Below are 135823 nucleotides of genomic sequence, written 5' to 3'. Positions count from 1 at the left end.
GTAGGGCCAAAACGACCCAGACTGGTGCTGAAATATCGTCCTTGAGTATTTCTTCCGATTTTGCATGTCTAAATAACACACTCAAATGTTCTCACCCCCGCTGACATGCTCTACTTAATTTATTTGAATTTGTGCCTCATTAAAGTGTGTAATGAGTGAAACCATTCACCATATGTTCACTTTGGTAATGCCTTCTTTAAGGCAATGATCGTTATTAAGTTAAGTCAATGATCGTTATTAAGACAGGTCCTGCACACCATAGAAAAAGGTGTGATTAGGTTGAGCAGTTACCAGCAATTTTAATTCCGAAATGGAAGAAACGCAAAGACTTGAGGACAATAAATAAATAAAAATTCCAGAAAGATTCACAGAAATGTGAATTGTCAATCTGGTGGTGATGTGACATGACGTCACATCATTCTACAGCGCCCCGCTCCATTTATGCTGGCATTGCACCATGAAGATATGTTGTAATTTCTGACGTACAACATATGCGAGGCAGCCATCTTGTGTATACGCAGTTAAAATCAAGCATAATCCAGGTTTAATCCAATCCAAAGTTAAGATCATGCATAGAACAAGGTTAAGTTTCAAGGTAACCACGTCAACAAGAAGTGTGTGAGTCTACTCAGTGTGTTCAGCTTTTTTGAACATGCTGCTTGTGGTGTTAAATTATTTGTGTCTCAGCAAAAAGTCATCCAGATTATTAACTGGATAGCGAGAAGATGAGTTTGTGACTACAGTAAAGTTGCCCAACACAGAGAGACTCAGGAAGAGTTTCTACCCTCAGGCAATCCGGCTACTGAACAAGGACACATGAGAGAGGCTGCATATTCCCATCTCACACTCAGACACACATACACAAACAGTTTGCACTATAGAAAAAGAAAGTTGCACACTATATAGTTCTCTATACACTGTACAGCTCTGTATATTTGCTTTTTTTAAAAAAAACATATTCTATTTATTTATTCATATTCGATATACATTACATTCCTCCATAGGCTGCTAAACTTTTATTATATAGTCTACTAGATTTTATTATATTCTGTTTTTATTATGTGTGTATATCTAGTTTGTTGTTGGTTTTTGTTGCACTGTGGGACAAGGAACTAAGGAAAAACATTTTACTACACATCTATGTAATGCATGTATGTGTGAATGTATTACGTCTGTAATATGTATGTGACAAATAATGTGACTAATATTAAATGCCTTTGTTTGAGAATAACAAAAGTACAGGATTTTATTGAAAATGTTCACTTTTTTTTTTTTTTTTTACAGAATGTTCTGTATCCTTGCTGCACTTCTGGCAAATGTGAAACACTGAACCAGTTTTATTGAGGTCAGTCTGCATCCTGAATCTGCCTCGAAATGTGAGTCTGATGCCTACCACACCCGCTATCCAACTCCCATCCAGCCATCAAATTATTTTAAATAAATTAAAATCTGTAACAGGAATTGTATTTTCTTAGGATGTTTTATTGAATAAGGAGTGCACTGTGTCCCAAACACACATCCTCATATGAAAGTAATTAGACACAAAGGTTTACATGGCTATCCTTCTTCATGACTATTGCATGGATTATTAAAATGATTACCTACATTGTTTGATCAGATAGAAATTTCATTCAGATTGGATTGGCCTCCATTGCTTTCCTCTCTTCTGATTGAGGTATATACATGAATTTCTCTATTCCGAATGAGCTATCAGTGGGATTATTTTGTTACTAATAGCTAATGTTTATGTCCACAGCATGTCTTTTATATCTTCTCTTACGTATGTAGGTGAATAAGTAAGTTGTTTACTTACTTAAGGGATGTGGAGGCTCAGTGATTAAGGCTGATCAGATCAGAAGGCTGTGATTTCAAATCCCGGCAATTTTAAGTTTCCACATTTGGCTCCTTAACAAGACCTTTAACTCTGAGTTCCTCATTTGTATCCTAGTCAAAACTGTAAGTTTAGTGTAAATGTCAAGTTAGAATTAGCGAATTTGCTTTCTAAAATAGTGGCCACTCAAGGACGTAGCCAGATGATATAGATAATTTACATACATGCAACTAGATCCCAGGTGGCATAACTGTCACACTGTTTGCCCTATCCCTGAGAGATGGCAAGTTAGAATCTTGATTTATGCCACAACAATATGGCCTTGATCTCTGGGTGGCAGTGATGGTCACGTATACTGAAGTGGACAGATAGTGCTCTCCTCCAAGTGTGTTCAGCCACCCTATGGTATTTGGGAAGAAAATGGGGTAAAGGAGAAAAAGTCATGTAAAACCAAACTTTTGACACGTACACATGAAAAGTTGATCAAGTATTCTCAAGTATTCTCAATACACTAACAGTTCACTGATATGTCTCCCTGATCTAATTTATTGCTCAGTGTTTCTTCAATAAGGCAATTAAAAAAGTGTATCAGTAGTCAACAAATTTTAAGCCGAGTTAAACTAGCAAAGGATAATATTTATTTCTGAAGTGATTTCAGATGGCAAATTGCTCAACATAAGAATCTTCAGCTGATTTTCGACCATGTAAACAGTAATCAATGTTGAAACAGCTGTGCTTGCCCAGCGGGTGTCATTTCTGACAGGTGGCACACTCGATCACACTCGATCAATGTGCAACGCTGTTAAGATGCTCATTAGTTGGTTAATTGTAAAGTGGTCTCTCTGCAAACCCTTTACTATTGAAGTAGGCAGTGATACTAACACACTCATTACTAATGCACTGACAAGAGGCTTTGCGCGTGGGAGGAGACGACATTGACGTGCATGCTAAGTGTGTGCTTTAGGAGAAACGAGTATGTGGGTGTATATCAAACACTAGCTTTAGATACAAGTGTTCTTATTAGAATTAATTTTTATAAGTTACTGTTGGAACAATATATAGATACAACAATATACAAATAGAAGTGTCACAGTTTTAGCCTTAGAAGCTTGCTAATAGACTAATTAGCTGTTACTGTATGAGATACAGCAATGAAAATCAATATAGAGAAACATGAAAGTGAGAAAAAGGATGCTATAAAAACACATGTCTCTAGCTATATGCTATGCTTCACTAAAATGTAGAACATGTAGATGGTTAACGTTTCTAGCTCTACTTAGCATTCTACATAGAGCACTGAGTTCTCCCAGAGCCACAGTGAAGACACTTTAAGGGCACATTGTTAGTGTAGACATCTGAATCTTACATTTTTGGACCAACTAGTTGCATTTGTTAAAACTGCTTGTAGTGCATTATAAGAATACACAGAACATATTATAGGAAAGCATATACTCTTATAAAATGGTTCTTTCTATCTATCTATCTATCTATCAATCAAACTAATAGGTTCTTCCATATGTAATTTTATATGGAGTTCAATGGATGCATTTGCACTCCCTACTGTTAGGATTAAACAGATCTTCTTCTTTTTTTTCAAATTAATTAAAGTTAAATAAAACAGCCAATTATGCAGAAAATGTTTCTCTTTTAAGATTAAAAAGTTAAATATATACAGAATAAATGGATATGAATTTAATTAAAAAGATATAAGCTTCAGCAAAAATTAATTAATGAATGAATTGATTTCTACTCGCCTGCATTGTAACATTCCAAACTTTTGCTAAATCTTTTTGCTAAACTCACTGCTTAAAGCTCACACTATAGACTATAATAACCCTTTTACCAAGCTAGCGGTCACAATGCTTCTAAGGCACAACGATCTTTTCTGTAAATGTTGATATGTTGTGCTGTTGTAGGTGATATTTATCTGATTGTTGCACAATTTGGAGAAAAACAAGTTACGATTTTCTCATTGTAAATGAGTAAATGAGTAAATGTTGTAAACAGGCACAATTATTTGCTGGATGTTTTAAGGTCAGGACTCTGATCTGCATGGTTTCATTATTTAAACTCTGTGTTGACATTGGGAGTCAACTCAATCAAAACTCAAACACTCAAATCAACTGCTGAGGCTCACAAAACCTTCTTTCAGCAACTGTTGCACTAGGTAGCTCCTGATGGGTTATGCTTTAAAGCTAAAAAACAAACACATATTTTTGTATTATTTTTTCTTCACATTGTTCTTAATTTGTGCATACGAATGATACAGTAACTTGTTGAGGTTGTGGTATGATGTACTTCTTGTGCCTTTTATGTCTTTATATTTACACAGCGTCTCAGTATAAAATCGGTTACACGTTCTTCAGTTCATCTTTCTAGGAGAACCCTCGTAGGTTTTATGTGGAATCCTACAACAGATGGTTTCCCTTCTAGAAAAGGTTCCAGGTATACTGCAAAAACATATTCACACGTATAAAATATGGGCTATTGGTTGAATTCTCTCACCATGTGTCCAGTGTTCCCGGGATAGACTCCAGATCAACCGTGACCCTGACCAGGATAAAGCGTTTACTGAAGCTGAATGCATAAAATTTATCTAAATATTGCTCATTTTATGCTAGTATTCTGTTGGCTGATAGTTTTTCTTATTGTAATCATTTACTTCTAGAAAGTAGTTTGTCAGTGTAATAAGACAATGTCAAGTATGAAATTAGTAATAGGCTTTCATCATTTTTTGTTTTATAATAATCTCATAATAAGCCTATTAGCTAAATTAGTCTATATATGTAAGTCTATAAGGTTTCTCTTTCCAAGATACCATTTTTAACCAATTAAGAAGCTAGAACCCTCACCAATCCAAAGAAGCCTTGAAAAAGCCTTTTTGTGTGAAAGTGTATAATAGATTCTGTTTGTTCAACTGAATTTAATTCAGTATTACTTTATTTGTACAGCACTTTTTGTCCCAAAGCAGCTTTACAGAAATCTGGGTCTAGATCTAAATGTCTAATGAGAAAGCGAGTGACAAGAAAGAAACTCTCTGAGAACCCTTGAGAGGAACCAGACTTAAAAGGGAACCCAACCTTATCTGGACAATGCCACATAGTGGGATTTTGATTATTACAGTATATAGTCATAAAATATTGAATCTTGTATCTCTTAAAATGGTTGAAGTTTGAGTAAGAACACTAATTGGTCATGAATTATGGCATTTGGAAAACAGAATGCATGTGTAAGATGTTTCCAGGCTGTAAGCATTTGGACCAAACATCATTATGGCTGGAGTGTTTCAGAGAGCTTAGTTATGCATGTATGCATGCTGTTTGTTGTGACAGACGCATTGCAGCTGCATGACGTCTTTTAAATGATGCAAAGTGGCCCTGGGAGACATGAAAGACTCAGTGAAGCGGATTGAAGATGTGAAGTGTCAGCTCCAGTGGTGTACACACACACACACACACACACACACACACATGCTCATGCACACATTTTTCATTTCAACAAAGGATTCTCATTCAGTAGCCTATTAAATAAACTACCACTATGTTTCAGTTATGCAAAAAAAAAAAAAAAATCTCACACTGGGAGCCATTGTTACTTTGTGAAGAAAATAAAAAAAAGGATTTTTCAAATGTTCATGTCATCATATAGTTCTAACCATGCATATGTAACATTGTCCACTTTAAGCACTCATTACACACAGAGCACTTTTGTTTGTGAAACAATTTCTCTTGAAACTATGTTAACATATAAACACGCAAAGTTGTTAAAGCGGCAAGGCAAGATAAAGAATAAGTTTTCCGACATACACTGGTCTAGAGAAAGCAGACAATCTACAGCTTCAGAAAGATACTCTGTATTAGCACTGTGACAGTACATGTTACAAGATTATAAAACATGGAAGCTTAATTCTTAAAGGAAACAACATTAGGTGGAATATTGGGTAATTTAACCGTGGTACTATGACTGTCAGTTTCCTTTGGAACTAGTCCAGCATGGATAGATTTGTATTGAATTTGTATGGACTATTAGATGAATGATTATTTTTTTGTCTTGCTTCAAACTCTGAGCCATATTTTTGATGGCTGTGTGTATTTGGATTTGCTTGTTGGATCCAATTTTGTTGAATTATGGCTAAATGGCCTGAATAGCAGCAGAGAGAGATGGGATGGGAGAGGAGAGGAGAGGAGAGGAGAGGAGAGGAAAGCACATCAATGACCTTTCTGCTTTCACTTCATCACAGAGCGGAAGAGATGAGTGGAGTGAGGAATGAGTCAGAAAAAGACAGAGAGACAGAAAGAGAGAGAAAGTCCTACCATATATTTAAATACTAAATATATTTCTAAAATATATAATAGTGAAGTATAAAATATATTTATACTACACTATAGTATTTATATATCTATACTAGAATACATTTGAGACAGGTAGACCCTGGATGGGGTGTCCACTCATTGCAGGGCGCGCACACACACACACACACACTTTGGAAATGCCAGTCAGCTTACAACGCATGTCTTTGGACTGGGGGAGGAAACTAGAGTTCCCAGGGGAAACCCCTGAAGCACGGGTAGAACATGCAGGCTCTGCACACAGGGCAGAGATGGGATTCGAACCCTCAACCCTGGAGGTGCGAGGCAAATGTGCTAACCCTAAGCCACCATGCCCCCTTATCATATTCATTATATTAACTATTCATATAACAGTAGCAAAACCTGTGAAAAATATACCACAGCAGTAACATTAACAGTAACATTATCTAAGCTAGCTAGCTATCTAGCTTACCTTTTTTCTGCAGCTAAAAGTTCCAGGTAACATGCCATGCATTCATTTTAATATTGGACTATAATTAAAAACTAGAAATAAAATAAATAAAAACTATAAATCAGTTTTTACAGATGTACTGAGAATGTCTAGGTACCAAATGGAAAAATGTGTGCTTTTCATCCAAACACAAACCAATATAATCACAGTCTGCCATTCAAGAGGAATTAGCCACTGAAAAATTGTGTTTTTGAATTCAGGGTTAATTTAAGTATTATGCTGCTCTTGTTTTACATTTATAAATGACTTCCAATAGCATGTTTGTCTGGCTGGAAAAAAAAACAGAAAAAAAAATCAGAGTGCAGTGCCTTCTGGGTAAGTTTTGCCCCTGAGGTCTACACTGATGTTGACTCAATTCCTTGGACATAAAATATTGGAAGAGACAGTGATGGGGATTCCCTTAAAGGAAAAGCCAGGGGTCCCTGTTTCAAAAAGGGACCAAAAACAAGTTAAAATCTCAAACCATTACCATCTTTTTTCTTCACTGAAAAGTGAAATGTCCCTCTGGTCCATCAGAAGATGAATAAATGTTGATCCAAGTACATATCTCCATATTTGCTCCCCTCTATTCTGCTCAGTTGAACTCAAAGCCTCAGTTGAAATAAAAACTTCATACAGCATGCCTCTGGCAGTATTTGCTCTGAAAAGCCAATCTGTTCCACCGTGACCCTGAATAAACTTTCCAGAAGTCCTGAGTTTTGGGAAGCAGCTTCTAAGCGCTTTGCACCAGCAGTGTTGATCAATATTTCAGCTGGACAGGCCTCTGCAGAGCCCTTTCTGTGATGGATGTGGAATATGTGCGGGAACTTTACTGTCTGTGCAGCTGGAGACTGATGACAAATCTGCAATCCACAAAGCAGAGGAACCAGGAGCGATAGTATTTAGACAAATCGCAACGGGCTACCTATGTGTCCATGTTCTTTGCGAGGAAGAAAACGGCTCAGCGAAGAGATACAGAGAAAGACAAATAGGCAGAATAAATGCATTAATTTAGAAAAGCTCTGGGACAGTGGGAGTATTTTGCATTCGCCTCGAAACCAAAACCACCTTCAGTAAATGTGTTTGGTTGGATGAAGGCACCTCAGTGGATTTTTAGAATACATATCCCAAAGCCAAAAAAAAAAAAAGTGGTTGATATTCATGGCGTGAAACATTCTTCATAATTCAAAATTGCCTGTTTAAAAATCAGCTCCCTTTCCTGTCAGCGGTGACAAAGATGGAAGCAAACAGAACATCACCAGTCAGTCACACACCCAACCCCTATCCTGCCTTATGGACCTGGAATATATTGTGATATACTGGAAAATACTATGCAATATACTGTACAAAAAAACAAAAAACAGCCATTGAGCGGCAGTTCTGCAGGAGGAAATGCCTTGTCGATGAGAGAGGACGGAGTAAAGACTGGTTTGAGCTGACAGGAAAGCTACGGTAACTCAAATAACCACTCTTTACAACTGTGGTGAGAAGAAAAGCATCTCAAAAAGCACAATACTTCAAATCTTGAAGTGGATGGACTACAATAGTAGAAGATCATCCGCTGCTGTCAGCCAAGAACAGGGATTCTGTGTAACCCTAGAGTCTGTTGTGCATGAAAATTTGAGATTAGAAGTTTCTGAAATACTAAGACCAGCCTGTCTGGCACCAACAACCGTGCTATGGGCAAAGTCACTGAGATCACATTTCTCCCCCGTTCTGATGTTTGATGTAAACATTAACTGAAGCTCTTCTCCTGTATCTGCATGATTTTATGGATTGCACTGCTGCCACATTATTGGTTGAATAGATAATTGCATGAATTAGTTCCTAGTTGTATCACTAGCTCCAGGTGAGTGAATATGCTACAGAATAAATCAGATTATTTGCTTCTGGAGTGTGGATGATATGCTGCAGTTTCAGTTTTTTTTTCCATCTATTTTGCTTCCAAATCTCTATCTCCTTACATGCGAGTTTTGCCGAATTCAGTCAGCATCGGTGGCCACAGGCGACAGAGCGTCTGATATATTTTGTGCACTTTTCTGGCCACAGGCTTCAGCATCTTGACAGTTTCCAGGTTTCTAGTAGGAAAACAAACATTTTAACTCACTGACACAACAAGCTTTTTGGAGCAAGATATAGTCAAGGGACTGAAAAAACTTTCACAACGTCTTTGAAAGTTATTAAAGAGTTTTGTTTGAAGCAATTAGTGGTGAGCAAATTAGACTCACATGTCCGTGGTTGGCCATCTGCCAAGTCAGTCAAATTACCTTTTTCTGTGAAAATAGGCAAATGTTGGTCATGTTTATTGACAAAGTAAACCAGACTCTCCAGCATATGCTAGAAATCTGGTTTGTGAGTCATAGTACTGTTAACTTAATGAGACGAAAACACTATTCAATATTCAAAACAAGTTACAGCACTTGTTAAACTTCTGTATACAAATACAATGACCTTGTAAAGCCGCAGTATATGTTTATTCTGAAGTGTCAATAAGTTATGCTACTGGTAATATCAGACATACTAGCAGTGCAGCATAATTAAAAACTGCATGTCCTATGCACATCTTATTTCCAGCTTTTTTTTCTTTCCTCTGTCTTTGTTAATTGTCCTCGAATATAGAACTGGAAGACAAAACTCTAAGCATAAAATAAAATAATGGACTCTGTCCCAAAAGACCGGTTTTCATGTCGTTGTGAATAAATTCTAAATAGAACACTCTGATATGCACACATACCCAAAAACATCTTCTGCCTCACCACACTGATGCAATTAACGTTAGCCTCTGTGCCAGCGGTCAGTTCTACAAAATCAGCAGTGCCCAATAATACATATTAACATGTTAGAGAAAATGCTCTGCTCGATGCAGGTGCACAGCAGAGGCGCTCAAATCAACTTCAGGTCGTTAACCCTATGCTAATTGTTTAATGAGTGCTAACTCCTGCTGTCATTTCCCAGAGCAAGACTGATTGGCAGCTGACAGGACTGGCAACACAGCCACTCAGCTCCCATTATCACTCACTCACACACACACACACACACACACACACACACACACACACACACACAGAAAAACACAGTATGTGCCTGAACCTAGTCATGTGCAATGAAAAACTCTCTCATACATACAAACAGAAGCAATTATCCTGACCACACACACACACGTACACACACACACACATTCCACACTCAGAATCACCTGAACACAAGTCACACATACTCTCTCTTTTACATACACTGGTTTTTCTGACCACAGCAAGCACACATTTATCCCCCCCCCACACACACACACAGGTAGATATACAATCTCCTTGATAAATAGCCTATACCACATTTACCACAATCTGACACAATCCAGGCATTCTAGTGCCATTTTTTAAACATCACTGAGCATGCTTTTGAAAACATTTGAAAAAGAATGAATGTTGAATAATAAATTAAGGGTGGCTCGGTGGAGCAGCAGGTAGCAGTATCGCCTCACAGTTCTAGGGTCCCTGGTGCAGTTGCCCTTAGGTTGAATGAGTGTGAATGTGTGTGTGTGGGTGTGTGTGCATGGTGCCCTGCAATAGTCTGGCATCCCATCCAGTATTCTTGGATGTATTCCTACCTCATGCACAGTATTCCCAGGATAGGCTCTGCATCCACCATGGCCCTGACCTAAAGATGAGTGGATGAACGAACGAACGAATAAATGAATAATAAATTGTTTCATATGGGTTTAATTACCAAATAAAACCGACTATAAATGGCATAGGAACAATGCTGCATTTATGACAGAATCTATGAATATGCAGATTGGACACACCTCCCTGTCCTCCTGGCATGCAGACCCCACTACCCAGGTTATGCTAATGTATTAACTATGGTGTACAATGCTAATACAAACAAGGAAACTTTGGAGAAATGCAACTAGTAAACCAGACTCTCTAGCATATGCTAGAAATCTGGCTTGTGAGTCATAGTACTGTTAGCTTAATGAGACGAAAACACTGTTGTTGGTGATGTTGAATGATGTTGAATATTCAACCCTTGTTACAGCACTTGTTAAACTTCTGTATACAAATACAATGAACTTGTAAAACCACAGTATATGTTTATTCTGAAGTGTCAATAAGTTATGCTACTGTTAATATCAGACATACCAAATAAACCCGACTATAAATGGCATAGGAACAATGCTGCATTTATGACATGTCCTCTTGGCATGCAGACCCCACTACCCAGGTTATGCTATGGTATTAGCTATGGTGTACAATGCTATTACAAACAAGGAAATTTTGGAAAAATGCAATTCCAAGGAGGAAACAACAGAGACTAGAGCCACCTTCTTGGTTTCTGCTGGTTTACAAAAACAAAGGCTTGTGAATTCACAGGTCCAAGATCACCTAGATAACTGATACCAGAAGCATATAAACATCCTTTCCCTCTCGGTGAATTGACGTTATAGCCTAATGAATTTTCTTCCTCACTGGCTGTATTTATATCCCTAATGAACAAACCAGAGGCTGTGGCAAGGAAAACTCCCTGAGACGACATGAAGAAGAAGCCTTGAGAGGAACCAGACTCAAAAGGGAATCTGTCTCAATGACACATTATAGTGAGATTAGAAATCCTTACAATGTATGTGTATAGAAGAGTAAAGACAAACAGTACTAACTGTTGAAAAGATTTTCAGTATGATCGTATTATAATCATCACTGGACGGTCTTTATGATTACAGCTGCAGTTCTATAGTACAGGTGCACATCTACAGTATCCAGGTGAGATTATCTACTGAACCAAAGGTGAGTCTGGGGCAGCAACTTGTTTTGGGAAGGTCAAATCTTCAGAGTATCTTTGTGTAACCATCCAAAAGTAGCAGAAGGCAAGACAAAAGGTAAGATCTTAAAATCGTTTTTGAAATTTTTGATTGCAGGGGTACTTTCATATAAACAAAAGGATATAATTGCAGCACTCAACTGTAGTCTTTCCTCTTAAAAATAAAACAAACACTGACTACTGTAGCAGGGAAAATGAGACTAATGACTGCTGACATTATGGCTCACCCACAAAAAAAAAAACAAGGCAACAAAACCAAAAGTCTAAGCAAAAACCATTGTGGAAAGAGTATCAGCCTTCTAAAATGGGTTGATCTAGGCACCGCGTCTGCCTTATCCACACAGCCATTCATTAGAATGTGAAAAGCGTTGTGACCCTAGATCACCTGTCTTGCTGAGAAGTGGGTTACACATAAGTCCTCGTTAAAGGAATGCGCTCCAGCGCCATTGTGCAAGTGAATGGGGAATTTTTTTTTTTTTTTTCCATGGGACGTGTTTCGGCTCAAACTGGGATACATAAAGCTGAAAAAAGTGGTGAGAAAATTATAGAGGACATTTTGAAATGCTGATTTTCCGAAAAAAGTTCCAAAAGAGGAAAGAGGCAAAGAGTGATGGAGAAAGAAAAAGCAGTAAACCACACACACACACACACACAAACACACACTGAAGGAGACACAAGAAGGAGAAAAATACCTTAGGACACGCAGGACACGGCTATAAATAAATGTGGCGGCTGCACCAGTAGGCCACTAGTACCCCCCCCCCCCCCCCCCCCCCCTTTCCCTCTTCTTTCAGAAAAAAGGAAGAAAAAAATGTCAGGTGTGCCTAAAAAGGACTTGTCCTGTCTCCTTAAATCGACCCTAAACTACAGGAACAGTCTGGAGACCTTTAAAAAAATGTTCAGTCTATGAATCAAAATAACTCAAATGGAGAACTATTAGAGTCTTTAAAGCATTTAAAATGAAACAAGGTTCATTTGAAGTTAAAAATAGTAAGGGTTATCTTTGTATCATAGTGAACATCTAACATTTAAGTCACTTTGTAGGTCTAAAATTAAGACTGTTGCCCATCTGTTACTGTGCTTAATGTGTCGCCCCCCTCTGCTCTGTCCATCAATGTGAAGGAACCACCACTGAGCAGATATTATTTGAATGGTGGTTCATTCTCAGCACAGCAGTGACACTGACATGCTAATGGTATCTTAATGCGTGTTGCTGAGATTTAAAAAAAATCCTCAGTGTCCCTACTGGGTAGAGAAACAGTCCATCAGTCAAACATTGTCATCCACCAGCAGTGCTTTGGTCATAAACCGACGCTGATAATGGCCAGAGAACAATTAATACGAACTGTGAAATGAGCTAAGTGTACACCTACAAAACAAGGTGAACCAACATGATTGTCTATTTAAGTAAGGAATAAAACACAGCGGTGACTGGATTTGTGTGATGCTGATCATTTTCCTATAACGGCACATCTGCAAGAGTTTTATTCTTCTTATACCACAGAGATTTACCAAGGTTAACATTTTTTTATTTATTAAAGAAAAAAATTGCACTTCTTATCCAATTATAGTTACATTATATCGTTGGGAATGTTCACAAAAAAAAAATTAATACAGTTATCTCTCATGTTACAGTGGCTATAAACTTTTGTTCCATCGCCAGCCTTTCTTTTCTACTTTCTCTTAAAGTTAGTAAGACGAAAAAAAAAAAAAAAAAAATCTAGCTTGTCATGTTACCAAGGAAATGCAACACGCAAACTCCTCTGTCCTGAAGACTTTAGTTTCTGAAAACTTAGTTACAGCTTTACCTCTGACTGTTTCTAAGCACTGACACTGGAGACTCCTTCTAAAAAATGCTACATAAATGTCTTCAGAGAAAGCTTCACTATATCAACAACAAATACAAGTCCTTGCGTAATCACCTTAAGCAATATTGTACGAGGAAGAATGCGGTTATACTGAATATCGGCAGGGCTGTGATTCGACCAATATTCAGTATAACTAAGAAATTAATATCAAGTAACTAATATTTCGTACTAAATATGGCCAAATAATTTGTTTATTTTGCTCCGCGAATGGAAATAATGGAAGCCACACGCACTGGTAGCCCCTTGGCTAGCTAGCTCACATTGATTTGCACATTCCCATTAAAGGTATATCCGGTGAAACTGGCTTCCCTTCTTCTTTTTCATCTTCATCTGACGAGCTTTCATATTTCAAGTCAAGTCACATTTGTGAAAAAATGTATCATTGGCCATGTCCACTGATGATGTCACTAACTCTACTGTAGTAACCATTTCAGTGGGACGGTTGCTAGAAATGGAATTTTACTTAGCGAAAACAGACAAGTGGAGTGATACAAACAGTGAAACATCTCAGTGTGGTTATTATACATATCAGCACTCTTGGAATGCCGCTCAATGCCGCCAATCAAAATTATGGAGCAGAACGAACTGTTGTATAATATAGAAATAAGGTATTAGAACGAGTGCAGTATTATAAACGCAAAACATTTGAGCTTTTTTCAACAATGGAAGCGCCACGATAGCCAATAATAAAAAAATTGAAGGGACAGCACTTTTTAGAAGCATGGTGGACAGAATGTGGCCACCATTTGGATCACTTTGGCTTTGACTTTGGATCACTTGTAAAACATGCACCAATGAGTGAGAAAACCCATTGTGCAAGATGGGCTTCAGTATTATGAGAAGTACTGGGTTCTGGTTGGGGCCTTCATGCTTCTCCAATTCAAATATTTATTCTGCAAAAGGTTTAAGGACATCATTCTTTCTAGAATTAGTGTAATTTTTGATTTTCAGTGACAAAGCTGTGTGAGAGAATTGGAGAGCAAGGAAGAAGTTGCAAGGAGTCATTAAAGTGTCTGTACATGAACCAATTGTTTTCTTTTAAGTAAGTAAAAAATATTTTAGTATTCTATTTGAAAGATTGAGGCAGGGCAGCAGGATACTAGGACAGCAATAATACATTCTGACAGTCTAACGTCTGTCAGGTCCATCAGGTTGAGAAACATGCTTTTAATTCTTTGCAGGAGAACAACTTTTTGTATTTGTCTTTATGTTGAAAGAGGATGAGTTAACATATTGTATGTGTATGTGGTGTAGTCAGACCATGAATCCTTCCATGTTGTGTGTGAAAGGTCAGCCGTGGCCCAGGGGTTAAGGCTCTCTGCTACCGAATGGAAGGTTGAGTTCAAATCCCATTATCACCAAGCTATAAGTGTTGGGCCCTTGACCTAGGCCTTTAACTCCTGTCTGCTCCAGGATCACTGCTCTGACCCTGACTGACCCTGTACTCTGACCCTCAACTTCCCTCCAAGCTGGAATATCAGAAGAAAATACTTGTGTTGTACTGTACATGTGTATATGTATAATGGCTATAAAGGATGTCTTTTATTTTGAAAAATAAGGCAGTAGACTAATTTTTTTAACCACAATTTTCTACACATTTGGTTATTCACTAGTTCCCACCCACCAGGAAGGGTGAAAAATAGCATGTGCTTCCTTTGAGACATGTGAAGCCACTGAACTGTTGCGTAACACATGTGAAGGACAGCGCTATCTGCCCTCTTCCACATACACAAGCTCACAGATATATATGATTGTCTAGTAATGCTGTGATTGACAGAAGAAATAAAATTAATGCCATCTCTCTACAAAGAGAGCACAGCCAATCTTGCTCTCTTGGACTCCTGGCCATGGATGGCTGTGGCATCATGGGATTCAAACTTGCCCTCTACCAACAATAGGGAAGGACATTAGGTTGGACACTAATTTCATGTTTTTTCCATCATTCCTCATTTTACGGGTATACTATTATTTAGAAATGTTATTAATTTCCTTAATTCCTACTTTTTCTCGTTCTCTCTCTCTGAACTCATTCCCTGTCAGTCCTAGTGAAGGACGTGTCCTCTCAGACATTAGCTGTTTTAAATGTATCCTTCATACTTCAAATTGTTAATCTCGTATCGAGATGTGCATCATATCATCTTGAAAGCTCACCTCCATCACTGTCTAATTTTATACGATGATTTAAAAATTGATTAAAAAGTACGTCACCTCCTCATACACACACATACACACACATACTGATGAGTCCAGAGTCAATAACCCGTGAAAAATAGGCTTTGCAACTCTAATGACTTTGTTTACATCATTAATTTGTGTAAACAATGGAATCATAAAAAACACACACACAAAAGAAATCAGGCGTTCAGTAATTACTGAATAACACAGATGATGTAGTCCTAGGCATAATGGCTTCAAAAAAAAAAAAAAAAAAAAAAACATCACAGTGTGGTTTTAAAAGAAAATTACACACAAATAGGCTGAGTTTCAAACAATCACTAGGTCAGTCAGGGCAACATCAAATTATTTTTACATTCACATTCAGGAACAAACATGGCCAGGGATTGTCAAATTGTCAAGGCATCATAAAATCACTTTGAGCAGACGATGCATTTAGCAAGTACCTTAAAATGATCCAATCACATCTGGAGAGCAGGGCAAAGATTAAGGCTAGTCTTATATGGGGAAAAAAAATCTCTGGAGGTTTGGTGTTTCTCCACTCAAAGACACAAGCAGGAAAAAAACATCATTCTGTAGAACTGCAGAAACCCCTCAGTGATTTATCTCCAAACCCCTGCTATTGATACGCTTTAATAAAAAAATGAACACCAGCTCTTAAAGACGGCATTGCTTTACCTTTGCTGTACACAATAGCAGTACAGTTCACTTAGATAAAAACAAGAAAATGGTCTGTTCTCCTTCCAAACAGCCCCAGAGAGAAATAACTGGCTCACACAATATAAAATCACTTAGTTAATTTTGGGCCAATTTTCTATTGCTGAAATTACAGCAATAGTGCTGATGTCTGAGAATTGCTTCATTTGAAGCAGAAAAGCTGGGAAAAGTGTTTATTTGCTGCACAAATTATCCTAATCATAACAGCACTCCAGTTACCAACTGTGTCTCTATGAAGCTGTTTAGGTTCCTAATACACAGAAATCTCACATGTTCAGAAATCCAACCATCCAGTTTAGCCCTTTAAACCAATCATTATCAAGGAGAGTGTTTGGGGGTGGGACGAGAGAGAGAGCAGGTACAAGCAATACGTACATGCAGGTTCAGTAGACTGTTGATATAATATTCAGCAGTTTTTTTTTTTTACTTGACTTGTCCAGAACCGAAGGAAAAACTACTTTCGACTGAATTACGCAAGGCATACCTTTCATTTGGAATGTTCGTCTGAACGTAACACGCGCCATTTGTTTTTCAAAGCACCTCGATGCTGTAGTGTGCGCTACTCTTGTCCAAATCCCACCACAAACCGAGGACGTGGTCTGGTATTTTTACTAGGCATATTAATAAACTTAAACAGATGCTAGAGCATCTTTCCAGAGTCAGCAGAATCATCGGTACATTTAGCTAACCAGTGCAAATTAAACATAGCTAGCATATACATCAGAGTTCTGTTGAATTCTCGATTCTGATTGGTCAGAAGGTGTTGGAACATTTCCTAGATCAGCACGGATTGGACTTATAGTAGCAAATCACAGGTTCATATTCATGTCCTCATTTTAATAGGTTATCGTTTCTATAGTAACTTACATAGTGACTTCAGACAATTCACACAAACTGATTGAAAGATTGTTGATATGGTGAAGATGTTTATGGAAGGAGTCTCCAGTGTCAGCACCTTGCATCAGTCAGAAGTAAAACTAACTCTTTTTTTCGACACTGGAATGTCTTCAGGATAAAGGGCTTTGTGGTTTTTCCGATAACAAGGAAAAAAAGTTTTCCTTTTTTTCCCTCATTAATTATGAGCAAAAAATGAAGACGCTATTCAGATGCAAAAAACATCTTTATGTAAGATGAGAGAACACCACAGCTCGTGGCCAAAATAGCTAAAATTTTTTTTTGCCTTTTTAAGGTAAAAGGGGGCAAACACGATGCTTCATCACCAGAACCTCAGGAGAGGATAAAAACTAGAGCTACGTAAAGCCGCTGCTCTCAGGGATTCAAGTACTCGCTGTTTTTCCACAATCTGTATTAATGCACATAATTATCTCATCATACTTTTGAGTTAAATTACGTGGCCACTTTTCAGCCTACTTCACCGGACTTCTGGGCAGCAAAGCACGAGACTGGGCTGCACATTGGCGCTCTTAAGTTCCCAGTGGGCTAGCTAATGAATTTATGATTTGTCCATCCCTGCAATGTCAATTAACATCTCGTTACAAAGATTTTATGCTGTGGTTATCACTGAATTATAAATGACAAAAAAGACACACAGGTAAATTAAAAAAAAAGGAAAACATTCTGGTGTTAAAACTGAAAATTACGCAGCCAACACCGAAAATTAAAAACACATCGAGACATGGTAACAGCATCGTACCGCGTCAGTTATGGTGATATGGAAGTGTAGACTTGCAGATTAAACATTAAATCACTTCTTGCCCTGCGAAAGCAGAGCCAATATAATGCAATTTCTCTTAACTGATCCTGACAGCTCGATATATTCACATGTACTCCAGTTACTTTAATATATAAAGTACAGTGGCAGCCGTTCATCAATTATTAACGCCGTCAATGGGATTTGGATTAGAAAACTGATTGCTTGAGGTGAACAGAGCCCGGTCTGTACACTCTATCAAAAATGCTGAAATTTGTGATTTAAAAAAAAGATAATACACAGTAATATATTACAATTTATACATAGCATAACTTTATATGGTAAGAGAAAAATAGTAAGCTTACTTACAAATTAATTGCTGATTGCATTCTCACATTTATAAACAACTGGGACTGGGAAATAAAAAGCACTCAAATACACTGATCCTGGATCAGTTCTCGATGTTCTCTAACAATAATAAAGGTTAAGCTTCGGGTTGAAGGAGCTGATCCTACATCTGTTTAAAAAGGATTTTTTTTTCCTGTCAGTTTTCAGCACTGTGTTTGTGCTGCATTAATAATTTCTCTATCCACACACTGCAGCTTGCATTACTGACTGAGTGGGTTGTTTTTTTCCCCACACCGTCTGCTTGCATAACACAACCTCACATTAGACTGACTCGCTCGCTACACACATATTATTAATATTTCAGCACAGTCTGACTTCAGCGGTCTGTGCGCTCAGTAGTCGTTTCGGAAGTTCCACCACAGGAGAAGCGTAACCCTTTTTAATATTTATATTAATATTAAAATTTCATTTGATCTTTTGTGCAATATGCAGGCGCTTTATGCGAAGCTACAGCACCTTCAAAGATTTCAGACAGCAGGGCAAATCTAATTTATTTTCTTAAATCCGATTTTTTAGACTGAGTGTCCACATCGCAAATTACATGAGATCAAATCTACTTTTTTTTTTGTACGGACTGTAGTCGCACATGCTTGCACATCCTCATAGTTTGTACAGCAACAACACAGATGTTTATATGCTGAGTAGTGGGAATAAGGCAAAAGTTAGCTAGTTTTTCGAATCGGAAAACTTCCATTCAGTTACTCTCGATCTGTTTTTCATTCATGTTGTAATTCTGACTTCAAGAAGCATATCTAGAAAGCTGCAGTGCTAGCCACAGTCGTCCGCTCCACTAAGCTGACATCATCGGGACTTTGACTGAACTCACCTACAGGGTTAACTACTTGACACATGACAGTCAACTGGTATTAATTAAGCGCTCGACTGAAGTACAACAATTTTTTAATCAGTTAAAAATGAAAAACAAAGCTACGAAACAACGGAGCTAGCCAGCTCGTGCTAATTTCCAATTAAATAAGCTAGCTAGAGTTGCACTGAGGAAGCATGATGGCTAATCAAAAATAACTAGCTTGCGAACAGCAAGCAATACATATTAAACATAAATAGCTACTAGTAGCTACACTTATACCACAGCTCTACTGAATTCTTGAATCTGATTGGTCAGAAGGTATTGAAAAATTTTTCTGTCATTCTAATACGTTATCATTTCTTTAGTAAGAACAAATAAACTAACGTGGAGAAAACGTGTAATTGTTGATATGTATACATAAATTTTTTTGTAAGAAGAGTTTTATTTAGCATGTATGGAAGGAGTCTCCAGTGTCAGCACTTTGTAACAGTCAGAGGTAAAGCTGTTGCTTTAAGCTTTCTGACAAGTCTTTAGGATGGAGACTGCATGTTTTTTGTCTCATAAGTGATGATAGGAAGTAACTTGTTTTGCGGATGTTCCACAACACGTGACTATAAATGAATAAAATGTCCGACAAAAGTTTCAGGGTCTGCAAATTGCTGTGGTATAAGAGGATGCACTTTTACTGGAAAATAATTAATTACTTCACGGCAAGCCATATCACAACAACCTGTTGAGTATGGCCTCTCGTGTTTTGTTCCTTACATTAAAAGCTAAATAGCTAGGTACCTTGGTTAGCTATTTAAACATTACATACATAACCAGGATAGCTAGCTAGCTAAAGACAACTTGAAACTGAGTATTGAGTATTTTTGTAAGGATGGTGTCAGCGAGGACCGTATCATTCATCACACTGGATTAAATTTGATCTGATGTGGGGTTTTTTTTTTACATTAAGACTGCTCAACAAAAATCGGATTTAACTGCCTGTCTGAAACTAGCTATAAAATCAGACTGTTGGGATTGTTAAAATTCAGTGTTATTCTACTGAAGAAACACACAGACTGCTGCGAATGGCTTTGATAGGCTGCTGTAGTTTCTACACTACTGGCTGCTCTGACATCTGGGTCCAGTGATGGCAAGACGAACTGATCCAGTGACTCTACCGTCTCATTACCGTACAGCAGAAATTAAAGAGAAAACAAAACAAAACACACAGCACACACAAATCATGGAGTGGTAACAGTCAACGTCAGAACTGAATATCGTCTGGAGAAAAAAAAAAAAAAAAGGAAGTGTGTTCACTCTATTGCAGCAGAACAAAATGTAAAAACTCATTAAAAAAAAAAAAAAAAAAAAAACACACGCACACACAAAATATTTTTCATAAAACAGCCCGGAATCCATTTCCTTCCTCTGTCTCTGGTTATTAGTTTGGGGGAAAAAAAAAAAACTGAGGATGAGATGTAGAAGTTTCCGAGATCATTTGCAGTGCGGGACCTTCTGACCTTCGGTTTATTCCATCCATATGTTCAGCTCGGTGTTGAGTAGCAGCCTGGATTTCTGGCTTTCCACTCATCCAGGCTGAAGTAAAAGAAGATTAAAGAAATGCCTCGCCCACGCAGACGGGACAGAAAGAGAGAGAGAGTGGGTCGAGCCACTTCACCGTGTCCGTCACTGAGTCAGTACTGAGCATCTGGGCTCGAGCAGTGGCTCGGTTCTGAAATTCCTCATCTCTTGTAGTGACGGGGAGCATCTGCGAACATGTATTTAAGTCTGTAGGCTTCAGCCAGCAGTAAACCCACCTCCTCGTTGCCCCAGTGTATCGTGGGTAGGTTCTGTAGAAGCATCAGCAGACCCTGAATGAAACAGGAAACGGATGCTGCATGATTAACACTAGAGAGAATATTATCATTCACACCATTCTCTTGACGTTTAATGGTTTTAAATGGAAACATAGCATTTTCTTCCAATATGCTTCCGCTGCGGATTCATTTTCGACGTGTTGCTTTAAATCACAAAGCGAGACGAGAACATAAAGAGACTTTGATTTATGGTGAGCATCTGCCTTAGCTGCACGCGTGCGTTTACTATGAACATCAAACTCAGTATGTCCTAAAGGGAAAGTGAAAAGATTATTTACTAGAGGAACTGAAAAAAGAGAGTCCCTGATGGAGGAGAGAGAGAGAGAGAGAGAGAGAGAGAGAGAGAACATGAGAAATTTTCACCTCTGAATTTCAAACTTGTTTCCCTAACAACAGTGATAGAAAGTGAGAGTGGTAGAAAGTTAGAGAGCACAAGAGAGCATGTGAGAGATAGAGGGCAAGAAAGAGTGAGAGAGAGAGGGAGAAAGAGATAGTGGGCAAGAAAAAGTGAGAGACAGCAAAAGAAAGGGTGAGAGAAAGTTAGAAAGAGAAAGAGAGATAGAGTGAAAGAGCAAGTGAGAGATTGAGAGAGAGAGAGAGAGAGAGCGTGAGAGAGACAGAATGAGAAAGAGAGAGAAGGTGCATTAGAGAGAGAAAAGTGAGAGAGAGGGAGGGAGAGAAAGAGAGAGAAAACTGAATTTTTGCCTCTGAATTTAAAACTCATTTCCCAAACAACAGTGACAGAAAGAAAGCGCGAGAGATAGAGCGAGTTAGAGAGGGCAAGAGAGCAAAGGAGAGATAAAGCATGGGGAACAGAGTAAGAGGGAGTGAGAGAAATGAAGAGCAAGTAAGAAAGAGTTAGGGAGAAAGGGAGATGGACAGAGTGAGAGATTGAGAGAGAGTTAAGAGAGACCAGGAAAACAGAGAGAAAAAGAGAGTGCATGAAAGAGCAAAAGAGAGAGAATGTGAAAGTGAGAGACGGAGCATTAGAAAGAGAGCGAAATAAAAAGAGGAGAGGGAGAGAGAGGGTGACAGAGAGAGAGAGAGAGGGTGACAGAGAGAGACAGAGAGAGAGAGAGAGAGAGAGAGAGAGAGATGGAGAGAGCAGTAGGTACATATAGAGGCACACAAAGGAAAATAAAACAGCAGCAAGAAGGAGAGCTTGATGCTTTAAAGGGCTCTATAATGGACGGATTTGTTAGTGTGTGAAATGCAGTTATAGTGATCCTGCTGCACTGCCGGCCCAATTACTCCAATCAGCACGGAGTGTGTGACGGGCCTACATACCACACGAGCGTGTGTGTGTGTGTGTGTGTGTGTGTGTGTGTATTAAAGCTTGCATATGATGGGTTTAAGATACACCTGCACATCCATCCATCCATCCTTCCACACACTCACTTGTCCATCCATCCATCTAGTCATCTATCCATCCACAGACTCACTTATCCATCCATCATACCATTCAGCCATCCATATGCTCAACTGTTCATGCATCCATCCATCCATCCATCTAGTCATCCATCCATCCACACACTCAATAATCCATTCAACCATTCACTCACTTATCCATCAAACCATCCATCCACACACACACACACATCCATCCATCCATCCACACACACACTTATTCATCCATCCAGACTCACTTATCCAAATCATTCATCCATCCATATGCTCAACTGTGCATGCATCCATCCATCCATCTAGTCATCCATCCATCCATCCACCCACACAGTCCATTCAACCATTCACTCACTTATCCATCAAACCATCCATCCACACACACACATATAGCCATCCATCGACACACACACACACACACACACACACATATCCATCCACACACACACATATAGCCATCCATCCACACACACACACACACACACACACACACACATATCCATCCATCCACACACACACATATCCATCCATCCACACACACACATATCCATCCATCCACACACACACACATATCCATCCATCCACACACACATATCCATCCATTCACACACACACACGTATGCATCCATCCACACACTCACTTATTCATCCATCCAGACACACTTAACCATTCATCAAATCATTCAGCCATCCATATGCTCAACTGTGCATGCATCCATCCATCCATCTAGTCATCCATCCATCCACACACTCAATAATCCATTCAACCATTCACTCACTTATCCATCAAACCATCCATCCACACACACACATATCCATCCATCCACACACACACACACACATATCCATCCATCCACACACACACTTATTCAACTGTGCATGCATCCATCCATCCATCTAGTCATCCATCCATCCATCCACAGTCAATCCATTCAACCATTCACTCACTTATCCATCAAACCATCCATCCACACACATACACACACATATCCATCCACACACAAACACACACATATCCATCCACACACAGACATATAGCCATCCATCCACACACACACACACATATCCATCCATCCACACACACACATATCCATCCATCCACACACTCACTTATTCATCCATCCAGACACACTTAACCATTCATCAAATCATTCAGCCATCCATATGCTCAACTGTGCATCCATCCATCCATCCATCCATCCAGTCATGCATCCATCCACACCAAAATTATCCATTCAACCACACGCTCACTTATCCATTCATCAAACCATCCACCCATCCACACACTCACTTATCCATTCATCAAACCATCCACCCATCCACACACTCACTTATCCATTCATCAAACCATCCACCCATCCACACACTCACTTATCCATGAAACTATCCACCCATCCACACACTCACTTATCCTTAAAACTATCCATCCATTTAAACAACTCACTTATCCATCAAACTATGTATCCAGCCACACACTCACTTATCCATTCATCAAATCATTCATCCATCCATATGCTCAACTGTGCATCCATCCATCCATCTAGTCATGCATCCACACACCCTAAATTAACCATTCAACCATGCATTCCCTTATCCATCCATCAAACCATCCATCCACATAGTCACTTATCCATAAAACTATCCATCCATTTAAACAACTCACTTATCTACCCATCAAACCATCCACCCATCCACACACTTATTTATCCATCAAACCATATATCCATCCATCTATCCATCCATCCATATCTTTTTACTGACACACCCCACCCGTCATACATCCACACACCTAAACAGTCATTAATCCGTCTTTCACAGTACAAACTACACACACACACACACACTTTCTCACCAATCCCCACACACCTGCATCCACATACATACTTATCTACACTCACCCACATACCCACACATTCCTATCTATAGAAACCCGCACCTATCTACACCGATAATCACCCATCTATCCACACGCCTGTCCACACGCCTGTCCACACACACACACATTCATCTACACACATTCAAGTACCTGGAAGTCCAGCATGGAGAGGATCTCTTTTCTCCACTTGATGAGGAACGCTGCACAGACGTACAGGTGGAAATGAGAGAAGCCCTCCGACTCGGCCTGCAGTAACCACACACACACACACACACACACACAAACACACACACAAACACACACACACACACACGGTACATCATTACAGCTGGATCTGCAGCTCATTAGAAGAGTTTATGTAAATAAGACAAAGAATAGTCAGTTATGCCCATCATTAGTAATAAAGCAAGCATTACAATAGCTCTCTGTGTCTCGAGAGACGGCACCCGCACACTTCACTTCAGTGATGAGTTCAGTGCAGTACTCACTTTGAGCTACTTGAGGGGAGGCGTGTGCCTATAAATAGGTTTGTGCTTGTTTTCCTGTTTTTTTTTATTGCTTTCTGTTTGCTTCTCTCTGTGTATCGAGTGAAAAATGGGGAAAAGTGAAAAAAGGGGTGTCTGAGAAAGAGGAACTAAAAACAAAGGAAATAAAGATAGATAGAGAAATACACCTTAAATGTCAGAGGAAAGGACCAATATACCAGCAGCACGTCAGAGAGAGAGTGAGAACCACAAAGAACTAAGAAAGATAAATCAGCAGAAAGAGTGCAGAGCAGAAAGAGTAGATATCAGTCCACAAAAAAAAGGTGCTTCGTCCAAATCTCTATTCGAGCATAAGTGAGACGGAGGTGCCATGGAATTTCAGCCACACAACCATGTGCCTGGCTTTCTTTTCCCTTTCTCTCTCTTTGTCTTTTCCAGGCACTAATTGATCTTCCCCAGGCAGTCCTGTGTGTTCCAGCCTTAACATACAATTACAAGAATAAGAGAATAAAAGAGAAAATAAAAATGAGCAGAGAGGAGTGGGTTGACTCCGGGATGTGCTCTCGGTCTCCTGAGACAACAAGAGGGTAAAAAAAATCAGCCCTCTTTTAGCCTCTTTCCTCTGAGCAATGCCTTCTCTCTCATCTGCATGTTCACAGTGCTAACTAAACAAGACTAGTTCATAACTGCGGGCAATGTTCCAACAGTGTTTTAAGCCCTGACAGATAAGTAAGGAATAAAACATTTGGGGATGTGCTTTTATACAAAAATAATCAACTGTGAGGTGGTGTGTTGCAGCTCAAAGCGGATGTACTGTTTCCACCCCAAAGCTGATCATTTTCCATGCAAGTGTTTTTTTTTTTTTTTTTACTCTTATACAACAGCAATTTACAAATACTATCAATTTTTTTTATTCATCAAAGAAGGATACGTTGTACTTTTTATCCTTCTATAGTTACATTTAATGTTGTGGAACATCTGTGAAATAAGTTAGTTCCTGTTATCACTCCTTATACCACAGCATGGCTGAAAGCTCGAACCTGATTGGTGTTATTTTCGAATAACAGTACGGCTCGGTCATTAGCTCCAACAGGTTAATATTAGTGCGCTTGCTCTAAGACATTACTGTTTCTATAGTAACAGCTCATACACAGGGACTTGTACAGTGGAAGCTCTGCATAATCTAAGACTAATAATAAATGGATTAAGAACGTGTTGTTTAACAAGTAATACCTATAATGGTTGATGTGGTGACGCTTTATAGGAGACATTTATTTAACATTTATGAAAGGAAGCTCCCTTGTAAGTGTTTTGTTACAGTCACTGTGTTTTGTGAAGTTTATCAGAACAGGAAAGTCTTCAGGACAGAGGAGTTTATGCTTTCTGGTTTCTCTGTAAAATGACAGATTGCATTTTGAGAGACAGAGAGAGTGAGAGAGAGAGAGAGAGAGAGAGAGAGAGAGAGAGAGAGAGTGAGTGAGCGAGGCTGGTGAGGGAATGTTTATCGCAGCTATAATGTAGGCAAAAACAGGAACTAGGTTGTTTCTCGGATGTTGGACAACATTAAATCAAACTATAAACCTTAAAAAGTATGACGTGTCGTCCATGAATAAATTAAACATTGTAATCGTAGGCAAATCGTTGTGATATAAGTGGACTGACGCACAACAGACTGTGCTGTAATACATAAATAATGCACTTTTGTGTGTGCGTGTGTGTGTGTGTGTGTGTTCCTTACGCATAGCAGATATAACCAGTCGCTCCCTCGCCAGCCTCTCATAAATTCTCTTTCATGAAGTTAATAAGACAAAAAAAAAAGTGCAGCTTGTCATGTTACTGAGAGACCGGAAAGCGCAAAGTCCTCCGTCTTGAACACTTTCCTGTGGCGGAAAACTTAAAGTTACAGCTTTATCTCAGACTGTTACAGAGTGCTGACACTGGAGACTCCTTCCAAAAATGCTAATGTCTTCTCACAGAAAACTGACTATTACAAATACATTCATGTGGCGCATCCGTTATACTTTAATATTCTAGCTCATGCTAATTATTCCACTACTCTTCTGTCCAGGAACATTTGTAAATGCATTAGTGATGGCAATCGGTAAGGAATCGTTTGGGGGCGTGATGATATAGGAAAATAATCGATGACGGCATGCTGGAAGGAAGCAGAGTTACTGGTTCCACCCCAAAGTTTATTATTTTCCAATGACAACATGTCCCAAAGCATTTGGCCAGTGATTACATTTCTTTATTAAATAAGAATATTTTTTATCTGCTTATAGTTACATTTAATGTTGTGGAAGGTCCTGGATCTTTCTAAACAAAGCAAATTTCTGAAAATAAAAAATAAAAACAATTTCCACTGAATTAACTATAAAGGCATTTCTTTAAAATGTCATGTTTTCTTGGTTGATGACTCTCTTTATGAAAAAAAAAAAACACATCTATTTCAAGAAGTGAAAACTGCAAGGAACAAAGAAAGAATTGGAAAATTACAAAGCAAAAATCAGTCTCAAAAGGACAAAAAAAAAAAAAAAGAGACATATCAAAAGAGTTCTGAGACACGAGGATGAAAAGCAGTCAGGAAATCCATCAGGGGATTCAATCTCTTCATCGAGAATACAAACGAATACTGGCAATGAACACCGCACCCAAGGTCAGGCCTTTTTTTAACCAATTATAATTGTCTCTCTGAACTACATAAACCACATTTATCAGTGCTCTCAGTGATAACATGCACTCTGGGCTATTTTTTTATTCTGGCAGTGAACACCGGTTTGCTTTTATTCTGTAGTTTGTGCTATTTATTCCACTAGACTTCTGTACAGGAACATTTGCACATGCATTATTGGTGGCAATCGGTAAGGAATAAACCACTTGCGGGCATGCTGTTAGAGGAAACTAAACAATGATGGTATGGTGTGATGCAGAATTACTGGGACCACCCCAAAGTTCATAACATTTATATAAAAACATGTCCTGAAGTGTTTATTCCTCTTATACCCCTGCACTTTACCAGCAATTACATTTGCCTATTAATTAAAGAACACCACATTGTACTTTTTATCAGTCTGTAGTTACCTTTAATGTTGTGGAACAAGTTAGTTCCTGTTATCAGGAAGCAGCTATAAACAGTTCTTCCTTCATCAGTCTCTCTTTTTCCTTCTCTTGAAGTTAAAAAAAAAAAAACAAACAAACAAAAAAAAAAAACCTTGACATGTTACCGAGAAACCAGAGAGTGCAACGTCCTCGATACTGAAGACTTGCTCATGGTGGAAAACTTACTGACTCTCCTAAAGCCCTGACACTGGAGACTCCTTCCATAAATGTTACATAAACTTCTACTTACAGAAAACCTCACTATATCAATGATTATACATTTTTCTCTGTTGAATAACAAAACGTTTATTAGTCTGTTTATTATACGGAGTGGAACTATTGTCAGAGATGCTGTTATAGAAAATCGATCAACATGTTCTGACCAATCAGATTTGAGAATTCAACAGTGCTGTGATATAAAGCAAAAAATATTAAATCGCAATACTTGAAAAGATTTTCACTATACATCATTTGTGATCTGTATCACAATATTTCAGTCGGTAATGTGCAATAAACGGCCACTACTACTGAAGAAAATGGCAAAAATGAATAATTCAGTAATATGTTTATCTAATATTTGGTGACTTATACAAATATAGATCTGAACACCCAATCAGCTCGTAGGAAAGCATACTGTGATGTAACTCATCTCAATATCTATATCGTACTGCCATACTGTTCATCCTTACTGAGCATACGGTAGGTATATTTGTGTGTTCATTTCATCTAAACTCCAGTGTCTTCTGATTATATAGTTTGCTTCTGTTTTTATTTACTCATATTTGTTTTTCTTGTACAAAAGATTTTTTCATGTCGTTTTATTTACATTCCTACTTGCTTTTCTTCTGCATACTCTGTTTTTATGATTTCTCCAGTTCTTATTTACTCTTTTCCTTGCTTTAAATTTCCATGCTTTATTTTATGATTTATTCTCTTTCTACTCATATACTTGTTTTTCTTTCCTAAACTCTAATTTCGATGATTTCTTCTGTTCTTATTTACTATCAATCTTGCTTTTCCTCATATTGTTTCTTAATGAATTATTTTTTGTATATTATTAGAATTGCTTCTCATTTTAGGTCCCTACTTAATCCTTATTCCATCAGTTTTCTTTGTGAGGCACTTAGAGTGGGATTTTATGTATGAAAGATGCTAAACATCTTCAAATAAAGACTATTGTTACTACATTTTTTTTTTCATCGCTCAGTTTTTGCTTTTGTTTAAACTGACCTTGAAAACCTGCAACAGTCAAATTCTTGTGTACGTGTGAAAAAAAGTAATTGGCAAGGCACAATTCCAAATCTGAGTGTAAAGCGAATCTGTTCAGAGCACTGAGATCATAACCAAGGTGCAGCCTACACACTTTTATTTCGGAGTCTGCTTGCTCAGAGCTTGCTCAGAGATAGACTGGAGGTGGAGAAAACTGGCAGTACAAGATGGTACCAATCTGTTCACTTGAACCAAACAATGACCTTCACCACAATTTTGTCTGCACCATAAAAGCAAATGCTTATTTATATAAATTGTGGAGAATCCTGCTGATTTTTCCATCCACCATAAAAATAGCAAAACCACCTCTTTTGCTATTTTTAAAAAGCGCATATTCAGTGATCCAGTTTGAACACAGCATGATTGTATATTGCAGGATAAAGTGGGATGCCATTAAGAAGGTTGTGCAACATTTCCAGACAGCTTGTTGTTATGGAGAAAGTTTCAAAACTTTAAAACCTAGGAAAAAAAATTCAACTCTGGTTTCAATTCTGAAATTGGGTTTGATGGATGACAAAAGGATTGTATATGTGCAACCACAGATTTTTACCAAAAGGAAACAGGATGTTTATTAATTGTAAATATTCAATAGAGATGCCAATAATTTTGCCACATATTCTGAGAAAAAAATACAATTATTTTAAAAGCATTTTTATTAATTGAAATGTAAGCAGTGTCTCTAGTTCTGTGAGTGGAAAATATGAATAATTGTGTGTAATCAATTTTATACAATTATGTTTTGCCAGAAGGTTGTGAGTTCAGATCCTAGCACCCAAGCTGCCACTGTCGGGCCTTATCAGGGCCTTATGTGCTCTGACAATTTGGAAGATGTGAAGAAAAGAATATCACTGATCTGTATTTGTATATGTGAAAAAGACTTTCTTTCCTCTTAAAGGGTGCCAATAATTCTGGACTGAACTGATATGAAGATTTTCATTGCTGTGAACACTCTGGAGCAACCTTGTAATTTTTTATTTTTTTTTTTTTGAAGCCCTGATATTTCACTCTGTGTGTGTAATTGTGAAACAGGGGAAATAGTATATTTATTCTAAATATTTGTTTGGGGTGCCAATAATTTTGTTACTTTTTGTTAGTATTTTTTTTTTTTTAAGGAAGAAATACAATTATTTAAAAAGGGGGTCTTTGGGTGAAAAACATGAATCCTTATGTGTAGCAGAAAATTCTTCCTCATGAAGGGTGCCAATAATTCTGCAGTGGACTTCAAGTGTCTATATGAAGATTTGTGTTGCTGCTGACATGCAACCTTGGGATTTTTTTCAAGTATTTGCAGCCCTGACCTTTCACTGTGTGTGTGTTTGTGTGTGTGTGTGTGTGTGTGTGTGTGTGTGTGTGTGTGTGTACCTGGTACGTGTCCCACAGGCGGATTGTGCAGCGCAGCGGCAGCTCCCTCATCAGCAGGTTGTTCATCCAGCGGAAGGCGAACTGCAGGTACTCCACCTCACACTTCTGGAAGTGCAGGTGCACGTCCTCTGGGTCAGGATGAAAAAGAGGATATGTTACACAGATTGCCATTTTCACTTCGTTTAAAATGAAAAAAAAACCCATCTTGTGCTGATCTCTAGTCGTCTCAGAGCTTGACGTTTATATGGAAGTAAAATAAGCAACCTACTGGTTTCTTAGTCATGAAGGCCACCGAATTGGGCCCACACCTGTCCCGCCGAATTTAGATTACAGCCTCCACCGAGTTCCACATAATTACATTCGATTGGAAATGAAGAGAGAGGTGGAAGGCGAGAGGCTCGGAGCACTGAGAATAGGGATGTTTAATATATAAAGCATCCATTCAGCAGGGAAAAGGAAGAATAAGGATAGCGTTAAGAAGGAGGCTCTATCGACTGCGCTCGTGATGGATTTCGACAGAATCCTGCCGCAGCTCGCCGAGAGGAGAATGAGCGAACGCGTATCTATCAGAATGATAATGGACACTTTAACAGAGTCAAAGCAATAGAGGGGGAAAAAATCTGAATTTCAAAATACTCTCGCTGTTGAATGTTCTTGATACGTTCCGTAAATTTTGCCTCACATGGGATACAAACCAGTCAGCTGTGTACTGCATGCGCAAAGCAATAACACTTTTAATCTGAACTATATATTCTCTTTAAGATTCAATTTCTAGCACAGCCTCACATTTTCCCTTTATATTCTGGCAAGTCGATTCTCTGTTCTTTCTTCTCCATTTTTCTTGTTCGCACAATATCCCTATGTGCTAATTATAGGATGTATGAAGGAACTGATTACTCTTGTGACACCTTTGAGTCTCCCACACAGAAGGTTATCAGAAGGTTGCTAGTCTCAATCTTATGCTAGCCATACAAATTTCCCTAGTTCTGGCCCCAGTCTCCTGTACAACATTACCTTTTGCTAGTTTCAGTCTTATGCTAGTCTCACAAATTCCCACAATGCTAGCATCAGCCTCCTGTTATTCACAGGACTGCCTTTTTTGGTAATCACAGTCCTATGCTAGTCTCAATCTCCTGTTACTCTCACAACTTATCCCTTTGCTAGTTTTGGCCTCAGTCTTATGCTTACACTAAGTTGCATATAGTAACTATTGAAGGCAAGTGCAAACAATAACAACAGCAGAAGGCAGGATTGGTGAAACGTTCTGCAAGTGAGTGCTGCATTGGTCAAGAGTGTCTGCAGGAGCAACTGGGATTGGTCAGAAATCCTTTGGGAGCAGGTAGGAGTAGGATTTTAAAAAACGCAGGCGTGCAGGTGAGTCCCATGTCCCAGTCTTATGACTTTCCCTTTGCTAGCCTTAAGGCCTTGGCATACTTAATGTGCAGACGACGCCTATAAGGGTTGAATAAAGAGAAAAAACTTGGCCAGTTTACAATCTCAGTACTGCAGGTGGCGCTATTAAAATTTCCTAACAATTTCCGTGAATATAGGAAGAAAACTGCCTGCTGTAATGTGCCAACAGAATAAACTATGGTGATGCAGTTGTTGTTGGAATTACGCAAACAAATGATAGAGCTTGAGGTAAGGTAACTGTTTATTTTGTCCCTCTTTTATAAAGACAAAGGACAGGAGAAATAAAATGCAGGTGGTACATGAAACCATTAAATAAATCAGTTGTTGCGGATTGTGAGTTTAGTAAGTTAGTGAAACCTATGCGATTATTGGAATAATGCAATGCTTGTCTTAGGACCTTCTCCATTGCTAGTCTCGATCTCCTGTTAATTGAATGACTTGTTTTTTCTGCATGCTAGTGGTACATCTCTTCCTATCCGTCGTCTCAGACTTATACTTATCATGAGTTTTCCCTTTGTTAGTCTCCTTGTGACTTTATTTTGCTAGTATTACATCTGTTGCCTCAGACTAGTCTGCTAGTCTTTAGCTAGTCTTAACTTCATGCTAGTTCCTTTGCTATTCTCAGTATTACTACTCTACAATTAATTCCAGTACTGTTAGGCCATAGAGCACGACTGACCCTTGTTTGATCCATGGGCACCATCATCGGCTGCACTCTGATCCGAATTTTCGTCTATGCTATACACACAATCCTTGTTGTCATAAACTAAACATGACCCCAAAGATTGTGTGCAGAAACTGAAATTTTCAACTGGTGAGTTTCTGGAAACAAACACAGATGAGAAGAGTCGTCAGCTTTGCTAGACAGCGGTAGTTGAGTGCTTAAGATTCTGTGCTAGTAATCAAAAGGTTGTGAGTACAAATTCTCAGAATGCCAGAAAGCCATGGCTGGGCCTGTAAATAAACCACTTACACTGCTTCACTTGTAGGATCTCTTTGGATAAACCCTTCTACTAAATGCATAAAATGTGAATGCATTAGAAAGAGAAAAACACTACACCATGTAGCGCCTTGGCCTTGCAGGACAAAAGCCTTGCATCAAAGGATCTCGCTGCTGAAAGGGCGAGAGCCAGAAGTGCTGACTAAAGCCAAATGAACGCACCATTATAGTCATGGCCTGTTATTTTTCACTTCCTTTGTCAAAGTTTCAGATTTGATAATGAGCCCTTTATATTCATAAAGATATGAAAGGCAGGAGCTGACCTTAGGTTAGCACTTACGCTAGAATAACTGCATGCTATACAAATGAAGAGATATGTGAAGCAATAGAAAAAAGGGGAGATAATAGTTGGTAATTGTTCTAAAGGATCAGTTAATTGCTGCAGAACCGATGTTCTGAACTGATTTTAATGATATTTTTAAAAAGGTTCATTCTGTGCACTTTTAAAACTACTGGTGAAGTAAAAAAAAAAAATCATAAAATACAATAATAATGTGTGCAAGCCTCTTTTCTGTTTGCCACATTAAAGCAATCTGAAGTAAAAAAGCTTTTCAAATGTCACTGCACTTTCTTGGAGCCTGTCTGACTCGTATGTTCTTTAAAAACAGTGACTTTGAAATAATAAGAGCAGTAATTTGCTCTTATGTTAGCTCTAACAGCTGTTCCTTTCCTTAGCTATGTGCTACAGCGATATACTGTATGTACTGTATAATAAACTGATACTGAGCTGAAGTTGTTGCAGAAGCTCTGGAGGACGTGATCTTATATTTTACTTGTTCACCATGATCCAGGGAATTTTCTTCACAGTAGTCTTGTTTTACTAATCAACACAAATTCACTTGGACAGTATCAGGCAGTGAATATATAAAATAATGCTAAACACATTGGTTGCATCTTAAAAAGACTTGTACCTTTTGCTAATACAGAACAAAACTCAGTGCATGGCAGCATACATTTTCATTTCATCTTGTTAGCTCTGTTAGCATTGCCTGAGTGAATTTTGTTTTATTCGTCTCATCACTTTGTTTGCTAGTTTAAACTATGCTAGTTTAACAGTCTCAGTCTCATCTTATTGCTTCTCCTTTGCTAATCTCAATGCACCCAGATTTGCTAGCCTTTGCCTTAATTCCAGTCATATTAACCCTCTCTTTTGTTCATGTCTGTCTTAATACTAGTCTAACGCTAGTCTCTCTTTTCTAGTGACAGTCATAAACAAAATTTGGAACTACTCCTTTACTATCTTATGACTATCTCAGTCTTATGCTAGTCATGATTTATCCCATGCTAATCTCATTCTTATGCTAGTCATGACTTATCCCATGCTAATCTCAGTCTTATGCTAGTCATGACCTTTCTCGTGCTAATCTCAGTCTTATGCTAGTCATGACTTTTCCCATGCTAATCTCAGTCTTATGTTAGACTGATCAATCCACCCTTTAATAGTTTCCCTTTACTAGCGACTATCATGCTAGTCTTATGATCTATCTCTTTACTAATGACAGTCATATGCAAAGTTTATGAAGGTCAATTTATACCTGACATGTTTCTAAAGCATTTTTTTTCTGTGTGTGTAATTTAGGCGTCACTTATGCCAGTTATGCTTCTATTTTAAAAAGCATTTCAATCCACACCAGCTATGTTACAGGCACTTTAGAAGCAATTATTCTGCATCATGCTGTGCTTGGTTTACGCACCATTTCATTTTTTGACACAGGAATAAGTGAAGAGTAAACTTCATAGAAATCCATTGAAATTACACAATTATACTTTATATGCTGAGAAGTATATCTAAAATCACAATCTACAAACATGTCACGAGCGTGCAACCTGGGGCTTCATAGCTGTGTGGTGATAGGGTAACGATACTGGATAATCCAAAAAAAAAAAAAATATATATATTTATATATATATATATATATATATATATATATATATATATATATATATATATATATATATATATATATATATATAATACAATTATTGCTCATTGTCACGCTGTCTCATGCCACATTTGAGATGTATTATAATTACATAATTATGCAATACAAAAATAACAGCTAGGCCCATCTGTTATTCTAACTCATGCTAGTTTTAAATATTTCTCATTTTACGTTAGCCTCATCTCTCCCCTTTCTTTGCTAGTCTCACTATTTATGCTATTTTTAAGATCTATTTATGCGATTTTAAAATCTGCTCTGATACATTTTATTTTAGAATCTTCATCTCTTCTCCATTTGCTAGTCTCACATTTATGCTAGTTTAAAAAAAACTTTCATTTTTGCTAATCCCAAAACACTTCCCTTTGCTAGTCTCATTTTATTTTACACTCACCTCTCCTCTCTTTGTTAGTCTCACTTTAAGGCTAGTATTATTACATTCTGCTTTGCTAGACTCAAAACACTTCTCCCCTCCCTTTGCCAGTCTCACTTTTATGCTAGTTTTAAGGATTTTCTGCTTCGCTTGTCTCAAGACTCTTTCTTTGCTAGCTTTATTTTATGCTACTCTCATTTTATGCTAGTTTTATTAGTTTCTGCTTTGCTCATCTCAAAAAGCTTCACCTTTGCTTGTCTTATTATATGTTAGCCTCATCTCTCCAGCCTTTGCTAGTCTCACTTTTATGCTAGTTTTTTTTTACTTTCTGCATTGCTATTCTCAAAACGCTAAACTCTGCTAGTCACATTTTATTCTATCAACATCTCTCCATCCTTTGCTAGTCTCAGTCTTATGCTAAACTTTATTTCCCTTTGTTAATGACAGTCACGTGTTTTTTTTCTCCCTCTTTCAAGCCTCATGGCAAGTTTGTGTACAGGAGTATTACCCTTTCTAAATTGGAAAACATCCCAGTGAACTACAGACTAGTGAGTATTTAGCAAAAAGACTCACACAACGTAAGACTGTCTGAGATTCTGGATGCCAAGACTATAACTTCATTATTAGCCACTTTAGTAGCATTTAGTTGAAACACCCCTAGTAAAAGTGTTATAAAGATGGCGGCCTCACCGTCAATCCTGCTGATGAGCTCCTCCAGAGCCTTCACTTTTTTCTGAATACCAGGCTGAGCAAATGTGTAATTATCCTGTAAGATCAAAACACATACATTAATAATACATCTCCAAATAGCTTTCTGCTAGTGCTGCTTTTAATGGCACTCTGCTGTGTAGGACTGATCTTAATTAATTGGATATATTCTGGGGATTTTTCTTCTTTACACTATTTCTCTTCATTGTTTTCTCACTCAAGATGTTTATATTTCTCTAAAGTCTGAAATAGTGATCCAGAAAATATTGGCATCGCTGGTTTATAGCAGTTCTTAAATGCAAATTTAATGTGTATTCAATTAGCCTGACCTTTTATTATTTTTGTAGTCATTTTTATAGATTATTGTTACTGTCCTTCACTTCTTACTCACTCTCTTAATCACTTCCTCACCCATCAAACCACCCACTCCCTCACTGACCCATCCACCCACCCACACCCTCACTCACCCATCCACCCACCCACACCATCACTCACCCACTCCCTCCCTCACTGACCCATCCACCCACCCACACCTTCACTCACCCATCCACCCACCCACACCATCACTCACCCACTCCCTCACTCACTGACCCATCCACCCACCCACACCTTCACTCACCCATCCACCCACCCACACCATCACTCACCCACTCCCTCACTCACTGACCCATCCACCCACCCACACCTTCACTCACCCATCCACCCACCCACACCATCACTCACCCACTCCCTCCCTCACTGACCCATCCACCCACCCACACCCTCACTCACCCATCCACCCACCCACACCATCACTCACCCACTCCCACACTCACTCCCTCACCCACCCACACCCTCCCTCACTGACCCATCCACCCACCCACACCCTCACTCACCCATCCACCCACCCACACCCTCACTCACCCACTCCCTCACTCACAACCCTCACCCACCCACACCCTCCCTCACTGACCCATCCACCCACCCACACCCTCACTCACCCATCCACCCACCCACACCCTCACTCACTCACTCCCTCACTCACAACCCTCACCCACCCACCCACACCCTCACTCACCCATCCACCCACCCACACCTTCACTCACCCACTCCCACACTCACTCCCTCACCCACCCACCCCCTCCCTCACTGACCCATCCACCCACCCACACCTTCACTCACCCACTCCCACACTCACTCTCTCACCCACCCACCCCCTCCCTCACTGACCCATCCACCCACCCACACCCTCACTCACCCACTCCCTCACTCACTCACTCCCTCACCCACCCACACCCTCACCCACCCACACCCTCACTGACCCATCCACCCACCCACACCTTCACTCACCCACTCCCACACTCACTCCCTCACCCACCCACCCACTCACTTCCTCACCCACCCACCCCCTCCCTCACTGACCCATCCACCCACCCACACCCTCACTCACCCATCCACCCACCCCCTCACTCACCCACTCCCTCACCCACTCCCTCACCCACTCCCTCACCCACTCCCTCACTCACCCACCCACACTCACCCACTCCCTCACTGACCCATCCACCTACTCACTCCCTCAGCCACCCACCCACACCCTCACTCACCCATCCACCCACCCACACCCTCACTCACCCACTCCCTCACTGACCCATCCACCCACCCACACCCTCACTCACCCACTCCCACACTCCCTCACTCACCCATCCACCCACCCCCTCCCTCCCTCACTGACCCATCCACCTACTCACTCCCTCCCTCACTGACCCATCCACCTACTCACTCCCTCACCCACCCACCCCCTCCCTCACTCACCCATCCACCCACCCACACCCTCACTCACCCATCCACCCACCCACACCCTCACTCACTCCCTCACCCACCCACCCCCTCCCTCACTGACCCATCCTTACTCACCCACCGCCTCACTGACCCATTCACCCACTCACTCACTCCCTCACTCACCCACCCCCTCCCTCACTGACCAATCCACCTACTCACTCCCTTACTCAGCCACCGCCTCACTGACCCATTCACCCACTCACTCACTGACCGATTCATTCATTCACTCACTCCCTCACCCATTCATTCATCCTCCCACTCACGCACCCACTCATTAACTCTCTCACCTACTCACTCCCATTGTATTATTGCCTGTATAACATCTAAATGGAAATCTTACTTTTCAACATTTGTCTGCATTCTTCCTGAAAGCTTACATGACCAGATATGCAATCTGACTGTTTTTGCCAGGAGACATTTTGCAGGTCAATACCAGATAAACAGTCAAATCCTTAACACTGGCATTGCCCCCTCTTTGTAAAAACACTAATCTTTCGGTTCTGAATGAGCTGAGACATTAACGACACAGGATGGAGATTATGAGCGATTGTGTTTCTAGGTTTTTTGGCCATAGGGGCTGTGGCTGGTCAGAGATCCTGGATAAATGGATGGAGGAACAGAGAGGATGAGTAAGTTATACTGCTTAGTGTACAAACTGTGGTTCAAAATAAGTAAATCCAGCATTGGCAGATAACAGAGGACCGGCGTATACTAGTTTCAGCTAGCTAGTATTATATCAGTGTTAAGTTTTCTTCATGGGAAAAAAAGGCATTTTTAAGGAACTTTCTATTAACAAAGTCAGCAAAATGGACTACTGTGCAATTCCATAATATTAGGTAGCCTTAGTGCCAAGATATTTTAGCTATGCCTGACCAGAGGCACCAAAAAAAATCCTAGAAGGAAGAGAAGAAAAACAGAAAATGATCACAAACTCCTACAGTATGTTGGTGGATGAGGCTTTTTTTTTTTTTTTCAGAGGTAAAATTGATAAAAATGTGAGACAAAAGTCCAGTGTAGCTGCTACCTAATAGTAAGTAGGTCCTCCATTATTTTACTGACCAAAGAGACAACAATCCCACCCACTGGTTTTCCATTAGCTCACAATACTGAGAATCGTGAAGTCTAAAGCAAAAATTTCACCTTCGGTGAACAGTCTTTTCGGTCAGGTGAATTTTATTCATACTTGGTCAGACTGCTGCTTTAGCTGAGAAAACAGAAATAGTTTTCAGGTGCCTACCTGGCTGTACCAAGAGGTCAAAAATCGTAAAAATGCAACCATAATATGTTGGCACCCATGTATTCAACTTCTAATGCAAAAAAAGGACTTCCCAGCAACAAAAAGGAAACATACAGAACATACACACACCTGTATTCCATCCAGCAGCTTGCTCATACACCAGAAACTGTCAGCTTCGATGTTGCGTTGTGTTTCCAAAGGCAGAGCAGCCATTTCAAAGTTCTCCATGTCCTCCTCTGTAAAACACACACACACCCACAGTCGTTGAACAGATGACAGATACACACCTACCTCATGTGTTTTAGCTAGTTAGCGTTTCCTCAGGGTACGTGTTCATGCTCTTGTGCTCAGGTGACATGGGGCTGTCAAAATGCTAACAAACACTGCTGGGGTCTCTGTTTCCCCTTTGTTCCTCTCTCTCTCTTTCTCTGCTCTCTTCTAACAGCAGTTACCATTCCTCACTCTTTAAACAGTGAGTGCTAAATGGTCCTGTTACACACATTATGCCCCCCGAGATTCCCCCATGCCCCCAGGACACTCCATTCACCACAGGAAATAACATAACACACACACACGCACACACACACACACACACACACACTCTCTCTCTCTCTCCCCATTTAGCTCACTTTCTCTCCCTCCAATTTCCTCATTTTCTAACTTCAAGTAGAGATACACAGCAAAAATATAATATCTTAGCAAGGCATTATTGTATGTGAATGTAACCAATATTTCTTACAATGCAATTATTATTAAATACTAAGTTAATTTAGCCTATCTTTAGACTTATTTGCTAAGTAAGGAACAAAACACGACAGTGTGCCATTACAAGTTATTCGTCTCATAACACAGCAATTTGCCATCCATTAATCATTTTTATTAATTAAAGAACAACACAAGAACAACACATACTTTTTATTCATTTATAGTTAATGTTGTGATTAGCAGTTATACCAATTATAAACAGTTGTTCCCTCATCAGCCTCTCTTTTTTTCTCTCTCTTGAGATATATATATATATATATATATATATATATATATATATATGTGTGTGTGTGTGTGTGTGTGTGTGTGTATATATATATATATATAAAATGTGTGTGTGTGTGTGTGTGTGTGTGCATATTCAACTTCTAATGCAAAAAAAAGGACTTCCCAGCAACAAAAAGGAAACATACAGAACATACACACACCTGTATTCCATCCAGCAGCATGAAGATACACCGATCAGCCATAACATTATGACCACTGACAGGTGAAATGAATAATATTGATTATTTGATTACAATAGCACCTGTCAAGGGTTGAGCTACATTAGGCAGCAAGTGACCAGTCGGTTCTCGAAGTTGATGTGTTGGAAACAGGAAAAATGGGCAAGGGTAAGGATTAGAGAGACAACGGTCAAATTGTGATGGCTAGATGACTGGGTCAGAGCATCTTTAAAACGGCAGGACTTGTGGGGTGTTCCTGGTATGCAGCGGTTAGTACCTACCAAAAGTGGTCCAAGGAAGGACAACCGGCGAATTAGCGACAGGGTCATGGGCGCCCAAGGCTCACTGATGCGCGTGGGGAGTGAAGGCTAGTCTGTCTGGTCCGATCCCACAGAAGAGCTTTTGTGGCATAAATTGCTGAAAAGTTAAAGCTGGCTATGATAGAAAGGTGTCAGAACACACAGTGCATCGCAGCTTGCTGCGTATGGGGCCGTGTAGCCACAGACCTGTCAGAGTGCCCATGCTGACCTCTGTCCACTGCCAAAAGTGCCTACAATGGACAGGTGAGTATCAGAACTGGACGACGAAGTAATGGAAGAAGGTGGCCTGGTCCAATAAATCACATTTTCTTTTACATCATGTGGATTGCCGGGTGCGTGTGCATCGTTTACCTGGGGAAGAGATGGCACCAGCATGCACTATGGGAAGAACGCAAGCTTGCGGAGGCAGTGTGATGCTCTGGGCAATGTTCTGCTGGGAAACTTTGGTTCCTGGCATTCATATGGATGCTATTTTGACACATACCACCTACCTAAACATTGCTGCAGTCCAGGTACACCCCTTCATGGCAACGGTATTCCCTAATGGAAGTGACCTCTTTTGGCAGGATAATGCGCCTGCCACACTGCAAAAATTTTTCAGGAATGGTTTGAGGAACATGACAAAGAGTTCAAGGTGTTGACTTGGCCTCCAAATTCCCCAGATCTCAATCCAATCAAACATCTGTGGGGTGTGTTGGCCATCAAGTTCGATCCATGGAGGCCCCACCTCGCAACTTACAGGACTTAAAGGATCTGCTGTTAACGTCTTTGTGCCAGATACCACAGCACACCTTCAAGGATCTAGTGGAGTCCATGCCTCAATGGGTCAGGGCTGTTTTGGCAGCAAAAGGGGGACCAACACAATATTAGGCAGGTGAACATAATGTTATGGCTGATCGGTGTATATTTTCCCCAGAGAAATTATCATACTTTTCAGACAAATTATTCACACTAGAGTGTAGGAGACATTCCCATTACTGATTCTGTCTGCTCTAAGAAGAAAAATCAATATATACAACAAAGTATGCGAAGTGTAAGTTGCATTATTGTAGCAGGCACTTTTATTTTACATAATGTATGCGCTACCTCTAAAATGGCACTTCAGAGACCTGTCTAGTTTAGTTTTTGTCCTGTTTCGTTAGTGCTGCGTTACCTCCTGAGCATAGACCTGTCAGAACAAATGCTTTTTATATTTTCATAAAATTTATGCATTCAAAGACAAAATTTAAAATCTACATTTAAAAATGTATGAAAGCTCATGTTCCACTTTGAGCCTAGCATTAGCCTAACAAAGCATACTTTTCGTAAACTTTTTGGCTAAACAACTTTCATATAGGAGAAGGGCTCTGGATTCTCTTATTTTAAATTATGCAGCATTTTTATTGGAAAAATCAAGTTTATTTTATCTTATTTATTTATTTATTTTTTTAACCAAGTTTAGAGTTGTTTTTGCTTATATAAGACAGAATAAAAGAGGAAGCATGACACAAAGAGGAGAAATTCATTTAAACGAAGGCAGATGGAAAATAAGAAACAATGAATTAAGGGTCAGGGGTTCAATTTCAAGTGTTGTTCAAGTGGCTGTTTTTTGCTTCAGATGGACGCTGTAAATGAACGAGGGCTTGTAAACCGTTGATCAGTGCTTTCTAGCCTTGTGTGTGTATACGTGTGTGTGCGCGAGTGAGTGCATGAGAGAGAGAAGAGAGAGAGAGAGAGCAAGCCACAGGTTGAAGCGGTGAACAGATGTGAAGCCGTTCCAGATGCCCTCTCTAACCCTGAGAGAGTTTTGCATTGCAGTTACAGCATCTGGGAACGGCAGGAGAAGCTGAACAGGTGTTTAAACAGAACTGAGGGGAAAAAAGGCAAACGGTTATGGAGGAAGACATATTGGTCTCTGTGTCACAGGGATATCACAGGGCTTTAGGCTAAGAGTATCAGGGCTATCCTCCCACTCATCTCCAGAACACCCTGCTGAGCTTCACTGGACACACACACACACACACACACACACACACAAACACACAAACACACAAACACACCAAGCCGCTTTGCACCATACAGAGGAAATCCTGTTTGAGGATACAAAATGAGGTTTTATTACCCACAAAACCGTAAGCATCTTAAAGGAATGGAGTCAATGTGCCATGTTCCACTTATCCTATCACGAACCACAGTCGCACACACACTTGAGGTGAATCTGCAATGCAAATGCTTCCAGTCAGGAAATATTACATGTGAATTAACTTGGTGAGTCCAGGCTCATATAACTTACTCTTACAACTGCACAAAATAATCTGCTTTAACGTGAGTTACTGAATAATAAGCAGGAAGGGGGTTTAAATATATTGTATGATTTATTTAGTTGTGCACTAGACCTGTGAGGCTAAAGTAGCTGAAGTCTACAGTGCACCAAATTTGCTTTTTTTCCCCCCTCATCCATCGTACAGAACTTTCCATTTTAACCAAAATATCAATCTACAGCAACTTGATGAGTCAAGCAATTGATGTCTGTCTAAACATCCATCTGTCCTGCTGCTTAAAACAGTGAAGCATAAACTCCACAGAGCGGCATTCACACTTTCTATATGTACAGAATAATAATCACCAGTGGGATGGGGTGATGCAGCTAACATGAAAAGGAGTCACTGTTGAAGAGAAGTTTTGCTCATTTTTACAGATTACAGTCAGAATGTCTTCTAAACCACAGGGACAACTTTGTGAGACATCATCAGGGAACTGAATGCAGTTTGAAGTATATAACTCTGGAAGGTTTATACTCGACACATGACTTTGCTTGCATGTGCAGAATCAATAGCAACACACTCACTTGCGTATATTACGTACGTCTGCAGGATTAAAAGTGACGTCTGCAAGGTCAGAGCAAAACATCCCTATCAGTCTGGTTTCCAGGTCTATGTAATGTTTATTGATTTAATGCACAGAGATGTTTTACACACTCATGAGCTCTGTTTCTCTTTAAGACGTTCTGCTGTTTGACGTGACTGTTGTCATGAGCTGCGTCTCAAATCAAAAACACTCACTGTACACTCAGAAGTATTTACTAATCTAGCAGATCCAAAAGACAGGTACTCAAAACAGACCTTTCAGTAGGTTTAAAGGCTACATGAGAAGTTTTTAAAATTCACACACTAACTTTAACAGGAAAACCACTTAGCATTAGTACTTAATAATGGTCTAGAATATTACATAAGTATGCAATTTGAGACACGACAATAGATTGTTTATTCAGTTGTGGACACGTTGTCACAGCCTCCACTATTTACATTGATTAATTTTTGAAGATGGGCACAAGCGACACTCCAAACGACCATAGGAAACACATGACAGCCATCTTGCATATGCGTACGCATAGTTAAAAGCAAGTATAACTGAGCCTTAAGACTGTGCATTACATGTTTGCTGCCCAACTGGCATTGCACCTCCATTTTGCATGTGGTGAGCCCACAAGATGGCTCCCTGTCACCGTAAGAGGATGATCCAGTCAACAGATGATCGCCTGCGAACACCACCTATAGACCTGGCTCCAGGGTGGGTCCCGGTAACCTAAACACGAGGAGGATACACTTTTTTCCTCTTAAATGTATTCACTAACGTATTCGCATGGAAGCATGACCTAACGAATCTCTCGTCAGACTTGTTCAGGATCTACTATTTGTAACGCAGCATTCATTTTACTGCAGCAGTAGGGGGTTGGGTTTCCCAGCAGCTTTTGCTGGAGAGACTTAATAAATAGCCTATTAGAAGCCGCTATTTGGTAAATTATACTTATAAGTTAAATCTCAGTGTGTATTGCTACATGTTTATGTTATGAAATGGATTACTAGCAAGAGACACAGCTGCACTTCCTATTGTCTTATGATGATGGAGTTGGTAGAATTATCTGATGAGCTTTGCCCTCCCGTCGTGCATTCTTATTTGTTCATTAAGGAACTCTTTTCTGTGGTGTTAGCATGCTTGAGTTGTCTTATTTTATAGAGCAACATGACAAATTCTAATTTTGTTAGGTGTTTCCTGTTCAGAATGTCTTTATTTGGCACTGAATGATTGAGCAGATTGTTGATATATTACTGTTTGCATGGCTATATTAGAGAGGGATGGTGCAAGGTTGTTGTTTTTTTTTTCTTCATTGGATTAATTCTATTATGTGAAATCAGTATTTTACACCACAAAGCTGTTGAATTCTCAATTCTGATTGGTCAGGTGGTGTTCTTCGCTCAGACAGTAGCTCTGCTGCAAGGCAAATCAGGTTTCTATTACTCCTTCTAATATGTTGTATAGTGTTTCTTAATTTAATAATAAATGGACTAAAAAAACAAGCTGTTAACAAACAAAGAAACTGATAAAATATGGTGAGGTTTTCACTGAGGAGGTGTTTATTTAACATTTATGGAAGGAGTCTCCAGTGTCAGTGCTTTGTCAGGACGTTTTTTCTACTACAGGAAAGTCTTCAACACAGAGGATTTTGTGCTTTCCAGTTTCTTAGTAACATGACAAGGTGTGTTTTTTCTTATAAACTTCAATAAAGAGGAAAAAAAAGATGCTGGTGAGGTAATAACCATTTAAATCTACTATAACCTAAGGGATAGCAGACACTACCTTGTTGTATAGATGTTCCACATGTAACAAGAAACTGAAATTTCAGCATTTCGTTCTTTAATTGTCTGCGAAATTGTTGGCAGATTGCTCTGGCATATGAGAAACAAAACATCAGACCACATCATCATTGACTTATTTTCCTATCCATGTGCAAATGTTTTTCCCCCTTGTATTTATATTTGAAATTTTCACAGGAGTTCTTTATTTCAAGCCAACAAATTAGATCAGTGTAAAGTGTGGCCTGCTCCTGATGAGGCAGCTTTTCATCTGAGATGCAGGACAGTGTTTAACTGTGCAGCATGCCACCACTACAAGATCTGTTGGTTAAAAAGTTAAAAAAAAAAAAAAAAAAAAAAAAAAAAAAGAAAGGCATGATTAGCACTAAATGACATCCGGAGTTAATGAGGCTGTGAATTTGAGTTTATAATCTTGTGAAATTCTGCTGTGTTAGACTAATTGGGTTTTTACATTATTTAGTTGCTAGATATCTAATTATTTGATTCATAACGAGTTTTTTTGCACATCTAGGTTTTCTGATATTTTGGATTGCATTTCTGTTTTTCTCTATTCCTCACACTCTCTCTCTCTCACACACACACACACGCCGTCTCTCAGATTCAAATGCTATGGCTTATCAATACCGACACTTTAAATCAAAAGGGCGTTGTGACTCCTGAGCCTGCTGGATCTCTTTTTAAAACACTTCACTTCCCACTATTGAACTAGCTCAGGAGAACTGATACTGCTTTCTCACACATACACACACAGAGAGACACCGACACACACCAATAGACACTGTCCTCTCTGAGGAGCTTCTCAGGGACGGCAGAAGCGAGTCATGCAGTCCTAGAAAGTCACTGAGCCGTGCAGCCCCCGAGTTCCTCAGAAGAACAATGATACAAAAGAGAGCAGGGTGGGGATTAAGCACGGCATGATCGGGGGCTCTGATTGGCAAAGAGCTCCAATCACACATTTAGAGTGGCCTCACTCGCTTTGGAAACCTTGAAGATCAATGAAGCTCATTCAACTTGAGCTTTTGGGCCAGTCTTACAACCTCACACACACACGCGCACACACACACACACACACACACACACACACACACACAAAAACACAAATCAGGACCATAAAGGCCCAAACAGAACAGAGAGCTGCATTAGGATGGAAAACCTACCTTTCAGTAATGAGTTTCAGGAAGAACTGAGAGAGAGAGAGATTAAGGAAAAGAGGTCTGAGAGAGCAAGAGTGTGTGTATGTGTACACGAGAAAGAGAGAAAGAAAGAGAGAGAAAGAAAGAAAGAAAATGACCAGAAATCGATCAGTGCTCCAGGTAATCTGAGGCTACGTCCCGATTTGTGTGGACCGGTGACATTGCAGGCTTGGCACACACGGGAAGAGATCAATGCGCTCCTTTTTGTTCTGCTGTAATCCTTAACTATCTAGAAGTAATTAACCTTCACAGCAGAGGAGAGGAAATAAATAGGCAGGGGAGGAAGGAAGTCCGCGGAGCTCCGGAGAATAGCAATGAGACAGACGAGGCTCCGACTTTCCCCTTCAGTGGCTGAACAGATCTCAGTCCAAGACACATGCACTGGAGATCTACTGGAAATGAGGTACAGAACCCTGGCACCAATATCTTAGAGATCGCAACTGCGTTAAATATTGATTTTTTTTTTTCCCCCTAATAAATAAATGAATCCTGAGCCAATATCTGGGCCACAGCACCAAAGTAAGACTCAAGTAACTTCAAAAGAACTTTAAGAGAATATTTGCAGTGGTGACAAATATAAGATTACTTCAATCTACCTCACATGGAATAAACATTTTCCATTTGCTTTTGCTCTACAGCAAGAAAAAAATACACTTCTCATAAACTATTAAGAAAATGGTATGATGGCAAGGTGTGCACTGCCAGTTACTGGCGAGCATCTGCTGTTCTTCAGTCACTGTGGGTTGAACTGACCTTTTCCCATTTTTTCCCTGCTTATGCTAATTCAACATTTAGATAATGTTAGCTTCAGATTAATGCAAAACCTGCATTGTTGAAGTGACCCCATTTTAAGCAGTGTGTATGAAAAAAGATTTAATCACACATAAAAAAAATGAAATGACCCCGGGTAAAAAAATGTAGCATGTAACCTTAAACCCACCAGTTAGGTCTCCCCTGTCATATGACAGCTACCAAACTGGGAAGCCAGCTAACCGCATCTTTTCGAACTGCTGCTCATGCTGCATCATGGGGAGGGCGTAACACACTCGGATGAAAGCACTTTCCAACCCCTTCTGCAAGCATGAGCTCAAATGCCCAACCCTTCATGCCCCCTTCCCCTGCACATTGCATATTACATACAGTTGAGGTCAAAAGTTTGCATCCCCCTTTCAGAATCTGCAAAATGTTAATTATTTTACCAAAATAAGAGGGATCATACAAAATGCATGTTATTGTTTATTTAGTGCTGACCTGAATAAGATATTTCACATAAAAGATGTTTACATATAGTCCACAAGAGAAAATAATAGTTGAATTTATAAAAATGATCCCGTTCAAAAGTTTACATCCACTTGATTCTTAATACTGTGTTGTTACCTGAATGATCCACAGCTGTGTTTTTTTTTTTTAGTGATAGTTGTTCATGAGTCCCTTGTTTGTCGTGAACAGTTAAACTGCCTGCTGTTCTTCAGAAAAATCCTTCAGGTCCCACAAATTCTTTGATGTATTTGAACCCTTTCCAACAGTGACTGTATGATTTTGAGATCCATCTTTTCACACTGAGGACAACTGAGGGACTCATATGCAACTGTTACAGAAGGTTCAAACGCTCACTGATGCTCCAGAAGGAAAAACCATGCATTAAGAGCCGGGGGGGTGAAAACTTTTTGAATTTGAAGATCAGGGTAAATTTAACTTATTTTGTCTTCTGGGAAACATGTAACTATCTTCTGTAGCCTCTGAAGGGCAGTACTAAATGAAAAAAAATATGATATTTAGGCAAAATAAGAAAAATGTACACATCTCCATTCTGTTCAAAAGTTTTCACCCCCTGGCTCTTAATGCATGGTTTTTCCTTCTGGAGCATCAGTGAGCATTTGAACCTTCTGTAATAGTTGCATATGAGTCCCTCAGTTGTCCTCAGTGTGAAAAGATGGATCTCAAAATCATACAGTCATTGTTGGAAAGGGTTCAAATATACAAAAAATGCTGGAAAACCAAAGAATTTGTGGGACCTGAAGGATTTTTCTGAAGAGCAGCAGGCAGTTTAACTGTTCAGGACAAACAAGGGACTCATGAACAACTATCACTAAACAAAAAAACACAGCTGTGGATCATTCGGGTAACAACACAGTATTAAGAATCAAGGGGATGTAAACTTTTGAACGGGGTCATTTTTATAAATTCAACTATTATTTTCTCTTGTGGACTATATGTAAACATCTTTTATGTGAAATATCTTATTCAGGTCAGCACTAAATAAACAATAACATGCATTTTGTATGATCCCTCTTATTTTGGTAAAATAATTAACATTTTGCAGATTCTGAAAGGGGGATGCAAACTTTTGACCTCAACTGTATATATATATATATATATATATATATGTATGCACACTGCAACCTGGTAGGCTGTTATGTTTTATAACACAGTAAAACCTGCCTGTCATAAATAAAATCATGTTTTATAAAAAGTCATATTTTCCACTAAGATTTTTCACTGAGCTTAAATTAATGAGGCAGAACCTTTTCTGTGACAATCTTCACACTCTGAAAGATATAATCGTTATATAATCCTTATAATCACTTAGAGTGAATTTAAGTGGGGTTTTCATCCACCTCTTTTTATCCAAATTTTGATTTGACACATGAGATAATCTGAAAAGAAACAGCAAAAATCCCAGATCCTAGTCTATAAATACTTTTAGAAAAGTAATTCATCTGGGCTGACAACTGTCCAAAATATTTTGGTACTAAATAGTACCAAAGATCATCTGCAGTGACTATAGTAAAGTATGATGGTGTACTGCTTTGGTATATGATTTAATATGGTAGTATGGCTATATTCTCTTAAATTTAAATTCTCTTTAAATTCTTCTTAAAGTTTTATATATATTTACCAGTATACTTCTCAGTAGTTGACAGAATTTTACTTGACTTTTTCAATATGTGCTAAAATATGTTAACTATTAGGATGGAAACACAACTTGCATGCAAATATGGTGAAAGGCATACGGTAGACTAGGAAGCCCCGAAAAGCACAAATCTATTGGACGGCATTTTTACTCTGAGTTCTGGCCACAGCAGAGCACAGGTTAGTGCTTTCCCAAGTCCAAGAGAGTTAATTTAATTCACAAAGTGCTTGATAATTAGATAATTAGCTGGGGGAACTCTTGTGCATCTCTGAAGGACTGGGCGTGAAGTACTATTGTACATTCTGAGTGCTTGAGCATCACAAAGTGTGATGTGTATAGGAATGCGCCCAGAAACCCATCACGAACAAGAACCAGTTTTAAATGAATCAAACCAGGAGCAATATCAAGGTCGTCTGATTACGATTTCTGCAATCAGCACTCGAGAAATTGGAATTCATGAACCCATAGGCTTATATTGCATATATACAGTATTTCTCTCCATCTCTCTGCATCCCAATGGGCAGGATTTCACAACAGGTTTACAAACACACCCTTACACTTTTACTTCAATGTTGCCATGATTAGTATTTGCCTACACATGAGGAACAGTAGTGAACACCATATCGAGAACGGTGGTCATCCACTGCAGGTCCTAAATGTTAACACTTCTGTAGAAAGAGTTCACTAGTCTATTAGTATTTCTTGTTCCACTGCGCTGTACCAAAGCAATTCTGTTTGGTCTGAGGGTGACTGTTTAATTGTCTAGAACTCTAATTGTTGCCGTAGTAAAGTTTTCTGTGAGGAGAGGCTTATTTATTGAGTCTCAGCTCTTTGTCCTAAGCAGATATAAACTTTTAAATCTTCAGACACAGGAAAGTCTTCAGACAGAGGGCTTCGTGGTTTTCCAGTAACATGACAAGCTGCATTTTTTTCATCTTATTAACTTCAAGAGAAAGTAAAAAGAGAGGGTGGTGAGAGAAAACTGTCTATAGCTGTTATAAGTGATGACAGCAACTGACTTGTTTTGTCAATGTTTAACAACATTAAAGATAACTGTAAATGGATAAAAATATGATGCTGTTCTTTAAATAAACTATATAATAATAAACCAATAAATAAACTGTAATCACTGGTATAAGACGAATAAAACTGCGTCACACCACCCCATGTTGAGTATTTTTCTTAAATAAGTAAGAGTAAGTAAGTCCTGAAGTGTTTCTTAAACACTGAGCAACTAGACGTTTTATAATTAAAAAAAAACAACCAAAAAAAACAAAACGATGTAGACTAATCGTAGAAAAAAATGTGAAGGATGTAACAATGGTGTCACTCTGTGATATGAAACTGCATAGCAACAGGTAGCTGATTGGATGTCAGCAATTTATGCCGTTATCTCGGTTATTTATTTATATAACAGCTGTCTGATATTCCCTCCTGCTCTGTTATATTCTGGTAAACATCGAAATGAAAAACAATTGAAGCCACTGTTGTACCGGCTTTTTGCTGGTATATTTTGTCTGCTTTATAACTTGTTTTGCTCTACACACACACACACACACACACACACACACACACACACACACACACCTTTCAGAGTACTGGAACTTACCCACAAACTCAGAGAGGAAGACGACAAAGAAGGGAGTGACGAGGTCATTGATGCCCTGCACATAGCCGCTGGCTGGATGTCGGATCGCCCAGATAAACAGAATCCTCTCAAACACCTACCACACAGAAAAAAGAAAAATACTCTGTTTGATATTATATTTTTATATACTTCTATTTCTAAGTGCAAAGGTTAACATCTCCAAAGGTTTCTGGAAGAAAAAGGGTTCCATTTTAGAATTTGTCTACAAAAAAAAGAAGAAATGAAAATAACAACGAAAGAAAACAATCCAAAACATTAAGAAATTAAGAAATTGTTTGAAGAGAAGTTCTCTCATTACCATCTCTATCTTCAGATCAATGAAACAATGAAATCTTTTGGACAGATATGATTTTGATTTTTTTCACTACTAATATTTTAACCATTTTGTTTGTTTTGTTTTGTGTATTTTGTTAATACACATGTTCCCATAATCTTTTTCACTGTGTGTGTAAACTATGCAAACTATGCAACACTCAATTGTATTGTATATCTTTATCCAAATGCATAATATTCACCAGTACAAGGTGTATAAGGAATTTATTCTTGCAAGTAAAAGTGATTCTGAATGCAAGAAATTGCAAAACTAGTAGCAGATCATCAACCAGTACAACCTACAATACTAGCGTAAATCATATTCAGTTAATATCCCTGAAATGCAGTGAGAGTATTTATAAAAACATGTTAGTCAGTGTCAACAGAACATGTGCTTCTGAGTGGATTTAAGTCAAAGGTTTGAAATGTAATGACACAGCCATAGCACCCCCTGTTGTTAGCTACTCAGCACTGCACAACAGTAAACCCAGTCATGATAACCTGCACTCTCATAAACCTCCTAAACCCATTACATCCTTCCAGAACATTCTGCTTATTTTATATCTGATTTATTTGTGAAATATAGGATTATAGTGAATATCTCCAGATTTAGCACAACCTCCGAGACATATCCAGACTAAAAGCACTACTATACCTCCATGTGGTGTGACCTACACCAGCCAGCAAGGATGGTGCATAAAAATCTACAGTATATACAAAACAGCAAAGAAAGCAATGCAACATGAAGCAGGATAAATGATCTGTTTTATTTCCACAAACTGACAATGTATGCCATGTTTGAATTCATTGCCTATTTACCATACATTTCACTATGTAGGGTGCCACCATTTTGTAGCATCCTACTTCTCATTAAATGATATTGCCTGGATAGTTCACTTAAGCAATACTGCATGAGCAAGAGTGAGGTTATACTGAATATCGGCACGGCTGTGATTCGGCCACAGGCACGAGCCCACGTGGCTCGATTGCAAGTGCGATATTGCTTTTATACAACAGTTCTATAAACAAGAAATTCATTTCAAACAAGTGACTTTTTTCAGTCACAATGTTGCCAGACATTGTTTATTTTTTGCTCTGCTAGCGTAAACAGATCCCGAAGAAGCCACACTCTCTTTATAGCGTGTCGGATAGCCCGCTAGCTAGCGCACATTGATTTGTACATTCTTGTTAAAGGTGCTTCCGGTAAAACTGGCATCCCTTCTTCCTTTTCATCTTCAACTGATGAGCTTTCATATTTTAACTCAAAGGTTAAATTCCTGAAAAGTATCATTTTCCCATGTCCCCTGATGATGTCGATCGGAATGATCCCAGGGTGGTTATACGAAATATAGACACTCTTGGAACGCTGCTCGACCAATCAAATTTGCAGAACTGTTGTATAATATATTATTACCCACACTGCACTATAAACCCAGTGTATCTTCACAAAGCAACACAATGCATAGCGAGTTCTTTTAACTCATGATTGACTTGTCAGGATGAATACCAAATCTGCCAACTTCATATTAAAAGTAAATTTAAAACATTTAACGACCACAAGTACAAAGTCTTCAGGCACTTGTTAATGGTGTATTCAATACAGAAATCTGCTTGATATACTTTCTGTATTTCTGTTATTTCCGGTTCCTAAATAATTTGTAACATTCAGATAATTTATATAACAGCAATGTTTCTGCACTCTCAAGCAAGTGTTGTCTGAAATTCAGCCTGATGTCCACCTTACTGCTCGGTAGACAACAGTGTATAAATTAAATAGTGAACGAGGGGGTGAGTGACAGAACAAGTGAGTGTACAAATGAGTGAGCAAGTGAGAGTACATGTGTTAGTGTGAACGAGTGAACAAGAGAGGGAATATGTAAGTGTTGGAACGAGAGAGTGGAAATAAACAAATGAGTGAGTGAACAAACGGGTGAGTGAAAGAACGGGTGAGTGAAAGAACAAGTGAGTGAGTGACTGAACGAGTGAGTGAATGAATGAGCGAATGTCTGAGTGAACAAGTGAGTGAGTAAACATGAGAGCGAATGAGTGAGTTAGTGAACGACTGATTGAACGAGCGAGTGAGTAAATGAGTCAGTGAGTGAATGAGTGAGGGAGTGATTTTTAGAGTGAAAACATGATCCTTGCTTGTTGGCTTCACATGAAAACAAATTATATCTCACTCAAAAAAAAAATTCTTTAAAAACAATACTGAATTCCATCTCATCAGCGTCCGGGTGGGTTTGATCACTCATTCTCTAACTCACTCTCATTCTCTAACACTTGGTCTTTCTTATGTAACGAAGCACAGAATTATGGGAAATCCGCACCTGACCTCAAACGAAATGCAAAAGTTCCTAAATCTTTATTTGAGCACCTTTCTGGGAAGATGATATTATCAGTGACAAGCTGAAATGTAGTCACTTTCAACCAAAAATTCACACACCTAATGTTCATAAATATTAAGAAACGTTTACTGGCAATTATGTAAAGATCCTGAATCAGCATATAGCATCCAAATCTGCTTGTCTCTGCTAAGCTCCTTCTTCTGTAAAACTCAAGTCTTTTGTGAAATAAGCAGAAGACAGATCTGCTCCTAGTTTCCACGAGTGAGCGAAGTCATTTGAGCTGCTCATGAAAAGTTTGTGTTGCTAACAGGAAATACTATTAAGCATGTTAGCATTTCACAAATATCAAGCCAGTGTTCTACTCATAGAATTTTCCAGTCAACCATTAAACAACCGATTTAGGATTTTTTTCTTGTAAATATACTGTTTAGCATTTATTGTTGACTGTGCACAATTTGATATTATTTGATACTAACCATTCCAGCTTTAAAACGTCGACCTTAAAGTGTTTCCTCAAAGTCTTGTTTAGGCAGATACTGAAAATTCCACATTTTGGCTTACAAAATAAGGAGTCAAGTCCGCTTATATTGAAGATAACAGTGCACAGCATGAAACGCCATATGATGACCTTCATCCAGGATAACACTACAAGATAAATCCAGTAATGGGATTTGTGATATGTTATTTGAGCAGTGCTAGGTCAGCATAAGGTTCTGCACTGGGATAAGAAGCCAGTGTCGGCCTATAAACAAATACTTCAATGATCTTCAACCTAATATCCATCTGCTGTATCTGTAGTATGTGTGTGATTAATACAACAGAATAATTTTAACACGTTTCAAAGATAAATAGAAAGAAAGAATAACCTGCTTACTCCAAGCTCACTTATAGTGGAAGCCTAAGAAGAGTTGCTGCAGTGCCATTAAACATTAAGAAAGAAACGCATGTTTCTGTTACACTTCTGTGCATTCTTCAATTAGAGCAATTTGTAAATGAAGATCTAAATTAGACCAATTTGGCCCCTCAAACATCAGACTATTTTGACAGAGGGAAGAATTTGTGGTCCTGCATTACCAATGTAGCTGTTAAAACTATGTTTTACTGCATTGCTGATAGGGACCTCAAGAAAATACTCAGTAATGCAGCCTGACACAAGTCACCCCACGCCAAAGTAATTTTCCAATAATGGCACGTCCCAAAGTGTTTTATTCCTCTTATACCACAGCAATTTGCCCAAAATTACAATTAATGAACGACACATCACACTTTTAATCCATTTATAGTTACATTTAATGTTGTGGATGTCCATGAAAGAAGTTAGTTCCTGTTAGCACTTATAATAGAGCAGCTAAAAACAATTATTCTCTCATTTGCCTCCCTTTTTCTCTTAAAAAAACGTTAAAAACAAAGAAACAAAAAATAATGCAGCTTGTCGTGTTACTGAGAAACCAGAAAGTTTAACTTCTAAATGTTTGTGTAAATAAGAGAGAGAAAGTAAGTCTATTCTGTACAGACATTATTCACAGAAGAGAAGGGACAACTGTAGGGACAAGTGGAGAAAAGAGGACAGGACTCACCTCCTGTACCAGCGGCTGCTGGAATAATGGAATCAGCGGATTTGTCCTAGGGATATCGATGTGAATCTGGAGGAAAAAAAAAAAAAAAAACATACGCCCCAATTCAGTGTGTGTAAAAACATGGGCATTCATGGCAAAACTCAAGAGTGAATCAATAAAAGCCAGAATGAGCTAAATAGAGTTTCATGCCTTAGCTCTTACAGTAAGCTCGGGAAATCAATCAAGCTCGGACAGCGCAGTATTGATCGAACTTCATAACGAGCCGAGCCCACTCAGAGAGATCCATAGGCCATGAAAACAAACATAACTCCTATTTCCTCAAATACACGCACATCCGACCCTCCCCGTCTCTCCCCTCGTTTACCGTTTTTCCATTTTCCTGTTTTCTAACTGTTATTGCTGTGCTGTTGCCTTACATTGTCTTATAGTGTTACTGAAAAGATTACAAATGCAGTAATCTGCAGCTGAGAAATTGGATCAAACGTAAGCACAAAGAGGACATTAGCCGCTGTTTTCGTATATGAGACATTTTGGCAAATTGCACCAAGCAGGACTGGAAATGAAATGGCTGCATATGTTCAGGTCAGAGAGAGGCCAGCGGAGTGCACCGCGTCTGTATTCATGTCGATGGCAGCACTCCCGCCGTTGAGCCGATGTCAACACTAAAAGGTCATTTAGTGTCTTGCAGACGGCCAGGGGCCATTCAGACCGCTCAGTACAACCTCATAAACAGCCCTAAAGGTCTGCTTCCCATTTGTGCCGCGCTGGGGGAAATTAAGTGCTCGGGGCTGAGGGCAGCTCCATCCCGCAGAACGACGGAACAGAAAGAAAAGCATAAAGTACATGGCTGCCAAGTCTCAGTCCTGCACCATTAACCCGACTTTTATAACCTATAAGCTTATCGATCTCTGACTCCTCCATTAATAACGCATGCTATATAAGCTCCGGTTATTAACGGGAGACTTTGTGCAGGGAGCCACACTTACCAAGGAGTGTGCTCATTTTCCGCGACCTTGTTCGCCTGTTATTTGAAGGGCTGGCCATTTACACCCGCTGAGGTAAATATGAAGCTATCTTAAGGTCATGTGGGAAAACAATGTCATCCCTGCTATTCAGTGTCCATTAGGATGTAACTGAATACGAATACATTATTCAGAATGAACAGATAATGTGCTCTAAACAGATACAAATAGGAACTACTTGTTTTTTTCTTTTAGAAAGCTTGCCAGAAAAAGGTTCACATGGCAACAAAAGTCGCATGGGGGGGTTTTACTTTCATGCAGGCATGAGCAAGTGGTCAGATATGAAGCAAGCGAGACAATGAAAGACCACAATTTATTAACGTGAACATCAATAATGCATTTACAGCACTTGCTCGTTCATCCTTAGTAACTGCCTGGTCAGGCTACTAGCTTGTTTATACTTTGGGAAATAGAACCAACAAAGGTTGTTAGAAAATATCACAGATACAAACAAAAATATAACTACATTAGCACTATTGAACAAACAGTCCAGAAAAAAAAAACCCTTCTGGTATAGGCCACGCCCACTTCGGTTTTAATCTAAATACAGATACCAGTACAAATACGTGGAGCATTAAAAAGATACAGAAGCAGATAGTGGCATTATGTTACACACCTAGTGCTAATGCCAAGTCAAAAATTATACTGAAAGCTCTGGGATTTGAAATCATTACTGAGCTCTTGAGCAGGCAACTCACTCACTGGTCTAACAAAATCTTCTACAAAAGGTAAATACAAACAAATATGAATGTGATTACCAAAAAAAAAAATGATTGAAGGCATACCAACCATGGTGGCAATACCCACCATTAGTAATAATGCTTTAGATGTATGATTGGCTTGAAAAACAAAATGGCTGTCAGGGAGTTTTTTCTTAAATACATAATACATGTCTCATTCAGGGTGTGTTCCTGCCTTGTCCCCAAGTTTGGGACAAACTCAGGATCCACCATTATAAATAAAGCAGAATAAAACTGTCCACTAGCAAATTACACTAATGTTATTCCAAAAGCCTAGTGCTCTCTTCAATAGGTCATGAGTGTATCAGCATAGGTCCACTGCATGCTCAGGGAAATAAAAGGTACTAAACTGTACCATTCCTTGTCACTGTACCTTTAGTATGTATCATTTAACCTTGAAAAGTGCATGTAGTGTTCCTTTAAAGCTTTAGAAGCAAATTGCAGTCCATTAGTGTGACTTAAATCATTTTAAAGATACACTATATCCATGTTTCCAGATGAAAAGATATATATTAAAGGTACAGTGAATATACCCTTGAAGGTACCACTCCACCAACAAGAAAAAGTACAGTTTAGTACTTTTTTCCTGAGAATGAGATTTTTTTAAAAAAAAGCTAGTAGTATTAATAGTAGTAGTAGTAGTATTACTTTGTAACTCATTAAATCCTTAAATACATTATATGAATTTATACTATACTCAGTGATGACATTTTAAATATTTATAATGTTTTATAATTGTTACTAAATATTACAGATGCTTTATAATTGTGCACATTAATAGTTATACAGACTGTGTAGTACAGCAACTGGTCTTATAATAAATAGTGATGCTTGCGTTACAACATGAGTAAATTCAAGGAATTATTTATAGAACATTATTAGAGCTTTTAGGAGGCATTATTAAAGTTTATAAAAATGCATACAAGATATCATTACCAACTTACAAGCAATTATAAGCACATTTATAAGTGATTATTTATGAATACGGGCTTCGACGAAAATGCTGTCTTTTTCTTTTGGACAAATTAAAACACATTCCTCTAGAAGCTATTGTGTGAGTATGTTTCTTTTTAATTCAGCTAATGTTGGATTATAAACTTAGAAAATCTGTGAGAGCTGCCTCAAGTGTCCCAATATGCAGTATTAAAAATGTTATGTGGCAAGTGAGCTCTAAAAAGTCAAGGAGTATGCTGGATGTTACCTGTCGGTAGGTGTCTCTGTGGTGCTCGTCTGTTCTGGAGTGGTAATACTGCTCGATGAAGCCAAAATACTCCTCTCGCTTCCTTTGGAGAACCAGCTCCCTACGTTCCATATTAGCCGGCAGGTAGCCCTGAAAGAGAGAGAGACAGAACGAGAGCATGAGACGGGTATGAGAGGAGAAGACGTGCGATCACAGATGGTTTCTTTCGGCGCTGCCATCATTCTTGCTCCCAGCGCTTTTCAAAACAGCTATGTCCATGTTGTTTATCATTATGAATAGATCACCTTTATGCTATGATGAAACATTTCTATCCTGATGGGAGTGGTCTCTTCCAAGATGACCCCGCCTCCAGTCACAGGACACAAGGGCTCACTAAATGGTTTGATGAGGATAAAAATGATGTAAAGTCATAGGCTTTAGACAGCGCTCTCCTCCACAACTGTCATTTTTAAAGGAAGTGAGAGAAACTGATTTTGTTGATCCCTCTGTACAATGATGCCAATTTTCTCTAGGTTTACAGAAAAAAATAATTGAATACATACAGACGGATGTCAGCTTAAAGGAAAACCCAACATAAAGTGTTTTAGTAAGGTGTTGAGCCATGAGAACAGCTTCAGGGTGCTTGGGAAAACAAATCTCTGGAATTGTACTAGAGCAACAAACACTGTTCTTCCAAAAAAAAATATTGCCTCAGAAGGTGTTTTGATGATGGTGGTGGACGGCGATTACTAATATCACTCCAAAATCTCCCATGTGTTTAGCTGAGATCTGGTGAGTGTGACGGCCCTAACATTTTCATCCTCATCAAACCATTCAGTGAGACTTCATGTACTGTGGATGGGGGCGGAGTCATCCTGAAAGAGACCACACCCATCAGGATAGAATTATTTCATCACAGGATAAAGGTGATCAGTCAGAAGAACTTTGTATTGATTTGCAGTGATGGTTCTCTGTAAGCAGACAACTGGATGCAAAACCGTGCCAGAAAAATAACTAAATGCCCCCACAGCATAAAAAGCCACCATCTTTTCTTCTGTCACTCAGCTGTATCTGCTATATCCAAACACCAATGCTATGATCTTGTGCCATATTTTCACAACTGCTTTCTGCTTACAAAAGAAGGGCCCATGTTTCCTATCCTTCATCTCCTCCACAGTTATTTTCTCGCAGGAACAAACACAGTGTTGCCACATGCTGGAGACGGTCAAATAATAACTATGATTCCGAATCACTTAGCGAGTGCTCAATCAGCTCTTGTCTGAAGCTTCGAGTGTAAAGTGTGTGTGTGTGTGTGTGATGATCACTCTCATTCATGACTCATTTGCATCCTCTTTCGCTCTGTCGACAGCTATTAAATGTCAACGTAAACGCAAATAGAATGCAAATGATTGGAGTGAGTACTTTGTGTAAACAGGTCTTTCTGTGCATGCGTGGCACAGAGAGGAAAAAAAACATGCAATGAAAATGTTGTGTGTAGTTAAAAGCCTCACTCACTGTGTGTATGCTTCCGTCTCTAGCCTGTTTGCAAATGCTATATGAAGCATGGAGGGTTTAACTGTGTTTATTCAACTCTGTATAGCTTTGTGTTATCAATAGCATGAGCAAAACTACAGGTGTGTAAGTCAAGCCTGTAGATCGGCCTTCTCACACTATTATCTGAGCTGTGTGTGCTGTCATGAAGCCAGTTTGTTCGTGATTTTATATACTCACCATCCACTTTAATAAGAACACCTGTACACCTGCTCATTTAGGCAGTTGTCCAATCAGCCAATCATGTGGCAACGGCACAATGTATAAAATCATGCAGATACAGGTCAAGCGCTTCAGTTAATGTTCAATGGGGAAAAAAATGTGATCTCTGTGACTTTGATCGTGACGTGGTTGCTGGTATCAGATGGGCTGGTTTGATTATTTCAGAAACAGCTGATCTCCAGGGATTTTTGCACACAACAGCCTCTAGATTTTACACAGAATGGTATTCATGAAACTTCTGTAATTTCGGAAAAATGTTCGTATCCTCCTCGTGCTCCTGAGTGTGAAGACTAACTAATGTAAACCTCAACGTGACTTACTTCAAATCATATAATTTGCATGAATTATTGCATTTTTATGTATGAAATATACGGTCAAGTTTAAATTGCTTATTTATTTACTTTTACAGCATTTAGCACATGCCCTTAACTAGAGACTTATAGAAGTGCTTTGGGGTCTTTATCAAAAACACATCTTCATGCTAGCTCACTAGGTCAGGGCCTAAGAATACCATCGAGAACGTTTTGTGAAAACCAGACATTTTATATAATTGGCATTAATTAAAGAATATGGAAAAATAAAGAAAGCGAGCCAACACAAATCAAATAAAGTAAGATAAATGAAACTATTCATTCATTTATGACAAAAGAAATGGTGCCATATAAACGGAGGACTGGCCGGTCTGTCTGCGCATAGCTGTAATCCATAAATAAATGCCTCGGCTGATGGAAGATTAAAGTCGCACTTTTGAGGGAAAGGATTTTTAAAAACCCTTGTGATTTTTATCAGAAGATGAAAGCTCGCTTATAAATCATTTACGCTTCTTTTAACGCTGTGCGACACTTCCAGCACATCAGCCAAAACACTTAGAACAATTTTAAAATAGCAGTATCCCTGTGTAACATGCTTGGTTTCCATGATCACCTGGGTACAGTGTAGATCTTTTCTTCTCCTCTGCTTTTGTCACGCCATTTTCTTGTCATCACTTAATTCACACCTAATTCGCCTTTTCTGTAATTTGTCTCTAGATTTTGACCTTTTCAGGTGCACTGTTACACTGCTAAATGTTTTTTATTGGCATAGAAGTGAGTCAAAATAACTTCCACTTCTGCCTTTCTACTGTTTCTTTCACTGTTTAGTTGTCATTTTGTGTTTCCAGCCCTCTGTGCACTTGACCTTTTATGGAGGTTTGTGGGCGTCACTAAATGCAAATGAGCTGTGTTGGGAACACGCCTTGGCACTTTACAGGTGATCAACATACGTATATAAGCACAAAGAAAATCAGCGTTTCTGAAACTTTAGTAAATCTGAGAGAATATTTTAGTTTGGTTTGGCTTACATTTACTTCGATTTGGCTTACAAACATTTACACACAACTTTACTAAAAGACTGATAAATGAGGCCCAGTGTGCTTAGGAGAAGGGTTACTGTTACCACTTAGGAGAAGGGTTACTGTTGATTATTTCCCTATAACAGCATGTCCTGAAGTGTTTAATTCCTGTTCTACCACAGAAATTTGCAAATGATTACATTATTTGAATTGATTAAAGAATGACATGTCATTTTAACCATTTTATGTTGTGGAACATCTACGAAACAAGTTTCTGTTATAACTAACATTAGAGCCATGTTAGCGATAAACCACAAAGTGCAAAGTTCTTTGTCCTTACTGACTGTCACATAGTGCTGACACTGGAGACTCCTTCCATGTTAAATGGAATCTTCTCTCCCATATCAACGACAATGACTTTGTTAATAAATAATATTTATTAAATCAGTTTATTATGAAGCTTGGATTATTCGGCATGCTTGGTATAAACCTGATATATAAAAGTTCTGGTATAAAAATACCTGGTATAAAAGTTTCTGTGAATTTGCTGTGACTACAGGAATGATAACATTAAAATAAGCACCTTAATATAAACCCGTGTAGCCAGCAGAACTACTGTCAGAGCTGCTGCTATAGAAACACTGATAATAAAGTAATGACTGAAGGAAGTGTAAGACTCAAATACATAAATAGATCTTTAAAGTATGAAAGAAATCTAACTAAGCCTAAGTGAACCATTCATAAGTGATATAGTATACTCACTGATAGAAGTCTCCAAGTGATAGGGCGCACTTCTCTCGGGATCCCTGACCAGCTGTGCTTCCGCAAGTCCTCTGTCCAAACACACAGCATTAAATCAATAAAGCGTATGCATTATAAACTACAGGCAGACCCTTTTGGTCAGCAACAGCATGCAAGAGATCAATAGTTAGCATACAGCAATATGCTATAAATACGCCAGTTCAATCGGGCGTAATTAAAATATTTGTGCCGTGATCCAAACGAAATGAGCTACTCAGCCATTTTCCCCGAGATTACAACCCTGGAAATGTACATCATTCCTCATTTTATTTCACTGTCAATAAACAATTACTTTTAATTAGCAAGCGCAGTCACACCTTGCATTGCCTAGCCTGATCTATAGTAATTTCTCGGAGAAAGTTATCCTATAACCACGCATGGATTTTAAAAATAATTACCCTCCTGCCTATTAAGCAAGCAATCAAAAATTCATCTGTGCAGGTTAAATGCGGTGCGAAAGGCAAGGCTGAAGATAGAAAGCAGGGTGGAAAATGGGCTTAGATCCACTTATTTACAGATGGCTTGCTTTGACTGTGGAGGAGTGCTGAAAGCAACATATTGCGAACAGGAAGTGTGAAGCGGTTCTTGGTGAAGCGTTGTTATTGTTATTGTCAAGATTGACATCTTGAACATTGTGTTGGAGCTGAAACGATGAGCATGTGAGTGTTTGAGCATATCTAACAGCCAAATGGAGTCGGAGCTGGTTATGGGGGAAAAAAAAAAAAAAAAAACACACTGAGTGGAAGAAGCTCCAAAAACTGTACTTTCTTTTTTTCTATTACTTTCACATGCACTGTGATTTATATAGTGAAAAAACATAAATATGCTTCTTCATTAGCCCTAACATTGTAGCCTGCTGTTTTAAAAATGCAAAATAAGCTAGTAATGAAATATGCAAACAGCATTAAATAAATCAAGCTGAAGACTTTTTATTTATTAAAGAATGACGTCACACATTTTACAACTATATTTAATGTTGTGGAACGTCTGGGAAACAAGTCCGGATATCACTTACATTATATCAGATATAAACAGTCATTTTCTCACCAGCTTCCCCTTTTTCTCTCTTTAATAAGACAAAAAAAATAAAATAAAAAATACAAAGCCTTTCCTGTGTTGAAAAAGTTACAGCTTTACCTCTGACTGTTACAAAACACTGACACTGGAGACTCCTTCCACGAAGGCTAAATAAACATCTCCTCATAGAAAAGTTCACCATATAAACAACTACACACATTTTCTAAATGTGTCTCCACCATAAAAGTCTCTATTTACGTTATTACAATAGAAATGATGACATATTTGTATGAGGGCATTAATATAAAAAAAGTAGATACACACGTTGCAACATTACTTAAATATGTACTTCGCCATAATCTATAGTATGAATGCTAGAGGTTTAATGGTGAATCCTGACAAAGATGTGATGATGTGCATCGTGGAAATGTGAGACTCACATCATGGAAATCAGAATTCTATTAATTATGCATCTGATGCAACTGCACTGTCTGAACACCAGAGGTCTCAATCTGCACAACCCAAGAAAGAGGCCGCAGAATTCAGGCATTTTAGCCGATTTTGGAGCTCTAATTACAGTTAAAATGACATAGCTCTGCTATGAAGCTATATTTTAATCGATCATTTTCCCCAGTTCAGAGACTTTATTTATTCAATCAAATTTTTGTGTATATATATATATATATATATATATTTGTAAGATCATGGTGAACCTGTAGTAGCAATTTCTGTATGATTTAGATTTATACAGACAAAAATTCACATTGTTTTGCATTGTTTATGATTCAGAGAGTCTTTTCAGTCAGAATTTTTCTTCCTTAAAATTTTGTTCAAAATATTCTAAGAATCGAGTTGAATCGAATCATGGAGCCAGTATCATGAAAAGAATCGAATCGAATCGTGATCGGAGTGTAACGTTATGTCCCTAATGAATGCTAAGGAATTCGGACAAATCTATTTATCTCTGTGCTGCCATTTGAACATTTATGATGAACTACTGTCATTTTAGAACAGGAGGTACGTATATATATGTATGTGTTTATATACATTATATATATATATATATATATATATATATATATAGAGAGAGAGAGAGAGAGTTTTTTTATTCCATTTTTCATGTAATTGGATCTATTTTTGTTTAAAGTGAATTTTCTTGTGACTCAATCATACATACAAGATATCCTTCACTGGATCTGTTCACTGAATAAAATGTGACAACTTCGAAAAGTACAACTTCTACAAAATGTACAACTTTCAACAAAAATCAGTAAACAAATCATTTTTAGGCTTGTGCATACTCTACAATTTCGTAGGCCTTGCGGTTACCAGGTTCAAGGAAAAAGTCATGGCAAATGTTCTCCAGTTCCTTTGTGTGGTTTAAACTTGGCAGGACTTTTCTCACGCTGGGAGGTTACGCCTCTTAAACTCGGATTCCATCTGCCAGTATACAAGCTTCCTTTTGCTGTGCCTTTTTAGAGAAGGCGCATTATTCTCAAATGATGACAGGTGCATAAATTAAATAATAAATGTAGCTAATTAATAGGCAGCCACTGCCAGAGTAATAAATAAATAAATAAATAAACTAACTCCTGAGAGACCCTCAGGGTGATTGCAGCCAATTTAGATAATTTTTTTTTTTTCTTGTATTTTTTCCTTTTAACACTGTAGAGTGACATATGGTGGTGGTGACTGCTCTCTGAAAGCTCTGAATTACAACAATCAGAAAGATGGCATAAAAAAATCTCCTACGACAAAAAATATTTCTCCTACGACTCTGGTGATGTTGGTTGCCTGCCAGACGTCACGCAAAGATGAACTGAGGAGAGACAGCGAGACGAGTCGCTGTGTTCAAGATAACTTCCAACTATAAACGAAGCCCTAATTTGTTATCTTGCTTGAATACACACATACTAGAAGTACAGAGAAGAGGGTAGAAGAAGAACAGAGCATTCCAGAGATAAGTGACGTGTTCTTACACCCTGCTGGGACATCATCACGTCAGTCACAGCCACCCGAGCTCGAGGTAGCGTTTCAATTTCACTTCGTGGCATGATGAAAGCACCCCTTCCCTTAATTGAACCGTTACAGTCAGCGCGCTGTGTCGAGCAAAAGCACTCACGCGGCTTGGTTTAGGTTTTTCGACAGCTCCGAGGTGTGTTTAAACGCCTGATCGCAGCTACACGCTCGGAGAACAGAAGGCTCGCTCAGCACGACCCCAGGAAGACTAAAATAACAGTTTCTCTTTCAGCATTCCCACCATCTTAGCTGTGTGTACCTGCCACCCACGTTCACCATGAAGAAAGATAAAAAAAAATTATATTGCGGAGAGAAAAGGTTCAAACTTCAAGCTCGAAATTTGTGTCATTTCCTTTTGTTAGAGGTCCCAAAGGAATGACCCTGAAGCTTCTGCTAATTATCCAGCAACTGATGAATTGAGAAAAAGAAGAGTGTGAATTGTGAAGTAATAATTATTATTCCTTTATTCATACCACCCAGTGTTAGAATCCAGAATTAACCATAATTTCTTTGCGTCTAGTTCCTTTCTCACTAAATAAATGTTTTAATCAACCTTCTTTCCAATCAGAAACAAGAATTCTGCGCTGCTGTATAATGAAAGACTGCGCAGGAGCAGTAACACTTTTCCGCTTCTATAATTTGATGTGAAGTCTGAGATGTGTTGATGTCTTAAAATAAATGTAAAGATTTTTTAATGAGGTATTAAAATTAAAGGCTTAAAATTGATACCAGCAAATGTTTCTGATCGTTCAGGTATTACTTGCTCTTGAGATTAACAGTCTAATAGTTACACAGAGTCTCCACAACTTATTATACTTATAATACTATCTTATAACTCTGTAATCAGACCTTATACGGCAACACGTATTGTGTATTAACTGCATACACAGGGTGTGTGATAATTTCATATTAACCCATTCCTTTACCTGAATATTTTCACACTCACCCAGGTCTGTGTTGGGACTGGCCAGCAGCTGCCTGAACTTATCCAGTCGGGTTTTCTCTCGCACTGTCATGGGTGGAGCGCCAGATGCATTCTGGTCTGAAATGCGGGCGACCAGAGGGATGATGGGACGCACAGGGAGAGATTGCTGCTTCTGTAGAGTGCTGCGCTCTGGACAAGACACACAATACTGTGAGGGATGAGAACACTAAAGACAAGACACATAGACAGACAGACAGATAGAAAGAGAGATATAGACAGACACACACAGATATAGACAGATAGACAGACAGATATCGACAGACAAACACAGATAGATATAGACAAGCAAGTAGATATAGACAGACAGGTAAATAGATGGATATAGACAGACAGATAGATAGACAGATATACACATTCAGATAGACAGATATAACGACAGACAGACAGATAGATAGACAGACAGACAGATACAGACAGACAGCTAGGCAGATAGTGACAGACAGACAGATAGAGACAGACCAGCAGATAGCTGGATATAAACAAAGACAGACAAATAGCTACAGATATACAGACAGACAGACAGACAGACGGACATTTAGATATAGACAGATGCAGACAGACAGAGGCAAACACAGCTTGACATTGACAGACAGACAGCTATAGACAGAGAGACAGACAGACAGGTGTTTTCATTTCTTCTGTATCGACAAAATCATCTGAAACTGAACTCTTCTGAAAGCAGCTGAACACTGATACCAAAATAAAACCCCCTCAGCCTTCTCCTTGTGAGTGTGAGTGAGTGTGTGTGTGTGTGTGTATGTGTGTGCACATGTCTATATGGGTGTGCTCTCTTTTGCCGTGCTGTTTTCTGTAATGGTGATTCATGACCTCCAAGGTCATTGCTAGTTTTCCTAATACTGCTCATGTCTGACTGATTCCTGTGTACAGCACTCCTGAGCACTAGCACTTGTTTATTTGGTTGATTTTTTTTATATTGTTTCTGTGACTGTATTTCACTTTCTGGAGAATCTTATTCCAAGAAAAAAAAAAAAATCCATCCACCCATATGCATGACAGTATATATGCTGTATACTTTGCTGCTTTCTTGTAGGCATGGTCCTGGACAAAGACAAATTTTTCTTTCCACATAACTGAGAATAATGCGAATAGAAAACCTGTTCACACACAGACACTCCACCCCAAAGTGTCTCAGCCTGGCTGACGCACGGCAGAGTGCAGCTCATTGTTCGGAGTTTTCAAACAGACAACAGGATGTCATTTTCACACACTGCCATTCTTTGGTGCCTTTTTGTCTGTCAGTGTATTGTTTTCACATTAATAGAAAGAGGTGCTGTTTTGCCGGATACTGACGTGTCCTTAAGGGCGTAACCTTATACAACACATCCCATTTTAACACTTGGATCACTGTCAGTTACTTTAAAGGAGCAGTATGACATTTTTCAAGCCATGTGCTATCTGCATGGGGAACTGCAGTTGAAATGAAAAGACTGGCTTGCCCTAACTGATCCTAAACGTTTAAATTAGATATGACTCGTACGTTGTCATTTAAGGAAATGAGGCGTGAAGATGTATTTCTGGGTCACAAAATGCAAACAAAAGTCTAAAACAAGGAAACTGGCATGAGTATCGTACAAAGTAGGTATCTCCTTATGCTGAGTTTTTTGTTTAAAAAGTGCCAGCGAGCATGGTAATTAAAACAAGGGCAAGGTGCCACGAATTGCACCTTTACTAGCAAGCAAAGTGCAGGCCTGAAGTGTGTGTGCTCAGTGCTCAGTGCTCGCTGATCTGAGGTGCTCTGAGTCACAGCAGTTTCTCTGTACGCTTGCTTCACGGTTCCATGCTTCACAACATCTTGTGCTCATTTTTAATGAGCACACATGTTGATATTGCTCTGCACTCAGGTTGGCCATACTCGTGCTCTCTAATAAAAATACTGTTTAAACGCTATAACATGTTTATCAGGTTACTTGTATTGTAGCAAGGTAGTAACTCCTCCTCTTGATTTTTTTTCATAGAGCACAGTTTGTACTCTGCTTTGCTTTGCCATCATTAATCGTGAAATTCATTATATGGCCAAAAGTTTGTCTGACCATCACACCCATATGTGGGCCAGCGCCATCTATAGGGTTAAATTTGGCTTGGATTACATGTATAGTCTGTGGGTATGTCACAACCTTGTTCTGAAACTTTTTGAAGCTCATCTCTTAAAAAAGCACCTGTTACAAAATGAAAACATGGTTAGGACACACTACGAATACCTGAGTTACTGTTCAGCTGGACGTCACTGCTGGACTTCACCACCCTGCCATTGGCCGACTCACTGTCAGTCTTCTGCTGATCTCGGCAGATCTCTGTGCTTCCTGGTTCCAGTCTGTCCCCTGGGCGGGGCTCTGGCTCTTTATCCGTCACACGATTGGTCTCTTTCAGACGAGGTGCTTTGAGTGTGGAGTGTGATTGCGCAGGAGCAGAAGTGGAATGTGTCGGAGTGAAGAAACCGCTGTCTTCCTCATCGTCGATGTCCCAGGCATCGTTGGTGCTGCGTGCAAACTCATGGAATGTGGATGGCTTCTTTGATTTGACGCTCACAGCGTTTGTCTTCGGAGTGTCTTTTAGAAACCTGACAATTTGGAAAGGAAAAGTTAATTTTAAGAGAAAAAGAATCTTGTGAGATTAAAAAAAAAAAAAACATAAAGACAGGAAAATGAAAACATTAATCAAACATATTTTGTTCAAACTCTTTGGTCAAAAAAAGGGGAAAAACGAATGCTCGACTTGGATATTTAGGGTCAATGGGCAACAGACTGGGATGGATTCGAGCACAGGAACAGAAACAGACGAAAACAACAAGTTTAAGGAGTAAATCATCCATTGAGGGCTCATTATCCATGCAGGCGGCTGCACTTACGAGCAGAGTACCCGAGGGTCCACAGGCGGGTACCGCGCCCCGTAGATAGGCTGCAGACTAAGAGAGAGCAAATAACGGCAAGAGAGACAGACAGAAAGAGAAAGACAGATCACACTGCTGTGTGAATTTTAAAGAAGTTTGTTTTCTTCACCTGTCTATTAAGGGTGTGTGTATCATATGATACTCAGCTTGATACATGATCAAAGGTCCAAAGAATGAAAGTTATATTTAGAACCAAGAATGTTAAATGATACGATTTTGCTTTGTACAAACAATGTGTCCTTCACTTGCAGAGACACGCACAGAGGCCACACCTCCTTCACTTGAAATGACTCGCACAGAGGCCACACCTCCTTTACTGGTACAGACACACACAGAGGCCACACCTCCTTTACTGGTACAGACACGCACAGAGACCACGCCTCCACTTTCACTGGTACAGATATGCACAGAGACCACGCTTCCACTTTCACTGGTACAGATATGCACAGAGGCCACACCTCCACTTTCACTGGTACAGATATTCACAGAGGCCACGCCTCCATTTTCACTGGTACAGATATGCACAGAGGCCACACCTCCACTTTCACTGGTACAGATATGCACAGAGGCCACACCTCCACTTTCACTGGTACAGATATTCACAGAGGCCACGCCTCCATTTTCACTGGTACAGATATGCACAGAGGCCACACCTCCACTTTCACTGGTACAGATATGCACAGAGGCCACACCTCCTGCTTCCCTGGAACTGACATGCACAGAGGCCACGCCTCCTTCACTCTGACAGGCACAGAGATATACATCATATAGATTCTGTATTGCTGAATTATCCTGAATTTTGAACACTGAATTTTTGCACCACTACTGTTCTTGTATATCCAAAACAAAGCAATAACACGCACAAAGAAGTGAACGAATGAAGCACCTTGTTACACCAGCATCTCTGGGAAAAAGCACACAAAGGGATCATTATTTACGTGCTTCAGCTCCACAAGGAAAACTGCGCTATAATGTACTTTTGGCACACCACTAATCCATAAACAGAGTGATTTATTTCAGCAATCCTTATAAACAAGGGCAAATTGTTTGGGGTTTGCCCTCAAGAAGATAAATGCAGCATCATTGCTTGGCATTATGGGACTAAAGAGGAATTTCAGCGACAATGGCGATATTTTGCAGATTCTGCACAAGGCCACAACAACATACTGCCAAAGAACACACTGTTCATGTTAAAATCAATGAGAGCTAAATGTTTTGGCGAGAACACAAAGACAAATAATCCCCCAAATGTGTCACTGGGTGAAAATAGGAGACTTCCCAAGCAGGCATGCTGTGCTCTAATCACTCCGCCAGAGGCAACTGTTATCTTCATCACATGGTACACATCCATCCTGTTCAACACACACACACACACACACACACACACACACACACACACACAAAAACACAATTTTGGAGTTATGGCTATACACTAATGGTCCATTTGCCATGGATTAATGTAATAATTACAATATAAATTACTTTCATTTCCTAATCTACTGCAGTACCCAGGTGGCAGCAGCTCGCGCCTCTTGGAACAGACGGACTCATCAAATATAAAGTTAAATGGCGCTAATGGTCGTAATTAATGATATTTTTCCATTGGTGGCCTGAATATACTCACGCCACACTTTCAGACAGAATCTTCCGGTTGAATAAATACGCAGTTGTTCACACAAATGCAAGAATCCTGCAAATGACAAGCAAGGACATGTGGAAGAAAACATAAGGAAGCACTGACCTCAGATTAGCAATATTCTGCTAATCATCGCAACAGCTAAAACTAAAATTACACACAAGTCTTTTTTTTTATTATTATTGTTATTACTACAGTCCGTATCAAACATAACTGGGTCACGTTGCGTCATTTGACGTTGGAAAAAAAAAACGTTATTCGTCATATTTAGTGTTTTTCTGTGCATGCATTAAGAGAAAATACAACCAGCAATCACAGAAAAATAAAATAATCTATCAAAAACGTGTCTCCATACCATCTTCACTGGAAGCTCATTTACTTATTAATATGATTTTATCAACAGATCTGAGTTCATAGGAAAAGGAAATGCACAAAACTTCCTTGTGTTCATTTAAAGGCATTGGGATGGAATGATTTTATCACAGAACAGCAAATACTTCATTACAGACATCACCTGAGAAACTAATACCATCCAGATTAGGCTGAAAACATGTTCATTTTGTGCAGGTGTGTTTCGCATACACTAAAGCAACATACATATATGGTATAATAAGGTTCTCTTACCTGCTGTGAAAATATCAATATACAGCTCATTTGAAAATGTCTTGAGATTTTGAAGTCATGACTCTACTGGCAAAAAAAAAAAATTCAGTATTTCACATATAGCTGCTTCTTTTTTAATTTAAAAAGCCTTTTTTCTGGAAGATTTAAAAGCATCCCATTTTTGTTCCATTTACCCAGTGATATTTTTGTATCCTTATTTAGCTTGATTTTAGAGTTGTGTGATTAACAATATTATCATCCCTACATGATATTACATTGCCACTATATCAATTGACGCCTTGTCTGCGATTATATTAGACAGACCTGCCATTCTTTACGCATTTAGCGCAGGAGCTCTGTAAAAAAAACTTCGCTTGTATAAATTACCACTCAAAAATATGCCAACAAAACAGGAGATGAGCGAGTAGACACGTAAATCTGGAATCATCTGCGAAGGTGTTCTGAACTCTCCAATATTAACAGACTTCCTGGAAGCCCCGCCCACTTTCCCCCTATCGTACACGTTCTTGACTCTCGTGGTAAATGAGGAATGTTTTTTCAGTTCATTAACGTGAAATAAAATCTACCGGACTATGTTCGTCTTAGCTATTATTAGATAAGTATGTATTGAACATCAGTTTACCATATTTATTATGGATGCCACTGAAATTTCACCTGGAAATATTCAACTCTGAACAGAAAAAAAAATAGAGATTTTAATCCAAAAAAGATTAAATTTCTTCAACGACGTGTCCAATCGAATACTTTACAAATATTGTTAAGGTTAGGATAATCAGAAGTTGATTAAATATGCTGTTTTAACACTGCAAACGTCGGCCACGTGAACATTAGACAGCTTATTTGTAAAAGCATTATATCAAAATATGCTGGGTTTTTTTTATTTATGTGTTGTTGTTTTTTTTTATTACTGTTTACTGAGCATTATCACTTAAAAATCCACCATCCAGCGGAGTTTTTGCGATTGTCGGAGGTCCCGACTGCACAGTTGTTAATATTATTACACTCTCCCCTACTCTTTTTACACCAGAAATGGTGGAAATTCTCACTTTCCTTTAACGGTTCTGGGTGATTAAATCATTTACTGCAATATTTTAAAATGGAAAATCCTGAGCAGGGAAAAAAATCAATATTGCACAAACCTATTTACTATATTAAATAGAATCAGACATATTAATGTCAGACTGCATCCCAAATGGCTTTCTATTCAATTTGTTTATGCGCTACATAAGATAGAGATAGAAACATAGTGGAGCTGTATGCCCTGGCTCCTTCCCTGCATGCATAGTGTAGAACATCATTTGAGAGTCAGCCACAGAAAAAGTGAAAAACGTGTACTTTTTGCTGTATTTTAAGATTGTCTGATAAAGTTCTCACTAGTATTTTGACTAGTCTTTCTTTACACAAGACTGTAGTAAGCCCCTGCAGCTACAACAGACCTTCTGCAGCAAACACACACTTCACTTAAACATGTCTATCCTTAATGGTTTTTCAGCTCATCACTTATTTTACGTTCATTCGTTGCAAAACTGATTGTGGTAAAAAGTCAAGGGTGTTGTCCCGAGCGTCCTTGTAGGATATCACAGGCCTTGGCTGTGTTTCAGTACTGCTTTTAACATGCGCTTGTCAACTTTTCTCCTTTGGGCAAACCCTGTCAAGATATAAAGGGCAGCTGCATTCATTTAATAACCAAAGTAAAGTTTGTTAGATGACAACTTGGAGTGCCAAGGGATTGAGTCAATATGACTCTACCCAGAATCTACCCAGTAAGCACTGTAATCTGGTTTTAATTAACAAAAATTACACACAGTGCTGTTGAATACTTAAATCTGATTGGTCAACAGCTCTGACAGTAGATTCAGCTTAGAAACGTTTAGTTAGTATTTTCAAAGGCGTCTCCAAAGGCGTTAACACTATGGAACAGTCAGATATAAAGCTGTAGGGATTTCCGCAATGGGAAAGTCCCACCACGAAACACAAACTTACATTAATTTAATGCATTTGAAAAATATTTGACTTAAAGGTCAATTTTTTTTTTTTATTTGGATGCAGACCTAAAGTGTATAAGAGCAGGACTAACCTCAGCACTGCGATTCGCTGTAATAATAACTTTATTTTGTACAGCGCCTTTAAAAGTTGCTTTCTCAAAGCGCTTTACGACAAAAACAGAACACAACAAATTGAAACAAAACACAAAAAAATTAAACAAAAACAAAAAAGTGAGTTAAAAAACAAACAAAAAACAACACAACAAGAACACAACACAACAAAAATACATAAAAAAGTAATGGAAAACCGAAACAAAAGTTGGCAGGTGTGTCGAGTAAAAACAACAAAACAAAACAAAAACAAAAAACAAAAAACATTTGTTAGAAATTCACCACCCACATACTTAAGGACATCCAAGAATTCTAGTCAGATTAAAAATAGAAAGGAGGCTGTCTGTAGAGTTTTTACGTCAATCCAGTTCACGTGAAAGGTGTAGTATCTGTAAGACAATGTGAGCCACACTGACAAAAAAAAAGCCTTTAGAAAAAAACGATAACATATCTTCAAGCTTATACAATTTCAGTTAGCTTGACTTACTTCGACTAGACAAAGAAAACAAGCCTTAAGCCTAATCCTACTGAAATACAGAATTACACAAGATGGTTTCTCAATGTAAGGTAGTATCTAAACCAGAAGAAAAACCACAGACATATGAAATGTGATACAGCTGGGACTCCTGCTCACTTATAGGGAAGTACCTAAGATTGTCTATCAGTAGTGACAGTTAAGACTTCCTGTTTTTAAGAAGACAGAAAGAAGACAACAGTAAAACCACAAAGCTGAAATCTCACTCATTTTTAAGAAAGTCATTCATATTATAACCACAGGACGTGGCACAGTGATTCATTAAGTGTTGTGATGCTTTTATTGGTCGTGAATCAGCATCTAAATTACTATATAGGTACTTTCAGAAGTGGACAAATCATAAATTCATTAGGAAGCGAAAGCACCAATGTGCTGACCAGTCCCATGTTTTGATTGCCCCGAAACCTAATTGCTAACATACTGCAACTAGTTAGCTAGTTAAGCGCATTAATAGAGACTAAGGAACCCTAACAAGTATATGATCATGTAGCACATTGTGTTTGTGTCCTCAACAAAAGTCCGCAAATCATTAGCCAACGTTTCGTCTATTCACATTGCACACAAAAGGTATTATCTTAATCAGGCTTGAGTCTTTATTTTATATCAATATGTTTAATTGCAAATGGGGAGTGGTAAAACGGCTTTGCATTGAACATTATTTCACTCAGTTTTGTCAGTCTTAATGCTTATTAATCCAACTAGTACAAAAATCAAAAAATTGCTCCTCAGCCAATGTGTGTGGAGCAGCAGGCGGTGAGACGAATACTCGGGCAACTAGACGAATACTAAAGTATTCAATGAAAATTTCACCTCATCAAATATTCAGCAAATGACGCTCCAGAAGGTGGTGATAATGCGCAGCAAAGTTTGCTTTTCAACAAATCGTAAGGAAGACCATTCACGGTTGAGGAAAGCAACGTACAAGAGGCTAGGCCCAAGCTAGAAAAGGCCCGGTGAATTAGTAACGAGAAATGTACGTTTATTCCGTTGTGTGTTTATAAATACAGGCGTTCAGAGGATGGAAGATAACAGAGGGTGAATAAAACCAAACGGAAACATTATTGTTTTTTGATTAAATGATGATTTAAGCTCTGTGTCTGTGCGACTTTATATAATTGTGTTCAGTTAACCAGCATTAAACTACTTTAAAGTAGCTAAAGTCTGAATCCGACACCCTGCTGTATGATAACGCTAAACGCTATAGGCATGTCCAAGCAAGCAGAAGCTTTCACTCAGAAGAGTTACGTCTGTTTGATGAAATGCATCTTAATACAGGAGTTTAAATCAGATGCATCTACATTTATTTACATTCAGTCTCTTTTATATGATGCTTCATGTGTAATGAGTAACAGCTACATCAGTGTTTTTTTTTCTTTTTTTTCCCCAACTAGATACTTTCTTACTCAAGTAGATATTTGGATTTTTTTACTTCAGCATTTTTTGCTTAGTAATGGTACTTTTACCCAAGCAACTATTTCCGACACTCTAACCACCTCAGACAATAATAAGTTATTATTAAGAAAATACAAATATTTTTATAACATTGCAACATTAAGGCCTACATTTTGTTTACATTAATGGAGGTTTTTAACTTAACTTTGCTAAAACAAATCAAGTCAAATTATTTAATGAAGATTTAACAAAGTTTTTTTAAACTGAGATTAAGAAGTTGCTATTTTTAATTTCTCTTCCTCGTTTTTCTGATAGTAAGAAACAGTAATGCTACATTTACTCCAGTATTTTTGTCCAGGAAAGCCATGTATTATATATTTTAAAGAATGTATATACATTATAAATAGAGTGATTGTTGGGAATTTACTTTTCATTAAAAAGTCAGAATTTTACGATAAAACAAAGTATATTTATATAGCACTTATATGTAGCACTTATCTAGGAAAAAACAAATGTTAACAGTTGTCTGTACAAGTAGGTTTTAAGGATAAGCATATGATATTGACTACTGAAAATTAAATCGAAGGAAACAGTCAACTAATCGATTATCAAAATAATCAAAAGTGACAGCCTTACATCACACCACGGCTTACACTAACAGCCCAGACATGACGTTTGCTTGCCCCGGGTGCCCTGAGTACTGATTTGTCCACTTGTGACTGTGTATGAGTTCCTGTAATGGAAAATTTACTAGACTCCCTCTACCTCATCCATCGTGGCTCAGTGGGTCGGGGGCAATAACGCAGAATTCAGTCCATCCATCCATCCATTTTCTATGCCTCTTATCCTACACAGGGTCGCTGGGAGCCTGGAGCCTATCCCAGGGGACTCGGGGCACAAGGCAGGGGACACACTACGGACAATTTGGAAATGCCAATCAGCCTACAACGCATGTCTTTGGACTGTTGGAGGAAACCGGAGCACCCGGAGGAAACCGGAGCACCCGGAGGAAACCGGAGCACCCGGAGGAAACCTCCGACGCACAGGGAGAACATACAAACTCCACACACGCAGGGCGGAGGCAGGATTAATAACACAGAATTTTATAATAAAAAACAAAGCTTTAGTCTCTACCTAGAAAAGTAGTAAGTGAACACTTATTGTGTGCCTGCACCAGTGGCACTGCTGTTCTGAGAATGATCCCATACAACTGGTGCACATAACATCTGGTCAGTGGTTAGTTTATCAGTGTCAGTTTCAGACTACAGGATCACTACAGCAGCACCGCTGCACATGATACACTCGTACCAGCGCTTCGCTCACTGCCATGTCAGGGTCACTGACCTCCCAAGTAATATCTGCACATAAAACATTTATAACACATGGGCTCCAGTCACCCACAAAGTGCCCTCTGAGACTGATTCTGATACCATATGGCCACGTGTTCAAGTCTCCACAGCTGGACACAGTGTAGTTTACATACACTACCTCCTGCGGGGTTTGAAATGAATTATACAGAAGCTATTTTATATGCAGTAGGCTTACATGTAAAAGTTTGTTTTGGTCCAAGCAAGCATTCAGGTTGAACTAAACCAGGAAAAACAGCTGTGTTGACAGAGAATAGAAAACTAGTCAATCCTAAAATAGACTGTAAATCACTGAAATACAGGAAGCTGTACATATATAAAGGCTAAGTTCATATTTAAAGGCAAACCCTCAGCTCACCTTCCGGGACCCTTCGCGTTCCTCCTCCAGAAATGAATTTTATTGTCGGCGGCCATAACTGCAGAGCCGATTTCTCACTAAATAAACATTAAAACATCTTCTCTACAGCGAATACATGCTTCCTCCAGCGGTGGAGTTTAAAAACTGTGCTCTTTCTGGTGCTGCATCGCAACAACTCGGGCTGTTTAAGCGACTCAGTCCTGCTGTTTTTGTCAACAGAAAGTGAGAAGATGATACTTCGAGATGGACGCCGCCATCTTGGAACGGCACTCGGTCCAACTGTGATTGGATAAAGCGACAAACAGGTGCAGTGGAGTCAACCAATAGGAGGGCGGTGTTACACCAAGAGGCGGGATTTCTTTGAATCGGCTTATGTGACCGCTTTGACAGGTGCAGTTACAGTGCAGAGCAAAAGTTTGCACTCCCCATGGATTAGGATTGGAAAGAAACCGGAAATGTTCCATATGTTTTTGATTAAAAAATGAAAATGTACGTCTGATTTTTAAAAAATAAAAACCCTGAGAATGTGTGCATCCTACAACAATCTAAAGCATAAAGCAAAATCAATATAAAACGTTAAAAAGTTGAAAGAATACTTATATTACATCCAGAAAAGAAATCCAAACTTTTTAAAAGCACTATTTTTCACTATGACACATTAAATTAAATGTCTTTCATTTGAGTGGATACAGATACACTTTAGTTACAATGCTGGCAATGCTAACAATTTATTATTAATTTATTATTATTATTATTATTATTATTATTATTATTAACTATAAATTTATCCATTTATAGCTACACTTAATGTTGTGAAAAAAAGTTAGTTCCTGTTCTCATTTCCGTTACAGCAGCAATAAGCAGATGTTCCCTCTTTTTCTCTCTATTGAAGCTCATAAGACAAAAAAAAAAAAAATGCAGCTTGAGAGAAACTGCAAATTACATATTCTGCAGCCCTGAAGATGTTCCCATTTTGGAAAACTTAGCGACTGTTACAAAAGCACTGACACTGGAGAATGCCTTACAAAAACTTCCCCATATCAACAGTTACATGGGTTTGTAAAATAGTTTATGTGAGACTCCATCATACAAGTATCATACATCTATTTAAGTTGTTACTAAAAATAACGAAAATGCACAAAATGACAGTTGAGCTTGTTAATATTAACATGTGATTTGCTGGAACTTTTGTCAAAGTTGCTGTGATAGAAAATTAATTAACACCTTCTGATTGATCAGTATGATTATATATAAAATCCTTCAATCCATCCAGTTTCTGTACCACTTATCCTACACAGGGTTGCAGGGGACCCTGGAGCCTATCCTAGGGGCTTCTGGGCCCAAGTCGGGGGACACCCTGGACTCAGGATACAATCGCGCACACACTCACACACCCATTCACACACTACGGACAATTTAGAGATGCGAATCAGGCTACAACACATGTCTTTGGACTGGGGGAGGAAACCGGAGTACCTGGAGGAAACCCTCGAGGCAGGATTTGAACCCTCAACCCCAGAGGTGCGAGGCAAACGTGCTAACCATTAAGCCACCATGCCCCCACTGACATTATTTATAGTCAGATAAACTTAGATAGTCAGATAGAGGTGACTTGATTCTGTGTGACAGGCCACTTTGTATGCTTGTTTGTTGTTAACTTTGATTTCTCTTTCAACTTCTTTTGACTTCCTCTTTTTTTTTTTCTTTAACTTCTATCAGTAGCCTTGAGATCTGGTTTCATGTAGTTACCCCCTTAAATTCAGGTCTCATTATTTACTTATTTATTCTATTCGGTAACTAAGACGAATTATTTAGTAACTACGGTGAAACTGAAAGGCGTGTTGTTGAGTGAGGAATGCAAGTCTGGACCTGCTGATGTGACCTTGAGAGTTGAAGTGGTAATTAAACAAGCCCTGCCTGGTGACCTTTAGTCTGTAGTTAATAAACAAACCCTACTGATGACCTTCAAAACACTTCCCTTATAAACACTGTTCATTTCAGTAAACACAACGCCATGTCATAATTCTGTAAGTCATATGCATGCATGGTGAATGAGCAGAATCTCATGAAGCCTCAGTGATGAGTTTTCATAAGTAGAACTGATTTTAGTAACTAGGTATTTTGATTAATAATATCTAGCCACTCAAACAGTTTTACGACATGTGCTGTATTACTAAATTCCAGGTATTGTTTAGTTCATTCCTGATTGGAGCTTAATGAAAAAAAAGTTAAATAAAAATAACTTTCTTTCTTTGTCTTTTTTTTTATAACTAGCAGAACGTATTAACCTTCAGGCATTGTTTATTTCTTTGAAGTCTTCTTTAAAAGATTTTTTGCCATTTCTACCATGAACGGTACCACCACCTTCATCATCATCATCATCATCATCATGATCATCATCATCACCATAATCGTCATCATTATTAATATCACGTGCCCTCAATCATCATCATAATCCTCATCACCATCATCATAATCTTCATCATCACCATCATCATCATCACCATAATCACAACTGTTATTATCATCACCATAATGATTATCACCATCCTCATCATCATCGTCATTGTCATTACTGTCATCATCATCATCATTATTATTCATCATGAATTACACCCTCTTCACATCAGTCCTTATCAACACCATTATCATCATTATTAATCTCAACGTCATCATCATCATCACCATAATCATCGTCATCATCATCATCATCATCACCATAATCATCATCATTATTAATATCACGTTCATCGCCCTCAATCATCATCATAATCCTCATCACCATCAACATCGTCATCATCATCATCATCATCATCATCACAACTGTGATTATTGTCACCATCATGATAATCACCATCCTCATCATCATCGTCATTGTCATTACTGTCATCATCATCATCATCATCACTATTGTCATCATGAATTACACCCTCTTCATGACAGTCATTATCAACACCATTATCATCATTATTAATCACAACTTCATCATCATCATCATCATCATCACCATAATCATCATCGTCATCATCATCATCATTTTTAATATCACCTTCATCACCCTCAATCTTCAACATAATCCTCATCACCATCATCATAATCTTCTTCAACATCATCATCATTATCATTATCATTATTAATATCACCTTCATCACTCTCAATCATCATCATAATCCTCTTCACCTCCATCATCATCATCATCATCATCATCATTATAAATCTCACCTTCGTTGCCTCAAGCATCATCATCATAATCTTTGTCATCAAAATTCACTACTACCATCACCTCAGTCATTATAATCACCATTTTACCACCATCACTACCATCATCATCATCATCATTATTATATAACATTATTATTATTATCACTATCAGTTATCTCATTTTCCTCACACCTGCTGTCAAAACATGCTGCCAGAAAAAATTGAATTAAACTGTGTTTTTGTAGTTCATCTATTGAGCCACTAGATGACAGCACATGATTAAAAAAATTATAAATAAAGCAGTGACTGCAGGCAGGAGTCATATGCTATTATATTTCTAGCTCTATTTACAGTTCTATCCTCAGTCCTATATGTTCCTCTCTATGACAGAGATTTTGTAGATATCCAGTGAGGTGAACAGAAAAGCAGCAAACTGGACAGAGAACCAGAAATATATTTCAATCTAAAAACTGAGGTTCTCAATTTTTGGGAACTACAACCAACATATGATAATCTACATCAAGCTTCTACTGGGATGGGATCCTTTAGGGTCCATCTTTTGTACCTGGAAATGATAAATAATTCAAGGTACATAAGTGGACCCTTAAGGTTCAGTTTAATTACTTTAAATATACGCCCCATGCACCTTCCCATGAAAAGGTACATATTAAAGGTACATAGTAAAGGTGAAAGTACCATTGAGGACACCACTCCAGCACATGGAAATGTACAGGTACAGGTTTAGTAACCTTTCTTGCTGAGAGAGAGCTCCAAACCCAGGAGGAAGAATCAACTCGACAGTCTCAAAATGACAGTCAGTCTATTCTGTTTTTCAAGCAGATAATCATTTTATCACATCACGTGCGAATCCTAACTGCAGAGGTCAAGGTTATGAGTCAGAGATTTAATTAAGGTACGGTATAAGCAAATAGAAGTGCGAAAGAGATAAGAAAAGATAACAAAATGAGGAAACAAAACGTTGATCCTGTTGAGAGAACAGAACTGTAGCGAAATGTAGGAAGCCGGGTTTCCAACAAGCTGTGAAGGAAAATGAGCTGAAAGCGTGTGAGTGTGAGTATGTGTGTGTGTGTGTGTGTGTGTTGACCCCGAGGGCCTTGACTGTGCTATTGTTATTCTAGAGAACTCTTCACAGGAAATGTTTACTGTTACCCAACATACCGCTAACTGATAAGCTCATTCATGCCACGCTTGTGCAAAGAATGACAACACAACACATTTTTATCACTCTGATACCGTTTTATTTCTTATGGATAAATTGAAACTTGTGATCAGTGTGTCATGGTTACATTTTCCTAGTGTATTACTTGGCTGAAACTGAACCTTGTTTGTTAGCAAGGTCTCAGGATTATCACACATTCTCAAGCTGTGTGTGTGTGTGTGTGTGTGAGAGAGAGAGAGAGAGCGAGAGAGAGAGAGGAGGAAGGTGGGGGGGCAGAAGGCCATGGTTTCTGTGTTCTTCATACGGCTCTGTCATCTCTGGAATGTTTCCTTCTTTTCCGCCCAATTCCCCCATGTGTTTGTGTCCATTGTGTTGGTCGATTGGAGACGTGTGTGTGGCGTTATTGACACTTTTAGTGGGACAAATTCCTCGGCGCAAATGAGGAGGCTTCTAAAACATGGAGTTTAACCGATCCCGGCTTCAGTTTAGTACAACGGATTTAGCGGATTTAGTGACAAAACATGAGATTTTGCTGGAATTTTTGCTCAGTTGATATATAGATAAGAAGCACAGTCACGTTGTCAGTGAGGCCCAACCTAGCAAAGATGTCCATGATTGGAATAGTCCAGGATGGCAGGGATTGGCTGTGTCAAGTGTAGCCCTAGTGCTTAAAAAAAAGGGTGAAAGCCTTTATGTTGGCAAAAACATACAGTAGCTGTGGCTGTCAGGGAAAACTCATGAGATATATTTTAATATATTTCACCAAAATAACACAGAAATGTTTTTATTCAGGCTGCAAGGTGGTTCATCCATAGGGTCAGGCGAGACTTTATCTTCATAAAGTACTCATTCACAACTCCATATATTTTAAATTCCACTGATCTCTTTTTAGTGACCAATGACTTACAGAAATGTTACTATTTGAAAGATATAAGCTAATGTCCCATTGATTTCTTCATCTTTCCAGATCTTGTTCAATCATGGGGCCCCATTTAGCTTTCTTAGAGTTATTGTTGAACCTAGTGGTCAATAATGGGAACTGCAACAAGTGCCAATAGAGGCCCACTGGGGCAAGTATCATGCTGCTTGCTTTTCAGTGGAGGAAGAACAGCAGACAAAATAGTTAATGCCAATTTTCTCCACCTTTAGAAATTAACAAAATTCACCAAAAATCTGACTTTTTTTGGCAAATATGGACTACTTTCTGGAATTATATTCAAAAAACTTTTTTAATGTCGATCCACTACTCAATTTATTTACTGTATGTAATACATACTTTGAGTCCATTTTGTAATTTCATACCTGGGGCTTTTCTACATTATGCTCACATTATGATACCTGTACATTATCTGAAAATGCAATTGTTATTGAGACTCTAGAGATGATCTACAGTAGATGTCACATGAGTAAAAATAATAATAATAGTAATAATAATAATAATAAAAAACCTAAGTCGAGATTTTCCTGATATATTTGTACTCACTGGGTTCCTGCCACCAATTTCCTACTTTAAAATGTTTTTAAGTAAATTCTAGACAATGAACTGAGAAAAAGTGATATGTGTGCGCTGTATACCACTGTAGAGATTCATTCAGTGCATCATTGAATGAAAGAGCCTGAAGCAAGGCTGTACTTTGCTCAGAGACTGGCATCCTGATATAGCTCAAGGTCTGTCACGTCGCTATCCTCCTCCATGCTGAGTGTTAATACAAAAGCTCCATGCCAAGGACACAGAGTGACTACATGAGCCGCCCACGGTCCAGACGAGAGGAGAGAGGAAAGGAAGAGTGTGAATGGAGGTTCTTCAAGTCGTGGGCAGATCAGCATTGCTGCCAGGCGCCCCGTTTACACAAGCGGCTTTGGCAGTGGTCACGAATGGCAGATTGGTGAGGAAACACAGGAAGAGTGTCACTGCAGGAAGGAAGTGAGGCAACGACGGAAGTTCTGGCTCTTCGAGGAACAGTTTTTGTTACATAAATACACAATATACTCACTCTAGCAGTCGCTGGAAATAAAAGTTAATAAACCCAACAGGAAAACTAATTGCAATGTTTATTATATCTGAGTCATCTAATCACTGCATTGACAAAAAATAACATTTTGATTCCTCAGTATGGCCACACCTTTGTGTTTCCTGGTCTGGGATGTATGACGGCTTGCAAAAATATTCACTCTACTTGAACTCCACTCCACATTTAGTAGTGTTACACGCTGGACAAAAGTTAATTAAGCAAAAAGCAAAAATTTGTTAGTTGCAAATTCACAGTTTCACAGTCCCTACTGATTAAAAAGATCCTCACAACACGATGCTACCACCACCATGCTTCACTGTGGAGATGGTATTCTCATGGTGATGAGCAGCATTGGGTTTCTGCCAAACGTAGAGGTCTCATCAGACCAGAGAACCCTTTCCCACATTTTGCTCAGTCTCCAAACAGGATTTTTAATGGCTTGTCAGTCTAAAAAGCCCAGATTTGTGGAGTGTCTGGGCTATGGTTGTCTTGAACAGCTTCTCCCATCTGACCCGTGGATCTCTCCACCTCCTTCATAGTTCCCCTTGGCCAATTGATTGCTTCTATGACTAAAGCCCTCCTTACCCAGTCACTGATCTTTGGTGGATGGCTTCCTCTAGGCAGAATAATTTTCTTTCCGATAATAATAATGAATAATTTTTGAGACATTTTTTTTTAAAAAAACCAAACCCTGATTGATACTTTTCAGACAACAATGGGGTAAACAATTGTATTTAGAAAGTCTCATTATATGACACATTTTTAAGTTAAGATAGTAACAACAAACTCAATTTAAGCCTAATAATAAACACATTTTTGAAACAAAGCAAGTATAATTGCTGATGTGTGAAGGAGATGTTTATTTAACCTTTATGCAAGAAGACTCTGCATCAGTGCTTTGAGGTAAAGCTGTTCCTTTACTTCTTCTGCCACAAGTAAGTTTTGAAAACAGAGGACTTTGTGCTTTTCCATTTATCAGTAACATGACAATCTGCATTTTGGTCTAATTAACTTCGAGAGAGAGAGAGAGAGAGAGAGAGAAGAGGCTGGTGTGGGAACAACTATTAATAGGAAATAACTTGTTCTGAGGATGTTCCATGACATTAAATATAACTATAAATGAATAAAAAAGTATGATGTGTCATTCTTTAATGAATAGAAAAATGTTAAATCATTGGCAAATTGCTGTCGTATATAAGGAATTAAATATATCAGGAAATGCTGTTATTGGAAAATAATCAACTTCAGGGTGGTACTAATATTAACTCTGCTTCGCATCATTGATTATTTTCCTGTAACAGCACGTCCTATTGTGTTTTATTCCTTACATATTAGCTCAATCATTTTGCTTTGTATTTCTTGTGGTTATCAAATAATGTCTTTCAGATATGTAAAGGATCACAAGTGGTTAATTTAGCCAAGAGTCTAAAATGTCTACATCTTTAAAGACAACATGGAGACAATAACAATAAAGATTAGAGCAAAAGGCTCACACTGGGGACCCTTAACCTGTCGATTCCTAGCTTTCAGTTCTGCATAACTGAAACAGGAAACCCAACTGTAGGTGTTTGGAATGTGGCTCAGTGTTGATCCAAGATTGAGGTGACACGCCTCACTAAAGTCCTAACACACACACACACACAAACACACACAAACACACACCTACGTCAACGTTTCGAAACGAGTCATGTGCACATTCCACTCCGGTCTCCCGCTCACTACAAGGTTTAAAGTTCATCACATGCTCAGTGAACCATTATCAAGGCTCATCTTTCATCCTTCCTGTGTATACGCTTATCAGTTGGTATTATCACGCCATCTTTTATTACACCATCTTGGACATTTCCTCTCTCGCCCAGCCATCTAGTTTGTTATCATTAAGTTGCAAATCTATTGGTACACACGGCACATTGTGAGTATTAACATAAAACCTCTACTTACATAACTTTAGTAAATGATTAGGAAATGTACTGGGATTAGGAAATGTACTGTGCTGTTGAATGTGCATATGACAGGTTTTGGATCAGTGTATCACATTTGGGTTGAAATATGCCATGAAAATAATTCTATCAGCAGCAACAAAAATAGTATATTTGCATTTTTTTCCCCAATGCAACACCCCAAGCCATCTTCTTAGGTACACCTGCATTGTATCTTTACTCATTGGCCAGTTTATCAGGTACACCTACAATATGTACAATTTATTAGCCCCCCTCTACCCCATCCATCAATGAATAAAGACCACCGTAGGTTGTAGAAAATATTATGTAGGGTGGTAGATTATTCTCAGCATAGCAGTAACATAGCAGTGTCATTATAGTGTGTGTTGATAGTATACTTATGTGTTATGTTCAGGGGTCTCCAGTTCTAGTCCTAGTGGGCTGTCATTCAGCACAGTTTGGTGATTTTCCTCCTCCAGTACACATACTAAACTTTATTAACTGGTATGGTAAACCAAGTGTATCTGAGCATGGAAATCCCCACACTGTCAGGACATTTGGGGTATTTTTCCTCTGGTTCATTATATAATATAACAGAGTGTCTCATCTCATTTTGTCAACGTTATTTAGGACTACACATGCCCCAATAATATCACATGCTCTCTTTAAGCTGACCCTGACCCCCACACAGGCATGAGGCATGAGACCATGAGGAGGTCCATAAATCCATGAGGATATCTATATAAGGCATTCTCATGGCCTTATAGACATTCTAATGGCCTTATAGACATCCTCATGGCCATATACACCGATCAGCCATAACACTAAAACTACTGAGAGGTGAAATGAATAACATTAATTATCTTGTTACAATGGCACCTGTCAAAGGGTGGGATATATTAGGCAGCAAGTCAACAGTCAGTTCTCGAAGTTGATGTGTTGGAACCAGGAAAAATGTTCCAGGTGTTCCTGGTAGGCAGTGGTTAGTATCTACCAATAGTGGTCCAAGGAAGGACAACCAGTGAACCGGCGACAGGGTCATAGGCACCCAACTCTCAGTGATGCATGTGGGGAAAAAGTTAAAGCTGGCTATGATAGAAAGATGTCAGAACACACCGTGCATCGCAGCTTGCTGCATATGGGGCTGCATAGCTGCAGACCGGCCACAGTGCCCATGCACCACCGAAAGCACTTACAATGGCCTCTGTCCACCACCGAAAGCACTTACAATGGGCACGTGAGCATCAGAACTGGACCATGGAGCAATGGAAGAAGCTGGCCTGGTCTGATGAATCATGTTTTCTTTTGCATCATGTGGACGGCTGGGTTCATGTGCGTCACATACCTGGGGAAGAGATGGCAACAGGATGCACTATGGGAAGAAGACAAGCTGGTGGAGGCAGTGTGATGCTCTGGGCAAAGTTCTGCTGGGAAACCTTGGGTCCTGGCATTCATGAGGCTGCTACTTTGACATGTACCACCTGCTTAAACATTGTAGCAGACCAAATACACCCCTTCATGCCAACGGTATGCCCTAATGGTAGTGGCCTTTTTCAGCAGGATAATGCACCCTGCCACACTGCAAAAATTGTTTAGGAATGGTTTGAGGAACATGACAAAGGTTTCAAGGTGTTGACATGGCCTCCAAATTTCCCAGATCTCAATTTGATCGAGCATCTGTGGGGTGTGCTGGACAAACAAGTCCGGTCTATGGAGGCCCCACCTCGCTACTTACAGAACTTAAAGGATCTGCTGCTAGCGTCTTGGTGCCAGATACCACAGCACACCTTCAGAAGACTTGTGGAGTCAATGCCTCGATGAGTCAGAGCTGTTTTGGCGGCACTAGTGGGATCTACACAATATTAGGCAGGTGGTTTTAATCTTATGGCTGATCGGTGTAGACATCCTCAGATATATATAAGGGCCTTATAAACATTCAAACTGTACTATACCATACACCCTTTGGAGGTTTATTTTATATAAATAATTAAGTTAAACTAGTCATTGGAGTTACAATGTGTACTCATTGTAATCCTTGACTGGAATCCATGATCACAGACTAAGCTTGCCTTCAGTGTCAGTAATGACATAAATGAGCTCACATGACAGTCACCCAGGACTATTCACGAGTGGAGAAGAGGCACCTACTGATTTTCACTATATTGTATAATGAAGATTTGAACTGGAAGCCAATATTATATTACTGCCTACATGTTAATGCTTATAAATATGCATGATTATAAATGGTGTTAAATTACTCTCAACTTGAAGGCATACGTTTTTTATTTAACTGAAAACCTGCTGTTCTGTGGGATTTATTTTTAGGATATCATTATTCATTCACACCTAGGGACAACTTGTCATAGCTGGTACACCCACTGTAATTCTTTTGCGAGGTAGAAGAAAACTGGAGAACCTGGAGGAAACCTACATCAGAAAAAAACTGAAACTGCACACAAACCTGAGGAACCTGAGTTTAGGATTGACCCAGAGACCCTGCAGCTGTGAGGCAAGACCTAAAGAATTCTTTTTTTTTTTATTTTTAATAAATGAAGGTGCCAAGAAACAAAATCCTTCTAGGAATTTGTTTATGAACAAGAGAAAGTCTAATTGGGTCTAACTGATGTGAAACTGTGAATAATGGAAGAGTCAGTGTCTACCAAATCCTCTATTAAAGAACACACCCTTACTGACTTTCGACTGAGGATTTATTCATTCATTCATTGTTAGTAACGGCTTTTATCCTAGACAGGGTGCGAGGCGGCAATACACCTAGGACACCTAGCAGCAAATTTGCTTAGCCAGTCCGCTCGTCAGCATTATTTTTGGGAGAAGAGGAGAACCCAGAGGATACCGACACAAACACAGGGAGAACACAGACAGTAATCCAAGCTCAGGATCGAACCGAGGACCCTGGAGCTGTGAAAGAACATTCATTTAGTTTAAATAAATGATGGCACTGACAAAGTGTATAACTTGGGAAAATATTCGTTTTGAGTATCTAATTGGGTCTAATTGACGTAAAAGCTGTAAGAAATGTCAGTGTGTAGTGAGACACACCTGAGCAGGTTGGCTTCAAAGCATAATTTCTATTATAACCTGATCTATACTCAGTCTGATCTCATTTTCGGGGATGGAGAACTGCAGGGTTAGTGGTAAAATCTGTTTTCAGGAATAACGGCCAGATCACTTAACCAGCTCTCTGTTTACAAACACAAAACATGTCCTTGGGCTTGTATGTGCCAAGCTTTCGGACAACCGTTGACCTCGATTTGACGTCACTGCTGCACCACTCTCACTTGTTCCAGCTCTGTAACATAATGTGACAATTTGCTGCAATGGCACCTATGAGGACAGACAGGAAGTCACCCTAAAGATGCCCCTTGCTGCCCGTAAGGAAAGTGAGGCTACTCCTCTCCCTCACAGCAGAACAGAACAAATCTCTTACCCAAGTTTGTTTCGTTATGAAATACCAATGCTTCACATTTCAACATTTATGACTTGAACACAGGAATGTGCTGGAGAAATATGCAAATCTTTTTAACCTTGAGCAATACCCTGGGCCATGCATGGGAACCAAGAGATGAGCAGATGTACTAGGACAAGCAGAAAGTTTGTTTCTGATTTTAGAAAACAAAGAAGAGGAAAAATAAGGAATTAGAATACTTATGTAGTACAGTAATGAATCTAGACACATGCTGTGAGTAATTTGTAATAAGGGGCCACCTGCAAGCTGAGTGTGTGTGTGTGTGTGTGTGTGTATGTGGAGAAAGGGAAGCAAAAGCGAGTGCTTGCATGTTGCATGTGGACGCATCAGCCATGGCGGAATGAGGAAGTGAATCATAGCTTTACGGGAAAGCAGCAGGGAGGAGGAGGGGTTGATGGGAAAGCAGGAGGCCTTGATACAGGTGTGTGTGTGTGTTTGTGTGCGTGTGTGTGTGTTTGTGTGTGGTAGTGACCTTTTCTGTTCATACAATAGATGCAGAACTGCAAGTTTGCAAGAAAGCTTGTTATGTTTGTTTTAGAATTAAATGCAAATATTAAATATAACAAATATCAAATATTACCTATAAAACTATTTTGAATATAGTAGCTTTTGCCGGAACTGTTATTTTGGGTGTTTTTATTAAATCAGGATTTAAAATTTTATTGCATGTTTTTATTACTTATACTTTTAAAGTTTTGCAGTAATTCCAATTGACTTATAGTTTAATTATAGTTTAATTAATAATGGTTTTAGATTAATTAAAGTGCTCCATGAAATATTTTCAAATAAAACAAAATAAATGTAATAATTTTTATAAGAAAAACACTTGCTAGATTGAAAAATAAAATAAAGTAGTAGTAGTAGACAATGCACAGTATTTAGTCATTTATTTAAAAAAAAAAAGCCATATTAAACACTAGCAAAAAACCCTAAACTAATTAATAAATAAAATAAAATGTAAAAAGAATTATTTAAATTAAAACTATTCTAACACTCACACATGAAATTCCTTCATAATTCCTAGAAAAATACTTCTGCATGTTGGAACATGATTAAATTACCAGTGAACAGTTAATTCGTGAGTTTGTATCAGTTCTGCTGCACTGTGGGTTAATCCAACACTTTCATTTACGCAGCTTTTATTACAGTTTGCTGTGTTCGTTACCTCTCCAGTGGCTTCACGCTCCCATGGGAACGAACGCTACGCCAGTTCTCAAGTCACTCAAACAGCCATGACTAACCCCACTGGGAGGGGGCAAAGTGGGTGGCGTCCTCTAGACTCCACCCGCTCTTCCTAATGCTCGTCAGCTCAGACTTGACTGCTGTTTACCGAGAGATGAATCACAAGGGCTTGTCAACAGTGGTGTGTTTGCTATGCTGGGTTGAGATATTGGCTTCCACCACTTTCCCAATGGGACGAATGAGGAATGTGGGCCACTGGTTCTGTCCTCACTGACCTGAGAAGAAGATGAACTTTAGAGCCGATCTGTGATCAGACGTGGTTTGTGTTCTCCTGTTGGTGATGATGAGTGAGATACATCTGGTTGAGTGTGAAAGCTGTTTTCAGGCCTGGGTGTGGTTAAGGGAATGGATTCTGGTCCATTCTGGGGGGTGATGTTTTATTCCTGGGACAATCGGAAAAAATGAGCATCATCCAATCCCTGAGCACCATGTCATGTGATGGGGGCGCATACTTTAGAATCTGAAACCATTTCTGTCAGAGTGGAAGAACTTGAGTGGCCTGCACAGAGCCCTGACCTCAACCACACTGAACACAGATCTCCTTGCACAACATCAGTGCCTGACCTCAGTAATGCTCTTGTGGCTGAATGAGCACAAGTCTCCACAGCCACGCTCCAGAATCTAGTGGAAAGCCTTCCCAGAAGAGTGGAGTTTATTATAACAGCAAAAGCAGGACTAAATCTGGAATGGGATGTTCATTGACCACATTTGGTGTGATGGTCAGGTGACCACACACTTTTGGCCATATAGTGTATGCTGCCCATGATTGAGTCAAGGTCAACCATCAGTGGTGCCGATGGTGATGGAGAGCCACAGGGTCTCCACCGGGAGGCATCTCTGACATATCTGAGTGATAGACTTAAGTAATACTACTTACAAGGGATATAAAGAAAAATTTTAAATCAGAATATCGGTCCAACAGTCTATGATACGGCCGCCTCGAATTACAAGCCAAGATCTGTGCGAAAGAGTGTGAATTTCTTTTAGAGCTTGAAGATAATAGACGACCGTCAAAATTGTTTCACAGGTGTCGTTGCTTATAGACAAATGGTGGAATTGAAGAACGACAGTTCGCACTTTTTGTCATTTTATCATTACGTTTAATGCTGTGGAACGTCCATGAAACAAGGTTCTGTTATCACTTGCATTACAACAGCTGTAAACAGTCGCCAGCCTCTCTTGTTTCACTCTCTTGCAGTGCATAAGAGTAAAAACGCAATCACAAAGCATAAACTCCTCTATCCAAAGACTTTCCAGTGGTGAACAACTTCAGTTTAAATTAACTGAATCATACTGCGCCTGAATCGAATCACTGCTGCTATAAATCCACCATCAAATTCGCCACTGAACTGGATCAGTGGTGAACTGAAGTGTTGCTTGTTTAACTGTACTGTTTTTGTATTGTATCATATACTAAGTATAAAGATGTGCATTGTATCAACTGAAAGAGGGAGATTTATATCTCTATTATTTACTCTTACTTATGGAGAAGTTATTTATATCTCTATTATTTACTCTTACTGATGGTGTATAAAGATGGAATCACATTCTCGATCAGTCTGAGCTACCAAGATATTCAAAGAGATGGTTGGAAAAGGGAAGAAACAGGGCCAAAAATGCACCAATGCAACATGGTTGCTGCTAATAAGCTGCTACTGTAGAGCAAGACCCACCCCCTGGGGGTGGGACATATACATTCTGCAGAGCATGTAATTGGATGAACACAAGACTAGTACAGGATGAGTCAGCGAAGATTTTTAATCATTTTCCCAGATGTGAGGAATTATAAAATTAAAACGAGATTATCTGCAAAACTGTTCTGTTACATTTGTTCTTGATATACTATCGTATTAGTGTTGAGAAAAAAAAAGCACTGAAACACCAATTTTGTTTTCAGGGGCACTTTAAGGTCTGATCTGAAGTAAGCTGCGTTCCGGATGAGTGAGAGCGAGCTGACCTTTATCCTCGGTGACGGATCTGCTCTCACTGCTGAGAACGAATTGAGTCACAGGGCTAGGAATGCTGGGAAGCCGGAGGGGGCGTGTTTGTGTGTGTGTTTGCTCACAAAGGGCCGAGTGGTGACGAGAGGAAGAGTGTTAGCAGGTAGAGACAGAGCAAGAGCCAGGGTCAAGCGCAGGATTGCATTCCAGTCCTCTCAGCATCGCACAACCCTGGAAACCTCGCAAGAGCAGCGTGGAAGCGAGCGCTGAGCTCATTCTCACGATGCTGTTCACACACACACACACCATAATAAATAAAAGCAGTTCTACCCAGAGCTAAAGAAGCAGATTTTTCTGTGTTTGTGACATCAAATAACTGAGTAGAGAAAATGTTTTCAGACACAGTTCATACAGATTTTTACTTTTTTTTTTCAGAACTTACATTAGCTGAATTTTTTTAATATAATGCATATCAATATGCAGTATGTCACAGTATTTGTGAAAATAAATGTAAAATATATTAAAGGTGCAGTATGTAACTTCTAAAACAGGGCTTGATGAGTCACTAGTGTGGTCACCTGAGACAAGCAGGAAAAGGAGGTTTAACAACCAGAGAAAATAAATAAAAACTACTTCCTAATCTTTTATGCAAAGCAAAAGATTTCACTTGGTATGTCTGTTTAAACCTAAAGCACTTTCATGTTGATATGACCTCGACATTATAACTATAGGGTGAGCTACACTTTCTAAATCCCACCTCCTGCACTGCACATTACCACTTTTTAGCTTCAATCAGTTTTCCAGGCAGCCAAAACATGGGACTGGGCAGTGCACTAAAGCTTACACTTGCTTGTTGGGCTAGATAATACATTTATTATTTATTAACAACACTATGTAAGTGTTCCTAGACCCACGGTAATCATATATTATCAAGAGCCTAAGAAAAAAATGTGATTTGAAATATTGTCAGTATGGTTACTTATTATGGTTAATATGGTTATTAATATGGTTCTTCATTTCTATACATTTTACAGCCCAGAAACAAGCCCCGCCCCCAGGTTGGGCATTCCCACTCTGCTTTGTAACTTTTCCTAAGAACAAAATGTACACTGCTCCTTTAAACTCACGTCTGAATCGGTGTGTGTGTGTGTGTGTGTGTGTATGTGTGTAGAGTGTGTGTGCGTTTATAGGTGAGGTTGTGTAAGGTCAATCTGTTCATGCCGGCACTTTTATTATATTATTTTATCCTCCTTTTTTTGGTTCTCCTTTTTCTGTCTCACTCTCACTTCTTGGTTAAGTCACGCCTTTCACAATTCTATCAATTCTATTTAAATTCACAGTGGAGCAGATTGCCAACCTTTAAGAGTTTAAAACTTTAGAAATGAAGCATGATTAAGATGCTTAGGCATTAGTACAAACCCTGAGACACATGACAGGGGAATGAACATGCAAACTTCATTTTCATTACTTTTCATTCCAAACATTGTTTCATGACACAAACTTTCACTCCCAAACAATCAAACACACACACATCCTGTATATACATGAACAATTGGGACAAGAGGTAGTGTGGCCTAGTGGCGTTGCCAGCACACTCAGGCCCAGTGGGACCAATTACATGGGTGTGTCATGTACCAAAGCAGCACTGTCACGCGCAAACACACACACACACACACACACACACACACACAAACACACTTGTATGTATGAGTCAGTGAGTGCACCTAATCCCAGGCAACACTTTGTTCTGAACGTGTCTGCCACCATTCCATCTTAAAAAGGTCAATCATTCTTGTCTAAAAAAAGCAAGTAATCTTAGAAGCTTGATGCATATCAGCAGCATCGTAGCTGTACTCCGTGTGATTGTGTGTGTGCGTTAGGACATTGTTAATTATTTTTCCGTGTTATGTCATGGAAATCGTAAGCCATGCAACAGTTAGGATCTGGGTTGCAGGTCAGCATGACAAAACCAGCACAAAGGCCATTCAAACATGCCCAAAGCTCAACAAAACCAGACTTTAAGGCTACCACTGTCAATTACACTCACCAGCCACTTTAACAGTGGTTGCACACATGCAGTTATCCAATCAGCTAATCATGTAGCAGCAACACAATGCATAAAATCATGCAGATACAGGTCAAGAGCTTCAAATGTTCAAATTGAACATCAGAATGTGGAAAAATGTGATTTCCATGACTTTGACCTTGACATGGTTGGTGGTACCAGATAGGCTAGGTTGAGTATTTCATAAACTGCTGATCTCCTGGGATTTTCAAGCATAGCAGTCTCTAGAGCTAACACGGAATGGTGCAAAGAACAAAAACATCCAGATCTGCAGCTCTTTTGATGAGAGAGATCAGAGGAGAAGGGCCAGACTGGTTTGTGCTGACAGGAAGGCTAAAGCAAATCAAAGAACCACTCTTTACATTCGTGGTGAGCAGAAAAGCATCTCACACTGGGACAATGGGTGCACGGAATACATCCTGGATTAGACACCAGTCCATCTCGGGGCATCATGGAGGAACAATTTAGAGTTTCCAGTCCTACTAGTAGGTTTTTTGGGAAGTGGGAGGAAAACAGAGAACACAGACGAAACCCACATGGACACATGGAGAAAATGCGAAACACACTAAACTCCTTGTGTAATAGAACACTCAGCACTGAAATCTCCTCCAGTGAATCCTGTCTCTCTGCATGAAGTGTCTTGCGGCAGTTATGTAAAGGCCATAATTCAGCATTCTGTTCACACTGTCATGGATCAGAGGCATGCACCCCCACCCCGCTGCTGTTCAGCTCTTTTGTCGAAGGGCAATGACAAATGCTTGACAGGCTCGACATGTCAGTAATGGAACATGTTCCCATGTCAACACAAATAAATCAAAACCATGAAGCAAGGATCTTTCCAATGTTGACGTTTGAAAAATTATAAATATCTGCAAAGGGGGGCAAGCGCAGCCAGGAGCAATATTTTTTTTTTAAAATCTGCATAGGCTGCATAGATAACACAAAATTTTGCATTTGCTTTTTCATTTTTTTATGGTTTTAAACTCTCTGGCTGGTGCAAGTTTCAAGATACATCTGCAGTGAATCCTTGTATTATCTTAGATAATACAGATAAATAGATTATATAGATAAAAACAAAAACAATAACCAAAAAAAAAAGATGAAACAAGGAACCTATAACACCACCTTTCCCACAATCTTTCATAAAAAAAAAAAAAAAAAACAGAAAACATTTTGACCACATACACCTGCTCACATCATATCCTTCCACCAGGAACTGACCATCCATCCATTTTCCATGCCACTTATCCTACACAAGGTCATGGGGGAACTTGGGGCACAAGGTTTAGGAGACCCTGGATGGGGTGCCAACCCATCGCAGGGCATACACACACATGCTACGGACAATTTGGAAATGCCAATCAGCCTATAACACATGTCTTTGGACTGGGGGAGGAAACCAGAGTACCCGGAGGAAACCCTCGAAGCACAGGGAGAACATACAAACTCCATACACACAGGGCAGAGGAAGGAACTGAACGCCCAACCCTGGAGGTGCGAGGCAAATGTGCGAACCAATAAGCCACCATGCCCCTAGGGCATGACCAAACATTGGCAATCATCACATCCTGTACTCTGCTTATCCATACACACTCTTTAGAAACGTTCCATCTAGGACCTTAAAGTGAAATGGTAATTTTATTTAGTCACTCGATGACACTCAATTTTTGTAACTACAATTTAATTATAACTAAAAGCTACAAAAGTCCTCTCTGTCTGATCAGAACTGTGTGGGTGTGTCATTTTACATACTGATTGACATACTGTGTCTCCCTGGCAACTCGTAAGCAGTGCTAGTGCTAAATAAGTGGATCATGAACAGTGTGTCGTGTGCTAATGTACATTGTATATATTTCTAGCATCGCACCTCTTGCACAAAACAGCAAAATCAGGTAAGATTGTGATTTTTGTGTGCACTCCACTGCTAATTCTCCCTTCCAGCTGGTTTAAAACACTGCACCGATCACACCAAGAGGTTTGGGTTTTGCTGGCGAAGTTAGTCGTTCTCATTTCTTTTACTGTCAAGTATGTAAGGTGGAACTATTATCACATAAACTAACTATACTAAACCAACTAAAACAGCTTATGTAGAGCGTTAAAAAGCGTACATGCAGTGAACAGGAAAGGAATCAGGTCAGTTTCTGAGGGTGGGGTAAAATGAGAGCTGACTGTTAGCTGATGGCTAATTCTGATTGGTACTTTAGTAGCCCTGACATATGTAAATATAGTCCACCCAATTCAGATCGGCTAGATGAAAAATGGCAGGAAAACAGACTTTCAGAAATCTCTTTAATGAAAAAAAGGTCTTTCACTCAATCACTCACTTGATCACTTTAAGAACGTGCCTTGTCCTGATCAGGGTTATGGTGTGTCTGGAGCCTAGCCCAGTAACACTGGGTGTGAAGCAGGAATACACCCTGGATGGCACGTCAGTGCTTCGCAGGGCACCAAGCACACACCCATTCACCTACTAGAACTCAGAGCAAACCCACATAGAGAATGGACATGGACAGAAACTACACACACACACACACACACACCGAGTGACCAACACCAGGATCAAACCAGGGATCTTGGAGCTGTGAGGTGACAGCACTACCCCTATAGCTAACAGTTAGCATCTAATCATGAAAATGAGTTGAAGAAACTTTAAAGGTTCTGTGTAGAACTCTATAGCAGAGCATTTTCCCTCCAGAGAAGGTTTCACATTACTGAATGCCTTTAGAAAGCTATTCAAAGAACCTACAAGGAGGTATGAAGGACTAAACTCTGGGTGTTACTCTGGATCAGGAATGAGCAGTATGATCATACACCAACTCCACTGTTACTCAGTGTAATAATTGACTTGTTTTTATTTTGTACTGGGACTCTTTCTGCTGTAAAGCGGAGGAAGGTGAACTCTCTGAATTAAATGTGTCCTGGAGAAGGCTGGGAAATTGAATTCACCTGTCAGGAGACCTGAAATGTCTACTCCAGAGGTGCCAATATCTACAGGTTGACTGCAGCATGTACGATTTTTGACCCATTGCTACATGAACACGATGCTTTTGTGCTTAAGGAGCAGTCAGCCAGAAAAAAAAATCACTGAAGGGGAAAGGACGCAGGATGTGAAAGATACACAATCGCTCCTGGTAGCGGTTTAGTCTCACTTCACACTTCATCTAGGTGAACATTTGCTGTGAATTTCTAAGCCTTGTTTTGTGAACCACTGAAAACAAGATGTGGTGTCTGGTTGGTAAAAATGCAGCGTAGAATGTGCGGTTTAACATTTATTCTGTGAGCATGGAACCATCTCATCCACCAACATACTCTAGGGAATTCGCAGCAGAATTCTGTTTTTTTTTCTCTCTTCCTGCAAGGATTTTTTCATTAGCAGTGTTAGCAATGTTGTCATTATTGACAGATCTGCTTCTGGCAATTCTTTATCCTACACTAATTAGAGATTAACTTTATAATTAGCTTATAAACATCAACCTGCACATCTGTAATTATTCATTGTTCAGTATTTATGGGGCTTGTAACTTATATTAATCACAAACCTCTTTAGACTTGCAATTTTAATACATGTTGCTTTATGTACCATTTTGTGGTCTTGCTACTGCAACTTCACTTCACTATATATCTTATTTACTTAAGGAAAACTTATCACTTTTTTTTTTAACACCCTAGGTTCCTTTCATGATATACTCTTGATTTGAATTAGGAATTAACTGGCAAGAACCAAATGAAGAAACTCAGAAGACAGTAAAATTCAGCGTTTAAAAAAATATTTATTGAAACTTGTGTAAAAAAATAACTTCCTAAACAATTTACAATCACTAAATCAAATAAAAATCCAAGCTGCAGTCATGCAACTAGAGGTGAAACTCAGAACATGTAGACGTTTGTGTGATATACACAATGACATTCGTCTAACAATGCACATCAGACAATTAAATTAAAAAGAGAAAAAAAAAAAAAAAAAAATCAGTAGACTTTCAGTACTCCTTGCGTCAGACAATAGAAGTGCTTGTAAAGTATATTTACATGTATGTACACATCTGCTCAAAACAGCTCTTAAATATGGTAAAATAGATTTAAATAGGCTGTGGACCCTTCAGTGTGGAATGACAAATGTCAAACAAAAATTGTTTCGCTATAAATAAATAAATAATTCCACGTAGATCTTGCTTTCAAGAAAAACATTCAAATAAATATTTCTTACACAGGCCTTGTCTTGGAATTTAGAGTCATAAGACAATTACATATTTACAATATTGACAAAACAAAATGTAGTTATCTCATGTTGTAGTTGCATTGCTGTGTGCGTCTGTATTGACGAGTGGTAGCTGTGTTGAGAGTTACTGAGTCAGGATGTTAGAGAGAAAGAGATACAGAGGTGTAGGACGGTCATTCTGCACAGGTTATCTGAGGTCATTTTGGTTACTCTCTGCATAGTGCAGATGAGATGGAAGCAAGAAAATTGTGACATCTGGATAAGGAGCAGTGGTACAGTGGCTATTACTTAATTCAAGTATTTATTTCCGACACTCACACAGAAGGCACTAAATGAGAGCGTGTGTCCTCCAGGGTGGAGGTTTCTCAGTCCGTTCACAGGCATGCCTTTACTCTTCAGCATCGCACGAACCGCTTCAAGTTTGCAGAGGTCGCACCTTACGCAGTGGGGCGCCCCTTCCTGGGCCGGACTCGGCTTTTGACAGAAATCGGGAGCGGGATGTGGGACATCCCAAGCCTCCCGGGCTCACCCGTAGACAGCTGCCTTTTGCGTTACCCAAATAAAAACAAACATTTCACATTTTCAACGTTTGTTTCCTGCGCTGCTCAGTTCGGAGGGCGGCCGTCGGCTCTCAGCTGGCTGACATAGTGTTGAGTCTCTGGGTAGTGAGTCACTTGCATACTGTGACCGCCTCATGGCTCAAACTGTGCAACCGGATCTCTGTGGTGTCTGTAGGGGGCGCCGGTGTGCTCTGCATCCAGGAGTGGTTGATGATGTCCTCGAAAGATGGACGCTCGGCAGGACGCAGAGACAGACACCATTTGATGAGCTGCTGGCATTCTGCAGGAAGAAAAAGAGAAGAGTAAGTGACTGAAGAATCGAGTCAGGTGAACAACAGGCCTGTGTACCATAATCACACTAGGCCAAAGGAGTCACTTTACTTCTAATTGTGAGGTTTCGTGGATTTACTGGATTTGCCTTTCTGTTGCATCTCGTTACACGGTCACTAGAGTTTTACAGATTGCTTTGTAGTCTACAACTAATGAACTATTGTGAAAATTGTAGTCTGTGACCCTTACCTGCCGAGATCCTGCGCCTGAAGAGCACTTGACCACGCACGATTTCTTCATCCTGCTCAAACGGGATGTCTCCACACACCATGTCATACAGCAGAATCCCCAGAGACCAAACAGTGGCTGACCTGCCATGGTACCGGTGGTATTTGATCCACTCTGGAGGGCTGTACACACGTGTACCTGCACGTGAGAGAGGGAAAAAAAACCAAAAAAAAAAACAAGTTTTAATCTCAAAATCAAACAAAATTACAGCCTAGTTTGATGCAAGAGCCAAGCCTTTTTTTTTTTTTTTGTTTTGTTTGCAAAGAGCAAACACTAATAATAGTAAAAGAGGTGGGGCTCGGAGCAGGAAGGGCTCTGCGGCTGTGTTTACAAAACACTACTACAGCACGCGAAGCCAGGTGAACCTACGCAGTCACGTGGCGTGGGCACGAGGCGGGGCGGGAAAACCGGTTGCCATGTGACTTGTGTTTACAAACTTTGAGTTGTAGCGATGCCGCTTGTCGCCGAAAGAGGGCGCGTGGAAACGACAACTCCGACCGAAACCCCAAACACTGGCTCGTTTTAACGTCAGTTCTGAAGGAGAAGCGTCTCGACTTCGTTTAATAATGAAACGTGACTTCGCTGCATCAGACCTCCTCGTGCTAAATCCTATTTAGGTCTTAAAAGTCACCATGGCCTTCCTCGTGCAAGAATCCCAGACTGTCCCGAGTTTTTAAAAATGCACGCTTTCCCTCTCATACAACGCACACTGGTCCGGTCTATAAACACGCGCGTGCAGTGCAATTTCTTTTCTAATGCTCTTACCGTCGAAATCGGTGTACACGGTGTCCTTGAGCAGCGCTCCCGAGCCGAAGTCGATGAGCTTGAGCTCGCCGGTGCGCAGGTCGATGAGGATGTTCTCGTCCTTGATGTCGCGGTGCACGACGCCGCTCGCGTGGCAGTGACGCACCGCCTCGAGCACCTGGCGAAAGAAGCCGCGCGCGAGCTCCTCGGGCAGCGCGCCTTTCTCCGTGATGAAGTCGAACAGGTCCTTCACGGCTTCCGGTCTCTCCATGACGATGATGAAGGCGTCCGGACGCTCGTACCAGTCCAGCATCTTGATCACGCCGCGGAAGCCGGTGCCCACTTTCTTCAGCAGGACGATCTCCATGGGCACGCGCGCGCCGTTGGGCTGCAATAAAGAAATTACAAAACAATAAATTACCAAAAAAAAAAAAAAAGTAGTCGAAATCGATTTTTTTTAGTAACTAATTTCTATTCAATTATTTTACAAGGTCGCGGATAGAAATTAATTTCTTACCAATTCTCCCCATTCGGTCACGCGCTCCTTAGCCACATGCTTGATAGCAACCTGAATTTAAAAAAAAAAACGTAAACAAAACATTAGACATCTACAGCGATATTTCTGCCACCTCAAACCGTTTTCTTTGAACTAATAAGACACTAAAAGGATGAAATTCACCCCCAGGTTAAAAAGCAGACATTAAATAAAATGTAATAGAATTAAAAAGCAGTAAAGTACCGGCGCTCCGTCGGCAATCCGCAGGCCGGTGTACACGGTACCGAACCCGCCGCTTCCCAGCACCGAGCCCACCTGGTACACCTTCTCAAACGGCTCCTTCTCCTTCACTGAAACCACAAACAGCAAAATTAATTCTTAAAATCGTGATATATGGTGAGAAACAAAACGCAAACCCCTGGTTATTCCCTCTCTCCCTCCCCCCACACAGCGCTCGTCTTTAGCTGAAGGCTAGTCATCATGTCCGCAATGGCTCCCACGCCATAAGGGGGGAAAAAACCACAACACAAAACGTCCTCTAACCTTGATGCACTTGGAGCTGGATCTTCGCAGGCATGTCGACGGCTGAAATGTGGGCGAACGTGTTCAGTTTGGAGAGGAGCATTTTAAAAATCCGTAAAAAGGCAAATTTTCACAAAATTATTCCCAGAATCGTGAGAATCCACTGGAGATTAAGAATGGACGCCGCCGCAGGAGCAGGAATCCACGTTGTCGGAGGGAAAAAGGCGGATTTTCTTTTCCTTTTTAAATAATTAAAAAAAATAAAGCAGATTTATGATTCGAATATAAAACTGAACGTCGTTTCAGCTTCTCAGTTGAATATAAAAATAAACAGTTCGTGATAGTATGTAAGGAATAAACGTGCCTGTTATCCGCGCCGACAACAGACAAACCCGGCTTTCTGAAAGCGTAAAGGCGGGGCGCGAGCCTCTTTATACACATAGTAGCGAGCGTAGGTTTGGCGTCACGCCTGGCTCCACCCACCGGTAGCGCTCAACCAATAGGCAGGAGGCTCGCCATTGTATGCAGACGTCAATCAAATATGAAAATAGATGACAACGTAGGCCGGCTAGACGACGTGGCGGGAATCAAAACGCGCCAAATCGTTCACCTCGTGTTCAGGCGGAGGCAAGAGACAAAACTTTATGCCCCCAAACAAAAGAGTGATGGCATCATCAGAGTTTTATCTGCTGGGTAAAACTCACAGAGTCTAATCTATGAGGGAAAAAAGAAGAAAAGCTCATTTTGCGTGTTTTAAAGTGACAAAACTATTGTTTTTTTGTCTTAATGCATTTCAGCTTTTATGTATTATAGATGAGGCTCAGATATATTTCTGATGCACTAGAATTTGATTAGAATGGTGCATTCAAGTTGGCACAATTATCTGCAGCAGTTATCTACTAGTCATAAAGAAATAGAAAGAAAGAGATATAGTTGCAAAATACTTTTAGAAAAAAAGGGTACTGTTGCTTTCCTTGTCATACTCTCAACTTTCTCTCTCTCTCTCTCTCTCTCTCTCTCTCTCTATCTGTATATATATACACACACACACACACACATTTAGTCTTTATCTTTATCATTTTAATGCTTCTTAAACATATTATGGTCCATTTATGTAACAAATCATTTCTGAAGTACTCTACATTTATTAGGTAAAACTCTTAGAATTTTATTTTTATTTTATTTTAATTTTAGATAAAAATAAGAAGCATGCGTCAACATTATACAACTATCATTTTTGTGTTAATGTATTCCCACTTCTATACATTACAGATGAGGTTCATATATATACATATATATATATATATATATATATATATATACACGTATGTATGTATTTATGTATGTATGTATAGAGGCCCTTGAATTACATTTCCATTTCATAATTTCAAAAGATCCTGTGCTGGCACAATTATGTACAGCCTACTAGTCATCCAGCAAGTGATGCAATTACAGCATATGGATAAAAAAGTCTGAGCCCTTGTTGCTGTCTGCATCATCGCCGACATCAGACTTGACTCACTGTCCTGTCTCCTGATGTTGATGACTCTATTGTTTTTTTTTGACTGTTAGATGAGGGTGTGTGTGTGTGTGTGTGTGTGTGTGTGTGTGGGTGGGTGGGTTTATGAAGATCTCCAAACAAAAACAAAACCTCATTAATCTCAAATCACTGCTTTGAAAGTTCCTTCCCCATCCGTGGCCCTCCAGCTTTATTTAGACAGCGAACAATGGCAGTCACACCACCAGAGCGCTGAGGAAGATGGGCGCATACCAGGCATTCTTTCAAATTGGGTGGCCGCGTTCAGACTCGGCAGCAGGATGTGGGAAACTTGAGATAAAAGACTCCCATTTACCCCCAACCCCCCAGCCTGCTCCTGTGCTTTCCCGCCATAGCATTGGTTGAATGGTAAATGCACTCGATGCCCTCTCACTCTCCAAGTTTTCCCTCCCTCCCCTTCTCAGAGTCTCTCCCTACCCTGTCCCCTCATTCCCTCTCTCCCCTTCTCTGTCTATACTTCCACCCTCACCCCCTCCTCTCTCTCTCTCTCTCTCTCTCTCTCTATATGTCCTCCCCCAAATTCTGTAGTAGGCTATTCTTTTCCCTATAAATAGCTCAAATTACTTCTCTCAAACTTGCTTTGTGCAATTAGCCCACGCTCTAATAATGCAGCAGACTAACTGCTATGTCATGCAGCTTGTCTATCTGCTTTGAATTCACTCTCTCTTTCTTAAGTTTGCTCAGCCGAATGAATCTGATCGAAAAGACAAATCTGGATGAATCATAACAAGGTTAGGCTTTTGCGTTGCTGAGTAATGATCTGTTTTTGGAACTCACTCAGCATCCTGTTTTTGTTCAGTTCGGCAGGACTGACTCACTCTGCTGGGTGATGATCGATGACTGAGCTGCGTGGCAGACGGGCATACATACAGCCTCCACACACACACACTCACACACTCACACACGTGAGGGAAGAGTGAGATTGCTTATGTATTTGACTGCTGTTGATATGTTCATCAGTCAAATGAACTAGCATTGCTGCCTAAGCCAAAGCCCTGGTGGCCGAGCTCCTATAAAGACATACATATCTCCTTTTTATTGATGTTCTTCCTATCTAAAGAGTAGCTGTCTTATGAATATTAACAAGATGTGTATTGCTATATAGAATGGACTGTTTTATCCCTACCCTGGGAGGAATAAACCTGAATGCTTTTGAAATGGAGAAGAGGGCAGGTATGACAGGAAGGCTAAAGCTGAGAGATCTGTGGGTACTCCTTCGGCAGAGAGAAAGAGAGAGCGAGAGAGAGAGAATGACAGGCACATGTTGCCTTGGTTCATCTGATAGGTAGCGTTATCTCTGAGCCATGCTTCTCAGAGGATAACGATGACACTTCAACTGCCTGTTAGACACTGACCACACACACCCGCTTCACTGCCAGGAAAGTCTCAGTGACACTTATGAAGTCAGTGGAACTGTGACCGCAAATCACACCTTTGCTCTAGAAAGGCAGAACATTTTCACACTGCCTCGTAATGAACAGGGTATTAGCTCATTCTCAGTACATTGGTCTAGTGTCACTACTAACCCACTTGTCCATTACGTAATAGAATACAAATTGTGACTGTATTGTCAGAATGTACTGACCAAATACAAAATAATTTATGCATCTGACCAGGTCTTACTGTCACTATAGAGACTAACCATGTTTTTTTTTGTCATGATATAACAATTATATATATTTAATAGGTAATAAACATAGTTGCCATAAAGCATTATGGTATTATGTTTGAATATGTAATAAATGTAACTATATACCACAGCGCTGGTGAATTCTGGAATATGATTGGTCAGAAGGTGTTGATTAATTTTCTATAACAGCAGCTATGACAGCAGTTCTGGCTGTAAGGCAAATCACAGACATATTAATGTGCCATCATAAGGACAGAGGACTTCTGGTTGCATTTTTTAGTAACATGACAAGCTATCTATGATGTAAATGATAATAAGAGCTAACTTGTCTTGTGGATGCTCTGCATCATTAAATACATTATATCATATAATAAATTAATAATGCAATATTTCTTACATAATGTGGGGTTAAATTTGGAATAGGAAGACATCCAGTTTATGTTATCATATGAAGAGCTACCATGGATAACAAATGCTTTGACTGAAGAAATACATGTAAGTTTTTTTCAATTTTTATTTATTTATTACAATTTTTAAATTAAGGCATTTCTTTATAAAACAATATGAAACCATATCACATCATCATTGTTATCATTATCGCCATTATGCCATGGTATGATTTACATTTTCATTAAAGTATAGTACCAGAGCTCCATGTGCTGCTCATATAAACTTAATGTAGTGGGGCTGCATTCCCTCGGGATCCCCTTAATTTAACATCTGGTCATAATACACAGGAGTAAATTCACGGTAGTATTATGGTTGAATATGTAATAAACATAATTACCATAATGCATAACAATAAAACCATGATAGTATTATGCACCTGATTTAACTTATTCTATCCATAGTTACCATGAAGGAGTATAGTATACCTATACTCTATCATAGTAAAGACATGGTAAACTAGAATGAATTTTTGCTAGGCTGTAACTAATTATCACTAGGGAATGGCTACATTTAAAAAAAAATGCCAGTTAAGTTTAATTGTAAATTTGCCAGTGAAGCTAGTACAAAAAAAAAAAAAAAATTCCATAAGCTACTAGTAGTTATAGGTATTATAACTTTACCTATACTATACAAAATGTTGTAATCTTCCAGTTCAAAAAACATACAATTCAGCTAACATTAGCAATCAGTGTGACCTACGTAACACAGTATAACACTATATAGTCATCTAGCCTATGTAATCTAGGCTATTACTGTAACGTAGGCTATGATTCCTGTCATTTTCTGGAAATGACTAAAACATCCCAGAATGCATCACAATCTTACTACAATTTATTGTAAATTCTGGAAACAAAAATTACAACAATTGTTTACAGTGTAGTTGATCATATGTATGTTGTTTCTAATGTATTTAAATATTTTATATTCTATATTTCATGTCCAGGGGGGCATGGTGGCTTAATGGTCAGCATGTTTGCCTCACCCTCCTGGGATGCGGGTTTGATTGCCACCTCTGCCCTGTGTGTGTGGAGTTTGTATGTTCTCCCCATGCTTCGGGTGTTTCCTCCCCCCAGTCCAAAGACACACATTGTAGGCTGATTGGCATCTCAAATTGTCCATAGTGGGTGAATGGGTGTGTTTGTGTGTGTGCGCGAATGTGCCCTGTGATGGGTTGGCACCCCATCCAGGGTGTCCCCTGCCTTGTGCCCCGAGTCCCCCTGGGATAGGCTTGAGGCTCCCCTGCGACCCTGTGTAGGATATGTGCTACAGAAAATGGATGGATGGATTTCATGTCTGAACTCTCAGACTTCAATCACCCTTTCCATTCCTTACCTTAAAGAAATCTTTGACATTTCACTAAGCAAAGTTCAAGAGGAAAAAGTCTGTTACGACATTCCCCTCTGGTGCACCCTGTAATAAACACACCACTCTTAACACCCTAACCCCATTTTGCCACCTGAGGATGACAGCGACAGTTAGGTGTGACCTCTCTGGATTTCCAGTAGATTGCTTCACCACTTGTCAGTAAAGGAACACTTGCCTGCCCATCAATCACGCGCCATGGGTAATCTCCTCCACAGCTGTTTTAACCCACCGCTGGATATTGGAACAGGTGGATAGACAAACGGGAGGCGAGGACACAAGAGCACACTGACCTCGCCATCTCTAACAAACCCAAACGTTAAGTCAGTCTGCTGTACTTTTGGGGGGTTGCTGGAAGTCTCAACAATGTTCTCCCCCCTTTCACACTAGTTCATTTCCCTTGTCAGGTCTTTATCTGGAACATTGTAGGCCAGCTGCCAATGTCTGCATGAGTTTGTCGGAGAATATTAGGATAGTGTGCTCTGGGCTAAAAGAATCCTTTATACTGGCCACTAATCTAGTTAACACCATATCCTTGGTTTATTTTAAATACCCCCTTATCCCCCCCACACACATATACAAACACAAAGGGACCCCTATGCCTGTTTTCTGACATCACATTGCCCTAGGAACTAATTCATTCCAATGGGAAGCAAAACAATGGGCACAAATAGCTCATTGGTTCTGAGCTGGTGATCAGAAGATTGTAAGTTTAAAACCTAAAACCCAACGATCTGCCCTTGAGGAACACCCTTAAGGCTGGTTTATGCTCTCCTCCAAACAGAAGTTTGGAAACATGATTGTTCAGTAGTGAAGGAATGGACGGGAACTTAGACTCTGTTGCTATAACAAGATAAATGCCTTGGTTGAGTGGTTGTCGATGATGCAATGTTGGGCAGGAGCATTGCTACAAATAGTGAGGCTATTAGTGTAACTACATTTACATTTACATTTACAGCATTTGGCAGTCATCTTTATCCAGATCCTTATACAGAAGTGCTTTGAAGTCTCCATTAAAAACACATCTTCATATCCTCACTAATGCAAATATGTCTGGGTCTAAGAATACTGTTAAGCTAAAACCTTGTTACAGAGAAGTATGGGTATGATTTATCACAGCAACAAAAAGTTGATATTTTTTCCACCCAGTAGTAATGTAGGAGTTCTATGACTTTTAGATTATGCAGTTTGTAAAAAGATGAATGGATAGTGTGGTATCATTGATCAATGCTACATCATTTTACATATACATTGTATACATCATATACATATGTATTTCTATTCCATTGAGTTATCTAGTTCTTATCAGTTATTTGGGGGCACTTTCTTTTTTAAGTGTTATGGACTAATAAAAGAAATGTGATAGATTCATCACTCTGCTTCTTTTTATTATTATTATTATTATTATTATTATTACTATTATTATTATTATTATTATTATTATTATTATTATATATTGTGTAGTGTGTCTAGTCACATTGCTTTAAAGGACAGCATTCATTTAAATGAGGTACTTTTTTTGTATAGTAGCCTAAGCTGTAGCTAAGCTAACTGTCAGCCTATATGTCTCAGACGAGGTGAGACAGAAAACGACAACATCCTCATCTCAGTCAAAGCATGCCACCATTTTGTTTAAACAGACAACAACAAAAACACACTACACCCCTCCCCCTTTGTCTGATGGCCAACCTACAAATAGACAAAACCCTCCTCCTGTTCTGAAGTCCAGTAATTCTCAGACTCACTTCTAATAATAATAACAATAATAATAATAAAAAAAACCCACAGACTTTAAGTGTCAACTTCTGATTAGTTTAAAAAATAGGTTTCTTTGGAAAAAGGTGTCTAATAATTGAATACAATGTAACATGGACAAATAAGCCCTTTAAACAAGCTTGACATCATCACGTTGGTAAAAATACACTAGCTGTCACAAGCAGGGCTATTTTATCCTGCAGGATTGTGAGCGTGGAGTTCTTTTAAATACACTATGGGAGGAATGGAGAATCATGCTGATGATGTCAGGATTTAAAAATAGGGCCTGGAATCAGTGTCGCAGCTGCTTTGACCTTTTCTTTTGTATTGGTTCTCATGCTGAGAATTACAGGAGTGTGTGTCTGTGTGTAAAGGTGGATTTTCTCAAGCTCTTGCGTGAATGACATAAAAGCCAAGAGGAATGGTGAGAACACAGGTGTGAGAAATGGCTTAAGAAGCCAGCGTCAGCGCAAAAAGATTACCCTGCAATCGAGACTCTCTCTCACAAACACAATCAATATCAGAGTAGTTAACGAGAAACTTTCTGTATATTTACACTGTAAAGCCAGATGGAGCTGCACTGTATGGTTGGAAATTTGGTTAACCATTATTGGTTTATGATACCCTAGAATCTGTCCAGGAAATTTTTTACAACACGCCAGCCATGCGCTTGGACTTCACCTTTGACGGCCCATGAGATGGATGTTGTTCTTAGTGTTAACTGGCATTTCTTCTCATGATCTGGTATCTTCTTAACACCTTGTCACAATTTAGCTGACATCATTGACCTCTGGTCTAAATTAAGAGGAATAACCTCATAATTCCCACCCAGAAAGGAAGACCAGCAAGGAGTAATTTTACCAATAGGTCGCCCTTCCATATTACCCCTGATAGCTACTCTGGACCTGAAAATTCTTGCCTGAAGGCAGAAGGATTATCGGAAACCCTCGAAACATCAAAGTCCAGGGTTTGGTGGGAAAAGGCCACCGGTGAGCTGCAGTTCATGAGGGGTCAGCTTTAATGTCAATGATGGCATGGGTAGGGGTCACAGGTTACCGACATACCTGTCCAACATTCCAAGGCACTCCAGGAGGAAATGACCATCACTTGTCTCAATTAGGGGGCTGCTCCTAAAAGCAAAGCTTTGTTTAACAGCGCTCCCAGCAAATTAAGGGATTAAATCTTCCTTTCTGGCAGGTCAGGGCACACAAGAGAGACAGAGGGCAGTGTGTGTGTGGGTTTGTGTGTGAGGCCCTGGTCTGTCTGCTGCCCTGTCGTGTTTATTTGGGGTCAAATCTGAGCCTGAATAAACAGCAGCTACTGACAGGAGCAGATAATGAGTATGATTAATTATAAGTCTTAAAAACAAACGGAAAAGGAAAATTATAAAATGGAAAAACACTATAATGGTGGTTTCTTCTAATGGTTCAGAAATGAGTAGTAAATAATTTGTAATATCTTCAACTGGTATAAAATGCCTAAGTTTGCAAGTGTGTAATCATTCATTCATTCATTCATCTTCAGTAGCACTTCAGTAAGCATTGAAGTTCCTGGTCAGGGTCACGGTGGATCCAGAGCCTATCCTGTGAACACTGGGTGTGAGGCGGGAATACACCCTAAACAATGCAGGGCACAATGCACACACATTCACACACTCATTCACACCTACAGGCAATGTAGCATAGCCAATTCACCTACCAGCATGTTTTCTGGGAGGAGGAAGACCAGAGAACCTGCTGGAAACCCACCCAGACATGTGAGAACAGCTGTGAAGTGGCCAATGCTACCAACGCTAGCTGTTTTTGAAAAACATGTGAAGATGCATTTCACCATGTTATACCCTGAAATTGCACATGAACTCAAGTAATCATGTGACACCATGTGAATGTTACGTGATCACATGAAAATAGATTCATGTGAAAAATCAGATTACAGAATAAAACCACATGCCCTACATGTGAAAATATGTGATTTCATGTGACTTTTCTGCAAGCATGTGATTAGTGTTGTAATAAAACTCAAAAATTCAAAATGCAAAACCAAATCAGTTAGTAATTTACGACCTTTACATAATGAATCAAGTGGATCCATTTTTATCACTTAGAGAGCCAGGTATGCTTTGAATGAACCACCATCATAGAAATGTAATGCTAGTTAATTTGCGCAGCTGATGATGCTAACTAGCTAACACCAGTAGTGAGGGTCAGCTGAAAAACCCATGCAAGCTCATTACAAAGAAAAACAGGACAACAAAGGCACTCTTGATCATTCTTGCAACTGAATATGAGTTGAATTTTATCTGTTTATAATGTTATAACTTATCTATAAAACAGCAGAATGGCCTAATGGGCAAAACCCCATGTCTGAATAAAAATTCTAACACCCATCTAACTGCACCCATCTAACTGCACTGTGGCCAACTGCAGTCTGACTTTTTGTGGGCGGCTTTAAAATTCGTTCCAATGCTGTATTTCACATTCGGTGAAGTGCCTTGGAATGATACGACCACATAACATATTTAGTATGAATACGAAAGTGTCTCGATGTGTCCCGGACAGCAAAGAAGGACCTCCTAATCGACTGTGTCATTGCCTAGCTGGAGAATATGTATCATTGCAAGACTGTTTGGAATTCACACTGAAGAGTAGAGTTCCCCACCACTAATGGATAGGCTAATGAATAAAGATGATGAACACAGATGCTTTTCGTGGCTTCGATGTATGAAATCACAAGTGGTCACTGGAGACACATTCATAATGCCAGGTGTAAACAGCTATGTGTTTCAGCTGTCCACTTATAATCGGATCACTCAAGACGGATGGTAACACCAGGTGTGAACAGGACCATAGTGTACTTAACTGCCAGAGCTCCAAACTTGGCAAATCATGACTAACGCACCATTAAGCCAAAGCGTATATTTTCCCCATGGAAAGCAGAAGCAGTATTCAACCGTCATGGCAATGTGACATGCGTCACGACCACAATCTCTTGTGCTTTGCTTTCCTTACTCTTATCTCACGAGGAAATTGTCCATGGGGACTTGTACTGCAGCTATTTCCTCTTCACTGCAAACACAAGATTTACATGCAAAGCCATACTTGTTTTAAGGTTACCAGTTTATTCAGTTGTCACTTCAATGTTTTATTCTCTACATCCCATTCCCTGGAGCCGGTGGGATTTTCCCAGTGCGCTTCCTCCTGATGTGCTGCGCATCAAAACACAGTGAGTGTGAGTAATTTTGAGTGGCCATCTGGGTAAAACCCCTTGTGAGCAATGAGGCCTGTGCACTTCCCCCTTGTACAAAGTATGAATGAAATGTCTAACTGGCTCGCTAGGCAACAGCCAATCAGGACAAATGTATACAGGAAGTTTCGTGACCTCACAATGAATGGCCATCAAACTGTGATCTTCTCCAGGAAAGGAGAAGTGAGATACATTCATGACGTCTGTCTAGTTATGGAATGTATTGTTTTTAGTTATGAGATTACTGTACTAGGATATTTTAAATTCTTTAGCCATTTTTATCCAAAGCAACTTATAAATAATTAGATCCAAACACCAAGCTGACCACGTGATGGTTTAGGGTCTAGCCTGAGGGCCCAGGAGTGGTTTTCTGGCAGCACGACAAATTGAACTCACATCCTTCCGGTCATTAGTACTGAACCTTAACCTGAGCTGGATTCATCTAAATGCTCCCGCGTGTTGAATCTGACAATGTTTGAGTTATGTTTGGATGAAGTCATCAGTTCCTTCAAATACATTGTAGAGCAAAAGTTTGCACCCCCCCCATGTTTTTTTGAATGGAAAACAGGAACATGTACTTCTGTTTTACAATGTATCTCCAAAAACATAGTACTCTGAATTTAAAAATGAGACGTGGGAGTATTCTGAAAATAAAACATTCACAATTTTTTTTTGTCTAAGACCTTCTAAGTGTCCAGACCTGCTTTGAAGACATCTAGCAGAGAAAGAACTGAGATGTCAAGATGTGTGGTGTGAGCTACAGGTTATGGGCTTGATATTAGAACTGAGAGGATTAAAAAACTGTTCAGTGGATATGAAAGCATTTGGAGGCAGTTTATAATGACAAAGAGTTGGGCCAGAAGTTATCAACTACAAGTTATTGAGGTTGAATTCTTGGGTCTGATTGGTCAGAAGGTGTTGATTCCTTTTCAGTAGTGGCAGCTGCAAGGCAAATCACAGGTTTATATTAATGCACATAATCTAATATGTTATCATTTCTTTAATAACTTACATAGGGACTGTATGGTGGATGGATGCTGCACATAAACAAATACAAAAAACTGTTTAAAACATCTTCAGGACTAAAGGCTTTGGTGTTTTTTGGTAACATGACAAGCAGCATTGTCACAAATGCTTTCTCTTAGTGTGTGGCGCTTTTCTCAGCACGAGGAAGAGGAACACCATTCTCATGTTTTGTTTTGATTTCCCTCCATGTGCTTTTTTATTTACAACGACATGTGCCTTTGTTTTGATTCAAGTCTTGTCGCCACCCCCATTCTGGTGTGTTTCCTGATTGTGTCCAGCTGTCCTATGTCTAACCCTTGATTAGTTTGTCTTTATATACCCTGTTGTGTTCTTATATAAGTTTCATTGATTGAAACACACAATAACAGAGCCATGGTTTCCCCTTGTTTCCTCGTTCCTAGTTATACTTCCTGGTTTTATCCCATGACAGTTTTCATGTTTATGATTATGGATTATTCTCATTTGATGCTATCTGCCCACGAATTGTCCTCCACACAGAATTAAGTCGATGATTACTGGATTACTCCTAATAAACACCATGTGGGGTGTGCACACTTGCGGTGGAGGTTGGTGAGGAAACGACTGTTTATAAATGATAACAGGAAGTAACTTGTTTCACGGCTGTTCCACAACATCAAAGGTAACTGAAAGCAGATTAAATGTACAATGTGTTATCACAGGTAATTTGCTGTGGAATAAGAGGAATAATACTCTTCGGGACTTGGTGGTAATAGTACTCTGATTCGCATCAGACCACATTACACCACCTCGTTCTTGATTATTTTCCTATAACAGCACGCCTTGTCAGGTTTTGTAACTTACTTATTACAATTATCAGTCATACTATTAAGGGATTATTAAAATTCATGTACACAGCTCCTGCCAGCTCGGATGAGATCCTGTCACTTTTTATACGCTCTTTCATACGCTACTGTAGGAGTAGAAACACCAACAGCCGTCAGCGTGATAAGTGACTAATGCAAAAGTTAAAGCGACATTTTTAAAAAAACAAAGTAACAGAGCAAAAGTTTGTCCTCTGCAAACTAAATAAAGAGAAAACACCCTGGCCTTGTGCAGCTGAGGCGTCTGAATCACCAAGCCTCCCACAGCACAAGTGGAGGAACACATGCCTGTACGACCCACTCATCGCTCCATATAGCAGAGACTCTGAAAAAAGCCTATGTGAGAGAAGAATGTTTAAATACGGCAACATGAAGGCTGCAGCTCCTTCTCCCTCTCTCTCTCTCTATATGGTCAAGGTGTGATATGTGTGTATGTAAACATTGACGCTATAAGTCATACGGTGTTTCCTTAGTGAAATCCAAATGTTGAACTCTGTTACTGATACTACCAGTCTGCACCACTCTGGTACATTTCTAGGTAGTAATGCAAATGTAAATTTCTGTATCTGTTCAGTGCTCCAAATATTGGAGGACCTGACAGTTCCTCAACCTAAGCTACATCACCCGAGTTTATAAGTGTCTCAATTAGAGATGTGCACAGGACCCCCGCTAGCTCAGATATTAGTTCTGTTTGTATCTGGCCACGACATTTTGTTGGATTAATTTCCCAAAATATAAACAAACTAGAAGCCTAATTTAAACCACTTCAAGCTTGACCAGGCAGCTACTAAAGATGAATGAATGCTATAAGTGCTTTGCAGACTGACTCACATAAATGAATGCCCTTGCTTTGTCCCAGGAGCTGCATATCTGATCGCCACACTTTTTTTTTTGTGTGTGTGTGTCCCACAAGTCCCAATGCACACCTCTATCCTCTACCAATTTTTTGGCAAGCTTCCTTTAAAAAAATGAATAGTGCACCTATTCATATCTGTGTTTGTATCTGTTCAGAACACATTATCTGTTCAATCTGAACAATGTATACATATTCTTTGACATCCCTGGTTCTAAGGAACTGGACTACTAAAACTTCAGACTGTCTCAACCTCTAGAACAAACAAAATGACTTGACATTTGTTAATTTTGTTTGAAGTACTGTGTGTTCCCATAAAGCATTGGGAACACACACAGTAGTGGTCACTTGGTAAATAAAGAGAATCAAAATGTGGGAGGTTACGGCGGGAGCCAAGGGAACAAAATTAGCCCTGCTCTCTGGGTCGGACGGATGATATTACTCTCTCTCCTTTGTCAGTCACAGCAACACTAGCCAATCGTCTGTGTCTGTGAGCTCATGTATGTGGAAGGGGGTAGATAGTGCTTTCCTCCGAGTGTTATACTGCCCTGTGACTCAGCATGAGCAGCAGTCTGAAAAGATGTGGCTGGCTGTCTTCATGTGTCTTGGCGGAAAAACATGTTAGTCTTCACCTGCCCCAGTTGGTAGCTAATGGGAAGAGCCGAATGGTGGATGGCAATTGGCCAAGAGAAAATGGAGGGAAAAAATGTGGGAGGTTATAGCTACATTGAATATTTATTTATTTATTTATTTATTTATTTATACCTCAAGAAAGACACCTAATTAGCTTAGCTAGCAAAATGTCTTACACACGGCAAAGAAACCCTAAAATTAATCTTATCCTACTGGTAAAAACTAGGCGACTATACGAATCCAAACCTCACATGATCTGTGTAGTTAGCTAGGTAGCTAGATGGCCTACTAATATAACAGTCTGATGAATGTGACAAAATGTAATGTAATGACATTTTAAGAAAATGACAATGATTATAAACTCAAAATGACATTTATTAACCCTAAGAAATGAACAAAAAGTACGCCATGTCATTAATAAATAAAAAAAAAAGTTAATCATGTTTGACAAATTGCCATGTTGACAAACTGCCATGGTATAAGAGAAATAAAACACTTTGGCATCTGGTGTTATAGGAAAATAATAAGAGTAACTCCATAGCAGTCCCTGTATCACACCAGCCTGTCACTGATTATTTTCCTATAACAGAATCCCCCATTGTGTCTTTAATTCTGATTAGAGAGCAAGGTATTTATCCCAGTAGCTAGCGACATTAGCACTGTTCTTATATTTTTTGGTCATATTGGTATATTTTTAGTGAAATAGGTCCCAAGTCAGATGTTTTTTCACCTTTCCATGATTACTTGTTACAAATAAATCTAGTCAAAAACTCATATATCTTGTATACACTATTTGAGACACACATTTATTAAGCTCCTTAATAAAGGAAATGTGGGAACACAGCTGAATCTGGAAAGCGATGTTGTTTCTCCTCATAGGTGTGAATTTGTGAATAATTCATCTTAGGCAATGGCAAAAAGCTCATTTGGGTCAGTTGGGTCACCTAACACCAGCTCTGTCAGTGTCATCCTGCGACCTAATGTTACCTGGTTTGGCCTCTGCAGGAGAAGTGCAGTCATCTGCTTTTCATACGTGCTTTTTATAGCAGCGTGCATTTTCCTAATTGTGCTGTATAATCATGGCCTTGCTTTCCTCACGCTATAATCACGCACTATGCTTTACTCACAAATTGATCCAAAAACTCCAGACACATGGACATATTTGAGAGCCATTATTTTCATGGAGTATAGACTATATTCAGACAGATATTAATCCATCTAAATAGCACAGCAGATGCTAGATTGTTGAAGAAAGTATGAAAACAATTCAAATTTAATATTGCAGTAAATACACACAGAAAGCACACACAAACATTCTCATCCTCCTTTGCTTGACACTATTTATATCCCCTATTTCTCTCTGTCATCTCTTACAGTCTGTCTCTCTAATTATATGTATAAAAGTATGTGTGTGTGTGTGTGTGTGTGTGTGTGTGTGTGCAGCCTGTCCAGTTTAACAGCAGTTTTAGCAGTACATAAAACAGGCAGCTCTATCAATAGCAAGCCTAATTACACCCCCACACATGTAGAAGCTTTCCTTTTCTGCTCTGTGCAGATCTTGCCATCCTACACCCCCTCCATCAGTCACATTACAGGGAAACCTTTCAGAAACCACGACAAAAGCTCTCCAGACGGAATAAAGACTCGGAAGCTGGCCAAAGTAAGCCGTTCCTATGTTTACATTCACAAGGATGTACGTCAGCACAGGGATTGCTAGAGGACACACCCACCCACACACCCACGCACACATAAACTCAATGGAAAAAAGTTATTAGTGCTGTAAAGATGCAAATGAAGTAAAGGTAGGGAGAAACGCCTGCTGGACTGGAAACAAACAGCGTGATGACGAGCACCAGGCCACCGAATCAGACAGAGATGAAGAAACCCGATCTGTGAGCTGACGTCATGGATGAACTCCAGTACCTCCTGTCCAGATCCCTTCATCTAATCTATCCCTCACCTTTATCGTCATCCCTTCATCATCCCACATGTTTACCACCAGCCCTTCATGACTCCTCTTCTGCAGCTGACGTCACTGCAAAACACCAAAAGCACAACAGTAATGGTGATGACTATAAAACAGCTCATTATGTGTCCAGATCACGCAGATGACCAGTGTTCCAGATGTGACATATGGACTCACATTGACTTGCAAAATGTTTTATTGCTTGCATATGAAGTTTGCAAATTTAGTCATGTGACCTTTCAGGGAAAATGCAGAGAAATATTGGAAGGTTAAAATGTCTATTTAAATATTAACGATATATCACAGTTTATATATGCATGTGTAAGTTTAAAGCTATTTCTTGTAATACATTGCTGAGGAAAATTGTGAATGGATGTGACATTTTTGCTTTACAGATAATAAGGCAACAGTGAAACAGTCTTTCACGCACTACAGAAATTGTTTGGAATTGAGAATAAAGATCGAAATGTGTCATTAAGTGGGCAGTTTAGCTTTTTCCTGTCTTCACATCTATTCTTCCTCAAGATGGTTGCTATTTCTATGGATTTGCTCTAATCTTTGGTTATATACTGTACACCATAAATAAGGAATAAAACATGACATGCTGTTATAGGAAAATAATCAGTGACCTAAAGTGGAGTTACTGTTGACACCCTGAAGTTGATTATTTCCCATCATTCCTTACATTCCAATGCTTTGGAATCCATTAATTTACTTCTAGCTCCTTGGTCTTCGTGATACTGTTTATTTATGTATGCATGTTCTTTAACAATCTCTTGGTTCTTCCAGGAACAGGTGAATTTATATTGAAATCACGTGACACTTCAAATGTACACAACTGAACTTCATTCCAGTAATCAGATGACATTTGCTGGCAACTGGTTGCACCAGAACTAACGTAGAGGTTGTGCAGCGATGGCGGTGAATCCTTATGCAATCACAACTTTTACTTTTTTTCATTTGTAAATAATTTGGCAAACTTTGTTAATCCCTCCTACATAATACCGCCAAAATGTTGGCTATTTTGTGAAGATTCAAGACATAAAATTAAGTCCAATTAAGTCCATTTCAGTTCCTGGTTGTACCATATGAAACAATCAAGGTGGGCGGAGGGGGTTGGGGGGGTGTGAATACTTATGTATTGTATCTAATACATTTTCGAATTAATTTCAGTGTTACATGTTACATTCCGTCTACGTTCTGCTCTCATTAAGACTCAGTATGGATATGGATGAGTTCATCTTTATCATTCCTAGTGCTATATGTTCCTGAGAAATGTGAGTGTGGACCAGCTCACATCTATTACTCATTCTTCTACCTGGGAATCTTTACAGAAAAAAAAAAAAACTACCTATTTCCTAGCTAACACTTTCTTTACTGGTTTGATTGTGTCATATTACTGGTCATGGATTGCAGAAGCCATTCCTATGGTTAATTGTATGTAGTTAGCTGTATCAGACAGCTTGATATTTGATACAGCTACAAAAGCACAGGTGCAAAATCTTGCAACTTTGCTTTTTTTATTATTTTTTTTTTAGGTTGACCAAAACCTGCAAACAAATGTCACATGCACAATGTATCACATGACTGAATTTGTATGACATATGATGACTATAAATGAATGCCAAGGTTTGTAAAGATCAAACCTATAAGTATGTAGCTAAGATTATACTGTAATGCGAAAGATTAGGAAATAATAGTAACAAGGAACTGTAATGGATATACGGTATGATAAAGCAGCATGCATTCAATTTCAGTGATATGATAGCATTTCTGATTTACAAATTATTTTAATATTCTAACGACTGTAATTACATCTTTTAGTGGAACCTTGTTTAACAGTGAAGTTGCATATATATTGATTGTATTCAGTGTAAGGTGTTTTTGCCTCAAGTATATGTGACACACACACACACACAGATGAGAAGCTTGAGGTGAAGGTGGAGGAGCAAAGCAGAGCTCCAGATATGTGTGGAATTTAAGACCGTACTCACAGCTATAAGCAAGTTTGTTCAGATTCCACATTCCTCAACCGACGTTTTCAGACGGAGAGTGAGGGAGACAGAAGAAATAGCTCATTAGAGAATGAAGACATGAATTACATTCTTCAGATAAAACCATGTAGTGATAGTGAGTTTTTAAGCTGAGCCAGTCTGAAATGACCTAAATCCACTGGTAAATGTGGACTGAATAAATGAACTTTTCTAATTATTAAAAAATGGTACACTGTTTGCTAAATCTAGTAAACCCTGCTTTTAAGCTAACAAGCATTGTGACATATTAATCACCTCACACTACTGTTTTATTCCTCTTAGATTCATTCATGTCATACTTTTTGATCATTTATATTGACATTTAATATTGTGGAATGTCCATGAACACATTATTTCACATAGTACTGATCGCTTATGTTATAACGGTTGTTATTTCACCAGCCTGTCTTTCATCTTTCTCTTAAGTTAATAAGATTAAAAAAATGCAATTTGTTATTGAGAAACTGCGAAATGCGAATTCCTGAAAACCTGCATCAGAAAACTTACAGGAACAACTTTACCTATGACTGTTACAAAGCACTGACACTGGAGACTCCTTACAAAAAAAAATGTGTGACTGCAGTAGGAACACATAAATAGCTAATTAGCTATTTGGGGGATTCTGGGTGATTAGCCAATAGTACTCTGAAATATTAATTGTTACATAAAATAAAGTACTAAGTATGGGCCATTACATATGTGTGGTATAAGAGGAATAAAACACTTCAGGACATACTGTGGACAGCTACCATTATACCCAGTGCTATAAAAGGCAGGTCTCCATATAATACAATATTTTAGGGTCTTTGGTTGACCTGAAATATAATTTTGGGGTGTTAACATTAACTCCACTTCACATTCGGCCACATCACACCACCCCATCATTGATTATTTATTTTTCCTATAACAGCATAGCCTTTGTGTTGTATTCCTATATGGTCATCTTTTCATCTTATAAATATTTAAGTTATCAAAAATACATTCAAAGGTTAAACATGGGTCTTTCCAAATGCTGCTGCAAAATTTGCAAAAAATGCTATTAGTTCATTTTAGGTCACCTACGACCATCTCGTTTTGCATTATAATTGTAACTTGGCTTTTATAGCACTGTGTATAATGTTAATGTTAACCTTCTCATGCCACATGTATGATTTATGTGGTGTTCTTACATATCCTGTCAAATGATGTGTACTCAACTCTCTCTTTGAAAGCTCAATTGCACTCAGTTTAGACTTCTACAATGGTGGCATGTAGAAGCGAGACAGCAGAGGTAAACCTCAATGAACACACACATACACACAATCACCCACCCAACCACATACCCCCCCCCGAGCATAGCAGCATAAAGCATTCTTGTCCTCTATTATCAGCACATATGTCACTGCATCATGATTGTGTCTATAAGTCACTATTATGGATGTCCTCACATAACCACTGTTGTATAACCACACACACACACACATACACAGAGCTTTCTAGGCCATGAGAGATGCACAATATGCCAAAAGCAGTATGGCTTTTATGTTCATCCTGACCTCTACACTATTCAAACCTGCAGGTGAACAGCTGTGTCAGACATACGACTTCATATTTCAGGCCATATGGGGTGTCAGCGAGCAATACGGTAAGTCTAAGAACCAGGTCACACACAAGCAACTTGTTCTATTGTCTTATACAGAGTGCAGTGTGTCTGAGGGCAGAAATATGGCCATACTTTTGAACTTAACTTTCTCAAAGCACGGGAGCTGTGCGTACAGGGACGGCTGGTATAAATGGGCTACCAGAACTATGCTATTATTCTCTTGGAAAAAAATAAGCGTTATTTTGCCATCCAGGTCTTCAGTTGGCTTAAAATGGATTATTTTACTTTTGTGGTTCCAAGAACAGTTGAAGTAGAAGTTGGGGCTGATTTCTTTCTAGCCCAGACTGTAGATTCACACAGTCTACCATTGTGCTGTAAGGGTCACAACAATAATAACAGCAATAGTAATAGTAACACTGACTTACTGATAATATAAATTTTAACTGTCACTGGGTGCATGAGCACAGAGTCCAGGAATAAGTGTTTGCTCCAATAAGAGATGGTGATAATACTGCACTAATACCCACTGTGTTCTGGTCAGTTATTTAACCATGATTGTGTTACTGCTTATATGACAGTGTAATGGACTGATAGGATTTGGACAGAGTTCCCAACAGACAAAAAAGGTCTTGTGGATAGGAATGCTCTGTGGTGTTCTTTTCAGGTATTTAGAGGTTCATGGTGAGATTGTGTGTACGTCTACGGATGTCTGTGTGGAGAAAATTCCCACTAGGAGCCCATGATGTACTGGTGAGGAATTTGATAAGAGCTATTGATTGTAAGCCTTTTGCCATTAACAAAGTGCCAGGGATGCTCTAGGGAATGAGCAAACCTTTTTAAGGACTGGCATGCCTCTCCTCCTGTTTAAGAGCAGAACCACGGCACAAAGAAATGTGAGGTCCTAATGCACTCTTTGACCTAGTCATATCCTCCAGGATCTGTAGACTTCACAGCAAAGATACTGTCATGCACAAGATGCCAAGTACTGTACATGCTTTCTTGCTTTTAGTCACTTATTCTGTGTGTATATGCTTAAAGTAAGATTTATTATCATTAGAATTATCAATGTGACAATTTGTATCATTTGTTGCAGCTGCTAGTAAAACCTTTGTTTCTTCCTTGGACCAATGAATTATTGTTCATTTCATTAATTTATTTATTCATCTTCAGCAATCATGGTGGTGCTTCAATGGTGGGAAGGGACAGGACACAGGGCACCATGCACACTAAGAGTGTGTTGCAAAGCCACTATCTATATGCATAACCTGATAATTAGATTTAAACCCAAGGTTGGCATGGAATACTTTTTTTAAAAATTAAATATGAACCCTGGAAACATTGGAAAACATGGAATAAACAGAGGTAGAAATGCCAGCGCTGTCAGCATTGTGTGTGAATTCAGGTTCTGATAGTTCCTCAACCTCAGCTCCATCACCTGAGTTCATAATTGGTGTCTAGACATGTGCATGAGAAGGGTTTTTAATCGCTTTTAATCACACATATTATTTTTGTTTGTACCATATTGTTTTTGTCTGTACCTTTAACTTTACTATCACTATGCTCAAGCTACATATATCACTGGTACTTTGGTATGCTGTTACTGTTACAATAAATACTCTGGTGCTGGAACTAAACCAGTTTTCACCAGACAAGAACAATCTCTTTTGCAGTGAAAAAATGTGGAGCGATTCCAGATTGGAATGAATCCAGAGCCGACACCTTGTGAGTGGAAAAGTGATCAAAGAAAGTGATAAGAGATGGAGAGAACGCCCTATGGATGGAGATAACCTCAGACTGGAGACCGACTGCTGATGGCACACCATGTGTTCGAACTCTATGAGTGTTATCAAGAAACTTCAACCTGTGTGGTGATGAAAGTGGATTGGAATGCTCTATGGTGTATTTAAAGACACCATCATGTACCTGGGTTTGGAACTCTGTATGACTATCTGTATTTTATGATTATATGTGAAGAACATTGTGTACTGCCCATAGTGTACTAGTTAGAAATTAGATTGTAAATGAGTTTAAGAAAAAAAAAAAACATTTTAGGATTGTTTTTTGTTAGGTTCATTTCCCATGGTATAAGAGCTGAATCATTATGTCAAAACGAATTTTCCTCATGAAAGGAATAAAAATAATCAAGTTCCAAGTTTTGTTTATGAGAAGATATTTTAGCACCCCAAGTCGAATCCTTCAGCATATTCAGATCACAGAAAGCGATATATGTATGTAAGATGATACATTCACCACATTTTTATTGCTTTTATCTTTTTATTCTGAGTGTGTACAAGGATGCTTTGTTAGAATTAGCATTAGCAATGTGACTCCTATTCAGTTTGTCCCAGCTGCCAGTAAGACCTTTGTTTCTTTCTTCAGTAACTGCATTATCCTGGTCAGCGTCACGGTGGATCCGGAGCCTATCCTGGGAATTGGGCACGAGAGGGAAATACAGCCCTGGATGGGACGCTGGTCCATCACAGCAAATGGTTGATTGTTATTGAGAGACTGATAAGACATAAAGAGAACTCCCTTTGGATGGAATTGAGAACACACTGCTGATTGCACACTGTGTGAATTTGATAATATATGTTGATTGTAAGTCCTTTTCAGCTAAGACAATGATGGTGATGCTTCAGGTAATCAGCAAACCTTTTTAAAAACAGGCCCACATTTCAACCAGTTTGAGTAGAATCATTACATAATCAGATGTGGGAGTTTCCCAGTGGACAGCGTAAAAATACACAAGTTATACACACTGCTATAAAAGGTAAGTCACAATATACTGTAATACAACAAAGTGGACAGAGCCATGTTTAACCATTTCAAATAAATGAAAAATTCCAAATAATTTGAAACGGTGGGCATTATATGTTATGAAATCCTCTCCTGTTGTTAATGAAAGGAGAGTAGTGTAGTTCCCATTCCATTGTTTCTTCCGCAAACCATTGACTCATGGTTGCTTTCATCATTGTTCCCAACCGACCAGTTATTCCATCCGTAACCATTTCCTTCACGTCTATTTCCCAATTACTCACTACCACTACTTCATTTCGTCTGCATTCTTGGTAGAAATAAAAGTATTCTGTAAATACATAAATAGTCCTTTTGTGGTGCCAAGACCAAAGACTTCTTTTTCTATAAGAAATGCTTTATTATAATTTTTTCTGATAAAACTATTCTATTCTATTGTTTAGAAACCATCATCTTTTTTCTGATATGCTTTATGATTTAACAAAAATACAAATTAGTTTGTGTCATTAAGTCATCTGGTTACTTCTAGTGACTTTCTTTGAGCATGCATTAGCTACTTGCCCATTAAAAGAGTTGGCAAGGATGCTCCCCCAAATTCCAGTGTCAACAGGTTTTGGTTTCTGCCCAGCAGCATTTTGGTGCTGGAACCAAGCAGACATTTCGCAATGAGAAACCTAATGGTTCTAGAGTAGGCTCCACCTTGTAAGTGTGAAATGTCTAAGAGCGAGTGATAAGAGATGGAGAGCATTCCCTATGGATAGAATTAATCTACTGCTCAAGCTTTTTCTGATAGCTAGGGATGGTGTGTGTGTGTGTGTGTGTGTGTGTGTGTAAGCTGCCAGTGTTAGAACGGATTTCGAACATCCCACTTTCAGAATGTAATCACAAGGCTATAAAGTGTGTGTAGATGGAAGAGGAAGAGAATGAGCCATGGTGTTCTGCTCAGGTATTTAGTGGTTCATGGTGTGTTTGTGTGTCTGTATTTCAGGATAATGGAAGAACATGGAGAAAATCCCCAATAGAAGGCCACGCTGTACTGCTCAAGCATTTGCTGATAGATGTTGAGTGTGTGTTTGTGTCTGTGGTGCAGCTGGGGGAGGTTGGAGGTCAAAGCACCCAGTTTGTGTTGAACAGAATAAGGTTACAAAGTGTGTGCGGGCGGATAAGAGATGCAGAGAATGCCGAACACCCTATCAATGACCATGGTGTTCTTTTCAAGTATTTAGGCATTGCATGGTGGGAGTTAATCTTCAGTGTGTGGTGAGGTCATAGGACTGTTAATAACACACAGTGCAACTTTGTGTTGCTTAAAATGCATCTGTATTCCACATTTCACAGCTGAGCACTGTCGAAACTCTCAAAAGAGAGACCCATAAACTTGGACTTGTTTTATGGCTGTGGTTCTCTAAAAAGCCATTGTAAAAAAACAAAACAAAACAAAAAAAAAACCAACGCCCTCAGAGACATGACTAACGATTAACTCATCTAATGCAAACGAATACCCGATTCAATTGCTAATCACTCAGTGTCTCTGTGTTGCCTCCCTCTGAGCGTGCAGGGAGGGTTCAGTGGGCCTCCTTAACATTTTTTCACCCTCATTCAACTCCTTTCTTAGCCTGTGGGAAAAAAAGTGTGTGTAATCCCTGAACAGCTTCCAGAGGACTTCCAGCAGCCCGGTGAGCTCATTCTAAAAAATTCCATCTCTCTATCTTATCTGTTAAAACAGAGCCAGGCTCCCTCGGGGCCTCCCTGCTACACTCCTAACACACAAAGAATTGCATTTATAAACCACACAGCCTCCAGAAATTGACTGACTCCAGAGCCTGTGTGAGCAGGTACGGTTCATCCTACATAAGAATAGGGAGGGAGTTTACATTAGAGATGGAAGGATATGAAAAATTCATGGTATGGTCACCATACAACCCAATATAACCCAACATTCATACAACCAAGTATAACCCAACCTCTATACAACCCAACCTCTATACAACCCAACCTCTATACAACCCAACCTTAGAGTTTAAAAATAACGCTTTTGCATTTTTTCCAATTGGCACGTTGGTCCTTTGACTTCTGTTGCTTCTTTAAATTTCAGAATCTTAAGGCTTACTATCAAAAACAACGCATAAATATTAAGCTACTATTACATTCAGTGTGTCCTCATGCTTGCAAAATTGCATTTAGCATTTTTTACCCCATGCTGATGGCATGATTACATCATTAACGACCTTCTCTTTACTATTTACTTTTTTTTTATTCTTAATAATTTATTTACAATCTATAATTTAGGTAACAGGGTTGTACTTCTAAAGTGACCTCATCAATATCGTTACATCAAAATATCATAGAAAAATAAAGAAAAAAGAAGAGAACTTACTTTTCTTCTTCCCATGATCTTTTTTTTTTGGGAAATTTGTATGTTGCTATTTGCTATATAACATAACTTGTGGAATATAATATTATATATATATATATATATATATATATATATATATATATATATATATATATATATATATATATATATATATTTTTTTTTTTTTTTTTTTTTTCAAGCCATATAGCACCCCAATAATAGAATTATCTAGATCTCGCTATACTGGTGTATGCTACAAGCAGTTTCTTTTGGTGCTGGTGAGAAATTAATAAGCATATACGTTTATACGTTAAATATATTATATGTAGCAGGGGAGGCTCAGCTGTTAAAGCCTTAGGCTACAGGTCAGAAGGTTGAGAGTTCAAATCCAAACACCACTGTTGTGCCCTTGAGCAAGACTCTTCCTATATCTGACCCTGCGCCTTAGACCCAGTGAGATATGCGAACAAAAGAAGTTTACTGTACTATACACATGTACTGTATATGTATGTTTAATGACAAAGAAGGCTCCCATTCTTTTCATTTCTTTATTTCATTAAACCTCATATATTTAAATACATTACACTGTAAGTATTGACTTCATACATGGGTCAGAGAGTTTGCACTGTAATACAATATAACAGAAGAATTAAAAAAAAAATAACTGATCAAAGACTCAAAGATATAAAAAATTATTTTTATACTATATAGTAAAGATTTTGAAAAATTATATATATATATATATATATATATATATATATATATATATATATATATATATATATATATATTTTTTTTTTTTTTTTTTTACTGCAAAATTGTATGGTATTTCAGAATAAACGTTTTTCAATAATAAAAAATTCTTACATTCTGAACATTATCCAATGTACTGAGATCATATACTGTCTATTATTGTTAAAATAATTGTAAAAATAATAAATTCATTAATCGAAAATTATGATTATTTATTCATTTACATTTATTTGTTATAATAAATAAGTTTATTATTTTATATAACTTCTCTTAATCCCATTTAAAGCATATTATACAAGTATTATACATTACACATTATTCAACATCATTATTAGTACATCGTCCTGTAGGTTTCAACATAAATTCCAATAATATAAATACTAAATTTATGAAAATTATAAGTGCAGTAAAAAAAAAATAAATAAAGATGTGAGCCATTACTCCTATGGATCACATTATAAAGACACCCAGTTCAGTAGGTCTGCTTTTATTGTGCTGACATTCCCCTGTTACACTGGTACTGTGGCATTAGAGATGAGATGAAGCTGGGTACAGCTACAGGGTGAGATGAGGCACGAAACGCTGGGAATCAGGTCACTACAGCAGTGTGATTCTGTAATAACACACAGTAGCATGGCAACCCCAGTGTAACACAACTGTTCTGAATGAATCCCTTTAGCGCTGCTTATTAAAATTGATTGAATATTAAAAGTGATTGCTTGATCAATTTCTCCAATAAACATGACAAATAACCACATTTATGATATGTTGATTATGTTCAGCTCATTATTACCTGAGTGTGAGAAGACTAAATATAAAAAAATTACTGCTGTTTAAAAATATGCAATTAAAAGTATTCAGTGGGAGGGACCTTTATGTGTCCCCTACATAATGATTATATCTCTGATAATGGAGATAAACGTCAGATATAGTGGGTATTGTAAAAAAAGATGGCCTAAATATAGTAATACACATTCCCTATCATCAGCAGACCTCCAGTTGGAATCCCAAGCCAGGGAGCCAAGAGAGCAAAACTGGCCATGCTATCTGGGTGGGAGGGATGTACTACTCTCTCCCCTGTCAATCACCGCAACACTAGCCAATCATAGGTGTCCGTGAGTTGTTGAATGGGGTCCAAAACATGAAATGAAAATTCTAAAACAAAAAAGGAAATGTGCAACATCTTGACTATTCAATATTCAAGATGTTGCACAATTTCTAGGTCACTATTTAAATTTATACAAATTTGTGATACTGACCATGTTAAGTCATTTGAACAAAAGGTCAGATTTTCCGTGAGTCTTATTCCTTCCATTGAAGCACGTGTTCAGACGTCACACCATTGGATCAACAGGTTTTACACAAGCTTGTCAGCTCAAGTGCACACTGTCATTACAGCAAAACGGGGACATAGCTAATACGAAGAAATTCTGAAATTCATGTAAATATTTTTATGATTCTACTTATCATTATGTTGTTGCTGATAATAAATAATAATAATGAAAACCTTTGTGTTAAAGTGAAAAAGAATGCCAAACAGAAACATTTCCACTAGTGGTTTCAGACATTTGGACCCCACTGTATGTGGAAGAGGGCAGATAGCACGTTCCTCTGAATGTGTTACGCTGTTACGCAGCAGTTAGAAAGGATACGGTGGCTGGCTTCACATATCTCAGAGGAACAATGCGATAAACTTCACCCTTCCCAGTTGGTAGCTGTCATGTGATAGGGAAGAAAAAACCCCATTATACTCATGAGCACACCTTTTTCAATAGTCACCCTTAATTTAAGCTCCGTCTTCACAATGCATTGAATTGTCATAGATATTTGAGAGTTCCCCACTATGTTCCCACCCCAACTTTCTCACTGGTGTTTCCAGACATGTATTCTCACAGATGCTGAAACCTGGGAGGAATGGGAGGGGGGTTGAATGGCTAAAATTAGGTGAAAACAATGGTGTATGGTATTGGTATATGGTATATTTTCTGTGGGAAACATATAATTTGAACAGTAGTTTGGCTAATCAATCAAGCTAAGCCTCTAAAGCAAAAATACAACGCACCAGCAAGCAGAAAAGAATATCGAGATCTCTTCAAGTTATGTTTCAAGGAAAACTACAGTTAATGATTCAGATACTAAGATTATCGATGACAAGGATGAAAACAACAACCAAACCAGCCACAGGTGAGTGCTGCACATTTCCTCATCACCTGTAATAGCAAGAGGACTAACGCTAATGGTTTTATCGGTAAGACTACCGCCACACAGTTAGTTTTTGATTAAGCTATTTATTTCCATCTGTGTGTATGTGTGTATGTGCATATGCATTCAATAGGTGTATGTTGTTACCTATATAATAGAACTACATCATTAAATCCAGTGAAATGGTGTTGAATTTGGCTACATTGTGTTGTTTTGAGACAATCACCAACAGGGAACATTCATCAATTCAACTTGCTATGGAATGATATGGATGATAGGTTTTACACACACACACACACACACACACACACAGACACACACACCTCGCCCTAACATGATTTTAGCATAATGGTATTCTTGTGCTGTGTTCGTGGCGCCTTATAAATGGTAATTTGCAAGTTGTAATGACGTCATTTCCCACCTTGGGACGAAATGTGCGAAGTGGAAAAAACATGGACGGCTCCACGAAAGTGTGTCTTTTGTTTGCTCTGTCAGGGAACGTAAAGCTCACATAAAGCTACTTTATCTGCACTTTTACAGTAACAGGCCAGAATGGTTACTGGTTCTGTTCTACTGTAGTGAACTTCAAACATTCATACAACATGGTGTACTGAAATTGCAGCACAGCAACAACAACGGACAATAGTTAGTAGTTTAGCAACAAGCTAGCCTGCAGACAATAGCAATAGCTTAGCAACAAGCTAGCTGGCTAACGTTAGTGATAACTAATGTTGATGATTACTTTCTTGAAACAGTGATTAGCCTGGTCAGTGTTATAGATTTAACCAAGTACTCTGTCTGTATATTAACTAATCTAAAGCCAATACTGCTATAAACTAATTTAAAAGTAGAGAAAGGGAACTTTACACTGTTCACAGTGTGCTCAGCCATGTTGATTTGACATCACTCTGTAAACGGGAAAGAAACTGGTAGTTGAGAAGACTATCCCAAGTTGACGAGGTGAAATTTCAAGTTGAGGGGGCATTTTCGGTAGCTCTTACCCCTTGTAGGCGGGGAATTACAAGCTGCAACTTCACCTCGAATGCAGCATTAGACCCTGACCTTTTGACCTAGCATGAGGAAGTTTTTGATCGCGACCACAAAACAGTTCTGTATGTTGCGCAGGATGAGGATGTCTGCTAAATGTAAATGTAAATATACCCCTACGCTGCTCTATAACACCAACTAAGTCACACCTTTACATTGTGTTGGCTTGGCAGCACCCCTACTTAAAAAAATCTTCCTGTTGGAAATTCCCGCATATAGTCAATAAGACATCCATTACTCAATGATAAACGGAACATGACTATAAAAGATGTGTGTGATTTTCGGTCATCCAGGTTATTTTGAAATGTCTACGAGCGGGAATCCAGGGCGGCTAAAATTGTGGTATGTGCAAATATTTGGCGACCTGGAAAACACTTTGCATGGTGAAATTTTGACATTTTCTACTATATATAGTTACCGAGAGCTATTCCTGTACTGAAATACTGTATGCTTCCCTTTTGTATGTATCTCAATCCGAAGCTCTTACGAGAAGTTCTCGCATTTAAACTCTGGTTACCCCCATGGCATGTAGCTATCCAACAACTTGATCAAGGTGTGACATTCACTGTGTGAGGAAGTCACACTTAGCCAGCAAGGTTTTAGACATCTATATGCAAACTGACTGTTTTTTTTAAAACTGGCTCCTTACACAATGTGATCTTTGCAGGAAGTTAGCCAAGGCAAGATTATAAGGTAAATAAAAACATTTCCATATACTTGTGGTGAGATATATTTATAGTTTCTTAAAGTTAAACTGTCAAAGTATATAGGCGGACAAACACAAAGATTCGACCCTAGCGACATCAGAAGAGTTTGCAAATATGGTATGAGACAAATCCAGTTATGTTGATTTACTGTCATATATTATGGCACACAAAGCAGTTAGACCAGCAAAACTGCCATAAATTTTGCTGCCATGAATGCATAGGCGGTTATACCCTAGTCAGTTTTTTTGCCCCAAGTTTTGGGAAGCCGGTGGAGGTTTACAGTAACACAGTAATTGCAGAAATACAGGAATTTTAAAAAAGCAGAATGAGAATAGGGAAGTGAGTAGTTCCCTTCTTAGTGCTGAGGTCTAGTGAAGTGAGCTGGGATCCCGGGTGGCTGTGACACGCTGTCTGAGTGTGTCATTGACACCAGAGCTCCAGCTGGAGGAAATAAGTGTGTCGCACTTGAGGGAAACAGCTCTAGCACAACAGACTGTGCAAACACACACCGCCACAGCACCCCTTCGATGTGCGCTAAGCAAACAAAAAGGAAAGGTTTATCCTGGTCAAAGAGCGGTTTCCTAGTCCAGGCTCTATTTAAAGACCATTTCAACGTACAGGCTGCGATGACTCACCTCGGTCAACATGGATAGTAAATGTGCTTATGTATACACACACACACCCACACACAGATGCTACATGCACCTCCACGCTCATTCATTACGCACTTCTGTCTGTCCAGAGATACACCAAAACAAACAGAACTGGTGTTTCCTCTCTTTTTCTCACTAACTCTGAGTCGGTTTCATATGGTTTCATATGGTTTCATATCATTAGCTATCAAATATAAATTTTATTTTGTTTGAGAACACTTTTTTTTAATTTCTGTGAATATTCCTGCATATTCATACACACAAAGTGTAGGGCTGCATGTAGGGCTTCCATGATTTAATTTTGCATGTATGAGAACACGTGTAAACTTGATAATACCTGCAAAGAAAGGCTAACAGATTTATGCATTTTTCATATGAGCAAAATAGCACATCTTGTCAGTTTTTCACTTTACCTCAATGAATAATTTGGAGCAGGGTGGTGTCTTCACAAATAAATTAATTCAGCACCATGGTGTCATTTACTGCAGATTGAAAGTCACATCAGGAAAGACAATTATGTGCACGATTAATACAGCCGAAGAGCAAGCATTACATTTGCTGAAGCCTGTTATTCTATTAAAGTTTCTTGAAAGTTTGTCTCAAAAATAATTCATTAATTCATCTTCATTAACTGTTTTATCCTGGTCACGGTGAATCCAGAGCCTGTTCTGGAAACAATGAATGTGAGGCAGGAATACACACATAGAGTTGCACACCTATTCACACCTAAATTTAGCCCATCTACTTATCAGCATGTTTTTGCGAGTTTTTGGGAAACTGGAGAACAAACGAAACTCCACACAGAAACTGGAGAACATATGAAACTCAGACACAGCACAGACAGTAACTCAAGCTCAGGATCTAATCGGGGGACCCTGGAGCTGTGGGGGAGCAAAGCAACCTGCTGCACCACCATGCAAAATATCATTATTCTTCAGAAAAAAAAGATGCATGAATAATATTTTAAAAAAATGTGAAGGACATCCATAAAGATTGGCATAGACTTTTGCATAATGAATATCAGTGATATGTACAGTTAAAGTTATAATATTTTACACAGTGTTTATATACACATTGTGTGCACCATATTTTGAGATTCTGATAAGATTAACAATAAACATCTAGGGTACAATAATATAAATAAGCAATAAAAATAAAGATGTGGGTAATGCACAGTATGTACAGTATGTACAGTATATATTAAATGTGAAATGTGTAAAGCGTATAGTATGCATGGTAAAAGAGACTTGAGTCAAAATCTAATTTTCTACCCTCATATACAGTTGAAATCTGAATACCCTGTTAGGATGAGATAATGTTAATGCAAGAGTGCAAACGAGAGAGCTTGGGTGTGTGCACAAAGTGTAAAAAAAAAAAGGGGGGGGGGGGGGGGGTTGGTATTATAGTTTATCCCAGTGTCAAAGAGAACTGAGGGAAAGCTACTGATCCTGTCTGTCCTCCCCACCCAATACCAGAGAAGCAGAGAACACCCCACCCTGCATAGCTATTCAGCCACCCCTCTATACCAGAAGCCCCACGGACAGAATAAAGATGAAAAAGTAAATATTTAGCATATTTCCAAGATTAATGGATGCTGACAGCTCTGTCAGGTGTGTATGGTAAGCTAGTAAAGCAGCGTGGAACGGGATATTTGCATAAGCTTACAAGCAATGCCATGCATGTCATTGCAAGTCATTCTACTCAAAAGACTTCAAGCTTGAGTAAGATTCGTTTCGTCACTCCCGTATTCGCTGGGCGAGGCTGGGAACAGGATGTGTCTTCTTCACATTTAAAAGCATGGTTGTTTAGAAGTTGAATTGACTGAGGAGAACTTGAATTGATTGCTGTTTGGGATGGTATGCCAGGCACACGCTGGCACAAGCTGAGTGCTGGAATACAAGAACAGGTAGAATGCCACAGGGCAGAAGAGCTCTAAAAACATAAACAAAACCAAATAACATGAGCCTGGACTTCACCCAGAGATCCTGGCGCCAGGAGAAAGAGACATCAGGATTATAATAATGCTGTGTGTTGATTATACACCACACACATACATGCATGCATGTCTATGCACCACACACAGTCTCCACATCCGTAGTCCAACACCCAATCCTGGTAGTTCCTCCATCGCTCAAGGCAATCCTCATTTCCATTCTATTCCCTACACCTGCGCTGGGAAATCTCAAGAGAATTTAAGAGGCCTGAGATTAAAACCTCTGCAGGTAAGGGTAGAACGATCCACCCAAAAGCCTTAAATACATTTCATTCCTGGTCAATGTGGGCTGTTGCAGCTTTGTAGTATTTGCACACATCCCTGCAGGAGCTTCCTGTTCAGACAAGGACCAAGCCTGGCAGCAATCGAATGAGTAACAGCTGAAACATCGCTGTAAAAACATGTGACGCAAACAACGAAGCAGCCATCACAACCCAACGTCTGGCAGAATGGGGGCAAAGAAATATGCACAAGGGTTATTCACACACTTCAGCTAGTAATTAGAACAAACCATCAACTGTCAGAACAGCTTTAGTAATTAAGCAGAAAACCATTTGCTCATTTTTCATAAATGAGTTGCCTTCAAGGTGTTTCTTGAGCAGCTACAATAAAATGACTGATTTTAATTTAGGTTATGTCACATAGTTCTCCAAGCATTCCTGCATGCAGTATTACACATTTTAGAGCAGGAGAAGCACTGAGTTCATAAAAATAGCTGTGTGAGACAGAATGGACTGATCCTGAGCCCCACCTTATTTTCTTGGCTGTCCAGGCACTTAGCAACTGTTGCTATTGACCATTAGCTCAGCTCAGTCAAGCTTCCAACATTTCAGTTGCCACACCTATGTTTCTCCTGGACATACTTTGAACATGGTTACATGATGCACCTGGAGGAGAAAAAGGGAAAACCTGTTTTACAATTTTGAATCTTTACAGTGACTCAAATCATTTGAATCTGTTCAGTTAAATGATTCATTCGATTGTTGCAAGGTTTGCCCATTTGTGCATCCAGATCATACAGATGTCTAAGGCAGACAATCAGACAGTGTAGTGTACAAATCCAGTAATCATTATGTTATAATATAGGTGTATGTTCATGATTAGCGAAAGAAATGTTTTTCATACACACCTCAACACCTCAATCTTGTACAGAAATGCTGGAAATCTCTAGCTTGGATTGAATGAGTGCAGATGGGGCTGCTTCAGCAGATCTTGGAAATGTATAATGTAAATATATAATGTAAACCTATGTAAAATCTGTTTTTGGTAATCATATATCAAGGCTGTTTGCTGATTAGAGTCAGTCATTGTCTGATCCAATGACTCAGTTGTCTGAAACTTATGTGCATCGTATGTGCAGCGTACCAAATAATTCCCAAATGGAACAACTTTATGCAGAATTTTGACGGAATGGAGGGTGATGTTCTTTCCCCACTATCATATTGTTGTCATTTCCCTGAGGTACATGCTTTAAACTCATTGACACAATAATGGAAGAACAGAATTTTGGAGATTTGGGGAAAATTATTGCAAATTTCTAAAACATATTAAAGATTTTGAGCATGTTCTCCAGCAATAAATGTCATCATATGGGTCAACTAGATTTATGGAACTAATGCTAATTATGATATGTCATGCATCACACAAAATTCAGCAAACATCAATATCCCAACAGTCTTCGTATTCTTCATTGGCTCAGCTTGTTCAGTTTTTGCCACAGGCTTCCTGTTGGCTCTGCTTAGCTCAAGTTGTTAGCGCCGCAGATGAATTTTAATAAAAGTAAAAATGAGCAAAAAAAAAAAAAACAAACAAAAAAACCCCAGAAAATCGATTTGATTAAAAATGGATAAAAACCCTGAAATCTGATTTACAAACATCCTGAGAACTCATTTCAAGCTTGAAATGATCTTTTATTTTATTTCAAGCACTTATTCCTAGAACAAAAGCAAAATTAGCTGGCAATAGAACAAGGCAGTTTCAAGCAGGAAGGTGCTTGCGTGCTATCTTCCAAACCTTCTCACCTATCAACCTCAGGCTCCTTCATAGTAACAATGGCTAAAATTTGAATAAATGGTTCCATGCAGTAAAATGGATAAAAAAACAGAAAAAAAAAATTCGTAGTATCCTACTACTATTTAAACCACTTCCCTTGCAGCCAACGAATGAGTAATAGACGTGTCATTTCACGACATATTTACTTATCCTGTTACTTATTTTTATTAGCTCTGTAAGTTTATATCTTACGAAGAATGCCACCATTTTGTAAGAGGCACAAAATAGCTGTCATTTAACAAACTAAACTTTAGCCAGGTGTTAGGAATTCTTGGTCGAACAGTCATAATTACTTTGAAAATGACTGACTAATAAACATGTGCTAATTTACAGATAACTACCTGGTTTGGTGATGACTAACAATGTTTAATAATACATTGTATGTCATACAGTAGTCACACAGAGGCCTTGTTTTGACCATAGTTTGGTAATTGTTTACATTAACAGAGGTGTAATGGCACCATTTTTTTTAATGTCTTCTAGCTACAGCATGTTAGCACTGATTGGTTGGTGTGCATGTCCACACATCTATATCCGTTTGTTTTTGTTGTGAAGACCTGACCGCAGGTCACGGCTGGGCCACGCTGACCTTTTCCCTTGTTTTTGCAGAAGTATAACCTCACATTTCAAGTGCAAGCACCGGCACCTTAACAGAAACTGTGTCCACAGCAACAAAGGAAAGAGGGACGCGTGTCACGTTCGTGTAAACAAAGCTTGTGGTACGCCTGTTTTGTTTCCCTCCATCAGCCGCTATCATTTGACCCTCCCCTGACAGTCTGCTCTTTCAAGGAAATTCTATGGAAGTTATGCACTGTTGCTTATCTCTCCCTCTTCTGTCTGACTCCCTCTATCATGCACACACACTCTCACATACAGACACATACAAACACACACACGTAAACATACACACTCACTGTGCCCTTCTCCTGCGTTCCCTAGAAGCAAGAGTGTGTTTGAAACAAAGACAAGGGGAGCTGGGAAGTGAGATAACAGCAGGTCTCTGGCGTGACTCTGTGTATGTATGTGTTTGCATGTGTGTGTGTGTGTGTGTGTATGTATGTATATATATATATATATATATACACACACACACAGACACACACACACACACACACACACATATATATATATATATATATATATATATATATATATATATGTGTGTGTGTGTGTGTGTGTCTGTGTGTGTGTGTGTGTGTCTTGCCTCAGGTGATACCTGGCTTTACTGAGCAAGAGGGGGCTTCAGTTCAAACAGTGTGTATTAGAAGATTAGCTGAAGATATTTGCTGAAACTAGAACCTATCTAAGCAAATCACAAATATCCATTAATACATGTGAAACGCACTTATTTATT

The 135823-nt window shown here is 39.0% G+C and overlaps 2 protein-coding genes across 3 annotated transcripts; both read right to left on the bottom strand.

The window, feature by feature from the left end:
* Nucleotides 1-15584: 15584 nt before the first annotated feature.
* On the bottom strand, nucleotides 15585-77149 carry tbc1d22b (TBC1 domain family, member 22B). 2 transcript variants are annotated; one of them, XM_026927944.3, is made up of 13 exons: nucleotides 76857-77149; nucleotides 68807-68863; nucleotides 68160-68518; nucleotides 65902-66069; nucleotides 61881-61951; nucleotides 58037-58165; nucleotides 55074-55139; nucleotides 50801-50915; nucleotides 39049-39155; nucleotides 35847-35922; nucleotides 30431-30558; nucleotides 24366-24461; nucleotides 15585-20932 (listed from the first exon to the last, which is right to left on the bottom strand). In XM_026927944.3, the coding sequence occupies exons 1-13, from the start codon at nucleotides 76910-76912 to the stop codon at nucleotides 20804-20806; spliced, it is 1557 nt and encodes a 518-aa protein (XP_026783745.3). In that variant the 5' UTR covers nucleotides 76913-77149; the 3' UTR covers nucleotides 15585-20803. The 2 variants fall into 2 exon arrangements, with proteins under 2 accessions (XP_026783745.3, XP_026783746.3); XM_026927945.3 differs by lacking the exon at nucleotides 68807-68863 and having other exon boundaries at nucleotides 76857-77148.
* A 20524-nt stretch (nucleotides 77150-97673) lies between these two features.
* Nucleotides 97674-101441, bottom strand: pim1 (Pim-1 proto-oncogene, serine/threonine kinase). The gene is made up of 6 exons (XM_026928269.3): nucleotides 101041-101441; nucleotides 100741-100847; nucleotides 100519-100569; nucleotides 100023-100389; nucleotides 99219-99395; nucleotides 97674-98979 (listed from the first exon to the last, which is right to left on the bottom strand). The coding sequence occupies exons 1-6, from the start codon at nucleotides 101120-101122 to the stop codon at nucleotides 98810-98812; spliced, it is 954 nt and encodes a 317-aa protein (XP_026784070.1). The 5' UTR covers nucleotides 101123-101441; the 3' UTR covers nucleotides 97674-98809.
* Nucleotides 101442-135823: the final 34382 nt, after the last annotated feature.

The sequence above is a fragment of the Pangasianodon hypophthalmus genome, chromosome 8 (assembly GCF_027358585.1).
Source record: "Pangasianodon hypophthalmus isolate fPanHyp1 chromosome 8, fPanHyp1.pri, whole genome shotgun sequence".
Taxonomy (NCBI): domain Eukaryota; kingdom Metazoa; phylum Chordata; class Actinopteri; order Siluriformes; family Pangasiidae; genus Pangasianodon; species Pangasianodon hypophthalmus.
The sequence above is the reverse complement of the archived record's forward strand: the minus strand, read 5'-3'. Positions and strand labels throughout refer to the sequence as shown.

Coding starts and splice junctions, on each gene's coding strand:
- pim1 (XM_026928269.3), bottom strand. CDS start 101,122: ATGCTCCTCTCCAAACTGAACACGTTCGCCCACATTTCAGCCGTCGAC. Junction 100,570..100,740: donor GGATTGCCGACGGAGCGCCG/GTACTTTACTGC, acceptor TTTTAAATTCAG/GTTGCTATCAAGCATGTGGC. Junction 100,390..100,518: donor TGACCGAATGGGGAGAATTG/GTAAGAAATTAA, acceptor TCTTTATTGCAG/CCCAACGGCGCGCGCGTGCC.
- tbc1d22b (XM_026927944.3), bottom strand. CDS start 76,912: ATGGCCGCCGACAATAAAATTCATTTCTGGAGGAGGAACGCGAAGGGT. Junction 58,166..61,880: donor TCACTTGGAGACTTCTATCA/GTGAGTATACTA, acceptor TCTCTCTTTCAG/GGCTACCTGCCGGCTAATAT. Junction 50,916..55,073: donor AGCAGCCGCTGGTACAGGAG/GTGAGTCCTGTC, acceptor TCTGTGTGGTAG/GTGTTTGAGAGGATTCTGTT.